Source organism: Leptodactylus fuscus, chromosome 11 (genome assembly GCF_031893055.1).
Source record: "Leptodactylus fuscus isolate aLepFus1 chromosome 11, aLepFus1.hap2, whole genome shotgun sequence".
Classification (NCBI taxonomy): Eukaryota; Metazoa; Chordata; class Amphibia; order Anura; family Leptodactylidae; genus Leptodactylus; species Leptodactylus fuscus.
In genome coordinates, this window is record NC_134275.1 from 47,523,064 (window position 1) to 47,629,354 (window position 106,291).

The 106,291-nt window shown below is 44.0% G+C and overlaps 7 protein-coding genes across 8 annotated transcripts; 4 read left to right on the plus strand and 3 right to left on the minus strand.

The window, feature by feature from the left end:
* Window positions 1-24,568: 24,568 nt before the first annotated feature.
* On the minus strand, window positions 24,569-39,801 carry C11H9orf43 (chromosome 11 C9orf43 homolog). Its single transcript, XM_075259592.1, has 13 exons — window positions 39,792-39,801; window positions 39,138-39,317; window positions 38,664-38,808; window positions 37,564-37,663; window positions 36,147-36,247; window positions 33,875-33,962; window positions 33,419-33,525; window positions 32,860-33,055; window positions 28,242-28,356; window positions 27,273-27,407; window positions 27,066-27,172; window positions 26,735-26,849; window positions 24,569-25,706 (listed from the first exon to the last, which is right to left on the minus strand). The coding sequence occupies exons 2-13, from the start codon at window positions 39,283-39,285 to the stop codon at window positions 25,543-25,545; spliced, it is 1,521 nt and encodes a 506-aa protein (XP_075115693.1). The 5' UTR covers window positions 39,286-39,317; window positions 39,792-39,801; the 3' UTR covers window positions 24,569-25,542.
* Window positions 39,802-39,985: 184 nt separating this feature from the next.
* On the plus strand, window positions 39,986-42,936 carry POLE3 (DNA polymerase epsilon 3, accessory subunit). Its single transcript, XM_075261065.1, has 5 exons — window positions 39,986-40,058; window positions 40,486-40,566; window positions 40,644-40,729; window positions 41,850-41,968; window positions 42,528-42,936. Exons 2-5 carry the CDS (start codon window positions 40,501-40,503, stop codon window positions 42,701-42,703), a joined length of 447 nt encoding a protein of 148 aa, XP_075117166.1. The 5' UTR covers window positions 39,986-40,058; window positions 40,486-40,500; the 3' UTR covers window positions 42,704-42,936.
* A 2,893-nt stretch (window positions 42,937-45,829) lies between these two features.
* On the plus strand, window positions 45,830-56,705 carry ALAD (aminolevulinate dehydratase). The gene is made up of 12 exons (XM_075259533.1): window positions 45,830-45,907; window positions 48,069-48,186; window positions 48,266-48,316; window positions 49,975-50,071; window positions 50,369-50,504; window positions 50,804-50,887; window positions 51,292-51,380; window positions 51,590-51,645; window positions 53,980-54,067; window positions 54,843-54,929; window positions 55,042-55,171; window positions 55,822-56,705. Exons 2-12 carry the CDS (start codon window positions 48,074-48,076, stop codon window positions 55,881-55,883), a joined length of 993 nt encoding a protein of 330 aa, XP_075115634.1. The 5' UTR covers window positions 45,830-45,907; window positions 48,069-48,073; the 3' UTR covers window positions 55,884-56,705.
* A 6,804-nt stretch (window positions 56,706-63,509) lies between these two features.
* HDHD3 (haloacid dehalogenase like hydrolase domain containing 3) lies at window positions 63,510-64,439 on the plus strand. Its single transcript, XM_075258924.1, has one exon. The coding sequence runs from the start codon at window positions 63,549-63,551 to the stop codon at window positions 64,257-64,259; it is 711 nt and encodes a 236-aa protein (XP_075115025.1). The 5' UTR covers window positions 63,510-63,548; the 3' UTR covers window positions 64,260-64,439.
* Window positions 64,440-66,167: 1,728 nt separating this feature from the next.
* On the minus strand, window positions 66,168-76,073 carry BSPRY (B-box and SPRY domain containing). The gene is made up of 6 exons (XM_075259099.1): window positions 75,590-76,073; window positions 72,310-72,408; window positions 71,300-71,530; window positions 71,109-71,134; window positions 68,778-68,902; window positions 66,168-67,596 (listed from the first exon to the last, which is right to left on the minus strand). The coding sequence occupies exons 1-6, from the start codon at window positions 76,010-76,012 to the stop codon at window positions 67,073-67,075; spliced, it is 1,428 nt and encodes a 475-aa protein (XP_075115200.1). The 5' UTR covers window positions 76,013-76,073; the 3' UTR covers window positions 66,168-67,072.
* Window positions 76,074-80,076: 4,003 nt separating this feature from the next.
* WDR31 (WD repeat domain 31) lies at window positions 80,077-91,110 on the plus strand. Of its 2 annotated transcripts, none has more exons than XM_075260230.1 (10): window positions 80,077-80,161; window positions 82,445-82,566; window positions 82,855-82,984; window positions 83,580-83,654; window positions 84,163-84,307; window positions 84,941-85,041; window positions 88,235-88,302; window positions 88,842-88,983; window positions 89,198-89,360; window positions 90,083-91,110. In XM_075260230.1, exons 2-10 carry the CDS (start codon window positions 82,520-82,522, stop codon window positions 90,241-90,243), a joined length of 1,032 nt encoding a protein of 343 aa, XP_075116331.1. In that variant the 5' UTR covers window positions 80,077-80,161; window positions 82,445-82,519; the 3' UTR covers window positions 90,244-91,110. The 2 variants fall into 2 exon arrangements, with proteins under 2 accessions (XP_075116331.1, XP_075116330.1); XM_075260229.1 differs by lacking the exon at window positions 80,077-80,161 and adding an exon at window positions 81,593-81,689.
* A 10,012-nt stretch (window positions 91,111-101,122) lies between these two features.
* Window positions 101,123-105,188, minus strand: LOC142185457 (uncharacterized). The gene is made up of 4 exons (XM_075260886.1): window positions 105,124-105,188; window positions 103,853-103,911; window positions 103,328-103,334; window positions 101,123-101,825 (listed from the first exon to the last, which is right to left on the minus strand). Exons 1-4 carry the CDS (start codon window positions 105,186-105,188, stop codon window positions 101,123-101,125), a joined length of 834 nt encoding a protein of 277 aa, XP_075116987.1.
* Between the last annotated feature and the right edge of the window lie 1,103 nt (window positions 105,189-106,291).

The following is a 106,291-nucleotide window of genomic DNA, read 5'->3' on the forward strand; positions in this document are numbered from 1 at the left end:
TCCCCTCCATCTCTGCCCCCAGATTCATGTCCTCTCCATCTCTGCCCCCATATTCATGTCCCCACATCATTGCCCCCAGATTCATGTCTCCACATCTCTGCCCCCAGTGTCATGCCGTCCTCTCCATCTCTGCCCCCAGATTCATGTCCCTCCATCTCTGCCCCCAGGGTCATGCCGTCCTCTCCATCTCTGCCCCCAGATTCATGTCCCTCCATCTCTGCCCCCAGGGTCATGCCGCCCTCTCCATCTCTGCCCCCAGTGTCATGCCGTCCTCTCCATCTCTGCCCCCAGTGTCATGCCGTCCTCTCCATCTCTGCCCCCAGTGTCATGCCGTCCTCTCCATCTCTGCCCCCAGTGTCATGCCGTCCTCTCCATCTCTGCCCCCAGTGTCATGCCATCCTCTCCTTCATCTGCCCCCAGTTTCACGTTCCACATTACACTTACCTTCTCCTTCGTTCCCCCGCTGCTCTCTGCGCACCTCTCTCTCTTACTGGCGCACAGTTGTAGACGCGATGTGACGTCATCACTTCGCGTCTACACTGCCAGTAGGCGGCGTTCGCGCGCGAAGTAAGGAGCTGACCTGTGTCAGCTCCTTGCTTCAGCCGCATGTGTTCAACTCAGATCTGCGTCCTCTGGATGCAGATCTGAGTTGAAATAGGACATACAATGACTGCAGCGGGCGCCAGGGGGCCCAGTAGCAGTAGTACTGGCCTATCGGCGGCCCTGGCCTCATGCACACACCTCTTTTCTGGGGTTTCCAATGCTCAGTTATGTTCCAATAATTATAAAGAGGGTCCCATCCTGCTTAATGCAAACTGAATTGGAATAGAATCCACCATTGAGATAAATGAATAAATGAATTTCTGTGTCTTTTTTCGGTAACACACAGGGCTTTATTTTTATGTTCTGTTTATTTTGTGCATGTTTTTATATCCGGGAAAATCTAAACAAAATGAAAGGGAAAACCTGTCTGTTTTTCACTTTTCTTTTTTTTTTAATTTAATAACACAAAGTGCTACAAAAAAAAAAAAAAAATTTAATTGTTTTTACTGTCCGTCAGGGGCGTAACTACCGTAGAGGCAGCAGAGGCAGCTGCCACAGGGCCCGGGCCATTAGGGGGCCCGGTGACAGCCACTACGGCTGCGTTTTTTTTTTTTTCGTTTTTTTTTTTTTTTAATAGGCCATTACGGGTCCTATTCACTTGCCGATCCTGGCTGGGCCGGGATCGGTAAGTGACACCGCGGGCCCCACAAATACTATCATTATACTTTGCAGACCCCCGAGTATAATGATCGGAGGCCCAGGAGAGGTAAGGGAATGTAACAAACACTGTTACTTACCTCTCCACGATCCTGCCAGGCCTCCTTCCTACGTCCGGGTCATGTGACGTCTGACATCATTTCAGAAGGACGGCAGCGGAGAAGACAGCGTAGGAACCGGGGGACAGGTAAGAAACAGTAATTTTTTTATTCCCCCAGGCCTCCGATTATTATACTCTGGGGTCTGAAAAGACCGCAGAGTATAATAATTGTTTATGGGTGTCCACTATGGGGTATAATACTGTGTGCAGGGGCTACTATGGGGGATAATACTGTGTGCAGGGGCTACTATGGGGGATAATACTGTGTGCAGGGGCCACTAAGGGACATAATAGAGTGCGGAGGAGGGGGCCGGTCGAGGTCTTCAACATCGGTGTCGGTTGGGGGGGGGGCCATGTCAAAAGTTCGCCACGGGGCCCTGCCATTCCTAGTTACGCCACTGCTCTCTTATATTTTGCATGGTGTCGGGGGTGAGGCTAGAACTTTTAATTAGGGGTTTTTATTGGCATGTTATTTATTTATTTTTTCATTATTTTATTTTAACATTTTTTTTACGTTTCTATTTTTTTTTTTTTTTTCACATTGTGTCACCTTTGGGGACATCTGATCATAGTTTTTTTTTGGGGGGGAGCCTATTTTCCCTATACATGGGGCTGGTACATTTAGTCTCTGTTGCAGGACGAATACATCTTATACAGCTTATCTGGGTCCTGTAGGACCCGGCAGCTCTAATACACACTGATCCTGGCAGATCACGTGACTGCTGGGTCAGAGGGCAGGCGCATTATGGCAGCATCCATAGCGGTGAATACAGCGTTCATTGACTCCTTCCCTATTTACATTGCATAGCATCAGTTATAATCACCGTGCAATGTTATTACAGCTCTAGAGTGGCCCCCGCATATACACTCCACTGTAGCCCCGACACAGTATTATATGCTCCACAGTGGGCCCCATACAGTATTTTATGCCCAGCAATGGCTCCTCACACAGTATTATATGCCCAGTGGTAGCCCACACACAGTGTTATATGCCCAGCAGTGGCTCCCACAGAATATTATATACTCCCAACAGCCCCCCTCTGCTCTGGTGCTATTATTAGACCCCAGAGTATAATAATCGGAGGCCCAGGGATGGTGAATAAAAATAACAAACACTAATACTCACCTTGCCTCACCTTTACTGGGTATTCTTGCTCCGGCGGTCTTCAGCATCTTTGGCCATCTTCTGATGTGCCTGCTGAGGCTTGTGATTGGTCCCAAGCGGTCACGTTGGGGCTCACTGACGGCATTACGCGGCTGCGCCCCATGTGACCACTGGGGCCTAATCACAGGCCTCAGTTACATGATAGAAAAGCGGTGGAGAAGACACTGAGCCCAGGAGAAGTGAGTATATGTATTTATTATTTTAAGTCATCTCCCTTGGGATAGCTTCTATTGAAAAAAAGTGCAGCTGCTGAAATCTTCTTGGACGTTCTGGTATATTCTTGCAGAACAAGGAAACCACCTTCTGGACGTAAAATCCAATGGATGGTTTGGAAGTGGTTAATAAAATTAAAATCCCTGTAATAAATTTATTACTCATAAGGTAACAGTCCAATGACATTTTTTATTCTCTGGCCTGTTAGAAAGGTACACAATGTAAACTGTAGTGAAGGTAATCTTGTTACCAGTGACTGTATTTGCAAGTTATCTGGTCTTTAGCTGTATCACGTGACCACCAACATGACTTGTTTGGACAGAAAGCTTTTCCTTTCTTTCCTATTTCTCGATGTCAGTTTCAAAGGAACAAAAGAAGAAACTGACTTTCTGTTCACATATAAGATGCTGAGTCAGTTGGAGAGTTTGATTGTTGGTCACCTGACACAGCTGAGGACCAGAAAAGAGATGGAACAACTCACAAATCCAGCCACCAGCAAGATTGCTCTCACTATAATTTTAGGGTAGTTACTGTACCCATTACAGTCCTACATTGTTGACCCTGTCTTTATGCTGTAGTTCTAATCGTGTTATTCAGTTACATGTTTACAGGACCTTTTTATGCACATACAGGTGTCTGTGGTCTCAGTTACTGTGGCAGATTTATTATGCTTTGTACGGTACTTTGCCAAAAAGGCGGTGCAATGAGGGCATGCAGAAGGTGGGGCCATTGGACCTGAGGAATTATCATTTATGCCAGAAATGTGGTGTAAGTGATGCTGGAAATGACCCTCCGTGGGTTTCGGCAACTTGTCATAGATGAAGGGCACCCACTGCCAGTGATGGGGTTATAAAGACTGGAATTGATAATGTCTTCATAAAATTCGAGTAAATGGGGATAAGCCTGGACAAATTCCTCTGATCCTATTGTTCTCTCCAGAATAAGAGGCATCAGATATATCAGGTCACTTTATCTAGATGTTACCAGTGTATCCAGTTTGTGCCATAGTTGAGGCCTGGGTAATACATTGTAATAATCCTCTCAATGCCATTCTAATAATGGATATCACATGTATCAGCGCAAAGTCCTGAATTTATAAATGAAAAGATTGTTTTGTATAGCAAGGATCATGACCCTGTACATGGACATCAGCATGGCTGCCGGGTGTGTTGCTGTGGTTGTAGACAGCTACAGGTGCTATAGCAACCCCAAAGCAGCTCATACAGCTGACAACATGACATCCAGAATGGTAATTACTAATGTAAGTAGTGACCGGGCAGATAAGTGGACAGACCTGATGCAGGGTAATGGCTGCCGCTCCATGGTCAACTATACACCAGAATTAACCCATAGTTACATAGATCAGAAGATAGATTTATAACATTCTAAGCAAACATATCCATGGTGTGAGAAGGTGACAGGCAAAGTGCTGGAGTCCTGCTATATTAGCCCCAGGTTTCTGACCTATGAGTGGTCCAGGCCTGGTCTGGAGTAGGCTTCAGCCCAGGTATGGGTCATAGGCTCATTACTGGCCCATAAAAGTCTGCAGATCCTGCACTTCAGGACCGATTCAGGGAGTGAGAGGATGTGCCTGGGTCTGTCCTGTTACTCTGAGTCCGGTGAGACTGTGTTGTGCTTGTTGGTTTGTTCGTTTGGCTGTTAGTAAGCCACACGTATACTTAGTTTATTACTGTTTAGTTAGTTGCTCAGATGAGCAGGATTTTGTTTCTTATTGTTTTGCCTGAAGTTAAAGCTGTATTTTATTTTGCTCATTTTGTGCCTTAAGTCAAGTTTTATTTATTTTCCTGTTTTGTTTGTTTTTTTTCTAAATTCCTGCATACCTTGTGTCCCTGTCTTTGACTGGTTGGGTCTGCACCACTACTGCTACCAAGCTACCTTCCCCACAATGGATACAGCAACGCAACCTAAAATGTGTGATACTGTCTTCTCAGCCATGGTATCTGAGCCTATCATGTGTGATTCTGGCTGCTGTATCAGCTTATCATGTGTGATACTTTCTTTTCAGCCTTGATATCTGACCCTATCGTGTGTGATACTGGCTGCTGTGACTCTGTATCTAAACTTATCATGTGTGAACCTGTCTACTGAGTCACTGAATTTAAGCTTGTAATGCATTATATTGTCTGCTAAATCTAATCCAGTGGCGTAACTACCGCCGTAGCAGCAGAGGCAGCTGCCACAGGGCCTGGGACATTAGGGGCCCTGTGACAGCCGCTACCGCTGCTATCATTATTCTCGGGGTCTTTTTGGACCCCCGACCATAATGATTGGCGGACCGAGAGAGGTAAGAAATATAAAAAACACTGTTACTTACCTCTCCAATATCCGGGCAGGCTTCGACCTAGTCGTCTGACGTCTCATGACCCCGGCCTGCGTCCTGGGTCATGTGACGCTTGACGTAATTGACGACGGACTACTTCGGAGGCCGACAGTGTATGAGTCAGGAGATGGGTGAGTAAGGGTGCATTCACACTGAGTAAACGCTAGCTTATTCTGAACGTAAAACACGTTCAGAATAAGCGGCGTCTAAAGCAGCTCCATTCATTTCTATGGGAGCGGGGATACGAGCGCTCCCCATAGAAATGAATGGGCTGCTTCTTTCACTCCGTGCAGTCCCATTGAAGTGAATGGGGAGTGCCGGCGTGTACGCTCCGGCATGAGCAGAGCTTGCCGTATACGCCGGCACTCCCCATTCACTTCAATGGGACTGCACGGAGTGAAAGAAGCAGACCATTCATTTCTATGGGGAGCGCTCGTATCCCCGCTCCCATAGAAATGAATGGAGCTGCTTTAGACGCCGCTTATTCTGAACGTGTTTTACGTTCAGAATAAGCTAGCGTTTACTCAGTGTGAATGCACCCTAACAGAGTTTTTTTTTATGTTTTTCTCCCCGTAGGTCTCCGATTATTATACTCTGGGGTCTGAAAAGACCCCAGAGTATAATACAGTAATTTTTTATGGGTGTCCACAGTGGGACATAATACTGTGTGCAGGGGCCACTATGGGGGATAATACTGTGTGCAGGGGCCACTATGGGGTACAATACTGTGTGCAGGGGCCACTATGGGGGATAATACTGTGTGGAGGGGCCACTGATTGACATAATAGTGTGTGCAGGGGCCACTAAGGAACATAATACTGTGTGCAGGGGCCACTATGGGGTATAATACTGTGTGCAGGGGCCACTATGAAGCATAATAGAGCACGCAGGAATGCGTAGCAGGGGGTCAGTCGAGGTCTTCGGTGTCGGTCTGGGGGGGGGGGGCATGTCAAAAGTTCGCCACGGGGCCCCGCCATTCCTAATTACGCCACTGATCTAATCCCATCATGTGTGATACTGTCTTCTCAGCTATGGTATGTGAGCCTTTCGTGTGAGATACTAGCTGATGAGTCAGTGTATCTAAGCTTATAATGAGTGATACTTTCTGCTACACTGTGTATCTAATTCTATCATGTATGACACTGTCTGTTAAATTAGTGCATCTAAGATACTGTCTGCTGGACTGCTGTATCTAATCCTATCATGTGTGATACTATCTTGTGGGTTGATGTATCTAAACCTATTATGTGAAATACTGTCTGGTGAGCGACTGTATCTAAGCTTATCAAATTTGATACTGTCTGCTGAGCTGTGTATCTAATCCTTTCATGCATGATACTCTCTGTTGAGTTGGTGCATCTAAGATGCCATCTGCAGTATCTAATCCTATCACGTGTGACGCTAGGGTCACACTAGTGTTTTGGTTTTCATTCTTCAGGTCTGCTTAGGAACTCGAAAAAAGAAGACCTATCCGCTTAAAAAGTGGTTGCCCACGGACTCCATAGACTATAAAAGTATATAGTATCAGTAGTGTATAGTATCATCAGAGCACTGTATCTAAGCTGCAGACATAGGGCCCCCTGCAGTTAGTTAGATACCCCTACTATCCTTGTCACCGGCCCCATGCACTTGCAGTACAGGGTGGTGCTGGTGACTGACACCCCGATATCTGACTACTCATACATGTGATGTGCTACATGGTGACCAGGCCGTATCTCAGCAGGAATGCACATGACAAGCTTTGACGTGCAGGGATATTGCTGATATAAGAAGCTTTATATTCATGGACACCGCTCTGGGGCTCGCTCTGCACATATTAAACGCAGTGATTCTACAAGAACGTAGATCCTGACTGATAACACCCCCCTCTATGTAAAGGAAGTGATAAAGTTGGGTGATTCTAATAGGACCATACATGGCTATCACTCAGCTTTCTTATCACCCTGAACATCTTATCATCTCCCAATCACCTGAGTAGCTAAATATTCGGGGTCCTCATCTGTAACAGCTCCTGTACCACAATATTGTAATCTATAATAATGGCAGCCAAGCCCGACCGGCCCTTTCAGGCCTCAGATGTACAGCCTCTATTGTCACATCTCTGACTAAATAGAGCCCTGGGAAAGCTGGGTGACCACCCCAGTAAAAGCCATAATGTCATTCTTAGGGTCTGTTCACACAGAGGGTTTTGGAGAAGAATTTGCCTGCTGATTATCCTTATATACAATGGGGCTAATCAAGCGTGAGCCTGGCGTTTCCATGGCGATTAAGCTGCGGAAACCGCGGCACAATTGAGCAGGACGGGTGTTTTCACTGCACTGAAAAAAACAGAAACCCAGATTTCAGGCTGAGTGTGAACAGACTCTTATTGGGTATAAGTGGGAAACGACACCACAGGACATTCACCATGGGGCTACCAAAGTTGTCCTGTAACCCTAGCCTTATAAACAAGAAGCGGGACTCAATACTTTTTTCCACGATTTCGTAGAAACAGGTTTGAGCCCCTTTGGTAGGGTCAGGGCGTAGCTATAGGGGGTACAGCTGCCAGGCCCTTAATGGCCCCCAAGAGTCCCTCTCCCATATAAGATATACTACTATTTTAAATAGCACAAGGTAGGCAGGGGCCCATTACAGATTTTGTATTGGGGGCTATAAGCTTCTGGCTACGCCTCTGCATAGGACATTCTAGAATTTCACCAATTGTCATGTAGCTGAGTTTATGTTATGTATACTGGGGTAGTTTTTTGCATCCGTATATAGCACTCTGCAGGGACCTGCTGCAGGTTTCTATAGACGTCAGTGTTACGGAGCTACAGTCAGTATTTGTTGCTGGTTGTGAAGCAACGGCCATAGTCAGAGCTGAAGACAATTGTCTCATCTGTATCCAAACAAACACAAGTGCACAGAGCGGAGGCCACTTCTATCATCATTTCCAGTGTTGTTATAGACAACTGCAAGATAGGTAGTAACTGTTGGGAGCCATAGAGTGGTCATTATAATGTTTAGGGACCTTTAAGGAACCATATACTGTGTGGGGGCTTTAACAGAACATCATATAGTGTGTGAGAAACCCCACTGCCCCGCCGCAGCACTGCAGCCTCTTCAGAGTTTGTCCTTGTACAGCAGCGCTCGCAGGCCACCAGGCTGTGCATGGAATTGCACCCGGCCCCATTTACTTGAATAGAGCTGACTTGTCCAGGAATGTGGGAGCATTGCACCCAGCCACAGGTCTATGTAAAGACTAAGAAGGTCATGGACGGCCACACAGGAAATAGCAATTCTTACCATGGTCATTTACCTCACTGACAGACACATTTATGGCCCCTGTAAATGTAATTCTATTAGTCTACCTCAGCTGCAGAACCTGTTTGGTGGCAAATACCAGTAGACATAGTCATGGCCAGACCCCAATGTATGGACCTAGGGAGTGACCATTGGCCACCACCTGTTTGTTAATCCTCTCTGTCTAACCCTTAGCAGGAAGAAAGGTAAGTAAGACCAAGTTCTTGACTGACACCTATCTGAATAGGAATTGGTTTTAGACATTTAATATATATATTCATAAGGTTGAAGTCAATGCTTTCTGATACGGAGCTACAAATCCCCTGCATAGCCATATATGTATGATAACATTCTGTCTGCCTGTAGTCACCACTAGGGGGAGCTCAGGAAGTTATTGTGTTCTCCAACTACACAGTCCAGTCATATTAATGTGACCACCACCTACTTTTGACGTCAACGTTAGATAACCAATCGCAGAAGGCACGTGTCATCAGCCATCTGGGTGCACTCATCATTGTGGAAGGCACGATGGATCAACACAAGTATGCATCTAACCTTGCAGACCATGTTTACCCCTACATACGAATTGTTTTTCCTCAAGATGATGTCATCTACCAGCAGGACAATGCGACGTGTCATAAAGCTCACAGTGTATGTGCGTGGTTCGAGGAGCACCAGGATGAGTTTACCATATTCCCTTGGCCAGAAAATTCCCCAGACTTGAACCCAATCGAGAATCCGTGGGACCACCTCGATCGGGTTGTTCGCGCCATGGATGCTCAATCGCACAGCTGGACACGGCACTGGAGTCGGCATGGCTGAACATCCCAGTGAACATCATCACAACATCCCCTCTCTTCCTGCACGTCTCGCAGCGGTCCGCTCTGTGAAAGATGGTTATTCTGGATTTTGACAAGTGGTCACATTAATGTGACTGGACTGTGTATATAAAAGGGGTTGTCCAGGATCCTAAGATGTTTTATACCAATTACATATCCACGTATGGGTCATCAGTATCAGACTTGCCAGGGACCGTTTCTCGATGTGGGTAGTCATATACTAAATATACTGAAAAATAATACTTCAGCACTCAAAATATTGCAAAAATTCTTGTATCAAAAAATATTTATTTTAAACATAATGTTAAAATCCGTTCACACAGTAGCAATTGGTCAATTCATGGATCAGCAATAGAATGTAACAGAACCCGAACGTTTCAGCCCAGGAGACCTTCGTCTACAGTAAATTAGGTAACACGAGTATAGAATAAAATCCTAAATTTTTTAAAAAATAGCAATTATTTTGAATAAACAACATTTTTGGGCAAGACAACAAAATTGCAGAAAAATATTGGCAATAGATCAAAAGATCAATATTTCCCAAAATGTATATATCACCACATAAAGAATAACAAGAATGGATAACAGCAATATATGATATAAACATTTGCTGAATATTGGACATTAGACAGAATTTTTGCAAGATTTTGAGCTCCGGTCCTTTATGCTGGACTGATTGGGTGAAAAAGTAGAGTGCATATCTTATATGTTAAATTTCATATACTAAGTATACAGACGGAAGAAGCCCTGCACCTATACAAGTGAATGAGAGTGGTACTGTAGTTCCCGGTACTAACACTACAGTGTACAGAGCCCCATACCCTGTATGCAGCTTCCGATCCGTACACCGTAGTGGTGGCACCTGGAACTGCAGCCTTGTTACCATTCACGCGCCCATGACTGATCTGATACAGATGTACCTGGGCTCCAATGCAAAATCTGTACAGATGCATTGGGAAGAGACACTTTATGGGCCCCCTTAGGCCCCTGGGCCTGGAAGGTACTGCAATTCTGTGTACCCCCTCAAGTTACACTCCTGTCTCTATGGGAATGCTAAAGAGGATCTGAACACTATCTCGAGCAGTCTAGTAAACACGACCTGCTCCATTCATACAGGATATATAGGATCTTTATTCTAATAATCTAGGAGGGCCCAGATGTCAGGCCCCCACCAATCAGACATTGATCCCCTAACCTGTGGATAGGGGATAGCCTGTAACTACAGAATACCCCTTTAAACTCATTAGTAACACAGTAAGTGTCCTGAGCACCCTCCAATGGTTCCTGCCGGAGACCAGAGTTTTATCAAGCAATGCTATGGCAGACGTCTTTGGAAGTTGAGCTGCGGTATCTTTGACACCAACTATACAGTGCACAGAGGTATCTGCATGCCATACAGTACAGGCATCAGAAGGAAGTGGATCAGATATTTATGGCCTATCCTAGGGACAGACTTAAAAAGCCATCCTGGACAACCCCTTTAAGTCCACACAAACTTTAAAAAAAATGTAAAAAAAATAAATGTCCGATCTGTTAGGCATGGAAACTCATCTCCAGTGAGTGTGTCAGGGGTTAAATGAATGCATGAGCAGTCCCATAAGTAAAGTGACCCAGTGAAATGTATCTGAGCTTGCTGGGATACAGTGTAGCATTACACACTAGTGAGCAGCCTATGTTGTGGTCATGCTTCAGTGATACAAGCTGGATACAATGTTTGCAAACAAAAGCTGGCTTGTTTCCTGTGCTCCCTGGGGACCTGAGCTCAACTCCAGGAGGCAACTTTTAGGTTCCTGCAGTCACACCTCAGTATACAGTCATGGCCAAAAGTTTTGAGAATGATACAAATCTTATATTTTCACATGATCTGCTGCCCTCTGGTTTTTATGTGTGTTTGTCAGATGTTTTTATCACATACAGAAATATAATTGCAATCATATTATGAGTAACAAAAGCTTATATTGACAGAATGAGTTAATGCAGCAAGTCAATATTTGCAGTGTTGACCCTTCTTCTTCAGGACCTCTGCAATTCTCCCTGGCATGCTCTCAATCAACTTCTGGACCAAATCCTGACTGATAGCAGTCCATTCTTGCACAATCAATGCTTGCATTTTGTCAGAATTTGTAGGTTTTTGTTTGTCCACCCGTCTCCTGATGATTGACCACAAGTTCTCAATGGGATTAAGATCTGGGGAGTTTCCAGGCCATGGACCCAAAATCTCTATGTTTTGTTCCCTGAGCCATTTAGTTATCACCTTTGCTTTATGGCAAGGTGCTCCATCATGCTGGAAAAGGCATTGTTGATGGCCAAACTGCTCTTGGACGGTTGGGAGAAGTTGATCTTGGAGGACATTCTGGTACCATTCTTTATTCATGGCTGTGTTTTTAGGCAAGACTGTGAGAGAGCCGATTCCCTTGGCTGAGAAGCAACCCCACACATGAATGGTTTCAGGATGCTTTACAGTTGGCATGAGACAAGACTGGTGGTAGCGCTCACCTCGTCTTCTCCGAATAAGCTGTTTTCCAGATGTCCCAAACAATCGAAAAGGGGATTCATCAGAGAAAATGACTTTACCCCAGTCCTCAGCAGTCCACTCCCTGTACCTTTTGCAGAATATCAGTCTGTCCCTGATATTTTTTCTGGAGAGAAGTGGCTTCTTCACTGCCCTCCTTGAGACCAGGCCTTGCTCTAAGAGTCTCCACCTCACAGTGCGTGCAGATGCACTCACACCTGCCTGCTGCCATTCCTGAGCAAGCTCTGCACTGCTGGTAGCCCGATCCCGCAGCTGAAACACTTTTAAGAGACGGTCCTGGCGCTTGCTGGTCTTTCTTGGGCGTCCTGGAGCCTTTTTGCCAACAATGGAACCTCTCTCCTTGAAGTTCTTGATGATGCGATAGATTGTTGATTGAGGTGCAATCTTTCTAGCTGTGATACTCTTCCCTGTTAGGCCATTTTTGTGCCATGCAATGATGACTGCACGTGTTTCTTTAGAGATAACCATGGTTAACAGAAGAGAAACAAAAATGCCAAGCACCAGCCTCCTTTTAAAGTGTCTAGTGTTGTCATTCTTACTTAATCATGACAGATTGATCTCCAGCCCTGTCCTCATCAACACCCACACCTGTGTTAATGGGGCAATCACTGAAACGATGTTAGCTGGTCCTTTTAAGGCAGGGCTGCAATGATGTTGAAATGTGTTTTGGGTGATAAAGTTCATTTTCTAGGCAAATATTGACTTTGCAAGTAATTGCTGTTAAGCTGATCACTCTTTATAACATTCTGGAGTATATGAAAATTGCCATTAGGAAAACTGAAGCAGTAGACTTTGTAAAAATTAATATTTGTATCATTCTCAAAACTTTTGGCCATGACTGTATAATGTATCACTGGTGTCACTGAAAACTGGGGAGGGGGGCAAAAATGAACTGGTTATAAAAAAAAAAAAGCTTAAAGGGGAAACTTTACAGAAACTCAATGTCTTGTTTGGCTATAGTCTGAAACCCATAGCTTTTTTTAATTTTACAGTGTGTGTAAGGGCTTGTTTTATGAAGGGCGAACTGTAGTTTTCATTGGCACTATTATGGAGTACATATAACTTATTTGATTGTATTGTCTATTCATGTACTCTATGACTTGTAAAGTGCTGGGGAATATGTTGGTGCTATATAAAGGTATTATTAATATTATTATAGTTATATATTATTTAGTTATTTTATTCCATTTTTTGGGGTGGCAATTCTGACCTTGTTGTGAAATTTTCTGTATTGCAGTGTATTGTTCCTGCCTTGTCCTTCTATTACACCCTTCCTATTATTGACCACAGCATCAGAGTGGTTAAACAGATGAGCGTTACCTCTCATCTAGGGAACTAAATATGGGCACTAGCCTATAACACAGCCTTATCCACCAAGTAACAGGTTCAGGGTCAGTGCACATGGAGTCTTTTGGCGCTGATTTTAACGCTGAATCCGCCTCCAAAAAAAGCCTCCCAATAGAACTCTATTGGGAGGCTTTTTTTGGAGGCTGATTTTGAGGTGAATTCAGCGTCAAAAATCAGCGCCCAAAAACTCTGTGTGCACTGACCCTCAGCATGTCCCAAAACCTTCCTTACAACATACCCTGTAGATGTCCACAGTCTTGTAATTGCCCTTACCTAAGACTTCTTAGGGCCCCTTCACACGGAGGATACGCTGGCTGATTTTGAACGTGTAAATGTTCCGAATCAGCAGCGTTTAAAACAGGTCCCATTGCTTTCTATGGGAGCCGGCATACGCGCGCTCCCCATAGAAATGAATTGGAAAAAGCAGCCCATTCATTTCTATGGGGAGCGCACGTATGCCGGCTCCCATAGAAAGCAATGGGACCTGTTTTAAATGCTGCTGATTCGGAACGTTTACACGTTTAAAATCAGCCAGTGTATCCTCCGTGTGAAGGGGCCCTAAATTACAGCTTTTGCCACAGTTATATCTAATCTATACAATCCAGTGAGGTAAGTAGCCCGGACCCCAGACTGATATATTCTACCTGCACTGATACATTGTAACCTCCTAACACTCAGATGACAAGAAGAGCAACAAAAGCATGTGCCCCTCCATTGCAAATTGGCATATGATGACCACACCTCTAACACTGTCCATGTCCCAATTGTCCCATCCCGTTCCATTGTGCCCCCACACAATATAATGATTCCATTGTGATCCCCATACAGTACAATGCTGCCCTTATGTTCACCACACAGTATAATGTCTCATTGCAGCCTCCACACATTATAATGCCCTCCTCACAGCCTCTACACAGTACAGTGTCACAGTACAATGTCCCTTCACAGACTTCACACATTAAAATGCCTGTTCCTTATTGTCCTAACACTTTAGAATGTCACCTTGTGGCCCTACACAGTATAATGTACCCTCCTTGTGGCCCCCCACATAGAACAATGTCCTCCTTATGATTACTACATCATATGAGGTCCTCTTGCAGCCGCCACACATTATAATGCCTTCTCCTTGTTGCCCTCTCAAAATATTATATCCCCTTTTGGCCCTCATACAGTATAATGCCCCTTCCTTGTAGCCCTCATACAGTATAAAAAACTCCCACCTTGAGGCCCTACAAAGTATAGGTTTCCTTGTGCCCACCCCTAAACTATAATGCCTTGTTGCCTTTTCCCCCGGAGTCCACTCTGGTTTCTGCAGCTTGGAGCCCACCGGAGAAAGAGGGACAGCACCTAAGACCTAGGGCTGTCCTGCTGAACCCAGTATGGATGGGAAGCATGCAGCTACCAGTACGGGAGAGTTTGCTGGTGGTCTGTTCAGTTCACAGAGCATTGTCTACACTGGATACAACTGTAGCAAACCCTCAGCTGTGAAAAGTGTTAGGTTTATACTGTTTGCAGCCTTTCGAATGCTATATCCATTAAATATAGACCTATTATATTAGTGAGTGTTGTCAGGGAGGGGCAAAGTGGCCACCATTAAGGTGTCTCATGTTCCAGCATTTCCTCCAGTGATCTGTGAAGACAATACAGGTTGGAGAAGGAATGTGCGGGCTGCAGAGGGAGCGTAACCCCGTCCTGTCTGCTACACTGAGCCGCAGTCACACCCACAAACCTCTCCTAGCTCTCAAGTGGCTCCAGGCACATAGTTTTCTTCATAGGAAATGCAGCTGAACTCATAGCATCATCACCCTTAAGAGTGACAGCTACAACGCCACCTGCAGTATCCATGAGCCAGAATGGTGGGACTGGACAGACAGGACTCTGAGGGCCACAAAGACCCTCCACTGAGAACAGAGGAAGCAATGATACCCAGGAACTAAAGACACACTAACCTAGGCCTGAGGCTGATGGATCCTGGGGATGATGGGACAATAAACTACTAGACACCAGAGAATGGTGCACTAAGCTACTAGACAACAGGGAATAGTGAACCGAGCCACTAGACACCAGAGAATGGTGCACTAAGCTACTAGACAACAGGGAATAGTGAACCGAGCCACTAGACACCAGAGAATGGTGCACTAAGCTACTAGACAACAGGGAATAGTGAACCGAGCCACTAGACACCAGAGAATGGTGCACTAAGCTACTAAACAACGGGAAATGGTACACTAAACTACTAGACACCAGAGAATGGTGCACTAAGCTACTAGACAACAGGGAATAGTGAACTGATCCACTAGACACCAGAGAATGGTGCACTAAGCTACTAAACAACAGGGAATAGTGAACTGAGCCACTAGACACCAGAGAATGGTGCACTAAGCTACTAAACAACAGGGAATAGTGAACTGAGCCACTAGACACCAGAGAATGGTGAAATAAGTCAATAGAAACTAGGAAATGGGGTACCAAGCTATTCAACACCACTACTAGACATCATGAAACGGTTTACTAAACCTCTAGTCTAGACGCCAGAGGATAGTGTATCAAGCCACAAGACACCAAAGAATAATGTACTAGGCCTCTAGTCACCAGGGAGCGGTTTACTAAGCCCCTAGACACCAGGGAACTATGTATTAAGCTACTAGACCCCAGGGGATGGTGTACCAAGCTAATGGACGGTAAAGGGTAGAAAAGTGTAGTAGGTGGTGGACACAACTAAGCTGCTTGGTCATACAGAGCCTGTTCAGCTACTATACACACTGCACTGTGTGGAGGATGGACTCAAACCCAACCAACTGTACGGCTTTCCTTTTTGCACTTGAGAAAGGGCCAGTGTAAGGCCCGAAACGCGTCGTGCTGTATGCTGTACTGTATATTATATAATAAATCGTTTGAGTTTGGATCCTGGTTCATCATCCTCTTCTGTACACCAGAGAGCGCGGTTCTTCCATAACGAACCTCTGGTCCTTTACTCCTCACCAATGGACAGTAAAGGACAGTGTATCAAGCTATTAAACATCATGGGATGGTGTACTAAGCTACTGGACACCTGATGGCAGTTTATTTAGCCTCTAGTCACCCTGGAATATTGCCCTAGTCCATTAAAAACGAGGGATTAGGATGTAATTCCCTAAAACACTAGAGAATAGGAAACTAAAGCACTAACAGCCCAGACAAGGGCACTAATTCACAAGAGTAGTGTAGGGATACTAAATGTCTGCACTCCATAGACTAAGACCCCGTTCACACGGGGAGCGGATGGGCGGATTTTGGCCCCAAGAGTGACGTGGCAAGCTGCATCACTCATGGGCCATAATGCACCTGCCACGACTGTTGGAAGCCGTGAAGGGCTTCCCCCCTCCGGAGTACACTCAAATGAATGGGCCTACTCTGGAGGGTGCTGGTGTGAGGCGGACGCCATGGCTGAATCGCCATGGCCAAAGATCGCCATGTTGCACTGTGACTCCTTCATTAATGTAAGAAGTAAAGAGTCAAGGCCATGACGCCTAATTAGGAGCTCGTCCTAATACTGAGTGGCTCTAAAACATGTAACCCATATCCACCCCCTAGTAGTTGCTCTTACATGGTTGTTTTTTGGGGGCCGTACAGTTCCTCCCCAGTCACTTACAATAGTATAATGAGATGGTACATATATAACATGACCCTGTAGATGCTCCTTGTCTGTTGGGTAGCTGCACAGCGCGGTGTATACGGCTGTTGTTGTATGAGGCGGTGAGGTAAGCAGCCGCCTCCAGTGACTGAGCCTCTCTGAATGGAGTCTTTGATATCACAGGAATGCAGCTACACCGGTAGGAGGGAGTGGGCTGTTCTCTGTATACACACCATTACTAGGTATATACTGCCGCCTTGTACCTCCCAGCCGCTCACACCTCACACAGCCATCAGTTTGAATTTGGCGGGTTCTCGAATCCAGGAGATTCAGATTACACAAGGCGGATTCCTCAAAAATATCCAAAAACATGTAAAGTTCATCACTCAGGTTAACAAACAGCCAGAACTGCACCATAAAAAGAAGTGTACGTAAAGGAGTATATCTAGAAAAAGGTGCAGAGGTGAGACTTACACATATAGACAATTATTACATATCCCGTAGTTCTAGTACTCTACTCATGAACCAGGTAGACTGAACATAACGTCTACCATATAAAACAGACAGATAGATAGATAGATAGATAGATAGATAGATAGATAGATAGATAGAAATGTAGATGGATAGAAATGTAGATAGATAGATAGATAGATAGATAGATAGATAGATAGATAGATAGATAGATAGATAGATAGATAGATATAAAAATAGATAGATAAGAGATAGAAAGATAGATATGGTAAATATGAGATGGGGCTCGTTCACATCTGCGCCCGGTCTCCGTTATGCAGGTTTCCGTTTCCTGCATAAAACAGAGCAGGAGACGGAAACCTGCAGGAGTCTCTCTCACCCATTCATTTGAATGGCTGAGAAAGCTGTCCGGCCGTGAGCGGTGGTGAGCGTTTTATGCTCTCTGCCGCGAAGCTGGGTTTTTTAATCCGGACACAGAGTCAGACATGCAGTACTCTGTGTCCAGATTTAAAAAAAACGGTTTCACGGCGGAGAGCATAAAACGCTCACCGCCACACCCGGTTTGTGCTTTCCGTCTTCTTGCATGCAGAAGACGGAAAACACAGAACGGAGTGCTGAACGCAGGTGTGAACCTAGCGTCAGATAGATATGAGAGAAATAGATGATAGATAGATAGATAGATAGATAGATAGATAGATAGAAAGAAAGGAAGAAAGAAAGAAAGAAAGAAAGAAAGAAAGAAAGAAAGAAAGAAAGAAAGAAAGAAAGAAAGAAAGAAAGAAAGAAAGAAAGAAAGAAAGAAAGAAAGAAAGAAAATAGGGTAGACAGTAGACCTTCTCCGTTTCCATCAGCCTTGTGTATGGGAAGGATTAACTTCTACATTTCTATAGGGGGATTTTTCTACACTGCATATTTAATGTATAATGTGGAGTGCAGAGAAATTGGTAACTATTGTCAGTACTGAGCAGTCAGCAGAATAGTGTAGAATAGTGTATTGTGTCACTCCTATTATAGTGTATGCCCTGGTTACACCAGCATGCTCCATATCAGGGGCAGACACACCAGCTGCACAAGGGCCCGGTAGGTCGGGGGGTCTATGACCATCACAGCAGCTTTCTACTGTCTATTAGTTTGTGGGTAATGCCTAAACTAATGGATTTCATGGCTAAAGATTCAGAGGTAAGGGGGCGCTCTATGCTTAGATATTGGAAAACAAGAGGCCCATAACTGTTCTTGTACAGGGGCCCTCAGCTGCCTGTATTGGCCCTTGCTCTATATCCCAGCAGGTGAAGGATAATATGGTGATTATTCCGCTATCTACCTATGTATATTTGCATAGAACCACAATATTCATGTAATGATCTTTGCATAATTGTCGGCAGAAATTTTCTGCCGACAAATAATCTTTGCATATTTGCAAATTTCCAAGTTTGACATTTGCAACTTTCTCAAACTTCCTCTTCTTTCTTTACTCTGTCATGTTTCATGTATTAAAGCTTTCATGAATAGGAAAACATGTCCGTCCTGCCCAAGGCCCCCTGTAAGACTCTATAGATTAAGAAAACAAAAGCTACATCCACCAGATCTATCAGGGTCTCGAGGAGTGTTCCGTGCAAAACTCACACACTGTGGTGCATGTCATTTTGATATTTATAATATCTAATATACAGTCCTATGAAAAAGTTTGGGCACCCCTATTAATCTTAATCATTTTTAGTTCTAAATATTTTGGTATTTGCAACAGCCATTTCAGTTTGATATATCTAATAACTGATGGACACAGTAATATTTCAGGATTGAAATGAGGTTTATTGTACTAACAGAAAATGTGCAATATGCATTAAACCAAAATTTGACCGGTGCAAAAGTATGGGCACCTCAACAGAAAAGTGACATTAATATTTAGTAGATCCTCCTTTTGCAAAGATAACAGCCTCTAGTCGCTTCCTGTAGCTTTTAATCAGTTCCTGGATCCTGGATAAAGGTATTTTGGACAAACAATTCAAGTTCAGTTAAGTTAGATGGTCGCCGAGCATGGACAGCCCGCTTCAAATCATCCCACAGATGTTCAATGATATTCAGGTCTGGGGACTGGGATGGCCATTCCAGAACATTGTAATTGTTCCTCTGCATGAATGCCTGAGTTGATTTGGAGCGGTGTTTTGGATCATTGTCTTGCTGAAATATCCATCCCCGGCGTAACTTCAACTTCGTCACTGATTCTTGAACATTATTCTCAAGAATCTGCTGATACTGAGTGGAATCCATGCGACTCTCAACTTTAACAAGATTCCCGATGCCGGCATTGGCCACACAGCCCCAAAGCATGATGGAACCTCCACCAAATTTTACAGTGGGTAGCATGTGTTTTTCTTGGAATGCTGTTTCTTTTTGGACGCCATGCATAACGCCTTTTTTTATAACCAAACTCAATTTTTGTTTCCAAAATGAAGCTGCCTTGTCCAAATGTGCTTTTGCATACCTCAGGCAACTCTATTTGTGGCGTACGTGCAGAAACGGCTTCTTTCTCATCACTCTCCCATACAGCTTCTATTTGTGCAAAGTGCGCTGTATAGTTGACCGATGCACAGTGACACCATCTGCAGCAAGATGATGCTGCAGCTCTTTGGAGGTGGTCTGTGGATTGTCCTTGACTGTTCTCACCATTCTTCTTCTCTGCCTTTCTGATATTTTTCTTGGCCTGCCACTTCTGGGCTTAACAAGAACTGTCCCTGTGGTCTTCCATTTCCTTACTATGTTCCTCACAGTGGAAACTGACAGGTTAAATCTCTGAGACAATGTTTTGTATCCTTCCCCTGAACAACTATGTTGAACAATCTTTGTTTTCAGATCATTTGAGAGCGGGCTGTCCATGTTCGGCGACCATCAAACTTAACTGAACTTGAATTGTTTTGTAGAAAGAAATGGTCCAAAATAACTTCATCCAGGATCCAGGAACTGATTAAAAGCTACAGGAAGCGACTAGAGGCTGTTATCTTTGCAAAAGGAGGATGTACTAAATATTAATGTCACTTTTCTGTTGAGGTGCCCATATTTTTGCACCGGTCAAATTTTGGTTTAATGCATATTGCGCATTTTCTGTTAGTACAATAAACCTCATTTCAATCCTGAAATATTACTGTGTCCATCAGTTATTAGATATATCAAACTGAAATGGCTGTTGCAAACACCAAAATATTTAGAACTAAAAATGATTAAGATTAATAGGGGTGCCCAAACTTTTTCATAGGACTGTATGGGCTCCATAGTTAGCAAATGTCAATTGTAATATATTCGATTTAATGGAAACCAAAGTAATGTTTTATTGTTATGTGTGATAGTACCCCCCCCTTCCCCCCTTACCATATAAATAATGCAGTCTTCTTATGTTATAAAGAGGCCTTTGGCCCTCTGGAGCCAGTAGCTATTGCTACCTCTGCACCCTCTATACTTACACCTCTGGCAAATACTATAGAACAAGATGGCAGAATATTGAAGTTACCATATCACATAACATTGGGAATGTCTCCGAGGAGGGCATACTGGTGGAAATGAGATATGTTAAAATGGGGGAGTTGTGAGGGACAGAATATCTGTATAAGACTGACATTGGTTCATTCAGCCATCTTGGTCTGTATACTCCATGTTTTAACCTTTTGTAGAGATAGAATTTCTGTAAAATGCTGATTATTGCAGAGGTTGTTATTAGTACATTTTGTTATTAAAACCTTGAGAATGTTTCTACGTTCCTATGCTCCCCATTGTCTGGGAAAACGTGATAAGAAGTTAGATCTCATTAAAAGTGTTCTATGAAATTTCCAAGGCCATATCATCCATCTTAGCAAGATGTGCTATTATTTTCATAAGGCTAAAATGGCGGACACAGATATTCATGTGTTAAATCATGGATGCACATTCTCGTCATTTGTAAACTCCCATTTTATCCTCTGACCAATTATAATACATATGTATTTTGTGAGGCTTAAGCTGCCATAAAGCCATTATTTCCCTTTATAATCCTTTGCTTGCTAACAAATAAACCGAGATCCATTTTGGAAACAGAACCATGTGTCTGTGTCTCTGTGCATCTCCTGAGCACTTGATGCTTCACCACACCTTCCTTTAATTCGGCACCTCACAACATACCTGGAGAATAGTTGGGGTACTCCCTCGACAGTCTTCTTATGTTATAAAGAGGCCTTTGGCCCCCTGGAGCCAGTAACTATTGCTACCTCTGCACCCCCTATAGTTACACCCCTGGAAAATACCATAGCATCGGTAAATGGCACTTCTTAAGGGCCAATAGAGAAAAGAGGCCCAGACAAGGGCATTGATAGCAAACAAAAAAGTGGAGAATTGGCCAAATGGTCCATGGTGAATTATTATGGGAAGGGAGCCTGGATATTCACAAATACATAGTTTGCATACAAATAAGTCCATAATAGGATCCAGCATCAACAGCTAGCCTGCTTGTTGATGGTTTCCAGGGGGCAACCAACTTGAAAAACAAACATAAACAAAAATAAAGTCTCCGGACTCCTTTGGGTGCAGTTTATCTCCAATGAGGACAAAGGATTGGGCATGTTGAACCCTAACTGTCCAATCCTTCTTTTTTACTGACATGTGCTATGAGGATAGAATCAGAACACCCCTATATATATAAGATAGTCAGACAAAATCCGAAATAGGCAGATTCAGACAACGTCATTTCCGGCCTCCTACTCGAGCTTCAGATACTACTGCTGACCCAGATTACATCTCCAGAGTTTCTGCAGCCAAATGGATACTGCAGCGAGACACACCCTGCCGAGTCCTGCCAGCCTGACAAGTGTGACCTCAGCATATCGAGTGCTGGCTGCCAGCCCAGGGCTCCTAGATCTCACTGCAGAGCTGCAGGAAGCTGCAACGGCGGCCACTACTAGATTTATATTCTGCCAACATCCAGCATCACATGAGCACTTAACACCTAAACTGCAGTGACCGGCACTGACAAACCACCGCACCCTGAAATCCTCATGTATAGCTGAGCAGCTCATACATAGATGTCAGGAGATATTAGAGGGGTACAGGATGATGAACAGCCTGATAATCAGGGGTACAGGAAAATGACAGACTGACACATAGGGTACAGAAAATGACAGGCTGACACTTGGGAGTACAGGATAATGACATATTGACACTAGGAGTACAGGAAGACAACAGGCTGACCCTTGGGGTACAGGATAATGACACAGTGACACTAGGGATACAGGATAATGGCCTGCTGACACTTGGAGTACGGGATAACGACAGGCTGACACTTGTGGTACAGGATAATGACATACTGATATTCAGGGTACAGGATACTAGTACACTGACACTTGGGGGTGCAGTATAATGATACGCTGACCTTTGGGGTACAGGATAATGACACGCTGACACTTGGGATATAGGATAATGACAGACTAACACTTGGGGTAAAGGATAATGATATGCTGACACTTGGGGTACAGAATAATGACATGGTGACACTTGGGGTACAGGACAATGACAGGCTGACACTTGGGGGTACAGGATAAAGACAAGCTAACAATCGGGGTACAGGATAATGACATGGTGACACTTGGGGTACAGGATAATGACAGGCTGACACTTGGGGGTACAGGATAAAGACAAGCTAACAATCGGGTACAGGATAATGACTGGCTGATACCTGGGGTACAGGATAATGACAGGCTGACACTTGGGGCACAGGATAATGACAGACTGATACTTGGGATACAGGACAATGACAGGCTGACACTTGGGATACAGGACAATGACAGGTTGACACTGAGGGTACAAGATAATGACAAGCTGACACTTGGGGTACAGGACAGTGTAATATATGGGGTATTACGATTTGGACCTAGTGAACGCCCCTGCTGGTTGCTGTCCTGATCCTGAGGTCAGTAACGTTGAGCAGAGCTGGCTGGGTTGGTCTGTGCTGGCTGTGCAGCAGGTGGTTATGTGAGCTGGTAGGATTAGTTACAGTTCAGACACTACCAGCCTGTTACATCCTTGTATAATTTTAGCATCTTTCGGCGGGTATTGTAGGACGCCCTGTGACATGATACATGATCCACCAGCGCCATCACTACTCTCCTCTAGTAACATTGGACTCGCAGTTCTCCAATAGATCCCTGTACAATTACAGCCACAATACAATACTGCCCCAGAGTAGAGCTTGGAGTCTCCTATAGACGCTCCTATCACTGTTCATCTTGTCTCTATGTAATGCGCACTAAATTTGTGTTGTTCCCTGTTATCAGCCATTTCAGTCCAGACTGTTGTGTTCTCCATGATCACTCCTTTCTGTCTCGTATCTCTAATGTTCTCCAACTTGTGGCTCATCCCACTGTGGTATAACTACAACTCCCAGTATGTCCTGATCTGGACCTTGTAGTAGAAGGATAGCTCTATATATACAATGTACATAGGCGTGACTATATAATTTACAATGCTGCCGCACTATTATTAGGTGACGTCTTTAGGGTTGTTGTGCTATAAATTCTATAGGGTTAGGTATAATGTACCACGTTTGTGCTCAAATAGTTAACACTTGTCTAAACTGGATGAATGGCAGAAAAGATGGGGGTTGTAGTGGAAGCAACATGACAGAATCTGGTTTTTCCAGTGCACAATATGGACATTTTTTACTTTCATAGTATTTAAAATATCTGGAATATTTGTGCAGATTCATGGAAACCGTTCTGTGTCACCCATAGCAACCAATCATAGCGCAGTGTACATTGTTATACAGCACTATACGAAATGAAAGCTGTGCTATGATTGGCTGCTATGGATAGATCTCCCTCACTGTATATAGCTATGGTATATATGGTATTGGAAGGTTCTCCTAATAGGAGGCCAAGGAACTACTGTCTTTTACATGGAGTTGTCAGACAGTGTATCTATAGAAACAAGTATCTAGCTCTCATATCTACCGGTATGTATCTATCTATACATTCACCCAACCTATACACAATAGATCCATTGTGCATTATGATTGGGGGCTGTGGTACATATTCCATGTTGGGCCCCTGGATCCTCATTGTACGCCATGTTTTACACTGTGCTATATGCACACTTACACAAAAAAACCTGTGTCAGAGAAATATTTAATTTCATTCTAAGTATTTATTGGAAACGAATGGAAGAATGCAGATCTGTGTGTGGAGGGTACCGAAACTACTCCAAGTAGACCCTTCCCAATGATGAAGGGGGTCTGAGGTCTGGGATGTCTCTGACAGTCATGTATGTCTGTCTACAAGAAGGGGTTATGACCTGAGGAGGGTCCATCATAACCCCGGGGGTAGCTGACAGGTAGTCTCCTGTAGTTAGAGATACGCTGCCCCCTACACCTCCTAAGCACTACAGGTGATTATGTATCAAGGAATCATTTACATCCAGGCCTCAGATTGGGAAATTATTTATTTCCTAATATCAGGAGGGATTGGCAAACCATCAATGATCTGGGTGGTGCAATGAGAGTGGGAGGTGATACAAAGGTCAGGAAAATCAGGATTTATTCTACGTTCCAACTAAACACAACCAATAATAAGTCACCCGGCTTTCCTAGAATCCTAAACACCACAAATACCCAGAACAGAGCAGAGTTATATATCACTGTGTAATCAGGTAGGTCTGCATTCAGGATCCTGAGAAAGCAGAGTGCCAACCCCTAGTAGACCCTGCAATGAAGAACTTCTGTGATAAATGTCTGATTGCTGATGGGCCCACACAAATCACAATAAAGTGGTCCCCGAGCCCCCCTGGGTAACAGGATCCATAGAGCACGTGTGTGATCACCTCCCCATTCATTGCTATGATAGCTGAGTGCAGCACTGCCAAACAGCAATGGGCTCCATTCATACAGAGGCCTCAGGGACCCTCGTTCTGCTGATTCCTGGGGTGTCAGTGGTCGGGCCTTATAGCCTATCACAGCGCTAATAATAACTGTAGTGACCAACTCCCCCACCCGTCCAGGCAGAGCTGGTTTAGAGGGGAAGTTATTGTGGAATTATCAGCTGACGCCTCTTATAAATGTACAATACTCCTTCTTGCAGTCTGTTACAATTTTCCCATGCTGTGCTGCCACCTTGTGTCCAACATGTGAAATGACGTGTCTAAACCAAATGAATCACTTTATAATAGTGGTCTGTACCCTGTGGCTTTCTCATTATTGCAAAACTATTAGTCCTAGCATGCCCTGGCAACTGCCCGCAGGAAGGGCATGCTGGGAGTTGTGGTTATGCAGCAACTGAAGAGCTACTGTATCTGTTGTATGAACTGTTCAGCATCTGGCACTATGACAAGCCTGACTGTGCCCACTTTATGGCTGAGGACACTGTAGGGCTTTAATACAATGGGGAGGGGGGAGGCGGATTGGGTTGTGGAGAAGACGGTCTCTGCTCTGGATTTTCGTGGACATTTGTACTTTTCATTGCAGATTCTAGTGGGCCGGGCGATGTTTTTGGTCTTGTGGATTTCTCGTCTCCAGTGATGTCTTTCTGTTCTAGAACTGTATACAGAAGACCAAAAAAGAAAAAAATGATCCCCCTTGACCCTACGTCAGTGACCTTTCAAAGTACACTGTGGCACTGTGTGGCAGTATTATATGGGTATCTGATGACAATGTGTAATATGGCAGTATTATGTGGGTGCAATATTCTGTGGGATCAATGGTATTATGCGAGTTCTGTTTGAATTATGGGGTTACTATATGTCAGTATTACATGGGTGCCCAGATGCTGGCATTATGTGACCACTGTGTGGCTGTACTATGTGGGTACTTAAAGGTGTTGACACTTACCCGCTATCTACAGTACAGGGGATAAGTGATAGATTGCTGGGGGTCTGACCTCGGGGACCTCCAGTGATCAGAAAAACAGCAGCAGAAGTCCATGTGAATGGAGCATTGGTGCGCATGTGTTATCAGCAGTCCATTCACTTCTATAGGGCTGCAGGACAGCAATCTCCATATTTGGCAGGATTATGTCATTGACGTGAATGCAATGGGGCAGTATTATGTGAGTACTATATGGCAGTATTATTTGAGCATTGTATAGCAGTATTATGTAAGTTCTGGATGACTGTATTATGTGAGTACTATATGGCAGAATTAAGGGACCACTACATGGCATTGTTATGTGAATGCTATGTGTTATGTGACTATTGGTTGGCAGTAGAGATGAGCGAACACTATTCGAAACAACCGTTTCAAATAGCACGCTCCCATAGAAATGAATGGACATAGCCGGCACACGGGGGGGTTAAGCGGCCGACTGCCGGCAAAGTCTGCGTGCCGGCCGCTACCATTCATTTCTATGGGAGCGTGCTATTCGAAACGTCTGTTTTGAATAGTGTTTGCTCCTCTCTAGTTGGCAGTATTACATGAACACTACATGGCAGAGTTATGTGAGTTCTGGATGACTGCATTATGTGAGCACTATATGGCAGTATTAGGGGAACACTATATAGCAGTGTTATGTGTATAGTATGATAATTACAAGGAACACTACTCACTAAAAAATCTGTATTGTGACTAACCTGGACACTCTGAAGCCACATCCTCAGCCTCTGTAAGCTTTATCCGTTGCTCCTCTTTATTTTTCTCTCCTGGGGTCTCCTGCTGGGCTTCCCTGCTGTTGTCCATCTCTGATGGCTAAAAGAATTACAAGTTAAAGATTAGAACAGGTCAATGACAATTACAAAAGAACTACAAGTCCCAGTCAAAAGATCTTTTTTAAGGAGGCCATGGACATCAGATTCTGAGCAATGAATGTCCCAAATCTTCCACCAAATCTGTAACATCTATGACCAACTCGTACGACACTTTGTGGCATCTTATAATATTCTTCCATCTTGAGGATTCACTTACTGTTTGAGAAGATTCTTCATCTGTCCAAGACTTTTGTGAAAATTCAGCCAAAGATGGAGAATTTCTGCTCTCAGAGTCATGAGACCTTGTGTCACAAACCACAGACTCTGCGATGAAACACATAAAGAACATGGCAGCTGACCATGGTGTAGGCTACATATATGGCAGTATTATGTAGGGGGTAGTAATGTCCATTCAACTGACTACCTGTGGAGGTCTCCAAGACTTGGGACTTGTAGTGACTGAGTGCAGAATCTGGGTCGTAGGGGAACAGTCCTATGTGGCTGAGCTGATCTGGAGCCATTGACTTGTGGGATCTTCCAGTTTTGCTCATTTTGTGATCTGAAAGTGAGCAAAGTTCATATATACTGTATGTACTCTCTGCAGTTACCCATATACTGTATGCAATCCGATCTGGCGCCTGCCTCAAACATCCCACCAAATCCTCGGACACTCACTTCTCTTATCATTTCTTATGGGGTCGCACAGAAATAAAGATGCATGCTCATGGAATGGTAGTCACATGCGGCCCAAACCCTGCCCCATGTGGTCCCCAATACACACGAGACTATACTTTATAATCGTGCATCCCATGGCAACCACATGTGGACGGGGCTTTGGTAATATGCCCTTTGGGTGCATTCAGATAGTAAGGTTGGGTGACTACAGGATTAGACATCAGTATGTGATTTGTCGGGGTCTGACACCTGATGTGTTCCTCATCCGCTAGCAGCTTCTGGTGCCCGAAGGCTGTAGCAACAGCTGATTTGTGCAGGATCCAGGTATCAAACCCCTACAGGTCATATACTGATGACCTATGCCATGCATTTGAGTCTGGGAAGCCCCTTTAAAACTGCATTGGAAGAAAAACACACGCATCCTTTATATGATTTTTGGAGCACCCAACTTAACAGTCTAAATGTACCCAAAGTGAATCAAAGGGGCATCAGAGTGAATTAAAGGGGCAGTGACACATTTAGAAAATGTAGTGTTAAAATTTAAAGCGTTACCATAGTTACACAGGATTTTCTATCCAGCACTCTACATCAGAGATCCAATCTGGTCAGGACTATATTCACATGAAGCAGTCAAATTGGATTTTTTGCATGAATTTTTGGCAAACCCCTCATAATTTAATCAGGCTGTACCCTAAATGGTAAGTATATCCCAAACTACCTGGAGGTTTAATCCTGTGACTGGGACCGGCCAGGTGAATATATTTTTTCCACAGGTAATACTGGTTCCTGATGCTATCTAAGTTGACCTCCATGTTGTCCAGTGCCGCAGACTGCTAGAAGAGTTAAAAACAATATGAAATGACTGATAATAAGCAGCAACAGAGCATATTCCTTGAACAAAACCAATGGTAGATTGATATCAACATCAGTGGCGTAACGATTGTGGTTGCAGGGAGTGTGACCGGGCCCGGAGGGGGTACGGAGCCCGCGACCAGCTGGAAATGGTTGGTGCCCCGAACCATAGGGTCGGGGTACACCTTATTCCCCAACTGCTGTATATATTCTTAAAGAGGAACTTTCATGGATTTGGGCAAATGCGGTGTTATATATATGTTACTAGAGGGAGGACCCGGCTTCGCACGGGTATATTACATTTTATGTTTGTGTAGTGGCCCCATAAGAAATGTCCAATTTTGCACTGGTGTATTTTGTATGTGGTTTGTGTGTATGTCCATAAGCGTCATGTGATTGTGTGTATCTCATTTTGGATATCAGTGAAAAACCTATGATCAGTTGTTATGGATACCTGGAGTAAAGCTGTATCTAATCCTTCCCCGTGTAGTACTGTGTTTAGACTCAAGTATCTAATCCTTGTTGGTGTGGTACTGTTTGCAGATGCACATATCTAATCCTCCGGCGTGTGGTACTGTGTGCAGATGTGTGTATCTAATCCTCCCCTGTGTGGCATTGTGTGAAGAGGCACGTATCTAATCCTCCGGTAAGTGAAACTGTGTGCAGACGTGCATATCTAATCTTACAGCATGTGGTACTATGTGCAGATGCGCGTATCTAATCTTCTGGCGTTGTGGTACCGTGTGCAGACAGGTGTATCTAATCCTCTGGCGTGAGGTACTTTGTGCAGATGCGCGTATCTAATCCTCCCCAGTGTGGTACTGTGTGCTGAGACGCGTATCTAATTATCTGGCATGTGGTACTGTGTGCAGAGGCATGTATCTAATCCTCCAAAGTGTGGTACTGTGTGAAGAGGCGCGTATCTAATCCTACGGCGTGTGGAACTGTGTGTATACACGCGTATCTAATCCTACAGCATGTGGTACTGTATGCAGACGCATGTATCTAATCCTATAGCGTGTACAACTGTGTGAAGACGTGCGTATCTCATCGTCTGGCATGTGAAACTGTAAGCAGACACGTGTATCTAATCCTACGGCATGTAGTACTGTGTGCATACGTGCTTATCTAATCCTCTGGTGTGTGGAACTGTGTGCAGATGTGCGTATCTAATCCTCCCTTATGTGGTATTGTGTGAAAAGGCGCGTATCTAACCCTACGGCGTGTGTAACTGTGTGTAGACGCGTGTATCTAATCCTACGGCATGTGGTACTGTGTGCAGATGCGCGTATCTAATCCTCTGGTGTGTGGTACTGAGTGCTGAGACGCGTATCTAATTCTCTGGCTTGTGGTACTGTGTGCAGAGGCATATATCTAATCCTCCAAAGTGTGGTACTGTGTGCAGACACACATATCTAATCCTCCCCTGTGTGGTATTGTGTGAAGAGGCACATATCTAATCCTGAGGCATGTGGTACTTTGTGCAGACGCGCGTATCTAATCCTCCCCGTGTTGTACTGTGTGCTTAGACATGTATCTAATTCTCTGGCTTGTGGTACTGTGTGCAGACACACGTATCTAATCCTCACCTGTGTGGTATTGTGTTAAGAGGCACGAATCTAATCCTGCGGCATGTGGAACTGTGTGTAGACGCGCGTATCTAATCCTACGGCATGTGTTACTGTGTGCAGACGCGTATATCTAATCCTCTGACGTGGGGTACTGTGTGCAGACGCACGTATCTAATCCTCCCTGTGTGGTACTGTGTGCTGAGACGCGTATCTAATTCTCTGGCTTGTGGTACTGTGTGCAGAGGCATGTATCTAATCCTCCAAAGTGTGGTACTGTATTCAGGCACACGTATCTAATCCTCCCCTGTGTGGTATTGTGTGAAGAGGCGTGTATCTAATCCTATTGCGTGTGGAACTGTGTGTAGACGCGCGTATCTAATCCTACGGCATGTGGTACTGTGTGCAGACGCGCGTATCTAATCCTCTGGCATGTGGTACTGTGTGCAGATGTGCATATCTAATCCTCTCCTGTGTGGTACTGTGTGCAGATGCGCGTATCTAATCCTCTGACATGTGGTACTATGTGCAGATGAGCGTATCTAATCCTCCCCCGTGTGGTACTGTGTGCTGAGATGCACATCTAATTCTCTGACTTGTGGTACTGTGTGCAGAGGCATGTATCTAATCCTCCAAAGTGTGGTACTGTGTGCAGACACACGTATCTAATCCTCCCCTGTGTGGTATTGTGTGAAGAGGCGCGTATCTAATCCTACGGCGTGGGGAACTGTGTGTAGACACACATATCTAATCATGCGGCATGTGGTACTGTGTGCAGATGTGCATATCTTATGCTCTGGTGTGTGGAACTGTGTGTAGACACGTGTATCTAATCCTATGGCGTGTACAACTGTCTGCAGACGCGCGTATCTAATCCTCTGGAGTGTGGAACTGTGTGTAGACGCGCGTATCTAATCCTACGGCATGTGGTACTGTGTGCAGATGTGTGTATCTAATCCTCCCCTGTGTGGCATTGTGTGAAGAGGCGCGTATCTAATCCTCTGGAGTGTGGAACTGTGTGTAGACGCGCGTATCTAATCCTACGGCATGTGGTACTGTGTGCAGATGTGTGTATCTAATCCTCCCCTGTGTGGCATTGTGTGAAGAGGCGCGTATCTAATCCTCTGGAGTGTGGAACTGTGTGTAGACGCGCGTATCTAATCCGACGACATGTGGTACTGTGTGCAGACGTGCAAATCTTATGCTCTGGTGCGTGGAACTGTGTGCAGATGCGTGTATGTAATCCTCTGGTTTGTGGGACTGTGTGCAGACGCATGTATCCAATCCCCCGGGGTGTGGTACTTTGTGCAGACGCGTGTATCTAATCCTTCGGCATGTGGAACCGTGTGCAGACGCACGTATCAAATCCTTCAGTGTGTGGAACTGTGTGCAGAAGTGCGTATTTAATCCTCTGGTTTGTGGGACTGTGTGCACACGCGTGTATCTAATCTTCTGGAGTGTGATACTGTTTGCTGATCTGTGTATCTAATCCTCTGATGCGTGTATCTCAGTTTGGATATCAGTGTTGTATTGTGCATGTGGAGTGACCATGTGTATTGCAGTTGGAATATGAGTGAAAGTCTTGCAGGTTTGTATTGGCTAAGGGGGGGGGGGAGCACTGTGTTTGGAATGCTGTATCTCAGCAACGGTACGTCCGAGTGAGTTGGAGTCTCGTCTTAAACCTTCCCGGATACCTGAAGTATCTCTGTACCAAATTTGGTGAAGATCGGTCCAGTCGTTTGGTTCGCATTAGAGCACAGACAGACAGACGGACAGACAGACAGACAGACAGAAATTCATTTTTATAATATAGGGAGATATATTGAATTTTGAATACTGAATTTAGCGCATTGTCGGCTTTCACGATCTGTGGCCCGGGTGAAGAGCTATCGGTGCTGGTACCATATATAACACCGCATGTGCCCAAATCCATGAAAGGTCCTCTTTAATGGAAAGGGGCCTGACTGGCCCATTAAATGCCAACCCAGGAGAGGTGTATAAGAATAAAAAAATACTTAAACTCACCTGTCCTGGGCTGAGCATCCGCTCCGGAGCTCTTCCTGCGGTAGATGCTAAATCCTAGTCGGCTAAAGGACCTTTGATTACGTTTGACATCATCAAAGGTCCTTAAGCCCACTAGGATATGATCAGAGTCTTGTGTGGGTGGACTCGTGGAGCTATTCTGGATTGTACAGGACAGTGTGGGAGCTTCAGGGAATAAGGCTAATGGAAGGTAAGGAAGAGAACGGGCTGTGTGTGAGCAAGATGGAAAAATAGGGGTGCAGGCTATGTGTGAGCAAGAGGGGGGAATGGGTGTGCAGGCTGTGTGTGAGCAAAAGGGAGACATGGGCTGTGTGCAGGCTGTGTGTGGCAAGAAAGGTATACGGGGGTATAGTCTGTGTGTGAGCAAGAGGGAGGAATGGGGGGGTTCAGGTTCTGGAGGGAGCACTGTGAGCACATAATACTGTGTGGAGGCCACTGGTGAGCACATAATACTGTGTGGGGGCCACTGTGAGAATATAATACTATATAGAGCCCACAGTGGAGCACATAATACTGTTTGTAGGCCACTGTGGAGCACGTAATACTGTTTGGAGGCCACTATGGAGCATATAATATTGTTTGGGGACCACTGTGGAGCACGTAATACTGTGTGGGGTCCACTGTGGAACATGTAATCTGTCCCAGTATTGTTTAAATTCTGGGTGCTGCGCTGCTCGCTCACCATATTCTTGATAACTGCAGTTGTGGGTACTAAAGGTATACCCTTTTCAAGTATCTGAGATATGGCTTCAGCGGCAGTAATCGCCACATCAAGAATTCACTCTAGGAGGGGGTAGTGGGCCCCGGACAAAAGTTTGCACCCGGGCCCACAAGACTTTAGTTACGTCACTGGTCAACATGTACAGAACCAACCTCTTCATCCAATCTGTAGACTGAGCTGGTGTGGGGTACAACTCGGCCCTTCTCTCTCATATCATGCAAGATGACTCGCCGGTTTTCCACTATTATTCCGCTGAGAGATGGAGACGTTAGGGAGTCAACGTCTGGCCAATGATTGTGAAGTCGTCTCCTATACTTGGAAGCTTCCTCAGGATGTTCCTGCACATCCCTAAAATGGTAGACATTAGTTGAAAACCCTTAACAACCCCAAATCTACTATACAATATACTGTTACAGGGGCCTGGTCCAGTTCCTTGAATTATCTCCAAATTCATAGTAACAAAGGTGATTCCTATCCAGATACCTGACCTCACTGTGATCCACAAGTCGTGGGGGTGCCAGGAAGTTATACATGCCAAGAACCAAAAATCAAAAACTACCAGTGAGTATCTGGTTTAGACTACTGCCCCCTACAGGTGAATGACTGCAACACTAGCAGTGAGTATAAAATACACAAGTAGGCAGAAGACAAGTAAATAATAGTCCTCAGAAGGGGACAAGTCTTTTAACAAGAAGAGGAAAATTTATCTACCTCATTCTCATGATGTTCTTTGTATGCGGCAATGGTGAAGATCCAATTAGTGTAAGATTAAGAGGACACCCCCCAGTAGGAGGCTTCTTCTGTTTTTTACTTATTATCTAAAGAAAGAAAAAGAATGTGCTACTATAATACTGCACCCAATGTACAAAAATATAACTATTATAATACTGCCTCCTATGTAGAAGAATATAACAACTATAATACTGCTCCTATGTACAAGAATATAACTACTATAATACTGCTCCTATGTACAAGAATATAACTACTATAATACTGCTCCTATGTACAAGAATATAACTACTATAATACTGCTCCTATGTACAAGAATATAACTACTATAATACTGCTACTATGTACAAGAATATAACTACTATAATACTGCCTCCAATGCACAAGAATGTAACTGTTATAAAACTGTCCCCTATATAACGTTATGCGCTTTCTTACCTGAACTGGATTTTGCATTTCTCTTTTGGTTCCTCCCGGTGGATCTGTCAGTGATAGATCTTTGATCCATATTTTAATAGGTTTTTCTCTGAGAAAACAGACAAAATGTATGTATATGTAGCTGAAGTCTTTAATAATCTGTGCACTCCAGTGATCCTGTGACTGGCACCTTATGTTAGTCTTAACTATATGTATTTGGTATATGAGCTATCCATCCTCCCCATAGATTGTAGGTGTGTGCATTATATCAGTATTATACACCTCCACCATTGAGCACTTGGTCTTGTCTGAGGCATATATGCATATACATACATATATACACTCACCGGCCACTTTATTAGGTACACCATGCTAGTAACGGGTTGGACCCCCTTTTGCCTTCAGAACTGCCTCAATTCTTCGTGGCATAGATTCAACAAGGTGCTGGAAGCATTCCTCAGAGATTTTGGTCCATATTGACATGATGGCATCACACAGTTGCCGCAGATTTGTCGGCTGCACATCCATGATGCAAATCTCCTGTTCCACTGTTCCACCACATCCCAAAGATGCTCTATTGGATTGAGATCTGGTGACTGTGGAGGCCATTGGAGTACAGTGAACTCATTGTCATGTTCAAGAAACCAGTCTGAGATGATTCCAGCTTTATGACATGGCGCATTATCCTGCTGAAAGTAGCCATCAGATGTTGGGTACATTGTGGTCATAAAGGGATGGACATGGTCAGCAACAATACTCAGGTAGGCTTTGGCGTTGCAACGATGCTCAATTGGTACCAAGGGGCCCAAAGAGTGCCAAGAAAATATTCCCCACACCATGACACCACCACCACCAGCCTGAACCGTTGATACAAGGCAGGATGGATCCATGCTTTCATGTTGTTGACGCCAAATTCTGACCCTACCATCCAAATGTCGCAGCAGAAATCGAGACTCATGAGACCAGGCAACGTTTTTCCAATCTTCAATTGTCCAATTTCGATGAGCTTGTGCAAATTGTAGCCTCAGTTTCCTGTTCTTAGCTGAAAGGAGTGGCACCCGGTGTGGTCTTCTGCTGCTGTAGCCCATCTGCCTCAAAGTTCAATGTACTGTGCGTTCAGAGATGCTCTTCTGGCTACCTTGGTTGTAACGGGTGGCTATTTGAGTCACTGTTGCCTTTCTATCAGCTCAAACCAGTCTGGCCATTCTCCTCTGACCTCTGGCATCAACAACGCATTTCCGCCCACAGAACTGCCGCTCACTGGATGTTTTTTCTTTTTCGGACCATTCTCTGTAAACCCTAGAGATGGTTGTGCGTGAAAATCCCAGTAGATCAGCAGTTTCTGAAATACTCAGACCAGCCCTTCTGGCACCAACAACCATGCCACGTTCAAAGGCACTCAAATCACCTTTCTTCCCCATACTGATGCTCGGTTTGAACTGCAGGAGATTGTCTTGACCATGTCTACATGCCTAAATGCACTGAGTTGCCGCCATGTGATTGGCTGATTAGAAATTAAGTGTTAACGAGCAGTTGGACAGGTGTACCTAATAAAGTGGCCGGTGAGTGTATATCGGATAGATCTGCCAGCGACTTGTGTAGATAGCTTTTATTGGAAAAGCAGTACATACATATAATATATATACATATTGTAAGCCGATGGCTGGTCAGGTAATGGAGGGGGTGTACATCTCACCCAGACTACTCAGGTGGGTGAGATGAGAAAACTCCAGGAATGTTTGTTCTCAGCAGACAACTTTCGTCTGCTGAGCATTTTGGTAAATGCTCAGTATTGGGCTGGATTTTTAGGAATGACAGGTAGGTTGGTAGTGGGACCGGTCATTCCACCCCCCTCCAGTCCACACTTTAGGGATGTTCTGGCAGCGACTCAGCTGCAGAGAGTCTCCTCATCACGGAGGCTTAAGAAGTCAGCTCCAGCAGCAACACTTTGGCAGAGCTTGGTTGGAGAGTGAAAGAGATATTTTTGGAGCTGTGTCCTGAATGACTCAACTGGCTTTTGATTTCTGTTATTCTAGGTGAGGTAACCTATTCTATGTTTAGTTAGAGCCTAGCCGGGCAGGGATTTATTTTTGCATCGTCTCCTTTTGTTGCTGCACTACCTTTTTGAGTAAAAATAAACTCTACCCTTGTTTTCGGACTAAAGAATCTGGACTTGTGTGTCTATGCCACCCCACCTAGCAACCCCAGACCCTGACTATATATATATATATATATATATATATATATATATATATATATATATATATATCACCTCAGGATCCCTCATACATACCTGCCTTCTGTTTTTGGGGACTTGTGCTGGGTATTTGGCACCCAAACCATAGTCACGTCTTTGCTTTTGGTATCTCGAAAAGAAGGGTCGAGGATCTTCACCTGAAAAGGCAATACGTTGTGGGTAAGGTGCTCAGCCATTGACAAAAACAGAGGTGTGCGCAATGTACGACCAACTGCTCTCTTCAAAGCTGGGGTGCAAAACACCACAATTGTCGAGGTCCATGGGGATACCCGCAATGGAACACCCACAGATGAACAAGTTACTCTCTAACCGGTGGATCCTTAAGAAAGTGACCCCAGGACAATGATCAAACTGAAACAGTAAATTAATGTCCTGAGTATGGAGAATGAAGTGGTGCAGACTGTGCCCTGAACATGGAGTGTGCAGCGGTGCAGAGGGTGCCCTGAACACGGAGTGTGCGGTGATGTAGTAGATGGCCTGAACATGGAGTGTGTGGTGGTGAAGATGGTTTCCTGAGCATGGAGCGTGCAGTGCTGCAGATGGTGCCCGAAGCATGGAGCATGTGGTGCTGCAGGTGGTGCTCTGAGCATGGAGTGTGCGGTGCTACAGACGGTACCCTGTTTTCTGTAAATCACTGCTACTGCACACTTTATGTAGGTAGTGTGTGTACAAGTCGAGGGGTTCTCCAACCCATTCCACAATGTTTCAAAATCACTGCACACACCATTTGGTTCTTTAGTGAAATAGTGCAAGTACTTATTTTCCGTTTTTTTCACAGTTAGTCAAGTTCTTTCATATATCACAACACTATATTAGTTTAGACACAAGGTTTTGTAGGATCAATAGTAGCGTGCAATGTTTCACTCTGAATTACGAACTTCATCAGGTGCAATAATAGAATTAACATAAGTACTGTCTTTAAGTATTGCATGGAACGCATACACAGTATAAAATATGGCTGACAATGGACATAGTGAAATGACATGTAAAGAATGAAAAATAAAAGTATATAGGTAATAAACAAGGGGGAGAAAAGAGACAAAGAGTAGAAAGAGCTGATGAAAGGGAAGAGAGGGGAACGTACATGGTTAGAGGCATATACAAAGGAACATATGCAGTGGCGTAACTCCTAAAGACTGGGCCCCCCAGCAGAAAATAAATGGTTGTGCTATTTCACTAAAGAACCAAACTGTGTGTGCAGTGATTTTGAAACATTGAAGACGGTTCCCTGAGCATGAAGCATGTGGTGGTACAGACAGTGCCCTGAACATGGCAAGATGTGGATAACTATGTCTAGCATCTACAGTAACAGGTAAGTACATGAAAATTGTCACTATCCTGCGAAAGTTTGTGGATACAAAGGTCTATTTTCCTTGGCCCACTATATAGGATAAAGGAATATCGCCATCTTGTTACCTCAAATCCTCTACTGACCTCCACCTGTATGACTTACCTTCCGCGGCTTCTTGGAGGATATGCTGGATCCCGAGCCTCTTGAAGGTGCTATGATCTCCCTGTAGGAGTTTACACCAGGAAAGAAAACCTTCTCCATACTGAGAATACAAAGATGGAAAAATATGAGTGCTGGGTAGGAAGGTACATATAAGTGAGATAGATAGATAGATAGATAGATAGATAGATAGATAGATAGATAGATTACCGTGTTTCCCCTGAAAGTAAGACATCCCCCGATTATAAGACCTATTGCCATTTCTTATATGCTAAGAAATATAAGACCTTCCCTGAAAATAGGACCTAGCAGTCTACCAGTCATTACTTACTCGGTCACATCACCGCACAACCCCTATCCCCCAGGTTAAATAATTTATTTAATTCCCAGATTAAATAAATAAGTTCTTACCCTTGAGATGTGCCTGCTGTGCAAACACTGTATAAAGAAAACCATTACAGCCAGCTGAACGCTGTGCGCAGTTTTCCAAGTGCACGGTAAAGCCAGCTGCTGCCTCCGCTGTGCTATTCTGTATCCACTGTCCCTGCTGCTGTGGAAGAGCTGGGAGAGGCCCGCTGTGTATACACTAAGCATCATATGTATCAGGGGTTCCACTCTACTAGCTCATCTCACAGCAGCAGGGGCAGTGCATACAGCGTAGTGCAGCGGCGGCAGCAGCACACACGGAACACTGTGTACAGCATTCAGCCGGCTGCAATGCTTTTCTCCATATGTTCTTTGCACAGCAAACACATCTCATGGGTAAGAACTTATTTATTTAGTCAGATAATGCTAATGTTTAACGGGACAGGGGTGTTTGGGGAGCAGGAAAAATAAGACATCTCCGAAAATAAGACCTAGCACATCGTTAGGGCCAAAATTTAATATAAGACACTGTCTTATTTTCGGGGAAACACGATAGATAGATAGGTTGATAGATAGATAGATAGATAGATAGATAGATAGATTTAGACCCACAGAAGGATAGATAGATAGATAGATAGATAGATAGATAGATAGATAGATAGATAGATTAGACCCACAGGTAGATCAAACCATCCAATTATGGTCAGAGACCATTTGGTTGCATCTCCTGGACACACCTGCAGGTGACAGAAGTGCTGTACATGTTGTACCCTTTGGCAGGCGAGGCTCCTCGGCTGCAGGCTACTATCACCCGGTTATCCCCTCCGTTCTGCAGGATCCTGGTGCTGGGCAGGGTGCTGACACTCAAAACAGGGAGTCCGCCTCACGAAATATTAGGAAAGCAACATATAAATGGATAGAACGATGTCTGCACCTTCAGCCAAAACTGTTTGTACGTCCCAAAAGAACGCAATGCCTAGGTGTCAGTACAGGGTTGGATATATCATTGGTGCCTCAGGGCCTATTAGGCTGTGGGGTCCGATCACCTTATAATAGCAGCTTTCTACTTTCTATTAAGTTGGAGGTAAAGGGTGCAGCTAATGAAGGTCATGGCTCCCCATTACTGATGGATTGTTAGACATAGGGGTGCTCTATCCTGAGACATTAGAAAAGAAGGGGCCCTCAGCCGTCTGTGACAGTACACACTATACCTTCATCTTGGGAGGGCTGTCTGGAGATATCAGGGGGTGGCCGGTATCGCGGGTTGCCCTGTTCGATCCTGCGCAAGGTCACCCAGCATTGTGGGTGCTGACACCCTGGCCTCTTACATACAGTCTCATCCAGCTCCATCAGCTTCATCTGTAGGGGGCGCTGATTATACTTGCCACATCCTGAAATAGTCACCACAGCAAAAGCAGCAATGAGAATCTTACCACCTAGCTTTCTCAGATCCCTTAATGGCAGATATGTCTAGTGAAGCTTCCAATGCTCTATATGAGATCTATTCAGAAGTCTGGGAAAGCTGAATGTTATAATGGCGGCCACACAGTCTATTGTCCTGGTGGTTTGTTACAATGATTTCAAATCTGGATACAAGGGTAACAAAGCATCAGCTGTGAGAGGTGTCAGGACAAGACTCTCTCCATTCACTGAAAGTAAGCAGAGAACTCTCAATAAAGTCTAGAAGAAAGTTACAGAAGTTTTGGCTATACAGTGATAAAGCTTTATTGACAAAAACACGTGCATTTTTTGTCAGAAACTGAACAAATGCCAGAGTGCTGATGCACAGCCCCCTTGGTTCTCACAGTCTCTTTGTACGCCCCACAGATAAGTGAAATAAAGCTTGATAATTATTAACAACTCACCCGGCCCCGGTCACCATGACAACAGAAGACGCCGACACTCCTTCCTGTTACAGTCAATCCTCCTTCTTCATACTGATTGGCTGCTGCTTCCTGACGTGTAATGGAGGCTGAGACGTGGAACGCATAACAGGAAGATGGCGGCGTGACGGTGGAACGCATGCTAGGAATGAAGGGGAGAGGCTTCAGACACGTGATGTACGGAAGCTGCTTTGGGGTCTTGGCGGGAACTGAGCTCCTCTAGCAGACCTCACCTTCAGTATATTGCGGGTATGGCTGCATTGTGGTGAAGTTTCTCATGGGCTCCGGGTTGTAGGCGTTTTAGAGACTATAACTCCCAGCATATGTTGATCAGTGCTTGCTGGGACTTAGTATCTGCTCTGTATTAGGACATAGATAGAAGGGGTAGTGTTAATATAATGGGATTCACCTTATCTGTTCATGGAGGTGACATAGGGATGGCAAATGTTGGCACTGCTTTGCAATTCCTTTGGGCAAATTTGGGATATGGGTGACAAATAAAGCTTACACTGGATGATTGTGACTTACGGTTGTCACCTAGTGCGTGAGTGGATGGTTACTAGGCAACAGCTCCTGCAGTGTCATTGAGTTTGCATAGTGAAACCATACATGGGGCCATGTAGGGTTTATAACACATATGGTGTGTAAAATGTCTTTGTGCTGCTTATTCCTGTAGGTTTAGCTGAACAAGATGGCGGAAAGACCGGAGGATCTCAATTTACCCAATGCTGTTGTCACACGGATCATTAAAGAAGCCGTAAGTATTATCCCCGCAGACCGCGGCTGGTGTCTACTTAGCAGGAGTATTCAGTCACGTTATTGTTCTTTCCTCAGCTTCCAGAAGGGGTTAACGTGTCCAAGGAAGCGCGTAGCGCCATCTCTCGGGCAGCCAGCGTCTTCGTATTGTACGCCACATCCTGGTGAGTGTGATAGTTCTGTAATCCTACATTTGCAGGAATGTACAGAGATTTAGAATAGCCTAGTACCCTGATGGCTAACTTATAACACGTGTCAAAGGTGACGCGTTTAAACGTTTTTGCTGACACGCAACAAACTGGCAACATCTGGAGGCGAGGCAACTCTCCTGCTTCCCACTGAGCGCGTGCGCATCTCTCCTGCAAGTGGCGGACATCTTTTCTCGTTAGAGAAGTTGTTTTTTAGGCTGTTAGGCAGTGAAGCCAGAACTAAATTTACTGCAGACTTGCACTCAGATAGGTGGGAACACTAGAACAGTGTCCCACAGTTGCCCTGTTAGCGGCAAATGGCTGGACCAAGGTCCGTTCCAGTGACAACAGAGGGATAGGAGAGTCTTCTCAGGCGTGTGTGCTCCTTACACACTGGCCATTAAAGCAGCAACCGAAATCTCACCCTACTGCTAGTGTACCCCAAAACAGTTACCACTCTGCAATACTGAGGGAAGAGAACACCCCACAGGGACAGTTAACCTTCCCAAGACTTCACTGTGCTGCCATTGTACCCCAACACAGTTACTAGTCGGCAATTCTCCGGGAAGGGTAGTAAGTAGATTCTACTTAGATAATATTAAAAGCAATAAAAGAAACCGAATGACAGATGAAGTTATTAGCATTTGCTTGGACTTGAAGTGTACGAAATACCAACCTTCAATTGTAAATTTAGCAAATGAAATTCAGCAACAAAAAAGTCACTATGCGGTAAGATAAAGAGTGATTTATTTTTGCTTTATTAATAAATACTGTACATATATTAAAAATACAACCTTCCATTATTAGAGCCAGAAATATCACAAAATTATGGATTTTTCTCGAAGTAACACTCCACCTGTGAATGTTGACACACTGAGCTGAAAAGCTTGGCCATCACTGGCATAATATGTCGTTGGCGTAACCCATATCTTCCTTGTCCTCTAGGGTCAGTAAGCGATGGACCTTATATCCTTCTGATGCACAATATCTCCATGGTCTTCTATCACTGACTCCACAAACTTTTATACCATGGCCAACAAACCCCTTTTGGCCATAAGGTGAAGCTTATATATTAACTTCCCTGTTCTGTTCACAGTGCCAATAACTTCGCAATGAAGGGGAAGCGGAAGACCCTGAATGTGACTGACGTGATGTCCGCCGTGGAAGAGATGGAGTTTCAGCGCTTCCTTGGTCCATTAAAAGAGTCCTTGGAAAGTGAGAACCACTGATTCCAAATAACAATTACCCTTACCCTCAATTATAAAGGGGGTATTCTATCCTGAATCCAGTTTTCCTACTGATGCGTTATCCACAGGAAAGGTCATAGTATGTGATCTATCTGGGTCTGACACCAGGAACCCAAAGATCAGTGATCCTTCTGGGAAATTGACCATGCAATTATTGGGGATCTTCTTTAAGGGATCTTCTAGGCTTAATAATAAATGACCCATTCTTAGGACAGGTCATCAATTTAATATCAGTGGAGTCTCTACACTCAGGACCCCTGCACTTGGGTGAGCGCTGCGGTCTCTTCACGCTCAGCGCCGTGTATAGCAGCATAGCCCAACCCAATGCCTTCAGTGAGACACATCTGCGATCAGGGCATGTGACCTGTAAGCAGAAGTGGGGCTCAGGGAGCTACATCAAACAGCTGATCTGTGGGGGTCCCAATTATCTTAAATTTGTTACCCAGAATATGGTTAAAGCAACACACTACACTTTCCCATTGCAGTCACTTCCATATAACATCTTCACCCTTTTCATTCCTCCCCAGCTTACAGGCGGGAACAAAAAGGGAAGAAAGAGGCCACTGAGATGAAAAAGAAAGACCACAAAGACAAGAAGACAGATGGAGAAGACCAGGACAGAAGCCGAGAAGAGGAGGCAGAGGAAGAGGAGGAGAAGATGGAGGAGGATGAGGTGATAGAAGACGAGGAGGTGGAGAACTGAGCCCAGGCTGTCTGTGGCAGGACATTTGGGACACTTTGCAGTGACTGGGTTTTAATGGTCCTGTTAATGTGTCTGGTGAAGCCCCCTTCCCTGTATGGCCGGTTGTCCTTACACGGGCCACGCAGTGTCTGCACAGTGACTGAGTTGGCGCCACATGTGAAGATGGAGAACTGTGGAGGGAGGGAGGCAGTGGCATATGGAGAGGACTGTACAGGAAGTTGTCTGGTAATAAACCTGGAGTAGATGTTTGTTTTCTATATGGAGTCTCCTCTTCAGATTCTCTTACTGTCATTTATGCCAGGTCTGGCGGTAAACTTTAGGTCAAATCTACACTATGGTGACAAAGGCTGGTGTATATAACACCAACTGATATGGGGGAAATTAAGAATGGAGCTACCTCCACCAGTCTTAACTGATTCCCACCTGGCTTGAGATGTGTATGAATTGCTAAGAGGCTCCCGCTCCTCGCCAGATCCCATTTGTCAAAATTGAAAGCCATTGAATGGTGTAGCATTCAGGTATCAGGTATAACTCGCTCGCCAGTTCTCACCAGTGCCACTTTGCAAAGGAAAAAAAAGTGGTGAGCAGATCGGAAAATATAAAAAGTTTTGCCAACAAGCATGTGCCACTTTTCCCCCACAGATAAGTGTGTGCCTGTGCTAGTAAATTGCTCCCAGTATGTGAGAATGTCAGAACCTGCACCTGCTTTCACATGACTGTAATGCTTCTATGTTTTCTGGAGTTTATTATGATTGCAAATTCTCATCAGCTCTTCCTGACCATGGGACAGATGATCCAAAGCTACAGTATCACATGGATCTGCACCGCTATGAGCTCTGGTCATTACATATGTGGTTGAAATGGTTTTTGTGGTCTGGAAAATCCAGACTCATTACAGTCGTGTGCAGCGACCATGTAGGAGTTCTCCAGGGCACCTTTACATTGTCACTTTCTCTGGGGATTTTAGGCCATGATCATCGGGCTAGCTTTGACCAAAGGTCACATGATCTTAACCAGCCCTGGCCCTCCTAGTCTTTGCTTAACTTCTTTTCTGTGGTCACTAATAGTTACTTGTACTATAAGCACTGGCTTTATTATAGTATCAGCCCCATAGCGCAGGTAACTAGGAGTGAACACAGGAGAAGAGAGGGTGTGAATTTGCAGCCAGGTGCTGTTTCTGATCATGTGACCCAGCCCAACCCCCAGGTTCTCTGTCCAAAGGCTCCCTGGGGAGCCCATTTACTTCTATCACTGTGCCACACTTGTTCACAGGTAGGTTGTGGTATTGCAGCATGGTTCTATTTACTTCAGTGGAGCACAGCCGCACTACTGAAACTGAATGGGGGTTGATAAGAAGTCAACACCTGGTTTTGTAAAGTTATGTGTTTTATCACATGCTCCTTCTTGGCCAATCAGCTGCAATGTTCATCTCACAAACAGTCCTTTAGTTCTTTTAAGAATCACAAACAACATCCCATCATTGGCTGAGAGGGAGCATGCGATTCATTGTGTGACTTCACATAATCGTGGCGTGCTGTTTCTCTGGTTCGCCCCTTTTTCCTGTTCATCAGTCAGTGACATGCTAAATCCTCCCCAGTATATTTCCATATCCATGTTCATCTATCTGTATATAATGCGACCAGATGGCGTCCTGATCTTATGTGTCAGCTCGTCCATGGCTGCCCTCTGCACTCACCATTCACATCCAGTCAGCTGCGCCAAATTCAGATTGAATCTCATGTGTCGGCAAATTCCTCAAATTCTCCATTATTAAATTAAAGGGAAAATTATGGTAAATGAGTGTACGGAGAGGAGGGTGGGGGGACACAACATAGCTGCCACAGTAACTGACATCTAAATTTCCCAGGCTCCTGAATGACAAATCTGTCTAGTTACGTATAGTCACAACCTCAGCTCTTTGCTTAGAAATCTGCAAGACAACCAATAAGGCCACTTCATCAGTTCCCACAGGGGTTGTCAGCCCAGTTACCTTACACAATAATGTATACCCTCTGGTTATTATCACTGCAGGACGCAAGGAAAGATTGGTGGTGGCCATTACATATCCCTAGGAGGTTGTCATATAACCCAGACAACCCCCCCCCCCCCCAAGGCTTTGGGAGGATTTACCGTAGAACTATCACTCCCACCATGTAGTATTAATCCTAGGTGTATGTGAAGTTAGAACCTGTTCTAGTTGCTCGGATCTCTATAGATTTGCCACCACCCCTGCAAGCTGAAGTTGTACCCACAGATACCAGGATGCTGCTTTTTTGGGCTTGCATAATGGTGCCTCCCCATAGACTATTACAGTACAGTGACCTTATAGAAGGTGGATCTTGGGATGCTAGTCTATTCTTTCTATTCCTTCTTGTCTATTTTCTTGTTGCTACACCTAAGGCTGGTCTTACACGACTAGTGGTTTTTGTGGTCCGCAATCTGCTGATCAGCAACCCTAAATTACACTCCAAAAAGTCATTATGCAGACATGCGTGTCCACGGGTCAGTCCGTGCTGTGCCATGCTGTCTGTGACTTTGCGGACCTGCGGTATTCAGTGCGGACCCTGGTCACGGCACGACACACCACGGATAAATTATCCGGTTGTGTAAGAGGCCGTACTGAATACGATGTGTCTGCAATTAGGAACCCACAATTGCAGACCATTTGCAGACTAAATTTACTGTCGTGTAAAACCAGCTTAACGCAGTACTGTCCAGTAACCCCAAATACTAGTATCGCACTGACAGTGCCACCTACAGTCTGTAGTGTCAAACATCATGCAACATAGATCTAAAAGTTGAGAAATAGATATTGAGGTAGATAATAATAGGAGACAAATATGAGATAGATTAGATATGTGACATATAGATATGAGATACATAGGCATGAGACAAATATATATATATATATTATACACTCACACACTCCCTTTATAGACAGGCCGCCGCATATAACATATTAACCCCAGATTTGCTGCTATAGTTTATATTACAGGAATTATCAATCCAGGATTTGGCTTTTGGGATTTTCCTCTGGTGTTTATAGCTGCAGTATGTAAAGTTGGCCACTAGATGTCCTCAGCGTGGTTGTACGGCTTCGGGGCGTGGCTATGGTAATGAGGGGCGGGCCGCTGGTAGTTTCCGGGTGACACGGTAGGCGACATGTGAGTGGAGACAGAGGGCAGAGAACTGCGGCAGGGAAAGGTGAGTGACCCGCGGGTGTACGGATAGGACTCTGTCCTCTCTATGGGCAGCCCTGTGACAGATATATAGATACTAATATGGCATGTATATGGCTGTATTTACTTGTCTTGTACATTTGCCATTGCATTCATGTGCATTACATAATATGGTACATTGTGGGTCCATTTTAAGTACATGAAGATTAAGTTGTGATGTTAGATGATTTTTCTTTTCTTACAGTCTCCATCTTGCAGTATAGTTCAGGCTGTGAGGATGCTGCAGTGCCAACTCCCATTGTATGACCAAAAATCGTCTGGTCGCTTTGCAACTTCACTAATGTTAGTGAATGAACCCCGAGAGTTTCGCAGCCGTGACTTCCAGGCGACCATTGCTTGACTATTTTGCAGCTTGAAGTTGCAGTTGTGGAATTCTTGGTGTCACAGTGCAACTCTATTCACTAACATGGGTAAAGGAGTAGCAGGGTGATCCAGCAATCTCTGGTGGCACAACCGAAATTGCCATGTAGCCCTTGCCTTAAATTTAGCTCTAATCCAGGTATCTCCAAAGCAGGCCATTGTAGTATGGGGATAAGGGAACGTGCACACGATCAGAACTGCCTGCCGGTTTCAATGCAGGAAATCTACACAGTAACCTGTTAACATTAATAAAAAAAAAAATTCTAATACTGCACATGATGCAGGTTTTATTTTTCTGTACAGAAATTGACCCCTTGCGTGTCAATTTTTTTTTCAGTGCATATATATATATATATATATATATATATATATATATATATATATATTTGCATCATAATCCGTAACGAAATCTACGTGTACGTGTTTGAAAATCTGCACCAGTTTGCATTTATGTGGATTTCTATAGGTAATGTGCCCTAATTCATTGGCACCTGCAGCTTCTGTGCCTGCACCATCATTGTGGTGTACTTCTGATATCAGTTTGCAGGAGTGCAGCATGCCAGTGTCCTAAATGTATGGCATGGGGTGGGAAGCGGCTGATGCAGCATCAATGGGACCAGGGTCTGCATTGTGAAATCTTCTGGATTATCAGATGTCAGATAATTGTTCTCTTTTTGCAGATTCTGTATACCATGACTCTCGGTATTATTTATATTTGGGGGGGGGGGTGTATACTTTTACAATGCATCTAGAACTTGAAGCCCTGACATCAGCGCCATTTATGCCATGTCCCTTAAAAAAAGTTCCCTGTACTCAGCTTTTCTCTTATCTGAGGCCTCCAGATTATAACCTCAATTGGCAAAACTACAAGGAACACAGCTACCCGCCTGTCCGCCCCACCCTTCTTTCAAATTTTAACATCACTTGTAATCTTTCCCAATGCTGCAGGTTCCAATATGATGGAGGGCGGGGGTGGACGCTTCTTTTTGTTGTTGTTGTTGTTGAATGCATTGGGGAGTGTATGTAGGGGGGAGAAGGGGGCAATTAACCCATGTATGGCCAGGATTACAAATGAATAATTCCATTATTGGGAAGCCATCTTGCTTCCTTGGATGTGCCACCTTGGCTTTCATAGCTCGCACTCCTTTTCAGCAGGCCATGCCTCTTTTGGCTGTACCTCCTGAATACAAGTTAAGGCCTTTCTGTCACATCTGTTACAACATTGCAGCACCACACACAATATGGCCCCTGCTCGCTGCTTTCTGGGACATTTTTGCTGCTCCCATTGATTTGTCTACTCACCCATGAGGTTTCCCCTTTTTCCAGGAGTATTTTGGAAAAGTTGGCGAGTCTGGATGAAAGAATCCAAGTTCTTAGTCTAGAATCCTCTGCTTGGCCTTGTATATCTGGTAAACAAAGATAATCTTCTGTCTTTCTCAGATTCAGGGTCACTTTCCTGTCTTTGAGGGAGAACAATCCGTACTTGAAAGTTGTCCATTCTGGAACTCTATAAATAAAGTTTATTGAAGATTAGACTGTTATATGTATACAAATATATTAGACACGTGAGAACTGTATAAATAAAGTATATTGACGATGAAGCTGGATATAGAATAGTATAGTAGGCCTCAGGTAGAGAAACACTGGAGTAGTTGCCCATAGCAACCAATGTGCTTTTATTTTTTTAAGGACCGGGAGGAAAAAATAAACTTTATTTATTCAGATGTGGTGAACACTGAACAATCTTGCTTTCATCTCCTTTACAGACAGAATGCAGGCGGACTCCATATTGCACAGCGGGTACTTCCACCCCGTCCTCCGGGCCTGGCAATCCACGGCTACCAGCCTCAATGCCTCCAATCTCATGTACCCCATCTTCATCACGTAAGTGACTCTCTGGTATATGGGTTTTGTGGCTATTTTGTACATTATGTCTTACTATATACTATACTATACATTACAGGGATGACGCTGATGGAGTAGAGCCAATCAACAGTCTGCCGGGGCAGGCCAGGTGAGTAGCTGCTGACTGGTTCCCAACATGGCTGTCACTTCTCTTGATCTATCTGCTTCACTAAATATTTGTATTCCCTCATAAATCATGGATTATGCAGCTTTCTCTCATCCTTTGTTGTTCCCCCAGGAAATAAATTGACACCTCTCTATTACTGTTTAGTCAGCAGTGATGGTGTCTGACTATGTAGGGAAATGCCTTTGGATTTCCAGGAGGAGTAACAGAGGAATGTAGAATTTTTGTTTTGTGGATTGCTTTCTAGAAAGTTTTGGCTTTACTTGAGATACAATAATAAGATGGAATGAAAAATAACAAATGTAGGACAACAACTAGGCTGTAGGCAGTGAGGAGGATGTCAGCTTGCATAACCTCTATTTTGGATTCCAGGGCCATGTGGTGCCATGCCTGCAGCCATTTTAGCCTTCTATTTCTAAGAGCTCACATCCCGCCTCAGCCTTTAATGGGATGCGACTTCTCTCCAGTTTGTTATCCAATAATCATGCGCCAGAACTATTTTACAACTTTGCCAAGAGTCATATTATGCAAATTATGTCCTGTTCTTTGTTTATACACTACCTCTTTCCCGCCATTTAAACAGAACCCACAATATATACCATAGCTGAGTGTATTTGTGCGTCTCTCTAAGCCGGGCTTAAAAAAAAAACAAAACAAAAAAAAACCCCAACTTTATTAATTTGGAATTTAATATAGTGATACTTAGAGAGGATTGCGCTCACGTTGCGCGAGGATTGCGCGTGTCTGTCAACAAGTTTGCTGACTTTTTCCAATGTTAGCCAGCAGATTTGTGAATGCAGTTGTGCATATGCCTCATACATTATATAACTGTGCAGTATATGGTTTAGAGACTACTCCATAACAGAATGTAAATCACTAGACCAAGCTCTGTACAGAATAAGCAGGAAATGATCTGTAGCCTGCAGCATCATGAATGCATCTCTGGAGTGTAGCACAGGATAAGTAATGTATGTACATAGTGACTGCACCAGCAGAATAGTGAGCACAGCTCTGGAGTATAATACAGGATGTAACTCAGGATCAGTACAGGATAAGTAATGTATGTACACAGTGACTGCACCAGCAGAATAGTGAGTGCAGCTCTGGAGTATAATACAGGATGTAACTCAGGATCAGTACAGGATAAGTAATGTAATGTATGTACACAGTGACTGCACCAGCAGAATAGTGAGCGCCGCTCTGGAGTATAATACAGGATGTAACTCAGGATCAGTACAGGATAAGTAATGTATGTACACAGTGACTGCACCAGCAGAATAGTGAGTGCAGATCTGGCATATAATACAGGATCAGTAATCTACACTGTGACGCCACCATTAGAACTAGACTGTAAGCTTAGAGGGTCAGAATCATAGGTTTGATCATTCTTCTTGCTCCATTGACTGTAATGTGCAGTGAGGTCAATTTCTGCAACACCCTGATATCTGTTGAGTGTGCACACTACCCTCTTACCTCCCTGTCCCAGTCCCTGATAAGACTTCTGAAGCCAGGAGCTGGGCTGTTTCTCTGATATACGACCACTTCCCAGTACCACACAATAATGCTAGTGCCCTTATTCCTCTGTAGGAGGGAAATGCACTGGTATATGCGGGGAAGCAATCTCTTTGTATTGGCTTTTGCAGATATGGCGTGAACAAGCTGGAGGGGATGCTACGCCCCCTGGTGGAAGATGGGCTGAAGTGTGTGCTGATCTTTGGTGTCCCGAGCAAAGTCATCAAGGTAATGATAAGTCTTTTTTTTTTTTTTTTTCTCTGAGAGCAGAAAAACATAAATGCCTGGTTATAAAAGGCTTTAGAGGATTGACAGAGTTTATTTTCAGGAATTTGGAAGAGCTGGGTGTGAGCAGTAATGTCAACCATATTGGTTGTCAGGTTCTAATTATAACTATAGTTACCCTGCAGAATAAGGTATTGTAGCTTTACCCTGTGTTTAGAGAGTCATGGCCGCTGTATTCTATACATTAGGGGGTCCCAGTGGTCAGATTACTAGTCACACAGCATTCTTCTCTATACTCAGGATGATCGTGGATCTGCGGCTGATGCAGACGATACACCAGCAGTCCTTGCTATCCGGAAGATCCGAAGTCTCTTCCCCCAGCTGCTCATAGCTTGTGATGTGTGTCTGTGTCCCTATACATCACATGGACACTGCGGTAAGTCGGGCTATTCCTTGTCTTAAAGGGGTTGTCCATGAAAAAAATATGGTTGTTTTAAAAACAGCTTCACACAGTGCAGAAGGACGGATGTGGTATTGCAAGTCAGCCCATTCTATCCAGTGCTGAGCAGCAAACCACACACAGGCTGTGGACTGGCGTGACACTATTTTTGAAAGAATGAAGCCAAGTTTTTGTAATCTGCACAAACCCCTAGCACAAGTTTCATTTGGCGCCTTGAGGGGATTGGAGGGATTATGTCTGCCACCATGCCATTGACGTGTTCTGTGTTCCTGTAGGAATTCTAAGAGAAGATGGCAGCATTCTGAATGAGGCCAGCTGTCAGCGACTAGCAGAGGTAGCCCTGGCATATGCACGTGCAGGTAGAGTATGGTATATTTCTTTTCCTTCCCTTAGGATAGGGCTATAGGATGAAAGGTGTCAATCAACAAAGTAATATAGAATTTACTTGGTAAAATGGTTTTGCGATTTGGCTGTTAAAACACAGTCAAGAACATGTCACATGAGACCGCCACTCACATGCAACTTCTGTCTATGTGAAGTCAGCTTCTGTCTTCTGAAGTCTATGGTACTAATAATAATTTAAAAAAGCAGATTTGGATACTCTATGGCTTTTGTGTCACATGATATCTCATGTCCGTAGAGTTGTATAGACTTTATTTGTTCCTTGACAAACGTTGCCATGTAGCCTTAGTCTTAGCCTCGTACCTACGTCTTCCCATTGTTATACAGTATTTCCAGACTGAAGGCTCTATTTTTATTACAGGGTGTCATGTGATCGCACCCTCTGATATGATGGATGGGAGAATTGGGGCTATTAAGAAGGCTTTAATATCCAATGACTTTGGGAATAGAGTAAGTAAAACTTGTCAAGAGAAGAAGGAAGGCTCTTGCGCCACTCATAGGCTGTGACTGGTATTGTAAACCATGGGTCAATTGCAATACCTGAGATAGCCTTTGGGACAACAATCCTCTTGTCATTCTGTCCCTCTAAGGCTCTTAGAGTTGATTTACAACACTGTATAATGTTTTTATTTTTACTTTTTAAAAATTTTTTTATAAAGGTTTCGGTTATGAGTTACAGCGCAAAATTTGCCTCCTGTTTCTACGGGCCATTTAGGTAAGTGTTAGATGGCTACCTCTGAAAATTTTTGGAGTCATGTATCCCTAGATGTTTCAGAGCAGCACTAATCACCTTCAAAGCAGTCCTCTATATAATGGCACTCTGGTTTGTGGGTGTAACTCCAGCTTGGTGTGGGAGATGTAATTATCAGACAGTGCCCCGATGTGTCATATCCTCTTCTGTACTCTCGCTGCAGCCATCTTGATATTGTAATGAGTTTAGACTCACCTGTGAATAGAGGGTTAACAGTCAGGCAGGCATTCTAGCTGTGCCCGGCTGGACTTTACACTGGTGTAGTTGAGCTGTAGACTGGAGAAGCTACAGGTGACAATCACTGAAAGGGTTTGTCCTACCACAGAGAGAGTTACTACCCCTTAATAAAACAGGGGAAGACCCAGACGGCTGTAGGAGGGGGATTAGTGTTATATAGCAGCTATTCACTGCCCATTCAATGTATAGGCTACTAGAAAGAGGCTTCTCTCCACTCTGCTTCTTAAAGGGGTCCTAAGCCTATACCCCTGTCAAGCTCACTGTGTATTCTAATAGAGTATACAGATGGGTTACAATGATGGTGACACATGATGCAGTGTCCTCAGGCTATCCTAAGGACATGGGGTAACTATGGGGAGTGTAGGAGTCATAAGAATAAGGCACCGGTGAGCCCATATTATTTACAGTCCTATGAAAAAGTTTGGGCACCCCTATTAATCTTAATCATTTTTAGTTCTAAATATTTTGGTATTTGCAACAGCCATTTCAGTTTGATATATCTAATAACTGATGGACACAGTAATATTTCAGGATTGAAATGAGGTTTATTGTACTAACAGAAAATGCGCAATATGCATTAAACCAAAATTTGACCGGTGCAAAAGTATGGGCACCTCAACAGAAAAGTGACATTAATATTTGGTACATCCTCCTTTTGCAAAGATAACAGCCTCTAGTCGCTTCCTGTAGCTTTTAATCAGTTCCTGGATCCTGGATAAAGGTATTTTGGACAAACAATTCAAGTTCAGTTAAGTTAGATGGTCGCCGAGCATGGACAGCCCGCTTCAAATCATCCCACAGATGTTCAATGATATTCAGGTCTGGGGACTGGGATGGCCATTCCAGAACATTGTAATTGTTCCTCTGCATGAATGCCTGAGGATTTGGAGCGGTGTTTTGGATTATTGTCTTGCTGAAATATCCATCCCCGGCGTAACTTCAACTTCGTCACTGATTCTTGAACATTATTCTCAAGAATCTGCTGATACTGAGTGGAATCCATGCAACCCTCAACTTTAACAAGATTCCCGATGCCGGCATTGGCCACACAGCCCCAAAGCATGATGGAACCTCCACCAAATTTTACAGTGGGTAGCATGTGTTTTTCTTGGAATGCTGTTTCTTTTTGGACGCCATGCATAACGCCTTTTTTTATAACCAAACAACTCAATTTTTGTTTCCAAAATGAAGCTGCCTTGTCCAAATGTGCTTTTTCATACCTCAGGCAACTCTATTTGTGGCGTACGTGCAGAAACGGCTTCTTTCTCATCACTCTCCCATACAGCTTCTATTTGTGCAAAGTGCGCTGTATAGTTGACCGATGCACAGTGACACCATCTGCAGCAAGATGATGCTGCAGCTCTTTGGAGGTGGTCTGTGGATTGTCCTTGACTGTTCTCACCATTCTTCTTCTCTGCCTTTCTGATATTTTTCTTGGCCTGCCACTTCTGGGCTTAACAAGAACTGTCCCTGTGGTCTTCCATTTCCTTACTATGTTCCTCACAGTGGAAACTGACAGGTTAAATCTCTGAGACAACGTTTTGTATCCTTCCCCTGAACAACTATGTTGAACAATCTTTGTTTTCAGATCATTTGAGAGCGGGCTGTCCATGTTCGGCGACCATCAAACTTAACTGAACTTGAATTGTTTTGTAGAAAGAAATGGTCCAAAATACCTTCATCCAGGATCCAGGAACTGATTAAAAGCTACAGGAAGCGACTAGAGGCTGTTATCTTTGCAAAAGGAGGATGTACTAAATATTAATGTCACTTTTCTGTTGAGGTGCCCATATTTTTGCACCGGTCAAATTTTGGTTTAATGCATATTGCGCATTTTCTGTTAGTACAATAAACCTCATTTCAATCCTGAAATATTACTGTGTCCATCAGTTGTTAGATATATCAAACTGAAATGGCTGTTGCAAACACCAAAATATTTAGAACTAAAAATGATTAAGATTAATAGGGGTGCCCAAACTTTTTCATAGGACTGTATATTCCATCAGTGTTTTCATAAGGTCAGGTCTTCATGTGTCTCTCTCATTCTCTCTCTTATTACAGAGATGCAGCTCAGTCCAAACCTGCATTCGGTGACAGGAAGTGTTACCAATTACCTCCTGGTGCAAGAGGACTGGCCAGAAGGGCGGTGGTAAGGAAGATGACAATATTCCTTTATCTTCTAGTCTTAGTCAGGAAACATCTGTTACAGGGATCCTAACCTGTTGCTCTAATTTAATGGGGAATATTTGGGGATGTGCAGATATGAGCATTATAGGCGTAATAACCAGGGTAGTAGCAGATATAGCAGCTGCTATGCGGGACAATAGCTAAGAACACCCATATCCACTGAGACCCAAGGTCCAATTAGTAATAACCATGGATGATGGAAGGGGAAGTTGAAAAGTGACTGCACCTCCATTACTGTACTGTAACATCATTATACCAGCTTGTGGTGACATCATCATAATTACTTTCTTCACCTCCTGTGAGTCATAGTGGGCACAGTGGTCTTTTTGTGTGTTTATTACCCCTTTATTGTGACATCACTGTGTATATTCTCTGTACTGTGACATCACTTTATATATTATCCCTGTTCTGTGACATCATTGTGTATATTAGCTCTGTACTGTGACATCACTGTCTGTATATTATCCCTGTTCTGTGACATCGCTATGTATATTATTTCTAAATTGAGACATCACTTTGTGTATTGCCCCTATACTGTGACATCACCATGTCTATTTGTAGTCATGTACTGACATCACTGTGTGTATTGTCATCCCTGTATTGTGACATTACTAAGTGTATTACCCCATGGCTACAAGTTACGCCCCTGATGAACACGTCTTGCACCAGAAGATTTGGCTTTATGTAATAACACACAAACCCAAGACTCCTTTCACCATGTTTTCCCCTCTGTGCAGGATCGTGATGTCCGTGAAGGCGCAGACATGTTGATGGTGAAGCCTGGAATGCCATATCTGGACCTTGTTAGAGAAGTGAAAGATAAGGTAAGTCTTGAGGTAGTGGCTAGAGATCTGTTCTATTGATAACAAACTCCCTCCATAGAGCTATGTTACATCACCTATCATGTCACTAATATGTTCCACCTCCATATTTCAGCACCCTGACCTCCCACTTGCCATGTATCACGTGTCAGGGGAGTATGCTATGCTGTGGCATGGAGCACAGGCCGGAGCCTTTGACCTCAAGGTAGCAGTATTGGAAGCCATGACTGGATTCAGGAGAGCGGGTGAGTGTAATGGACGTTTCATAACTGGTGACCTGTGGTGTATCCTGTGGGAAGGGGGTAGCATAAGAGGCCTGGATTTCTTCCAAAAGGGATTGTGCTACCAACAACACTTGTCCCATATGCTGTGTATAAGAGATAAGTGTCAGTGACTAGGGGTCTGACTGCTGGGGTCTGAAAGTTCCCATGTGCCTGAAGTACTGGTGTGCTTGTGTAATCATTCCGGGAGCCCATAGAATTGAATGGAGCACTGGGCACACAAAGACGTTATTCACACAAAGCTTTTGATCAGCTGTTCTCTGCAGTATTATACAAATGCTGGACGCAGACAGCGTTGTTCTCTGTGTAGTGGCCAAATCAGGTACTGCAGGTAAACTCAGCTTCTGCCACTACACAGAACATTGTCTGTGTATCAGTTGCTGAGACCAGCTCATCGGTGGGGGTGCCAGGTGTCATACCCCACCAGTCTATTACTAGCGACCTATCATTAGGACAAATCATCAATACTTTAGTCTGGAAATCCACTTTAAAGTGAATTTGGCTGATGTGCAATACCAAACACAAACTGTGGTGCTGTTTTTTTGTTGTTTTTTTTTAATGTGTATCCCTAGCAGGGACATTTTAGACTTATGTCATACACCTCTTTGTTGCAGGCGCTGACATCATCATCACCTACTACGTCCCACAACTCCTCAAGTGGGTGAAGGAATTATAAGGTGACTGAAGCCAGAACCAGCAGAACTGGGGCCATGTGCGGTCCACGGACAGATCCTGAAATTACTTACATAATCTTGCTATAATAGATTTGCACTAGGAGTATTATTAACCCCTTCATGCTGGGTACCAATTACATATAGATCTAGAACATAGATCAATATTCGCAGACTACAGTTTGGGTCCAGGTCCTGGCCACAATCTTGCTCTCTTACTTGCAGCTACAACTGGAAGTATGGTCTATAAGTGACAATCGCAATGTTTTTGTCATGTACCAACCGAGGTCAAATACTTGATTCATTTTAGCAATTTTTCATCATGTTTCTCATTATTTTGGAAATTTTAGACTTTTTAAAGGGTCATTTCGGACCGGATTAATACACTGTACTAGGCCATGGGCGGGTCTTGAGGGGCAGAGCATGGTGCAACATTTCCATTCAGTCTGTTCATTTAGAAAGCTAAAACTCTGATGGTGGACCCTCAAGCTATTGCCCAACTACAACTCCCACCATACCCTGACAGCTACAAGCTGGGAGTTATAGGTTTGCAACGGGCTAGAGTCACAGGATAGAGACCACTTCCCCTTGTGGGTCAGTGTATGTGCCTACTTATGTTCTGCCAAAACCCAATTTATACTAGTATTCTATATGGGATCAACAATGTAAACCCTGCAGTTCTCTTTCCTTCTTGACCCCCAACCTATACCCTAAATAAGGGTTAAGAAAAATTATATTGAAACCTAAAGTTAAGTTTTATGTATAATTTCATTTTAATTTAATATTTTTTTAGTTTTATTCTGCTTTTAGTGTATACTGAACATTGCTCGGTTTATAGAATAGAATAAAAAATAAATAAAATATTTTAAAATAGATTTCACTTATTTTCACAGCACTTTTCTTTCCTTTTATGGTTTTAATGTGTATTTTAATGGCCGGCCCTGTCATTGTGTGTGTGTGAATTCTCCGGAGAGTACAATGGTCTGCACGCTTCTTCTTGTTACTGTCAGTGTGATGGCTGCCTGTTTTGGGTCCTACGGTCACATTGATCCATCACTCTGTCATTAACCCTTCATTTAATAATGAGAATTAGGCCAGTAGCATTCACATTCAGCATCCCTTTCTGCTGTTGAATGTGAGACCTTTCTTTTGGCCATTAGTTGTCACTACATGTGAAACCTGCCATAATAATATGTATATGCATTTCTACATGCATAGACATTAGTACGCTATTAATATTATTTATTGAGAAGCACCATTAGCTCTGGAAGGTGCTGTATATAATCCTATACATTGCCAAAAGATGTCTAAACAAAAGCAAGCCCTCTTCAGTCCGTGTTATCCAACTCCATCTCTACAGGAATCTGATAGAGGTATATAGATACAATAGGGACACGCAGTTAAAGAGTTTCTTTTTGGAACTAGGATATTGATGGATTAAGATAGATCATTAATATCAGATCAGCGGCGTCCCACAACAGGCAGCCAGTCAGTCAGTCAGCAGTTCGAAGTGAGCACCACTTCCACTTCACAGGCTATTGACAACACAAGCTGCATTACCAAGCACAGCCACTATACAATGTACTGTGCTCTGCTCACAGGCGACTGTCAGGGTCCATTCACGGACGAAAATGGTGAGGAATTTCAGCGCTGAAAAAAAAGGCCTCCCATTGACTTCAATGGGATCCTTTTTCTGCTGCAGAACCATTTTTCCTCTGTGTAAATGGACCCTCAGATCTTTATCCAATTGTTAGAATCTCTCAGCTGTGAGAAATATTACTACTATTTATTTATGTGCCTGTAAAAACAATGGGGGGAGATCTGTGAAACTGAATGAAAACGGTCTTTCGCTGTCGTCATACCAGCAGCACAATGTGGGGTATTTCTGCCCCTGTGTGCTGGTGGGACAGGTGGAATTTTTAATCATTAATTAATTATACATGACTAGGCCCTATAAGAGGGCAGAGAGACCTGTCGTGGGACAGGTGGGGAAGACTCTTGTGTCCTAGTTGCAGTCACACACTTCTGGCGTGGCCTAGTGCTGGACCGCGCATTTCCTGTGCGGTCTTGAAGTGGGCTGTGCGCTCCTGGCGGCGCGGCCTAGAGGTAGGTCGCGAACTTCTAGGCGCAGCCCTGTTCCTGTTGATGAGGTCCTGGCGTTTTTCTTTTCTCTTCTTTTTTCTGTTCCTGTGGACAGAAGTTAAGCTGGTTAGTTGCCGGTATCTCTATTGGGATTTTCACCCATTTGCGGGCTAGTTGGGCCGTGCATTCCGGCGCAGCCTAGATGTGGCCGCTCACTTCTGGCGCAGCCTAGATGCTGGACCGTGCATTTCCAGTGCGGTCTTGTAGTGGGCCCCACGCTCCTGGCAGCGAGGCCTAGAGGTAGGTTGTGCACTTCCAGGTTGATTTCCGTGCTTTTGGGGTCACCCCGTTCATTAGCACTGCTAGCTCCTGGGGCGGCTCATCTCTTTTCTCCTTTTGTTGTCCTTCCGGTGGGGGCAGTGTTGGATTTAATACAGGACGGCCTAGAGAAAAGGCTATCTCCTTCCACTCTGAAGGTACATGTTGCCGCCCTGTCCGCCTATCTGAGGAGGTGTTTGACTCAACACCGTTTGGTCAGTGGAGTCTTAAAGGGTGCAACGAGGATTAGACCCTCTGTATCAGCTTCGGTACAGCAGTGGGATCTCGGTATGGTCCTATCAGGACTCTGTGATTCCCCGTTTTAGCCGCTAGAAGAAGTGGAACTAAAGTTTTTGTCCTATAAAACAACTTTTCTTTTGGCCAAAAGAGTGGGGGATCTCCAGGCTCTATCTTCGGAAGAGCCTTACATCTCCTTCCTTGAAGATAGGGTGCAGTTACATTTCCTGTCGGAATTTAGGCCTAAAGTGCCTTCCCTGGCAAATCTAAATCAGCGGATTTCGTTGCCAGTCTTCTTTTCTACTCCCTCCTCCTTGGAGGAAATAAGACTTCATACGTTGGACTTGGGCAGATGTCTACAAATCTATCTGGAGCGCACGTGATCTTTCAGAAGAACTGACAGTCTTCTGATTAACTTGGCTGGAAGGATTAGAGGCCAAAGAGCCTTTAAAGCATCTATTTCTCGGTAGGTCAGGGAAGTCATTAAGGTGGATATGTTTGAATAAAATTCCAGCTTCACCGAAGTTCAAATCATTCCAATTCCAAAACATACATGATGTAATAAAATATAACTTTTATTTTCGTCTTCAATAAAAAAGTCACATCTGGGTATTAGTAGAACCGCATACAGAGCTACGCGTTTCGAGATATTATCCCTTCCTCATGGCATCCCGAAACGCGTAGCTCTGTATGCGGTTCTCCTAATACCCAAATGTGACTTTTTTATTGAAGACAAAAATAAAAGTTATATTTTATTACATCATATACGTTTTGGAATTGGAATGATTTGAACTTCGGTGAAGCTGGAATTTTATTCAAACATATCTACTATTCAACAACCTTTGAGTCCTATGAGGTTTTTCCGTGCTTCCTGGAGGGATTTCAAGTATACTTAATGGTGAGCTGGATAAATATATGAACTATTAAGTCATTAAGGTGGCCTTCTCTTCTCAAGGCATTACACAACAGCCACATGTAGGGTATTGCCATATCCAGGAGAACCCACAATACAATTTATGGGGTCTACGTCTCTGGTGGCACATGCTGGGCACAATATATTGGGCACTGAAACAGCATAAAAGATTTGAAAATTGCAATTCTCCTTCTGTACCATCTGTATCATCTGGGGTTTCCCACTGTTGTGTTACCACTAGGCCTCTCCAAATGCGACATGGTAGCTGTAAATCATTCCAGTAAATTCAGAGCTCCAAAAGACAAATAATGCTTTTTCATTTCTGTGCCCAAACAGTGGTTGTTGACCTCAAATGGGGCTTTGCTGTACTTGGGAGAAATTGTGTAGCAAGATGGGCTACTTTATTCCCTGGTAACAATGAAAAAGATTATGAAAAAGTACATATACCTGGAGAAATTATAATTTTTTTCTAATTGACGGCCAAATACAGATAAGCTCACTGAAGAGCCTGGGGATTCAAAATCATCAATTCACCCACAGTTGAATCCCTTAAGGGGCCTTTTCCAAAATGGGGTCACTTTTGGGGGGTTTCCGCTGTTGTGGTACCTCTAGCGCTCTGCAAATGCAACAAGGTGTCTAAACACTATCCTAATGAAATTGCTGCACCGAAATCCCTAAAATACAATGTGTCATGGAAAAACATTTTTGGAATCACCTGGATAGGTAAATGCATTCGGGGAACTATTACACACGGGGGATGTGGGATATGTCTAAAAAGGAACTATTCATAATAAATCTAGAGGGGCTATTTATAAGAAGGATCTGAATAACCCTAGGGACACTATTCCCCCCAGCATCCTTATATAATAGATCCCCTTGGGTTATTAACAATAAGTTCTCCTTATAAATAGCCCACCTCCCTTTATAAGTTACCCTGGACTTATTAAAACTAATCCCTGTCCCATAAATATGCCCCCTTCCCCCTTATTAGTAATAAAGCCCTTTAATTTCACAGAAAATAATAAAATGTTTATCCACCTAACCACACTCCCCTGCTGAGTCCTGATGCTTCAAGTTACAGCCTACTATTGGACTCCAGAGCAGGCCTGGCAAAAGGGGCGCAATGTAATGACATCATCGCGCCCTGTCTTCTTTGCAGTCGTTTATGTCACAGCAGGGACTTTACAGCTCCCTGCTCTATCATAGATGTCCACAGCTATGCACGCCAATGCACTTGTTACTAAGGCTCCCTGATCTGGGACACCAGTCTAAGGCCCCACGTTGCGGAAACGCAGCTTTTTTGTTGTTGTAGGTTTTGATGTGTTTTTTTTGAGCCAAAGCCAAGAATGGCTACAACAGGAATGGAAAATATATAGGAAGTTGTTATACTTCTCCCTTTGGCTCAATCCACTCCTGGCTTTGGCTCAAAAAGCCACAACAAAATCTGCAACAAAAAAAGCTGCGTTTCTGCAATGTGGGGCCTCAGCCTAAACGTCTGGTGCTGCAGATCCCTGGGCTTCTTTGGAGAGGGGGGTTCTAGGCATTTGCCCAGTTTGCCCCCCATAAGGCCGGCCCTGATTGTACTTCACAACATCTGACTAAGAAGATCTAAAAACACTGGAGCAGCAAACTTTTTGAAAACCAAAAACCATCTCAAAACTTTTGGCCACAACTGTAATGCACATGACTGTGGCAGCAGGGGGCAGTCATGTACCCACCTGACCTGATCATTATCTTTGCATTTACAGCTGCTTTGCATTGCATTGCTCTATGTCCTCTATCTCAATAAAAGACTAAGTTCTAGCTCACCTTTCCCCCCTCCTAAGAATAGGCGGAACACTATTTTACCGTTCTTGTTTCCGGGGAACGATTATAGTGCCTGCCCGGAGGCTTCACATCGGGTTCTGGCGGTACTTCCGGTAAGTAAGGTTGAGAGAGCAGAGAGGTCATGTGACAGGGCACACTCCGGTCCTCGGGGTAGTGGGTTGTCTGTAGCAGCCAGTCAGGCCGAGGGTTGTGTAGTGTGCTTTGTGATAGCGGAGTGAGAGCTGGGGTCTGATGGTTGCTATACACAACAGAGTGGCTCTTAGTTTCCCCTGACCTACCCCATTATACATGTATATAGAAGTGAATAGTGAGCAGAGTGGTGTGTGCAGTGTGTGATACACAAGATGGGGTCAATGTGCAGTTCATGTATTACAAAAATCATTGCAAATACAAAGGATCAGACCGAAATGACAACAAATGTCACCATTTTCCCTATAAAATTCCAGACTGTCGCACCGTTGTAGCTTTCATATCATCCTGTATGGGGATCACCCTAATAACTAACGACCCGAGTAGAGCTCATTAATAAAGAGCCAACCACAGCCCTAAACGTATAGAGACTCCATCTAAATAATAACAGACCCCAGAACAAATGCCATAATGAATTACAGAGCCCAAAACCCATACAGTAAGCGATCTCAAGCCAGTCCCCTACACTTATAAAGACCCCATAAACCCTGAGACAAATCCTATAAATACAGACCCCTCCCCAGAGCCCTAAACCGATAGAGACTGAAAGTAGACCTCCTAAATCATAAGAGACCCAGAATAAGATCCTATAAAGAAATAGAGTCCCAGAATCCCTATAGTAAGAGATTTCAGGCCAGACTCCCCTTCATATATAAACACCCCATAAATATAAACCCCTATAGCCCCTACACTAAGAGACTTCAGTCCAGACCCCCTACATACAGTAAATACAGACCCATTACTATATACCCCAGAGAAATCCAATAACTATAAATAGACCCCAGACTGGAGGGCCTAAAAAATACAGACCCCTTTTAGTAAATAAATACATCAAAAAATAATTCCCCCCAATTTTTTCTTCTCCAGGCGTCTCCTGTCTCTACAGTCTCACCCAAAACGGGGTCATGTCCGTCCTCTGTTCTCACATGTACAGGACTGTGCATGTTATTTCTTACACAACGCTGCACACACTGTATTCATATTATATTGTCCAGTAGGTGGCGCTGTCAGACTCATTCATGTCAGCTCTAATATGCTGGGACTAGTAGTTCCACAAATCCCAGTGTTCATAGCACAGAGAATACAGTATATACCTTGTGTGCGATGACTGCTACATGGCTGTTTGTAAACACAAATACGGTTTCCAGGTCATTGCAGGGAAGGTGTCAGGACTCGCACCTGAGACAAAAAATGTTCTCGAACAGTTAATCCTCTGGTTACACCCCTGTCTCATCGCTTCAGCCGAGGCATGTGCATTTGGGTAATTTTTTGGCATTTACTGTATCCTAGGCAGTGGCACACATTGCATTCATCACGATGGACACAGGGAGGAGTACAGGACTGGGCAGGGAATCGTTCAGATTCAGATCACGTTATACGTGAAGATGGAGTCTGGTAGGCAGAACATAAAATAATCTGACTAAACATCCAACATGGCTGCACAGGATATAGTGCAGGGATATTGTGGGAAAGCCTGGAGACTCCTCTAAGACAACCACTATGGTTATGACTGGGTAAGATGGGAATTTTGGGTGGAGCTTGATACGTGGGGAACCTGCACAAATTCCAGAGTCTACATGTAATTTAGGAGAGGTGACTGCTCCGCCTTGTTTCATCGCCGAGAGATCGAAACGTCTCACATTTGGGTAGTATCAGTAATTTTATGGTGATTAATACATGGTGTTAAAGGGGAACCTTGCGTAAAATCTACCATAACTCCTCTCCATCTGATGTGCAGCTGAATGGTATCTATTTCAGCCTTAAACAGGAGGTGTGTCTAGTATTGAGCCGCTCCAGAACACTAACGTATATGAGTGATCAATACTTGAGGTCACAAGTCAGGCTAGGGTCACACAGCCATGCTCGGGCCAGGAAACATAGTCCATGTATCGGCTTTTACCGACCTGACCAGGTATGGATTGAACAGACTTAAGCGTGTCAGTTCATTTGAGGTGTGACTGGGTTGGTAAATTCTGACGATAAGCGTACTATGGTTCCCGGCCTAAAGAGTTGTGTGAACTCAGGCTAAGTCTGTACTCCAATTAATGGCGGTTTCTTAGATCACCTAGATCCATATCTGCCGGATTGGAAGGAAGTCCAAAAGATGAGGCTCAAGCTTTTAACCTGGGATGTGAAAGACACTTTGCTCCGTGTACGTCTTCCCGTTGGCCAGCAGTACCAGGCCGAGGCCAAGAGCAGAGGGATTCAAGTTGACTCGGCCTCTCTGGAATCTTCTTTTCGACAAGTATATCGTAACCACTGGCGTCTCTTCCCCAACTATGGCCTATCACAAGGCATGACTTCTCACCGCTGGTGGCTAGACGTGGTGTCTCAGACTTTCCGTCTCTCTGGCGTCCATGACGAGAAGATCCTCCAACCCCTGGCTGAGAAACTCTACCAAGACTTCTATACCAACAAGTACTGGGAGGTTCTGCCTGGTGCCAGGGAGGCACTGAAAGAATGTGGAGAACTGGGTCTCAAGATGGCTGTGATCTCTAACTTTGACCGCAGGTTGGAGGACATCCTTCAGCAGGTTGACTTAGATAGACATTTTGAATTTGTGCTGACCTCTGAGAGTGCCGGCGTAGCTAAACCGGATTTAGCCATATTTCACAAGGCCCTGAAGCTGGGGGGGGTGTTGCCGCAGTATGCAGCTCACATCGGAGATGACTTTGTGAACGATTACATGGCGGCAAGAGAAGCTGGAATGGTCAGCTTCCTCCTCCAGAGGCATCCAAGGGAGGACATCCCTTCAGATCACTTGATCCAGTCTTTCGATCAGCTCATCCCCAGACTACAAAAGGTTATTGAATAACAGGAGACTTATAATTTACATCGCCTTAAAGGGGTGCTCCACCTATATTTACCTTCACAAAAAAGACATTAAGGAGGGCATGACATGACCACTGTCAGGACTTTGCACCCCCTCTCAGGCAAAAGAAAAGATACTGAAAAGATAACTGCTGCAAATGTATCTGATTTTTCAAAAACTTCCGTGAGAGAATCCAATAAATGAATTATTCCAAGTAATGTAATAATATTAGTTAGACTGAAAATTTCCTTTTCTTAGCAATATCTCATTTTACGAAATCTATGTTAAATCTTGTTGGCTGTTATTACATGGGCTCTCACTAATCTTTCCCAGGTTCCAGAATGGCAAATATGCTTATTCATACAGTATTACGGGAATAGTGGCTGTATCCTTGCCATTCTGGATTCTGGGACAGAGGGGTGGCAACACCAGTAATGTTGGCCAGATTGGTTGTCACCTAGAAATCCCACCATAGTTCATGTAATACAGTAGAGATAGAATATTAGTCATTCTGGAGTCTGGGAAAGCTGGGTGACAGAACCAATAGTGGTGGCCAGATAGGTTGTCAGCTAAAAACGCCACCCACTGTTCTTATATTAGAACTAGGGATATTTGTTATTCAGGAGTCTGGGAAAGTGCAGTAATAATACCAGCATGAGCTTTTATGTCTTCCACCAAGCTTTCCCCAATACAGATATGTATATTTTACATTTTAGGTGGATGCCTTTAAATCCGCCAGCTGCAGTTTTCTGCGCCAAGTGGACAAAGTCCATGATGCTCCCACACACAGTTAGAAATGTGACACCGGGTCAGATAAATCCGTCGGCCATTTGTCATCAGCCGGATGATAAAATATGGAACATTACAGGAGAATTGTCTCTGTGTACACAATCAATGTACATAAGCTTCTGGCTGCGGGCCCCTGATGGGTGCTATGTGCATGCTAGGAATCAGAACATACAAGAGTATTATACCATAAGGAAACTGGTACAAAAAATGGGTCGGTCCAAAAAATGTATTTTGTGAGGGACCCAAATATCCATATCCTGGGTGGCCAACTGTGAACATCCTTCATGAGGTAGTCCTCAGGTGTGACACCATATGCCACTCTGGATGACCAAAATTCTTGGTTTCTATTCCCAAATTGTAATCTGTAACCTTACAGTTGACCACATGAATATTATAACAATATAATGTTTAATAGTGATGTCACTACGCACAGAATATATTAGAATTTACATGAGATTATTACAGCTTTTATACATTTTGTGCAAATAAACTTTAGAGAATTTCTAGAATCTGAATCTTCACACAATCAACATATCTTTCAGAACATTCATATCTTACAGATTTCACAGTCTCGTGTTTTCCAAGGCAACAGTGGATTGAAAAAGTAATCACAAGGAAGGGGTAAAGAAACTTCAGATGGTTCGAAAAAAACTGAGCATAAAGCTGGCCATATATCTGCTGAAGAATGCTTTTATGGTCATCAGTTAATCCTATCATACACTTGCACACTTGGCTTGGCTGAGTATGCATGATCGGTGAATGGGGAGAAGGAAGTAAACCTTGTCTCTCCAAGAACAAAATACACTGGACCTGTTGAAATTGAACAGCCTGATCATTAGGGAGGAGTCAGTAAAACCTTCATATACTTTCCAGACCTTCCAATTTTGACTGAACTGATTTATCAACTAACCTAATGTACATGGGGCCTCCATCAACGTTAACTCTTTCCATCCTTCAATAGGTGCTGCTCCACTGATTCTGGGGCAGTTGGAATCTTTTCTGTAGCCCCCACCGCTCCTGAGCAATTGGCAATATTAATTTCAACATCCAATATTCTAATGATGCTCCCTACTGTAAGGTGGGAGGTCCCACACTGACAGCAGGGAGCCTAGTTAACATGAAATTAACACCACCAGTTACTCAGGAATGGTGGGGGCTAGAGAAAAAATTCCAACTGTGTTGAAATCAGTGGAGCAGCTAGTGAAGGATGCAAAGGGTTGAAGTGGGTAGAGGTGGTGAAAGTTAGACTTTGGGGCTAGACAGTGCTCACACAATTTAGTGTATGTGAAAATTGGAAGAACATTCCCCAACCACATAATGCCCAAATTCCCATCAAATCCTATAAACCAACCATATCATACAAAGCAAGTTACATTGGAAGGGGTAATAGGAATTGTATGTGAGGTGATCAGCGGATCGCCCCAGCAACTACGATGACCACCATTATATGGGGATCGGTGGGTATTGATTACTTGCAAAAAGAGTTTTACAAGTGAGTTTTACTTCAATTCCTGGTAAATACACCACTCTTGCTCATATGTTGTCTGGCATTGCAGCTTAGCCCCATTCACTTCACTAGGGATTAGCTGCAATACCTGACTCGGTCTGTTTACAAGAGTGGCGCTGTTTCAAGTAATAAAAAATAGTTATGGAAATTTTTTCTGTACTTCCATGTTACGTCAAGACAGTGTAACTCACAGTCATACAGAAAAGTAATGTGCCACCTGGGTCTCCCTAGCTGGTGCAACCCAATACATTCCAGTGTTCCATCTTCAGATCCCATATAGACCTAACATACGCAAGGAAGCCATCAATGAGCCATGACTGGCCAAACATGTCCAACCATTGGTTAGGACACCAAAGGTAAAGTCCAATTTCTGGAGAACCAACCAAAACTCAATACTCAGCCCTGGGTTTAGATTTTCCTTCACATACATAACACCTTCATGTACATTGTATAAAAAAATCTATAGACTCTTCTGTACAATTCACTCTATAAATAAGGACCTTTGGACTTTCTTCAGAGGTCACTTCTCCAGACTAATGCTCTCGTCGGCCACTGCAAACACCGGACTGACCGGGGCTGAGAACCTTGTTTGATGACTGTACAAGATAACACAAGAAACAGGGTCAAAGAAGATCAGCTCTCCGGCGTCCATGTCCACCAAGATGCCAACTTGTTTGGGACACTTGAGAAGTTCTATAAGTTGATGCTGAGAGTCGTGGGAAAAACGGAAGTCTTTATCGTAACGGGAGAAGATCCAGGAAACTGGATTGTATCCTAGACGGGCATCGTTGCCTGAGCCCTTACGTGCAATAGATCTATAGGTGATGCCGAGCTTGTAGGCACAACACGTCTCCACATTGACCTTCCACATGTGAATGCCCTTCTGGAAAGACTCTACAGCCAAGCAATTGGGCCAGTGGTCAAATCTTTCAGGTCCATCTGGATAGTCCTTCGCCTTCTTTTGGAGAAACTTGAGGCTGTTGCTGTCTGATAAGGCAAGTAAGGGGCTCATGGTCTTCTCATCAAACGTGAGGCTTTCACAAGCTGAAAATTAAATTTATGACCCATCATCTTAAGAAGCTCAAACCTATGTCTCATTATAATTGAATATATATATAAAAGTGTACCGTCTTACACTGACCAGAGGTGTAGGAGAGAACGGGGAAGAGGATATATCAAGGTGTAGAATAGGACAGGAGAAGAGGATATATGAAGGTGTAGTGTCTTATAGTTACCTGAGGTGTAAGAGTGGACAGGGAAAAAGGATATATGAAGGTGTAGGAGAGGATAGGGGAAGAGGATATATGAAGGTGTAGTGTCATATACTGACCAAAGGTGTAGGAGAGAACGGGGAAGTGGATATATCAAGGTGTAGAATAGGACAGGGGAAGAGGATATATGAAGGTGTAGTGTCTTATAGTTACCTGAGGTGTAAGGGGGCGTTCACACTACCGTCGGTGTCCGACATGTAGTGTCCGCTCCTAGTGTCCGCTCAAAATCTGTCACGGACACTAGGAGCGGACACTAGATGTGTCCGTGACACCTGTCATTCACTTGAATGGGCATCGGGTGCGTTCTTTTGCACTCCGTGCCCGTCCTTCTCTGTCCGCAAGAGAAGATGTCGTCTTCTCAAGCGGACAGAAAAACCCTGCATGCAGGGTTTCTCTGTCCGCTTGAGAAGTCGGACATCTTCTCTTGCGGACAGGGAAGGACGGGCACGGAGTGCAAAAGAACGCACCCGATGCCCATTCAAGTGAATGACAGGTGTCACGGACACATCTAGTGTCCGCTCCTAGTGTCCGTGACAGATTTTGAGCGGACACTAGGAGCGGACACTACATGTCGGACACCGACGGTAGTGTGAACGCTCCCTAAGAGTGAACAGGGAAAAAGGATATATGAAGGTGTAGGAGAGGACAGGGGAAGAGGATATATGAAGGTGTAGGAGAGGACAGGGGAAGAGGATATAGGAAGGTGTAGTGTCTTATACTGACATGAGGTATAGGAGAGAACAAGGTAAAAAGATATATGAAGGTGTAGTGTCTTGTAATGACCAAAGGTGTAGGAGAGGACAGGGGATGAGGATATATGAAGATGTAGTGTCTTATACTGACCAGAGGTGTAGGAGAGGAAAGTGGATATATGAAGGTGAAGCTGTATATAATGCTGCCCAGAGGTGTAGGAGAAGACAGGGAATATGAAGTGTAGCTTTATATTATACTGACCGGTGGTGCAGCACAGAACAGACAGGGCCCACAATCTGTTCAGTAATGGACTTTGACAACAATTCATGTTAAAGTTGAGCTTTTCTGACTCTTGAGGATCCAGAATTCCTTCTGCTTCTTCTGTCCTATAATTACAAGACACTTGATAAGACATTGGGGAGATCATTGTCCTCCTCTGCATTATTATAACAACTATGGTGTTTGTGGTAGAAGTAGAAGAAGCTGTGGTAGCAATGTGTCATAAAGATCAGTCCTCAGTTCTAACATACTCTAGAATCTAGAGTCTAGATCCTTCTGTGCGATCATCATGTGTAGACAGTCTACAGTCTTCTGGGTCAGGAAGTAGCTGTCTGACCACTACCATCGTCAGCCATATTAGCTGTCATGGGGTAATGTCTGTCATCCAGTCACTCAGAGGCTCCCCCCTCCCCAACTCTTCCTGGCAGTCCATTATGTAAATGTTCTCTCCTATTACTTTCACTGTTCTAGCCCTCCCAGATGTTCCAGTCTTAGGGTTGTATAACATGTGCGGTGTCACAGGGGGTATACACTGACCCTGCTGAAGGGGTGCTCCAGAGGACCTGGAGCTTATGAATTGTATAGCAGTCTTATTTAGACATGATAGAGTCCAGTTATTAGATTATGTATGAAGCTATTTTGTGGTCACTGAATGACAGTGCTATGTTATATAACATTGTTAGACCACTGTATGGAAGTGTTTGGGCCCTTTAAGACACTACTTTTTGGCCATATTGTATGGTACATTGTTAGTAGGGGGTCTACAGGAATATCTATATTCTCCAACTTCTGCCCAAATTCTGCTGTAACCTAGGTAACGCGGTGTATGGAATTTCCAAAAGTTGGTAAATCATGGGCAGCACGGTGGCTCAGTGGTTAGCACTGCAGCCTTGCAGCACTGGAGTCCTGGGTTCGAATCCTGACAAGAACAACATCTGCAAGGAGTTTGTATGTTCTCCCTGTGTTTGCGTGGGTTTCCTCCCACACACCAAAGACATACTGATAGGGAATGTAGATTGTGAGCCCTATATGGGACAGTGACTGTCAATGTCTGTAAAGCGCTGCGGAATATGATGGCGCTATATAAGTAAGCATAATAAATAATTCATCGACCCTTCTAAACTCCAGCAGAAGGTGCAGAACAAATCAGAGCGAGCCACATGTTGTCGTCATGGTTACAGTTTATTACAGATGATAGTGTATTGGTATTATATATTATTACAGATTATATTATATATATTATAGATTACATATTGTTATAGATTACATTTTATTATAATCATTAAAGGGTATTACAGATCATAGTGTATTATATATTATGGTTAGTTATTGAAGGTTATTGCAGATTATAATGGATCATATATTTTATTACAGTTCTTAAAAATTACAGATTATAGGGTATTATAGATTATATTTTATTACAGATTATAGTGTTTAATAGATTTATTTATAAAAGATTATAGTGTATTATAGATTTAATTTATTACAGTTTATTATATCATTTATAAAAGATTATAGTGTATAATAGATTATTATTTATTACAGATTATAGGGTGTTGTAGATTATATTTATTACAGTGTATTATAGATTACATTTTATTATAATTAATAAAGGGTATTACAGCTCATAGTGTATTATACATTATGCTTAGGTATTGAAGGTTATTGCAGATTATGATGGATTATAGATTATATTTTATTACAGTTTATAGATGACACATATATACATTTTTCTTAAATAATAGCAATAGAAATAATAAACTATTCACCTCTTTGGTTTCGGGCTGGGTAATTTTTGGCTAAAAATAAAATTTCATGTTTATGATTCTATTGTGTAATCTGAGAGTGATCTGGTGTCGAGAGAAGTCATAGAAAGTGTTCATCATAGTTTGTAGCAAGGACAAAGCCTGCAGGGAATATATCAGAGATTTCACAATTCTGGTGAAAATCTGAATCATAATTTTTTTTTTTTTTTTTTTTTTTTAATGGGGAATTAATCTGATTAGTTGCACAGTCCTACTTGGATCCATCCAATCCAGTGCAGATCACTTGTAATGCTAGCAGTGCAGCACGTCATCGCTGCAGGATTAGAAAAACACAACAATTTGCTTCCGAAACAACAGAGCCACACTTGTCCATAGGTTTTGCATGGTAGTGCAGTTTAGTCCCATTGAATTCCATGGAGCTAGCTGCAATACCAGACACAACCCATGTACAGGAGTGGCACTGTTTCAGGATGAAAGCAGCCATATCGGTCTAATCTTAAAATGATTAAAGCCAAAGTTCAGAAAAATGACTGGATATCAGACTAACCTGTCCTCCATTTTGTTTTCGGAAACCTGGAGAGAAACAGATGAAGAAAACATGAGATTAAAATATTTGAAATCTTCTTAATCGCATTGAAATTCCTTTAATCTAGAATCCAATAGTCCAGAAGTCTTTATAATCCAGAATCAAGTGCCGGATTACAGGAATGTTAAATCATTAATCAGATTATTACGTACAATGAGGTTGAGGTCATCCATCTTGGTCAACATGTCCACCAGGTAGTTCCTGATGCCAGACAGCTTCTTGATGGACTCCGTCCAGTGGGCTCTCTGGGTTAGAATCCCCTGCTGGGCCCGCTCCTCCTCCGCATGGATCTCCTCCAGCAAGCGTTGCTCCTCATTGTCACAGACATCACGGATGAAGTTTAATCGTTGGATGATCATCTCGCGAGCAGCTCTTGCCGTGCTCTGTGATACAGGTGTAGATATCGTTACAGTGTGTCAGGCCTCTCTCTGACAAAAGGAAATACTTCCCAGCTGACTTATTGATATTATTTTTATTATTTTGTACACTAAATATGTGGAGCTGAAATCTCCCAGCATTAGCTGCTTGTTCACTGACTACACATTGAGTAATGTAATGTATGTACACAGTTACTGCACCAGCAGAATAGTGAGCGCAGCTCTGGAGTATAATACAGGATGTAATACAGGATCAGTCCAGGATAAGTAATGTAATGTATGTACACAGTGACTGCACCAGCAGAATAGTGAGCGTAGCTCTGGAGTATAATACAGGATGTAATACAGGATCAGTCCAGGATAAGTAATGTAATGTATGTACACAGTGACTGCACCAGCAGAATAGTGAGCGTAGCTCTGGAGTATAATACAGGATGTAACTCAGGATCAGTACAGGATAAGTAATGTAATGTATGTACACAGTGACTGCACCAGCAGAATAGTGAGTGCAGCTCTGGAGTATAATACAGGATACGCAGTAATGTAATGTATTTACACAGTGACTGCACCAGCAGAATAGTGAGTGCAGCTCTGGAGTATAATACAGGATGTAACTCTGGTCTTCCATATTTGATATAACTGATAATAATGGTGCACTTGTTGTCACCCGTCCCACACACACACTTTTCATGCTGCCGCCTTACTGAACTGTCACTAGGGGCTATAACACTGAACATAAGATGACAATACTGTCATATACTCTCTAAGGACTCGTCTATATTTACCGCCACTCGGGGGATCTTGTCTGGCAGCGCATCAATAAGATACTTCTCGATTCCTGCTGTTTGCAGCTGAAGCTTTTCACATTGATCAACGATCTTGTTCTGTAAAGGAAGGTTTTGGTTAGTAAAGTCTCTGATGACATCACGTGGTATCAATACCTGAAATCTCTGTGCTGGCCGGTGTTAACCCTTTCACCGTGAGCACAGATCAGATAAATTCTTCATCCGCTTGGTACAACTCTTGTCCACCTGACTCTTTATTAGACATATGTTTGATACATTGTAACAAGCGCTGCATCTGTGTGAGCTGGACAGGATGTAAACAAACGTGCTACCACTGCAAGGCATCCAGGAACCTGAGATATAAGATGTCGTATGTAGAGCTGCTTTAGCTGTCCCAGATGTCATGCTCCACCCCCTGCACTACATATAACATTAAATCAGTTTTCCCTGGAGTGTTCCTTTAAGGATAAGACCTTTTTCAATCAGTCTATAATCCGTCTCTGGATGGGGCTGAGTTTGTGGTAGTTACATGAAACTGATACCCATGAATTGTCACCACATGCCGGGGTTAGTAACCCAACTCCCAAGGTGTTCCTTGCTATCTACTCCAAGAATTCAGGCCAGGTATAAAGAGTCCATTGTGCGTGGCCCAGATGCAGAGAATGTTGTATTGTCAGAGGCAGCCACAATAATGGGGGCAGCGCTGGATGTGTCTCCGGTTCCTGTGATAACTGAGATTATTGCGCTATTTAAAGGGGAATACCACCCTAATATAATGATATACCCCAGAGACATGAGGTGCTAATATAAAGGGGCAGCAGAACTTTAACCTGCACATAACCTTTTTTAGTATTTATCCCAATGACTCCTACAGTTGTCCTCTACCTAGCCTGGAATGGCTGATAACTGGGAACAAAACAGATATGCAGCACACAGGTGTAATGTCCCAAGAGAGTGGTCACTTACCTCTTGTCTACACAGATCCTGCAGAACTGGTTGTTACAGTAGCAGTAATGGCTGATACTGGAAATACAGGGAATGCAAAATTCCTACTAACCTGTTCTTCCCTGGCTAGAACCTTAGTGACCCCGACACAGTGTATGGAGAGGGGGCTGACAACCACTAGGACATATCTAACTGCAGTTGTCACTTTCCCCAGGAATTGCTCAGTTCTTCCCAATTGTCAGGAGTCTAATATTAATAAATAGGAATATTTATGGGGGCATTGTGACTGTTGTCATTGTTATGAGATTCTGCGGCTGTTGCTGTCGTGGGGGACAAGGGGCTGTTACTATTATGGAGGTACTGTGGCTGCTACTGAAGAAGTAATGGCTGTAGCTGTGAGATAGTCATTGGGGTTGTCACTGATTTGGGTGAATTGTGAGTGGGGTTGAGCCGATCTTGAGATTTCAGGATTGATTTCAAAATCTGATTTCCGATCATTTTCCAGCCAATCCCGATCGCGATTATGAAATTTGCTCGATCGCCGATCGGCATCCAATCTTTTCCGATCCCGATCCTCAACCCTAGTCAATGCCTCTCTATGGGAAAAGTCACTTGAAGGTTGAGCCGATCTTGAAATAATCTCTGACATCAATCCCGCTGGAAAAGATCGGGTCAGAATTCCGATCGTGAAATTTACTCGATCGCCGATCGGAATCCGATCCTGATCGCTCAACCCTAATTGTGAGTGAAACAGTTATGGTGGCACAATAGATGTTATGGGGCACTGTGTTGGGGTACTGGGGTTCTCACTATTATGGGTGTACGGTGGATTTTGTGGAGTACATGATGGTTGTTGCTGTGATAGGGTACATTGTAGTTGTCACTCGTTTGGAAGGATTGTGAGTAGCATAGTTATGGTGGCACTGCAGATGTTATGGAGCACTGTAACTTGCTGTGATGCGGTACTGGGATTGTCACTATTTTGGGGTACTGTGGCTTCTATGGAGTAAATTATGGTTGTTGCTGTGTGGTTGTCACAGGTTTGGAGAGATTGTGAGCGGCACAGTTATGGTGGCACTACATATGTTATGGGGCACCATAACTGTCATTGTGATGGGGTACTGAGGTTGTCCCTTTTATGGGGTACTGTGGTTGTTATAAAGAACATTTTGCTGTCACTGATATGGGGCATGGTGGCTGTTAATAGTGTAATTTATGGCTATTGCTGAGATTGTGGTTGTCATTGGTTTGGGGAGATTGGAGGGGCACTGTTATGGTGGCACTCTAGATGGTATAGTGTACTGTTACAGTGATGGGGGTCATGATTATGGGAGCAGTATGGTTGTGAATTATATTATGTCTGTCCCTGTTATGGGGGTAGTATAGCATTATTTGCTGCCTATATCTGTCCCTCTTTGCCATTTCCTCACCTCCAGGCTGGTTCAATATTTGGACGGTCAGATCTGCTCACACTTGGCGCTTACACGAAACCTTCAACAGTCAGATATCACCAGTGACCAGAGGACCCCTTTGGCTTAAATGGGATTTGTCAGGGTCGGTCACTATTTATCCCTCTAAATATGACGGAATCTGTCACAGTGACTGACACACGTGAACAGGAGCCAACATCACCAGTTTCAACGTGACGGTGAAGTATTTGTAAAACGTGCTGGACAGCAGTGATTCAGAGGCGTGCACAGCTCATGTCATCAGGGCGTGCACCCAGGAAATAGCATATATGCATGAGTAAAAATCTGTGACATTCCTTCTCTTCCTCTTCATTCTTGTTTACCTTGCTGTCTATAAATAGACCGTCACCCAACTTTCCTATACTTCTGAATGGCACATCTAGCCTAGATATAAAAAGATACACCTTTACAGATTGGTATATTTACCATGCAGACGTCTGGCATGCATACTAAAAAAGATTTGGTGGTCATATTTGATGTCACTCAGCTTTCTTCGGGAATAATAAAACTGGAACAAGCAGTGAAACCTGAAGAGTAATCACCCAGAACACACCCACTATCACCCTGAGTCACATATCCAGTGTCGCCCCCTCTAGCAGGCATGAGTACCGCCAGGCTGTTATGATATGATTGCTTGGCATGGCTGCCAAGACAAATGAGAAAAAAACTCTCTCTATACAATCCCTGCTTCTGCTGCAATGAGTCAGGTCTCTGCTGCAACACACTCCCCTCCTCCTGCATGCACAGAAGGGTGCTCTAGCGTTAACCCTGAAATAGCCAACAGCTCTTCTGCACTGCAGGGTGGCACCAAACCACAGATGGGCACAGTTCTGCAATGCAGGAGGGGGAACAGGACCACTACTCACCCGTATCTGAGATGCCCTTTCTTCCACCGGCTTGGTTCTGTGTGTCTGGCAGGTGCCCAGGGATTTGCACTGGGCACAAATGAGCTTGTGTTCCTGGTAGCAGAAGAGGCTGAGCTCTTGTCCATGGTCCCTGCAGGTGTCAGGCACTGAGGGGTCTACAGGACCCTGTTGCACCTCAATCTTCCCAGGCACTTCATCAAGAGATGGGTGGTCTTCAAGATCAATGGTATCCTCCTTGGTGTTCTCCAGGGACAAGGTGGCCAGCTGACCATCAGGGATCCACTCCTCCGCAAAGGGAGACTTCCTGACCCTGTCAGCAGCCTGAAGACTTTCCAGCTTTCCAGATCCACCCCAGGAATGAGATCCAGTGATTACCCACAGAGGAGATTGGGGGTCTCCAGGAACAGAGCCTGGATAGGACATCCTGGAGGAGAGCAGGACCCTGGAGAGAGGAGATCTGACTATGTCTGCAGCCTGTGCTCCTTGCACCTGTCCCCAGGTAGAGAGAGACAACCCCTGGGAGGAGCCTGAAGACAGTGACAAAGCTGAAAGCTTGCTACAAAGTTACCAAGGAGAAGCTGTCACAAATCTTCAGCTGTGGAGGAGACCACCAGCCCCTCCTTGTAGGACTACTGTCTGCTGTCCCAGTGACCAATGAGTGCAGATCGCTGAATACAAGCTGTTACTACCCTGTGAGAAGGCTCTGGAGCAATGATGGCACTTGTAGTTCCACAACAGCTGTAGGGGACAGTGTGAACAGCAGCAAACAGGTCCTAGCCCCATTCATGACAATGACATGATTATTACTTTTGGATTGCGCAAATGTCCAAAATATGTTTTGCCCCATGTAGTAAGGGCAGGTCTATCATAAAGGGACGCTCTTTTGTCCTTTCTTGGTATATTGGGGGCATATGGGTCCATTTAGGATTCCCTGCAGTACCAGTACCTGAAATATACCTATAACAATATACCATGCAATATATCAGTATATGGTTTGTGTATTTGTGTGGGGGGGAGGGGGGGTGAAGGTGACAGATACCACCATGTAAGTGTCAGGAGCTTCACTGTGTAACATGGTAAATGCGCATGGAAGTTGCGAAGTAACAAGACCCTAACCAGGTTTTCAAAAAGACCCCAATGAATGCTAGTGGATAATGGGAGTCATCCAGTTTTCACCTGGGTTCTGGTATTGTGATATGTTTGCTGTGAAATATGTTGGATCCTGATAGGAAGATGGAAAAAAAATAGACAGACAGACAGACAGACATACAGAGAGAGGAGACTGATTGCAGCAACTCTTTGGGGTGTCACATACGCTGCGGACATACACTTGGCCTCTCCTTCAGTTTTCTTCACCTCTTGACGTCATACTGAGGAATGTGCCTGTCCAGAGATAAGGCTGTGTACAGGAGATTGCCTCCATATTACTAGGTTACCTATTTATCCTCTGTTACATGTCATCCGTCCACCTGGTTATATACTAACATAATTCAGAAACATGTGGAACATGAGCTGCTCAGGGCTCTCAGAAAGCTGGGTGATACCAAATATAGAAATTGAATGGAGTCGTGGGGTTTGCTGTTGTATCAGACCTTAGAGTGTTATATGAAAAGTTTCCTAATTTTAGTCAGGAGCAACACGTTTAACCAGTTCTCCCTGTTAAAAGAAAAGGCCACCAGTATGTGGATTTCCCAAGCAGGGCGGGCAGGTTGGGGAATACTGGAAGTGATGTCAGTTATCTAATGAATATAATAACTTGTAACAATAGTTACCCAACTTTCCCAGGCTCCTGATATCTGACTAGCTATCGCTGGGTTCACATCAGTAACTGATTTCCATTTTCAGGTTTCTGTCTTCGGCAGACAGAAGACGGAAACCTGACGGACCGTGTCAGAACACACATGAGCGCCGGTGAGCGTTTTGTGCTCTCCGCGGCGAAACCGGTTTTGTAAACTGGACACATAGTCCTGCATGTCCGACTTTGTGTCCGGTTAAAAAAAACATGGTTTCGCCATGGAGAGCACAAAACGTTCAGCGGCGCTCACAGCCGGACACTTTCCAAACCCACTCAAATGAAACCTGCATAATGAAGACCCGTGGCGCAGATGTGAACGAGCCCTATGATGTCATACATTTTTCTATTCCAATATTATTACATGACTAGTCAAATATGCCAGATGTCTGGTGTCTATGGGTGGGGGTGACAACTTGGTGGGATCAGAAACCCAGGTCACCCAGCTTTCCTGGAAATAGGAGCAGGAAACATTGAGATGGAATTTGCTAACAACCTGACAGAAGAGACAAGCCAAGGACATTTCTTTTTTTCAGTTCAGTTTCTCTTTCAACATTGCTGGAAAATCATCTTGATTTAGAAACCGTCAACAAGTAGGCAGTAGGCTTGCTCCTGCAGACTGAAATGTTTATGTGTTTTTTTTTTCATTCTAGTTATTACTTGCGAATATATCCAGGGTAACTGGGATGAATTAGGACAATCCCTACCCTAGGCATGTAAAGGTCATGGAGTGGGGTCCTGCGCACTGATGAATAAACAGAACTGGAATACTAGATCTGTCAGCAGCTGCTTGCTGATAGTCTCCACATAACAATAAAAATGAATCATGTAGATTCAATGACAGAATATGGCTAGCTGCTTTGTATTCTATGACAATAATAGTCATCCAGACAACCATATAATGTTTACTATCCCTCACCAGAAAATCAGGTTAGACATGTTACATGAGACAACTACAAGCAAACATGGAGCCTCTGCTGACGTTGTTTTCACCGCCATGATCTGTCGAATTTTATAACATTTTGACCTTATATTACTTTATGAGGTGCACTAGAAAGGGACGGGACTTTTTTTAGGCTTTCTATCCCCATAGTGCATTCTCTCTTCGGTGATAAGGAAACTGTTGAATGCGCTCTCTTGGTGATTTCTGTCTCTCTCACACAAAGACTTAACGTGATTAGAAACAGCGCCACTCTTGTTGCTGTCTTGTGCTTGGTATTGCAACAGCTAGTTGCTGCTGTATCAGTACAAAAATTCTTTATTTCTAGTCACAAATAATCCTTTTAATTGAATTGTTATCGGTTGGGGGCTGACAGCTTGGACGGATGGGGTCTGGTCGGGAACCTGAAGATTCGAGCCATGTTTGGAGATGGCGGAGTGAAAACGCATTCTTAAAGGGGATATGCCATGAAAAGTATTTATCCTTTGTCCATAGGATAAATATCTGAGCGATAGGGGTCTGACCGCTGGGACCCAACTGATCCCGAGGACAGCTGCAGTGATTATTGGCATGTCACTTGCTGGCTGGCAATCTATTCAGTTCAATGGGAGCAACAGAGATAACCGAGTGCTGTACTTCATTTCTCTGGCGATCACAGTAAAGTGAATGGGCGTCATGGATTCATCCGGCCACCAATTGAAACGTCTACTTTCAGCTTGGCTGCGGTTAAGGGGGAAACACCCTCTTTCTCAGGATTTGTGAGGGTCTCGTCCTAGTGGTTTGGACATGTAGCCAGATATTCCTGTCTTAGCCATGATTTGCCAAGGGAATGATCCCTTTAAAGAATATGTTCTTCACTCTGCTGTCTTTAAGTATGGCTGACATCTTCAGGCCGTCCATCACAGCTGTCAGCTTCCTCCACCGATAAGGCATTGACTGCGTAATTCTAGCAATATGTTTAACCCTTTAAGCCTCTCTTCATATGTGATTTTATTACATTTGGGATGACAATTGTTATAGCGGCACTTTTATGGTGTAAATGATACAGAACATGATGTGGGCGGTTCTCTGGCCTCCGCTCACTTTCGGAAAAGAAGCAAGGCGCATAAAAATACCACTTAAGACTATTTTAGTTGCAACTTGAATATAATTTTGTAATATTTTCCTACAAATGCTATGTGTGAACCCACCCCTAAGCCGGGGCTCCATGGTGTACGAACTATATTGCACTGTAATGTCAGCCTGTGGCATCATGTACACGTAGATAAGTACACGTATGTATGTATGTACACGTAAAGGGATGCGTCAGGATTTATTACTATTTATAGTAAAATTTCAATTGAATTCCCTCCTGTAAGTCCCATAGAAACCGCATATAAGTTAATAGCAGAAGTCAGACAAGGTGGCCAATGTGTTATCATGTGGCGTTAGCGAATTATTCCTTGATAGCTGCCCACAGCAACCAATCAGATTCCAGCTCTCATTTGTCAGCCGCCATTCAAAATATGAAAACTTAATCCTGATTGGTTGCTGTGATCACTGTCTTCCCTATTTCTGAGGTTGAGAACTGTTATGAGGCTGGGGTCATCGGTATATTCATTGCCCCAGGGAGAGGAGGAGAGACCACTGACAAGGGACAGGTTTTACGGGGACATGAAACAAAGATCCCTCTCGCCCTGTGGGGGGCGGAACCAATGTGCGGGTACAGCGGGGAGGCTTTTCTAGGTGACACGCGGTCCCTGGTAACCGGCGCCGCGTCGCTAAGGAGACAGGGAGACGGCGATAAAAGCTGGCAGGGAGGATGGAGGAGCCCCGGGGGCCGCCAGAGGGGCCGTGTGGGGTAATGTCTATGGCGCTTGTGTCTTCTATACGTCATGTGTATATACGGGGTGGCCGAGCGCATCTTTTGCCTGTTTACATTGATCAGTCATTGTAGTCTTTGTATAGGATCTGTGTTTTTTGCGCCATTATTTAGTATGCTATAGATATGGATTATACATGATCCGTGCCAGGGCCATGTGCATGTACAAGGGTTATATTGGTGGGGGTCTGACCACAGGGACCCCAACCAGTCACACCGCCATGGCTGCCTACAAATCATTAGCGGGTTTGTCTGAGTTTAGAATCCGCCGGTGCAAATAAATCACCCAGAATGGGGTAGTTTTCAGAGATTTTCATGGCCATCCTGCAACCCCTTGCATTGCTACAGTAATACCCGCAGTGTATACTGACATGTTACAGCTTGAAAATTGGCGCAGCAGAGTTTTTCGTAACCTGTGGTTGGCGTGTGCTGGCCGTTGCCTCAGATTAAGCATAGCAACTAACCCATTGCAAGTGTTTGTCTAATGAAAACCTAGCCATTGGGCATGTTCACACAGGATGGAATTGCTGCAGAATTTGTGCATGGAATTTTCGTGCTGGAAGTCCGCTATATTTTGTAGAAGCAGCAAAGTGAGTGAGATAGTTAGTAGTCTCATCCAAGTGCTTGTTATGTTGATCTGCAGTGCAAAAGGTGAAATTAGAGGTAAATTCACAGGATCTCTGCAAATATATCTGTGTTAAAAAATGCACCATGTGACTAGGGCAGTAATAGCAGCGGGTTAGCCGTTGCAAAATAGCCAATGGCCAACCTGGTGCAATATACAGGACAGATTCGTGGAGGAGGGTAAAAGCTGCTGTAGAGAAACCTGTAGATAAGCAAATACCACCAGAATTTGGGTACTTTTTTTTTTTTTTTTTTTTGCCGTGGCAGCTCACAGAGGAGCATGTTGTAGAATTTCCATTAGGGGGCAACACGGTGGCTCAGTGGTTAGCAGTGCTGGAGTCCTGGGTTTGAATCCTGCCAGGAACAACATCTGCAAGGAGTTTGTATGTTCTCCCTCTGTTTGCTTGGATTTCCTCCCATTCTACAAAAACATACTAATAGGTAAAGAAAAGTACATAGTGATCCCTATATGGGGCTCACAATCTACATAAAAAAAAAGCATTTCCCTGTAGGCTTTGTTGTCAATCATTTCACATACTGACTGTGGTGTTCTTCATTGGGATGTGCTCCCTGAACCCCATGATCACTACTTTATGTTCCGTAGTGAGACCCTCCAGAGACTTTTCCATCTGCATATGTGACTGATACCAGTCTCTCCTCTTATAACTCTCCTGTACTATTATAAACTGACAGCCTCAGGTCTAGTGGCCCTTTAAATCCCTGGCCTCGGCCTTATGACACGGTGTAAATACCTCAGGCCATCTTGAGCCCTCCTCTTCCCTTAATGGGTTTCCTGGTGCTGTCACGTCAATCAGATTGACACTGGTTATCCTAATGAGATTTGTCTTCTGCCATGGCGACATAATGCCTGGCATCGGAACAGGTATGCTAACACCACATTCTCCTCTATATTTCTCTGTGTATTCTCTGCTTTATTACATCTGTCATTTGTATCATCACTAAATGGCCCCTGAAAATAAAGCTGAAGAGACCGATCTTTAAATACTTTAAAGTATCAGGATCTGGATAGTCTGTAATCTGCTCAGACAGAAAGAAGATTGCAAAGTATCCTCTGGTAATGAGTCACTTATCTCCTCGTACACACAGCTAATGTCTGTCTGTCATATCTTTTTTTCTATCTTTATCTATCTATCTATCTATCTATCTATCTATCTATCTATCTATCTATCTATCCAGTATCAATCAATTATATATTTGTCTAGCTAGCTAATTCTATATCTTAATGTCTGTCTATATCGATTGCTAATCTTATCTTCTATCTACAGTATCTCCATCTCATACCATACTGGTGTATTATTATTGATGCTCTGCCTTCATTTCCAATATGACCATTTATTGATGAGGATATATTCATGTCCCTGCAATATATATAGCAGTATGGTTATAGAGTCAGTGGTGCTCCTGTACTCTGGAGACCATGTGATTTTTACTGCATTGGTTGCTAAGTTGTGGGGTCACATTGACACCCACAATATTGTGTCAATCCAAGCATTAGCATTAATAAGAAAGTATTTGCTGGCTCTGTAGAATATGTTATAAAAAATGGAGGTGGAAAAACTCATAATATCAGTGTTTCCAGATTGTTTGACATTTATGTACCATTTTTACTTCTGACAGGCCACAGCTCAGAATTCCTGATGTCTTGCCCTTTAACACTTCACCGGCTTCTGTCATCCTCCCCCATCTGGGATAATGGGAAAATTCCAAAGTAAAGTCAAGCGGAACAGCTCCAAATACAGGTAAATGTATGACCAGCCCAAAGTTCAACTGGGCATGGTAGATGCAGAGAAATCTGGGGTAACCATCTTCAATACAAGCCAATGTACAGGAGAGAGTATTATGAGGTGCTTTAAAGTGACAGTAGTGATGTGTGGTACATAGGTTGTCACTACCTTGTCACCTGTCATATTGCATCATGGTCCCAAATATCAAAGGTTTTTTAGGGGCAACTTTTTTTTTTACCTCATTCTGTTCGTCATGGATCACAGCTGTGTACTTACACCTTACCCCTAACCCTCAATTTCCAGGACTGACAGTCATGTGGAGGAGACTGCGCCGGTCCAGACCAACCAGCAGGTCAGCCGGGCCCACAATGACGCCGTCACATACATCGCTGCTCTGAAATCCGACCTCTGTGTTTCAGGTGGCAAAGACAAGGTAAGTAGTTAACGGCAGAGTCATTGAGCACTGGATACATGGGCTGTGCTCTGTACTGCTTTGCTTTGTAACTAACACTTGAGGGTTCAGATTTCTGCCTGATTATAAGACGGTTGTAGATTATAGAGACGCTCAGCCGCTGCTCAGACATAGACATCACAGACCCTGCTAATTCAAAGGGGTTTTCCAGGCTTATCAATGGATGACCTGCCTGGAAATTCCCTTCAATGAGGACCTGTCAGTGATTTTATGTCTATTGGATCTGCAGAAACAATTTATTATTTTATGTCTCCTGAGATAAGCAGTGTATGTGCCTGCAACCCGCTCATCCTCATTTTGATCAAAAAAGGAAATGGGACATTTTTCTGAGCTAATCATGCTTGGAAGGATCCGGGATGGTATAGTTTCCTGAATAATCCTATGCACACTAGGTACATATCTTACCTATAACCGCTGCTTTATGGTGCTTGGACAAGATGTCCTCTGTCCCTCTGCAGCATTGGGCTGTGATATTCCATTATCAGGATCTCAGGCAGAGCAAGTGAGCCAAAGTCATTATGTCTCAGTATAACTCCGCTGCTTTACTGTCTTACAGGCTGTGGTGGTGTCTAACTGGAGAACGGGCACTGCCTTGAAGAGATTTGTGGGGCACGAGCGAGAGGTGTCTAAGGTAATTTTTGGTTATGGGGTGATATTTTGAGAGTTAAAGGGATTTTCCCACAAACATAACCATATATAAAATTGTAGACAATTAAAGGTTAATCATTTTTACAAATAAAAATAATTAAAAATTTTGCAGAGTTTTAAAATTTTCTCTAATCATCTCAGTAGTGATATTTGTTGTCTTGATCGGTTGCCAATGGATACAAATGTGAATTCAGGAAATTTCTATACTCCGAAATCTAGCCATGATGTTCTTTTTTGTGACTGTGTTATTTTCTCATACATACAGTGATGTGTTTATTGTGGTCGGGTTATCTTCTCATACATGTAGTGTCCTCCTGATAACCTACTATAATGTCCTTATTGTGGTCAGGTTATTTTCTCATACATGTAGTATCCCTGACTGATAACCAGCTATGATCTCCTTATTCTGCTCACGTTATCTTCTCATACATGTAGTGTCGTCCCAACTCAAATATAGTGACTTGTGTACGTATTATGTCTTCACCGTCCAGGTCACCTGCGTCTTTGGATCAAACCGCTTCTTTAGTGCCTCTCGGGATAAGACTGTTCTCTTGTGGGATCTGCACTGTAAAGCTGGCAGTGCTCAGAAATTCATCGGCCATCATCTAATTGTCACTGGATTGGCAGTAAGCCCAGGTCTGTACTCACCCCATACTATTATTAAAGGGTTTGTCTGAGACCCATGGGTAATGTATATGGCTGAAATATCCGCAGGATAGACCATCAGCATCTGATAGGTGGGAATCCGACACCTGGACCCCACACCAATCGGCTTATTTGGCTGCCGGAGGCTGTATACAGTCGGAAGCAGTTCTGCTCCTGTTCAAGTGTATAGCTACATTTTACCAGTATCACAGTATACAGCTTCCAACTCTGTACACTATAACTGGGAAACTGCAGCTCTGCTTCCTTTCACTTGAATAGGAACAGAGCTTCTAGCAGTATACCTTGTATGGACCCTCCTTGATCAGGTATCCAGGGCCTATCCTGTGGATGTCTTAATTATTCATTAGCCTTGGGTCGTGAACAACCATTTTAAAAGGGATATGCAGGACATACTCATAAAAAGTGATATGATAGCTGCTTCTGTTTTGCAGAAATCTGCAGCTTGAATTTTAGACTTGTCAGTAGACCTTAGGCTATACCCTGCCTATACTATAAACTATACTGTTCCCTATAATGTTCTCATCTCATCTACATTATTATAATGTGTGGTCAAAATTATACAGCCAGAAACTATGAAAATTGTCTTTTTCTCTGTTCTTACAGACTGTACCACGCTGGTGACGGGGTCTCGAGACAACACTCTGTGTAAATGGGATGTGGAGACTGGACAATGTTTGCTCAAAGCTGCGGTGTCCAGAAATCTAGTAAGTCTAGATTACAAGTCCTATGTTCTAGGCAGGACAGAGAGGTTGTCGTAGTGTGCTTATGGGGAATACAACAGCCCCTCTGTTCTCTTTAGTACCACAGTACTGATGTCAGTACAGAGAGGGCAGTCATAGGGAATTTTAATTACTATTGTCTTCAGGCCAGCAGGGGGCAGTAGTAACCAACATTATATAGACAAATGCTATTAAAGGGATCTTTTATTTTACAGAAATGGACTTCTTTAGGGCAGGACATCAATGTGTGATAGTTGGGGATCTCATCAGCAAATTGATGGGGCTGCAGAACTTTACTACAGCAGTGACACAATGCCATCCATGTGCATGCTGACGAGCCTGATCTAATGGATCATGGTCAATACCACGGACGTCCACTGATCACACACTGATATCTGATCCCAAAGATACTCCATCAATATGGTATACTAGAAAGCATCTTTAAGACTAAGGCTCCACATAGCGAATTACAACTTTTCTGCAATGTGGGGATGATATTAAACAAAATTTCATTCACTTTGCAGGGATTGTAAAATGCAGCGTTTTGTTTGTTTGTTTTTTTCTCACTGATTTTCTGCAACAGCCAAAACCACTGTATTTCTGTAATGTGTGGCCTCAGCCTGAAGTGGAGTTCAAGTTACAACAAGAAATAAGGAAATGTCTATTGTGGATGGTATTAGAAAAAAATTCACTATGGTGCAGTTACGTTACTTCTTTTATTTCCATGTAAACTTTTTTTTTTTAAAACTAAAAGTGAAACGAGATATTATATATACTATTGCCTCTCAATAAACTAGAATATCATCTAAAAGGTTTTTTTTTTTTTTTTTTTTAAAGTACCGTATTTTTCGGACTATAAGACGCACTTTTTTCCCCCCAAATTTCGGAGGAAAATGAGGGTGCGTCTTATAGTCTGAATGTGGGTTTGCAGCATGGCCGCGCTACTGCCACCGCTGGTTTTCTTCAGCGGCAGTAGCGCGGCAATCTGCAGGCCCCGGCAGCTAAGACAGTCCCCGGCATCTGCTGTAATAGACCGGCGGATGCCGGGGAGTGTCTTAGCTGCCGGGGCCTGCAGATTGCCGCGCTACTGCCACCGCTGGTTTTCTTCAGCGGCAGGAGCGTGACTATACTGCAGGCCCCGGCAGCTAAGACACTCCCCGGCATCCGCCGGTCTATTACAGCAGGTGTCGGGGACTGTCTTAGCTGCCGGGGCCTGCAGATTGCCGCGCTACTGCCGCTGAAGAAAACCAGCGGTGGCAGTAGCGCGGCCATGCTGCAAATCCACTCCTCCTCCACAGGTCCCGGCAGTCAGTTAGCCCCCCCCCCCCCCCCACCGGCCCCATACCTTTAGTGATGCAGGCCGGCTCCTGCATGGCGAGGCCGCAGGAGCCGACCTGTTCCGATGACAGCTGGGAGCCTAATGAAGGCTCCGAGGCTTGTCATAGATATATATTACTATCGCGGCTGGTCTATGACCCTCCGCGATAGTAATGTATAGACTCTCCCATAGACGGCAATACACTTGTATTGCCGTCTATGGGACTTGCAATCAAATGATTGCAGGTTCAAGCCCCCTAGGTGGGGGATATTAAAATAGTAAAAAAAAAAAAACACTTAAAAAAAATATAATAAAAAATAAAATAAATAAAAGTTCACCTCCTTTCCCTAGAATACATATAAAAGTATAACATTACTGTGAAACATACACATTAGGTATCCCTGTGTCTGAAAATGTCTGGTCTACTAATATTTTTATGTACAGTGAACGTCAAAATCAAAAGTGCTAAACTGCCGGGTTTTTCTCTCTGTTTTGCCTCTGAATTAAATAAAAGGTGATCTAAGCAATAAACATTTCCCAAAATGGTATATCTAAAAAGTACACCTGGCCCCACAAAAAAAAACGCCCTATACATCCCCGTACAGCTGCAGGGTCACCTGTCAATGTGGCCTTGCAGTTGTTCCAAAACTACAACTCCCATATATTAAATATTTTACCATTTTTTGCCTGAAAATTTTTTTTCCCTATTTTTCTCCTCTAAAACCTGGGTGCGTCTTATAGTCCGAAAAATACGGTAATTCAGTTGAAAAAAGTGAAACCCATATACCGGTATTATATTGAGTCATTACAAACAGAGTGAATTTTTTCAAGTGTTTATTTATGATTATGGATTACAGCAAAGGAAAACCCAAAAGTTATTATCTCGGAAAATTAGAATATTATGTAAGACCAACTGTAAAAAAATTATTTACCACAGAAATGTTGGCCAAAAGAAATGTAGAAATGTACAGTAAATGCTCTCAATACTTGGTCGGGGCTCCTTATGCCTGAATCACTGCATCAATGTGGCATGGAGGGATCAGCCTGTGTCACTGCAGAGGTGTTATGGAATCTGAGGTTGTATGATAGCAGCCTTCATCTAATCTGCATTGTTGGGTCTGGGGTCTCTCATCTATGGTGTTAAGGTCAGGTGAGTTTGCTGGCCAGTCAAGCACAGTGATATTGTGGTTATTAAACCAGGTCTTGGTACTTTTGGCAGTGTGGACAGGGGTCAAGTCCTGATGGAGAATGAAAATTCCAGCTCCAAAAATCTCGGCAGAGGGAAGCATGAAGTGCTCTAGAATTTCCTGGTAGACGGCTGCCCTGACTTTGGTTTTGATAAAACACAGTGGACCTACACCAGCATATGACATGGCTCCCCAAACCGTCACTGATTGTGGAAACTTCACACTAGACCTCAAGCAGCTTGGATTGTGTACAACGGCCTCTCCGCTCTTCCTCCAGACTCTGGGACCTTCCAAATGAAGTTCAAAATTTACTTTCATCTGAAAACACAGCAACAGTCCATAACTTTTTGATGATATTCTAATTTATTGAGATGCACTAATATATATACCAAATGGTGCAAAAACCTTTAAAAATTAAAAAGCTATAACTCCTTTGGATAGGTCATCAATATCAGATCGGTGGGGGTATGACACCTGCAGCTCCACCAATCCACTGTGGAAGACTCTGCAGTGTTCAGACAAGTCAATGAATACAAAACGCAACACCATATGTTGTATAATGTTGTATAGTATTGCAGCTCATTTCCATGGGACTGAGCAGCAGCAAGGTCATGTGACCAATGAATGTGATGTCACTGGTCTGTGGTTTTGATTTTGTCTTTCTGTCCTATAGGTAACTCACCTCTCCTGGGTTCCTGGAGACTCCTACATTGTCCAAACCTCTGAGGATAAAAGCACCCGGTCAGTAACTGCAGTTATCTTATAGGATGGCTCTAACAGTATACAAATCTATATGTCATCCACTGTAGTATTCACATGTCATCCACTGTACTATTGTCACACCACATAAAGGCTATAAATGAAGCCTGTCCCAATCGTAAGTATATGTAGGAGTCTACGCTAAAGGTTAGGCCAGAAACACACCAGGCTAGGAAGCCCAGAGCCCAACCTAACATGATATTTAAGGTTTTGAGTAGTCAGAATAGAGTTCTCCTTGGTAGTTACATCTTTGCCCCCCTCCCCTTCTAGTAATAAAAATTCCCTATTCGTTAAGCAGGAAGCTTGTACCTTCCCAGTGGTCACAGCAGAACGCTTGTACCTTCCCAGTTGTCACAGCAGGGCACCTGGTCTTCCCCTGGGACTTTAAAGGGTGACTCTACCCAATATGTAACTATTACATGAAAGGTCAGCACTTCTTCCCCCATACAACACAACTTCTTCTCTGATATACTAAGTTATCCTAAATTTGATATCACTGTTACTCTCTCTCCATTCATCAGTGTCTGGGACTCCCGTAACCTGCAGGTGGCGCACACTTTCCCTGTGAAGCAGTACATTCAGATGCACTGTGATGTCAGTGAAGACGGCAATTACTGTGTGACCAGCAGCAATGGCTTCGGGGGACAAGGCTGTGAAGCGACGGTAAGACTGGATATACTTTATAGATCTTTGTGTTTGTCAGCTTTTACAGATTTTTACTTGACCCTTTAATCTTCTGGGAAGTTCACAAATAAAATCTCTCTACAACGCCCACCTATATACAGGATCAGAAGGCTAGTGTGCTCCGTAGGGAGGGTCTGAGCCTTGCAGGGATGTTGTTGTACCCTAATCTCTTTTTTTTTTTTTTTTTTTGCAGCTGTGGGACCTCCGACAAACAAAGAGCATAGTATGTGAATATAAGGGGCACCTACAAAGCACCACGTCCTGCATATTCCTTCCAAAGGGCATGTCTGACGGCACTCTAGTGGCTACCACATCACACGACTGCACTGTGAAGGTCTGGCAGCGGGACACTGCTGGTATGTCTTCACTCTTCTATACCTTATTCTTCACAACATAAAGGAGTGTTCCCTTCATATAGAGTGGTGGTATATGGCTAGCACATGACATACTTAGTGATTGGTGTGGTCCAACCTTTAGGATCCCAACCATTCCTAAGAAAGAACGGACCACAGGATTGGTCATCAGTATGTGATATCTCTGGATGGGGAGTGTCCACTAGCAGATTCCGACACTGGAAATAGCAGTAATAGGATCGGCGCTGCAGCTCCCCAGAAGCGCCACTATTAAGTGGACGGGGCTGATGTGCAGCATCTAATACTTGTATATGAGCGGTCCTGCACACACTCCCTGACCCTGACAGGTCATCAGTATGAAAAAACTTTTTACTGATCTCTCCTAGGTCATCAGTATATAAATCCAAGAAGCCCTTTCAGTGTCGGGTATATATTTGTTGTGTCGTATTGTAAGATATATAAAGAGCACATTTCTCATCCTGCAGCAAAGCAGGTGTTCTTAGTGTGGCTAGGAGATATAAGGCCCTGCAGTCTGAGAGTTCTCAGGAAGAATAGTTGAACTTTTAATGCAGCTTTGGCTGTGACTTGAGTATAGGGCATAACTTGAGTAAGGTTTGTAAAGGTTCTCGATATCACATGTGCATTTTTAACTATTCTTTATGTACTTTCCTATTACAACTTTGTGGTTTCTTCCTACATTCCTTCTCTCTTGCTCTCTCCTAAAGCGTGTGTGAGCAGCCTGTTCCTGGACGGTTCGGGACCCCTTTCGTCTTTGGCTGTTTGTGATAACACATCCATCTTGTGTGCCAGCTTCAACTCAGGAATACAAACCCTGCACATAGACTACAGCAGGGGCTCCTCCCTACGCCAGGTGGCAAAGTTCTAACTGTTGCTCAGCAGCCCATCCCGGCAATGGTATACCCAGGGGCGGCTCATACCTCTAAGCACTTCTACAGACCAACAGGGGCAGTGTTGGTTACACAAGACTATAGCACACCTGTGCGACTTTGTTGATACTGATGAGCTCAAAAGAAATAAAACATGGCGGCTCAGCGGTTGGCATTGATGCATTACAGCACTGGGGTCCTTGGTCCAAACCTGACATGTGGCACCATCTGCGTGGAGACTGTATGTCCTCTCTCAGCCACCGTCCTGGTCTTTAGAGATGTAGCACTGCCTATCCATGACTTGCCCTTGTGATGAACACTCACACTTGAAGCTGTTTCCATTGATAACTGTTCGCTTCTTAGATTTGTAACGCTGTACAATTGCTTGTCCTCAATGCAAAAATTGTGATCAATGTTTTTCTTAGAGTTTCTGTATGTTTGTGTATGTGGATTATTAGTTTGTATTTTCTTCAAGTCTTCCACTTGTTATATACTGTAACAGTGGACACAACACTTGGAGAGATCAGGGGCTGCCTATGACTTCAGGTGAATGGGGATGAGCTGCAATACCAAGTACAGCCGCTATACAATGTATGGCACTGTGCTTGGTATTCAGTGAAGAGACTGCAGTTCTCACCTGAACGCTGCAGTCTCTTCAACCAGCTGGTACCAGGGCTGAGATCCTCACTGATCACATATTGATAACAATTCTTAAGGATAAGTCATCAATATAGGAGTCCCAGAAAATGCCATTTAAGCGGCGTAGAAGACCCTCCGTAGAGATGGATTCTTCCATTCTTATTATTATTTCCCAGATCATCAACAGATCAGAATTCACAGGCAGCCGCTGATCTTTCCATGATCCAGTAGGCAGCTTTATTAATATAAACTAATTTTTTATAGAGACTGTAAAAAATGTGTAAATTTTAAATGTCATTATTACTACAGTGGGTGCAGAAAGTATTCAGACCCCTTTAAATTTTTGACTCTGTTTCATTGCAGCCATTTTCTAAAATCAAAAATATTCATTTTATTTCTCATTAATGTACACTCAGCACTCCATCTTGACAGATAAAAACCAGAAATGTAGATATTTTTGCAAATTTATTTTAAAAATTATTATTAAATTAATAATAATAATAATTATTATTATTAATAAAAAAAACCCTGAAATATCACATGGTCATTAAGTATTCAGACTCTTTGCTGTGACACACATATTTAACTCACATACTGTCCATCTCCTTCTGATCTTCCTTGAGATGGTTCTACTCCTTCATTGGAATCCAGCTGTGATTAATTAAACTGATTGGACTTGATTAGGACACACACCTGTCTATATAAGAGCTCACAGCTCACAGTGCATGTCAGAGAAAATGAGAATCATGAGGTCAAAGGAACTGCCCAAGGAGCTCAGAGACAGAATTGTGACAAGGCACAGGTCTGGCCAAGGTTACTAAAAGAATTTCTGTAGCCCTCAAGGTTCCTAAGAGCACAGTGGCCTCCATAATCCTTAAATGGAAGAGGTTTGGAACAACCAGAGCTCTCCCTAGACCTGGCTGTCCAGCCAAATGGAGCAATTGTTGGAGAAGAGCCTTGGTAAGAGAGGTAAAGAAGAACCCGAAGATCACTGTGGCTGAGCTCCAGAGATGCAGTAGGGAGATGGGAGAAAGTTCCACAAAGTCAACTATCACTGCAGCCTCCACCAGTCAGGGCTTTATGGCAGAGTGGTCCGAAGGAAGCCTCTCCTCAGTGCAAGACATATGAAAGCCCGCATAGAATTTGGCAAAAAACACATGAAGGACTCCCAGACTATGAGAAATAAGATTCTCTGGTCTGATGAGATGAAGATTGAACTTTTTGTGGTTAATTCTAAGCGGTATGTGTAGAGAAAAACAGGCACGGCTCATCACCTGCCCAATACAATCCCAGCAGTGAAGCATGGTGGTGGAAGCATCATGTTATGGGGGTGTTTTTCAGCTGCAGGGACAGGACAACTGGTTGCAATTGGAGGAAAGTTGAATGCGGCCAAGAACAGAGATATATACTGGAAGAAAACCTCTTCCAGAGGGCTCTAGACCTCAGAAAGGGACGAAGGTTCACCTTCCAACTAGACAATGACCACAAGACAATAAGCGCACAGCTAAAATAACAAAGGAGTGGCTTCAGAACAACTCTGTGACCATTCTTGACTGGTTCAGCCAGGGCCCTGACCTCAACCCAATTGAGCATCTCTGGAGAGACCTGAAAATGGCTATCCACCAATGTTCACCATCCAACCTGACGGAACTGGAGAGGATCTGCAAGGAAGAATGGCCAAAATGGGGTGCTGAGTGTACATTAATGAGAAATAAAATGAACTTTTTTGATTTTAGCAAATGGCTGCAATGGAACAAAAATTTAAAGGGGTCTGAATACTTTGCGTACCCACTGTATGTAGCAGCTAAGGATGATGGGACTGGACCAAACGCAAGTCAACTGGATGTGTCCTCCTTATTGTCTGCAGAGTCTAGCGGGGGTTCTTATACCTGTGTGCAACTATTTTAATATATTATGCAGGGGTGGATTTACCATATGTGCAACCGATGCAGCTGCACAAAGGCCCAGAAAGTAAGGAGGCTCTCTGACCGCCAAAAAAAAAAAAAAAAAGTCAAAACAAAGGGGTCCCAACGCCCATTTCCTTCTGTCTATTAGATTGCGTGTATAGGATTTGGTTAGTGACATGAATAGCTTATAATAAGCGATAGATTGTTAGATGGTTATGATGAGCTATTGGCCTATTCACTTGTAAGGGGCCCATATGTATTCATGCACGGAGGTCCCTTGCTTTCTGTGTTCCTGTTGATATTATGTGAATTCACATCTGACCTTTTGTATAAGATCTCTGCTTATTGCCATTGATGAGCAGCAGGAGGGGCCACAATGTGGATAGTTTCAGATGGGGAGGTCAGTGCTATTGGCCTTACATGCAGAGATCCTGAAAATGGTGAGAAGTCAATCCACAAAGCTTATTAGAATTGTGTAAAAGTGTAAAGTCAGACACTTGCAATTAATTAAAGGAGTCGCCTCATGAACACAACCCCTGTACCCCCTGGTGACCTGCTGGTATTTCCAGGGACTGTGTCTGGCTATTTGTTGTCCCTACAGTAGGGTGTTAGGAACCTGTAAGAGGGGCCAACAGTAACAACCCTTTGCTTTGTCCTTATACATGGTAACTCCTAAGGGGTTTATTGTGCCAGTAAAAGCACCCATGGGGAATTTACTTTTTCTGCTTTCCATCAGCATAGAGATATCTCCATTAATATGGATGTTTTGATAAAGAGGGGAGCAGCTGTAGGGTCTTCATTTCCCCTGTAGTCCTTGACAATTCACTGAAATAAGCGTTTAGGATATGTTCAGTCTGTGAAATGTGAATACAGGCATGTCCCTGTAACCTATAATCCATAATCCAGCCATTGTGATTCCAATAATCCAACACAAACTGCACTACCAAAATTAGAGCTAATCCAAGATAGCAGGGACTGCAGCACAGAATATAATGCAGAGGTTCTCTATATTGTCCTCTAATCCCGAGTCTCTGATAATCTGCCATCGGCTGGGCAGTGAAGACGTGTGTGAGTTTTCTATAGTTGTTAATGTGGGGTCTTATAAAGGATGTCATGTTTACATGTTGTATACTATAGAGCTGTGTGCCAGCCGTGTCCTCTGTACTGTCTCTATACATTATCATGTGTTATACACGTTACTACACATTAAAGTAGATCATCTGTGGCCTCCATGTTGTGCAGAGATCCATCAGTAGGGATTCCCTATTGTAATATTTTTCTTGCGCAGCTCCAGTCATCCAAGATTTTCATGAACACTCCATCCAGAGGACCCTAGAGAAGGTAATGGAGGATAATACCCGCTTTATATGTTCTACCTGGCTTCCATCATGCATCACTGACTTTCTCACTATGTGCAGAGCTTGGCAGGATCATGACGTGCACTTGACATCCGGAGCCTTTACTTATTGTTCAGTCTTCAGGATCTTTACTTACTGTCAGTGAATGGAAACCACCATAAACCATCTATTGACCTGTCTCTGCTCACAGAATTTATATGCATGTTATAGTGCACCAGTGTCAATCTGATGTCCAGGTTAGATGAGATTGTACATTTAATACATGCAGGATTGGCTGCACTGGTACAGTGTAACAAACTGCCCCTGCGCAAGATGTGTTTTCAGCCTCTCTGTGTAAAGAAGGTTTCTTTTCAATGACAGTCAGCAAAGAATCAATATTTCATTATATTTAGAGTATATTAAAGAACTTGCTTGCTGTCAGTGAATGAAGTCGTCATTTAGAAGGGCCTATTGTAGTAGTAAACTACCGGATGTTACCCCCACTGTATACACTTATCCCCCTGTAAGTGTCTTCACCTCTGTTACCCCCAGCTATAAGAATGGGGGCCCACAATATCACTTAAATGCTCCGTGTGAATGAAGCCATACTGTGCATGCATGGCCACCACTCTATGGGACTGCCAGAGATTGTGCTGCCAGCTGTCACATAGAAGTGAATGGAGCATTGGTGACACATGTACACTATGGCTCCATTCACACGGAGCACTCATAGTATCTTGCAGGCCTCCATTCTCATGATTATTAACCCTATCACGTCTCAGCACTAGACAATACAATACACAACATACCTGCAAACATCAAGTATATAAACCTATATGGTATCCGTATAGAAATAACAACATAAATAAAAAAAAGCAAAAATAGTTCTTAATACAAAAATAATTTTATTAATATTACACACTAGCAGGAGGACCCTCATTCAAATCCGTTCAGCCGTTTTTGCGTGATTCAGGAACAAACATCCAAACTTTCACATTTACAATATTTTAGGATACTCCATTCTTATGATGTTGTGGATGGGGGTCTAAGAGTCTCTTATGGTTCGACTCCCTTAGATGTCATCTTCATTGTATAGATCATAAGTTAATTAAAAATTGATCCAGCGAAGGGTTATGACCTTTACTTATGTATTATGGTGCCACCTGGTGTTCATCGTGTGTACAGCAATATACTGTAAACGTCCATCTATTGAGCAGAGTACTGGTGGACACACATGTTCAGTCACTCTTCCCACAGCCAAGCGTCTGTCTAGTGAGTCTCTGTCCCCTGCAGGACAGCCAATAGCAAGAGCCTTCTGGCCTGCTTGTCAGGAAGGAGCCGAGTCCCTGCAGTACATGGCAGGATAGCGGAGAAGGCTCATTCAGGGAATCAAAGGGTCTGTTCACATTGTGTTTCCCTTCCTTTTCTGCATGTTTAATGTATGCAACAGGAAAGCACCAGCACATTAACCCTAAACTGACCATAACCTGGAATACATAAAAAGTTATATGTCTATTCTCTAGCATGAGGGGACAGACTAGGAGTCCATATTGTCTTCCATAGATGTATCATTTCTGTATTAACACTTTATGTGATTATGAAAGACGATATTGTCGGTTGCATATCCATACACATTGATAGTCACTGATTTCTGTGTGCGCGGGTGGGATTTAACCATTTATGTAGCCCATCCCTTGTTTGATTGCAGTGCACTATCTTTGTGTCTGGCTCTAGTTTTGTGCACTGAAATGGTCCCTGAATAGACAAGAAGATGAAGCAGGAACCAGGCGGTGAGTGGTCCAAAGCTCATGATGCTAGAGGGGCGATATGGACACTCAAAGGGATTGTTCTGCTACCATTTATAAAGTCAGTAGATATTACTGGATCTTTGGTGATGTTTAGTGTTAGATTTTTAGTGAAGTTTGCAGCAGCTCAAACATATTCTGCAACAGCCTATATATTTATTGAGAGGTTCTGCAGCAACTGGATTGTGTATTTGGAGGTTTTACAGCAGCCGGTGTGTATTATGAGGTTTTGCAGGAGCTGGGATTTATATTATGAGGTTCTACATCTGAGGTGTGTGTCTTATGAGGTTCTGCAGCAGCTGGGGTGTGAAATATGAGGTTCTGAATCCAAGGTGTGTATTATGAGGTTCTGTAGCAGCTATGGTTGATATTTTGAAGTCCACCACTTAAGTATCATTATAATATGTTTCCTAGCTGCTGCAGAACCTCTTTGACGAGAGTAAAGACCATGTCAATCAGTGCTAACTGGGCCTGTGACATAGCAGCACTGCCTGGTTCTGACACCTCTCTTGAGCTCTGCATAATCGCCTTCTGTAGTTCATCAGTTAACCCTTAGTGTTCAGTGATCCAGAACTTTCTCCTCTTTGTTGTTCCCATTGATATAAAGCAGTGAGGAGCAGTTTGTGATTTGCATGCAGTTTGCATGTAGGTGCAGCCTGCCCCGTGTGTTTGACTTCATATCCCTCTATTGTGTATGTGAATGGCTGCTGCAAGCCTTGTCTTGCCCTAATTACACCCTATTCAGTCCATGGGCACACGCCTAGTAACGCAGCCCGCTCCTCTTCTCCCCGATCAAACAGTCTGATGTTACCTATCAGGTGTCCACATACATCTGATGATGTCATTGGTGATTATCCTATAAACTACATGGAGAGTAAGGGGCCCCCTACAGTCAGAAGTACATCGCCTATCACTGATATTAAAGCTACAGGAATTGTTTGTTAAAGGGGTGATCTGGTATTTCCATGCACTCTTCTTACCCCAATACAGTCCTTTCTGGCCCATACAGGGGGGTGTCCTGAGTGCCATATTGGGGGAAGGATTATTAGTCCTATACATAGACTAACACCATATTTTATTTGTAAAATGTACAAAAATGCAAATATGGAACATAAAAGGAAGTCTAAAACATATAAAAATGACATTATATGTGTGGGGGGCTCCCACAATAGATGTTTAGGATACATCAATAAATGTCTGATCTGTGGCGGTCTGGCTGCTGGGACCCTCATCTGTCCCATCTGGGCCCAGGCCTTCCTGCCACCCATGAGGTATGATCTGGTGAAGTTTTATAGTATACAATTATGTCTCTTATCTACTTAAAGAGGAACTCCTTCAAGACCTGTATGAGGATAACATAGGTGAGGGTCCGTGAGCAGTGCTGAAAGTGCTTGAGCTCTGATAAAGGGCATCAGTTTGGATGGGGCTACAACTCAAGGACCCCAACCAATGAGATCATATTGCACATGGCACCCCACCTACCAACCCATCACATCATTTTTCACTCAAATATACGGCTAAGAACAGAACCGTGAACAAGAGGATGCCAAGAATGAAAATCGTGAACACCATGCCCCAGACGCTATTGCAGAAGACCCGGCAGCCAGTCTGTTCTATGGCGACAATCCCTTCAGGACTGGGCAGGTTTTGCCCCTGGTTGAACAGTAGATGTAATGTCACCAGAGATCCTGAACCTTCTGAAAGCTCTTTCTTTTTCATCCAGCACAGTTTGTATCCATCAACCCAGACATCTTGAAGAGTCTGCATGTCTGGTGGAAGCTGGGCGACAACGTCGAGGTTGGGCTGCATTTTTGGCACCCCCTCTGGTGGGATTGGAGCCAAACATCGGCACAGAGGGCAGGGAAACTCCTGAGACTTTTTGAGGAACATGCAAAGTCTGGAGAGACACTCCATGCAAAATGTATGCGAACAAGGAAGAAGTAGCGGCGTCTTGAATGCGTTGTCATAGGAGACATAGCAAATGGGACATTCGAGGAGGTTGGGGAGATGTTCTTCTGGATCCTCTTGTGGTGCAGTGGCTGTTGCCATGTCATATCCAGATCTCCAATTCTCTATGTTTGGTCTTTGTCCTGTGGAGACACAAAGTCGTCTTCTATCACCATCTCCTCTCCCTTGGGTTAGGTTTTTTGAAGAATTTTATGGATTTTCACCTGCCTTGGACCAGGAGTCTTCTCCATCTCCCTTTTTACCTTCTCCCCATCTTGCAGGACTTCTTCTTGTGCCTTGGCTCTCACTCTGCTGCTATCTCTCTCTCTCTATGTACGTAGCTTCCTTCCTTCGCTTGGTAACCAACAATCAGCTTCGGGTTTCATCCAGACTTGAGCCAAGAGTGATTCTTGGGTCGTCCGTCCTTCCCTCATCACATAGCAACACAAACAATTGGGGAAGGGAACAATGCCGAGGCTGCGGAGGAAACCATCAAACACTCGTCAGACATATCCCTCAGTGGAGAGACTGTGCAGACAGTTACTTATTACACTCTAATAGCTGCCAATAGACAGACAGGTCACCAATAATGTCATGGATTTGTGTATTCTGTATGTACACATCTGCAATACATCGTCCCCCCCAGGCTGGAGATCATTCACATTGACCATGGAGAGGGCTGTAAACTTAAAGGAGTAGTTCAGGATTAGAGAAACATAGCTTCTTTCTTTGCAAAGATAGCACCACACCTGCATGCAGGTTGGGTGTGGTATTGCAGATTGGCTCCAGTGAGGCCAACCCTTAGACAGAAGTTGCGCTGTGTCTTGAAGAAGACAAGCGTGTTTATCTAAGCTGGGACAACACTTTTAAGAGCATTTCCTAAATAAATTGGACATGTATTCTATCACCGGTTTGTTTAACCTGTTGGTTTCTGGGAAAATTGAATAACAACCAATATGGCTGCCACAATACTGTCCACGGGGTGGTCCCTCTTTCTTTGGGTGCAGATGTGGGGAAATGTTGAAAAAAGATAATTCCATGGCTGCCCTTACTTCAGTAGTGGAGTGATGATAATTTAGTCACAGAGTCACCCAAGTATCTGCAGTAGTGCACAGCACCTGCGCACTGTATGACTCCTCCTTTTAGGTTTTACCGACAATCCAAGGTGCTCATCCTTACTTAGCCCTTGGAGACCACTGCTGTGACATCATATGTCTTAATAGGGCAACATGGGGTTGTCCAGGGCATCTATACTTCCTTTGTGGATTTTCAGATGATGTACCTAAGGGTCCTGGACTGGTTGCGACCCCAGGTCACATAATTGGAAAAAGCACTGGACCCCTGGGTCGTTCATCTCCTTCCTCCGCTCCTGTTTCTACAGGTAGTGAGTTACCAGCTCCAGAGCACAGGTGACTACCTATGAAAACTGGATAGGAGCGAGGAGACGGAGTGACCCAGGAGCAGGTACTGAAGCTAATGATGTTACCAGGGGTCTAAACCAGCCTAGACCTCCCATTTACATCATCTGAAAAATAAAACCAGGTGAAGTCAATAATTAAGGCTGCCTGGACTCCCCCTGTAATGAGGTATTTCTATCTCAAATAATTCTGGTCTATCTGTAGTATGTCTATACATATTGGAAAGGTGCAGGACCTATTCAGAGGAGGGGAGCAGCACATTAGGGCTCAGAGGACCTCCATTCTCAATATACCGGTAAGTGCCGGTCCTGGAGGTGAGCACCATTAATGGCATATTCTGTGGTTATACCGTAAGTGTCTGACATGAGGACACCCCTTAAAGGGATGTGAAGCTTAAGCAAAAAGTTCACTTTTTGGTCAGAGTTACATTTTAAATTAAAGGGGTTGTCCCGTCACAAGGATCCCATCTATACTGCTTGTTAATGTGAATGTAAGACTTTTCCTAAATACATTGCTTCAGCAAAACTGCTTTGTTTGTCCACTATCTTACTCTATTCATTTTTTTGTGGCCACTGCCCTGACCTAGCTGCTCCTGAGTCAAGTGATGTATCAGCTTGCTCTCAGGGGGGAGGGAGGAGGGGCTAAGTGCACGGGAGCGAGCCTGGGGGGGGGTAGTTTACCCTTTGGGGGAAGGGGCCGCCAATGCAGGGTTAGACGCCGGCACAGGTGAAGCCAGCAACATCGCTATGCTTCTGCCCTGCATGAAGCAAGCAGCGGCAAAAGCGATGCTGTTATTCTGCTCCGCTCCAGGGTCACATATGCAAAGCCAAGTGGCGAGATGCCGCTGGCCCTGCGTGCACGCTCATACACCAGTCTAGCCTTCACAATGCGAGTACAGACCCGGCACCCTGTCGGGTCTGTATTTGCATTGTGAAGGCTAGACTGGTCTATGAGCGCGCACGCAGGGCCGGCGGCATCTCGCCACTTGGCTTTGCATATGTGACCCCGCCCACCAATGACGAAACAAAGCCGGAAGACAGAAGATTTCAAAGAAACGAAGACTGTTGAGTATGCGACGTGGGACAACCCCTTTAAGGGGGTGTAGCTAAAGCATTGAAAAAGTACTTAATATCCGTGATATGGGGGTAGCATGATATTACTAGGCCAGTATAATACAGAAGGAATCTCACACAATGGCGTCATGGCGATATTGTGTTTTATTTTACATATGGTGTGAATTTGGCACAAATCAGTAAAATACATTTTTCTAACATTGTTGTGCAGTATTACAAACCTGCTTAGAGGAATTTATCATGCAGAGCGGATGGCAGAATATAATCTTCAAGTTTACATCATTAGCCATCATTACACAGTAATGGTATAATAACCTTATACACATAGTACATAGAGGACAAGTGAATGAAAGAGGGGCAGCTCATGCAACCACTGATATATGACCGTCAGGCAATGACTAAGAGACATGTATGTGTCCTGAAACGCGTCAGCTCCAACATGATTGTGTGTCCTGAATGGGTGATGTAATATCCCTTTTTTACCTTTTTAGATATGAAGTAAAGGTTACGTTTTATTCAATTGTGGCATGCTGGAACATTTTTTCTGTACTTTTCATGTCTGTTGGCTCCTTCACAGTCTGGAGCAGTTCCTTAAGTAGCCACACGCCGTCTCTGTCATAAACTGTCATACCAGGTGTAGCGGTTTTCTTTGTTTTTCTGTACAGTTATGGGTCGTGACTAGTTCTTTGAGCAATAGCTCTTACAGAGTCCATAGGTGGTGGGACATTAACTTCTTGAAGACCACCATGGAGTTAAAGGCGCAGATATGTCGGGAAAAACACCATGAAAAACAGCAGGATGATGCAGCAGACGAAGACCCACAAGATGCAACCGTAGTTCCTAAACATTAAATTGCAGCGATGGTAATGAGGTTGTCGGGGGACCATCACCAGGTCTGTAGCCTGTGAAATATGGGGTTGGGTCGAACTCAGAAGATAGACAGTGATGACCATATTCTCTTCCTGCCCCGGGGGAAAATGAGACAAGGTGTTTTGCGTACTTGTGACGTAGTTGTGTCCGTACTCCTTCCTCCAGCACAGTTTTGATCCCTCCATCCACACCTTCTGAAGATCACCCATCCATGGTGGGAAGTGGGAAACAATGTTCATATTAGGGGGTAGCTGAGGTATGCCTCCAGGAGGGATAGTGATAACGGCCCGACACATGGGGCAACAGAAAGTCTCCAGCTCCTTCTGGAAGACACAAAGCTTGGACAGGCACTCCATGCAGAAGGTGTGCGAGCATGGCAGGTGCAGGGGGGTCTTGAAGACATTGTCGTAACTTGCAAAGCAAATTGGGCACTCAGGCACCGAATACTCTTGCTCCATGGTCTTCAGCCAAGGACCCTCCTCTACAGTCAACTTCAGAAGAAAGTGTCCCAAGAATTGTGAGGATGTGTCTTCAGTAGATTGTGCATCATTGCAAATGCCTTGACAAGGTCTCCAGAACTTCTGCCTGGGTCAGGGAGGATCTGATGAAGGTTGTCTTCATTGATGGTCCTCCATGTCCTCCTCAGTATAGGATTCTGCTAGTGTGAGCTGTCCCGGAGGCTATAGAGGGCTCAATTACGGGCTTGTCCAGTGTGTGTTCACACTGTGCCTAGTAACAATATTTACTTACTGTGTTGGCGTGGCTTCATCCAGTGACACAGGATCACATTACTTGGTGACAATGACACCGCACATCACATTCCCCACTGTACAAGATCTCATTATCTACTTCTCCAATCTCTTTTATTCACAAACCTCATTTACATTGGAAGGCCTTCATGCAAATGGAAGCAGGGTCATCAGAGAATCATGGACTGGTCCCTTTATATCAGAAGGGGGATAGAGAACATAGCCCTAGTAGCTGCCTGGTCTCTTGGGCCATATGGGTTTATCAACTGTCTTAACCAATCAGACCCAAGAGGGGTCACAGGTAGGTACTCCGCCTCTTAGACTCTTCTGTGGAGGAGGTACATCGAATGAGTCTGAGGTGACTACGGGGTTGAAAGTAGGTTTATGGGCAACACCTGGTTGTGGGGTATAGCTGATCTCTACTGAGTCCCAGATAGGTGAGTAGTAGCGTTATCTATAGTGAGTAGTAGTATCCATACTGAGGAGTAATAGTAGTGTCTATAGTGAGGGGTAGTGAAATCTGATTATCTGACCCAGTGGACTAGAAACCCTGATAATCTGTTATTCTGTTTATTGGTTCTTTCTTAAAGGGACTGTATTTGGTATTGCAGTTACACACACAACCTGTGGACAAGGGTGGCACTGTTTTTAAAAGAAAACCCTTGTGTTTTTCTAACCATGAACAACTCTTTAATTTTGCTGGGTTTTATTACTAATAGTTGGACATATAAGTAATGTGCAATGAAAGAGCCGAATACTCATCACCTCGTGTGCGCAGCAACGGGGCGGGAGCTGGGTGTATTTGATAGGGAAATCTCATATGCAAATGTTACATGTTACTTCATTGATTACCAGGAGGACTGATATCTGTCCTGTACCCTGAGTGTCAGTGAGTCATTATCCTGTACCCCAAGTGTCAGTGAGTCATTATCCTGTACCCCGGAGTGTCATCCTGTAATTATCCTGTACACCCCACACGGATCGATCTGACAACCGCCGACCCGGCGGGAAGGGACCTTCGCTTGGCTGGACCGAGGGCGTCCGTGCCGGCTATGGCGTGGGTTCTTCTCTTCCCTTCAGCTCTGGAGTCGCGTAACGATCTGCCAGCGCCAGCGGCGTCCCAAGGCGGTTTTTGCCGGCAGATGCCCGCGGTGCGACACAGACCTAGGAAGGACGAGCGAGAGTTTGCCTTTGAACCATCACGAGAGAAAAAAAGAAAAAATCCTGTACACCCAAGTATCAGCCCTGTCATTATCCTGTACCCCAAGTATCAGCCCTGTCATTATCCTGTACCCCAAGTATCAGCCCTGTCATTATCCTATACCCCCAAGTGCATACCTCACAACTGTCAAAGGACAGAAAGGACAAAATGTGTGACACACGTATGCAACATGGCAAATTTAGCTCCACCCACTTCTAAAGACTCCACCAATTCCAATTCATTTCTCTTTGTGCTCCCCACAAACTATATTGCTCCTACAGTCACCCTAATATTATATACTCTTATATTATAATGGTCTCCTCAAATTGACCCCACAGTATAAAGTCTCTCTCCAGCTGCTTCATAGTTTAATATCCCCCTTCAGCTGCCCCAGTTTAAACTGAGGGCAAATAGAGGGAAACATTAAACAGGGGCAACTGGAGGGGGACATTATACCGTGGAGGGCAACTAGAGAGGGACATTAATGTCCCCCTCCAGCTGCCCTCCTCCAGCTACCCCCAGGATTAATGTCTTCTTCCAGTTTCCCCCAGTTTAATGTCCTTCTTCATCTGCCCCCAAAGTTTAATATCCCCCTCATATGCCCCCCTCCATCTGCCCTCAGTTTGTCGGTCCTGAGTTACAAAAGTTTAACATAAACAAACCTGATACTCTCCTCTCCTCGCTCCCTTGCTCCGCAGTCTGCAGTCTCTTGTCCCGAGAGCTGCAGGCATAATGTGAGTGATGTCATCACATTGCGACTACAGCTCCCGGTGCTGGAGAATATATGGGGCAGAGTGGTGAGGCAGGGGCTGCTTCATCATTGTATTCAAATTGCAGATAAGTTGAATCTGGAAATACCTCCTGTCGACCGGGACCGCGGGACACGACCCTGAATCCGGGACTGTCCCGCTAACCCCGGCCAGTTAGGAGATATGCCCAAGTGTCAATCCGTCATTATCCTGTAACCCCAAGTGTCAGCCTGTCATTGGCCAGGTGTTTATATAGTGGCTGCGGTTCAGTGTGTGACCAGTAGGTGGAGCCAGAGGAATGTTTTGTCCTCCATAGCCGCCCCTTATCTGCAGTGTGATTACTATCACACTATATACTAGTAATTTTTTGGCGATTCCGTCAGTTTTCAAGATCGGTATGGTTACAGAATAAATATTGGCTAATGTCATGTGGTTTTGTATCATCAAACATATAGAGGATAGGGGGGGCTCCAGGGGGACAAGGGCGATGATATAATGGCTGTGTTCTTGGACTTTTACTTTCCCATTCACAGACTTTTCTTCTTTCTCCTACCCAATTGAGGCTTTATTCACACATCTCCACAAGGTGCAGGATAGAGGCAGCTTCCATCATGCCAAGGAGAGGCAGACATTGGGGTCAGATCGCATACCCTCAGATGGGGGCGCTCTCACATATGGTATGTTCTCCTCTGCAAACATATATTTACTCCTCCAATGCATCTGGAAAGAAACATGTTCACAGTGTCTTATTGGCTGTTCACACAACAGTCACAACAGTGTCATGGAAATCACTGCATCATAGTAGCGGGATAGACTTAGACTAAATTCACATCTGTGCCAAAAATTGTCAGAGAGAAAAATCCTGCACTGAAGACTTTTCTCTCCGCAGCTGTCAGTATAAACCTAGCTAGTATAACCTAGCCTTAGATACACAGCTCAGCAGACAGTATCACACGTGATGGGATTAGATACACAGCTCAGCAGACAGTATTGCATGTGATAGAAATTAGATACACAGCTCAGCAGACAGTATCACACATGATGGGATTAGATACACAGCTCAGCAGACAGTATCACACATGATGGGATTAGATACACAGCTCAGTATACAGTATCACACATGATAGGTGGTTCACACCTACGTTCAAGTTTCTGTTCTTTGGGTCCACTTAAAGTACAGTTACCCACGGACCTCATAGTCTATGAGGGCGTTTACACTTGCACCCGTGTCCGCCCGCCGGGTCTCCATCCTATTCCCAAGAGAAACTGCATCCAGTGGACGGCTTTCCGGCGGTTAGTTTTAAAACCTATTAATTTGAATGGGTTTTAAAAGCAAACCGCCGGTGTCCGTATGGAGCCTCTCCACAGGCAAACTGGTTATTTTGGCTGTGCCCGTCCCAAAAAAAACCCGGTATTCCCGCGAAGAGGCTGCATACGGACACCGTCGATTTGCTTTTAAAACCCATTAATGAATGGGTTTTAAAACTGACCGCCGGGAAGCCGTCCCCTATGGGCGGACACGGGCACAAGTGTGAATGCCCCCTATAAAAGACTGCTTGCAGGACTTTTCTCTCCACATTTTTCAAGCAGAATGGGGAACGGAGTCCCTGAATAAGCACTGGTGTGAACCTGGCCTTAGATACACAGCTCAGCTGAAAGTATCACACATAATGGGATTAGATACACAGATGAGCAGGTAGTATAACACATGAAGGGCTTTGATACAGCAGGAATCCCCACTGCACACCCATGTGACTGCCTGCTGTTCCCGCCCCCAGCCAGCACTCGCCTCCCTCACCTGCTGCAGTTACCTGCACAATGTGTCTCTCCTCCTCATGTCTACAGCTTAAGGTCCTTGGCGACTCTTTGTTTAACCCTTCACCTGTCTCAGTGACTCCGGATAACATAACAGATCCTCAGCACATCATGTGGCCACGAGAAGACAGCAGTGACTGCCCCTTATGACCACCGCTCTGCCTGCTCCTGGTAAGTGTACTCAATAACTGTTGTGTCAGGTGGATGAAGGGAGTTATTGTCTTTCTGATCAGTTCTGAATGCACAGATTCTGTAGTCTATTGCCCTGTTGTTCTTCAGTGGGACTCCCTTATCATTACATTACATCACATCACATATGTCCAGTGCTAAGACCCTCCAGAGACTATATATGTGTATGTATGTATGTGTGTGTATATATATATATATATATATATATATATATATATATAATGTAGTCCATTCATGTGACTGATGTCAGAGCTTATAACGTATCAGTACTATTAGAAGTCACCGCTATTAGGGTTACTGTCCCTTTAAGTGGCCAATAGTCTTACACATGGGCCACTACTTCTACAT

What these genes read in the sequence shown, in the direction of transcription:
- C11H9orf43 (XM_075259592.1), bottom strand. Translation starts at nt 39,285, where the DNA reads ATGAAGCTGATGGAGCTGGATGAGACTGTATGTAAGAGGCCAGGGTGT. An exon ending in TCACAGGATTAAACCTCCAG is followed by an intron (nt 27,408 to 28,241) that starts GTAGTTTGGGAT and finishes GCTCACTTTCAG; the next exon opens with ATCACAAAATGAGCAAAACT. An exon ending in ATGAAGAATCTTCTCAAACA is followed by an intron (nt 26,850 to 27,065) that starts GTAAGTGAATCC and finishes TAATTCTTTTAG; the next exon opens with CCATCAGAGATGGACAACAG.
- POLE3 (XM_075261065.1), top strand. Translation starts at nt 40,501, where the DNA reads ATGGCGGAAAGACCGGAGGATCTCAATTTACCCAATGCTGTTGTCACA. An exon ending in GTATTGTACGCCACATCCTG is followed by an intron (nt 40,730 to 41,849) that starts GTGAGTGTGATA and finishes TTCTGTTCACAG; the next exon opens with TGCCAATAACTTCGCAATGA. An exon ending in ATTAAAAGAGTCCTTGGAAA is followed by an intron (nt 41,969 to 42,527) that starts GTGAGAACCACT and finishes ATTCCTCCCCAG; the next exon opens with CTTACAGGCGGGAACAAAAA.
- ALAD (XM_075259533.1), top strand. Translation starts at nt 48,074, where the DNA reads ATGCAGGCGGACTCCATATTGCACAGCGGGTACTTCCACCCCGTCCTC. An exon ending in ATGTACCCCATCTTCATCAC is followed by an intron (nt 48,187 to 48,265) that starts GTAAGTGACTCT and finishes TATACATTACAG; the next exon opens with GGATGACGCTGATGGAGTAG. An exon ending in GACTGGATTCAGGAGAGCGG is followed by an intron (nt 55,172 to 55,821) that starts GTGAGTGTAATG and finishes TCTTTGTTGCAG; the next exon opens with GCGCTGACATCATCATCACC.
- HDHD3 (XM_075258924.1), top strand. Translation starts at nt 63,549, where the DNA reads ATGAGGCTCAAGCTTTTAACCTGGGATGTGAAAGACACTTTGCTCCGT.
- BSPRY (XM_075259099.1), bottom strand. Translation starts at nt 76,012, where the DNA reads ATGTCCTATCCAGGCTCTGTTCCTGGAGACCCCCAATCTCCTCTGTGG. An exon ending in ACAAGATCCCCCGAGTGGCG is followed by an intron (nt 71,531 to 72,309) that starts GTAAATATAGAC and finishes CCTGTATCACAG; the next exon opens with AGCACGGCAAGAGCTGCTCG. An exon ending in GAAAACAAAATGGAGGACAG is followed by an intron (nt 68,903 to 71,108) that starts GTTAGTCTGATA and finishes TTGTAATTATAG; the next exon opens with GACAGAAGAAGCAGAAGGAA.
- WDR31 (XM_075260230.1), top strand. Translation starts at nt 82,520, where the DNA reads ATGGGAAAATTCCAAAGTAAAGTCAAGCGGAACAGCTCCAAATACAG. An exon ending in CGGAACAGCTCCAAATACAG is followed by an intron (nt 82,567 to 82,854) that starts GTAAATGTATGA and finishes CTCAATTTCCAG; the next exon opens with GACTGACAGTCATGTGGAGG. An exon ending in TGGATTGGCAGTAAGCCCAG is followed by an intron (nt 84,308 to 84,940) that starts GTCTGTACTCAC and finishes CTGTTCTTACAG; the next exon opens with ACTGTACCACGCTGGTGACG.
- LOC142185457 (XM_075260886.1), bottom strand. Translation starts at nt 105,188, where the DNA reads ATGGAGACCCGGCGGGCGGACACGGGTGCAAGTGTAAACGCCCTCATA. An exon ending in ATAGACTATGAGGTCCGTGG is followed by an intron (nt 103,912 to 105,123) that starts GTAACTGTACTT and finishes TTATGCCTGCAG; the next exon opens with CTCTCGGGACAAGAGACTGC.